At 36.0% G+C, this 144,179-nt stretch overlaps 3 protein-coding genes across 3 annotated transcripts; all 3 read left to right on the top strand.

The window, feature by feature from the left end:
* Positions 1–21,448: 21,448 nt before the first annotated feature.
* On the top strand, positions 21,449–22,706 carry LOC121993257 (REF/SRPP-like protein OsI_017815). The gene is made up of 3 exons (XM_042547983.1): positions 21,449–21,598; positions 21,684–21,920; positions 22,072–22,706. The coding sequence occupies exons 1-3, from the start codon at positions 21,554–21,556 to the stop codon at positions 22,483–22,485; spliced, it is 696 nt and encodes a 231-aa protein (XP_042403917.1). The 5' UTR covers positions 21,449–21,553; the 3' UTR covers positions 22,486–22,706.
* A 52,444-nt stretch (positions 22,707–75,150) lies between these two features.
* On the top strand, positions 75,151–114,879 carry LOC121993256. The gene is made up of 27 exons (XM_042547982.1): positions 75,151–75,361; positions 75,450–75,624; positions 75,750–75,868; positions 86,142–86,258; positions 86,353–86,499; positions 86,614–87,311; positions 91,639–91,760; positions 91,854–91,945; positions 92,107–92,326; positions 92,423–92,486; positions 95,154–95,302; positions 95,398–95,468; positions 95,554–95,727; positions 95,831–95,902; positions 105,024–105,125; positions 105,208–105,297; positions 107,014–107,089; positions 107,184–107,283; positions 107,384–107,453; positions 107,525–107,704; positions 109,820–109,942; positions 111,014–111,097; positions 111,216–111,400; positions 111,473–111,611; positions 111,698–111,757; positions 113,984–114,088; positions 114,467–114,879. The coding sequence occupies exons 1-27, from the start codon at positions 75,269–75,271 to the stop codon at positions 114,578–114,580; spliced, it is 3,741 nt and encodes a 1,246-aa protein (XP_042403916.1). The 5' UTR covers positions 75,151–75,268; the 3' UTR covers positions 114,581–114,879.
* Positions 114,880–116,166: 1,287 nt separating this feature from the next.
* LOC121991263 (beta-galactosidase 11-like) lies at positions 116,167–120,315 on the top strand. The gene is made up of 19 exons (XM_042545271.1): positions 116,167–116,343; positions 116,436–116,531; positions 116,611–116,723; positions 116,836–116,902; positions 117,003–117,095; positions 117,176–117,316; positions 117,397–117,491; positions 117,560–117,665; positions 117,738–117,822; positions 117,923–118,041; positions 118,213–118,380; positions 118,471–118,646; positions 118,775–118,881; positions 118,948–119,057; positions 119,135–119,242; positions 119,316–119,417; positions 119,513–119,658; positions 119,747–120,095; positions 120,187–120,315. Exons 1-19 carry the CDS (start codon positions 116,167–116,169, stop codon positions 120,313–120,315), a joined length of 2,487 nt encoding a protein of 828 aa, XP_042401205.1.
* Positions 120,316–144,179: the final 23,864 nt, after the last annotated feature.

Genomic DNA, 144,179 nt, shown 5'->3' with positions numbered 1-144,179 from the left:
AACCCTATTGTAGAAGTTTTGAGGTTCAAATATTCAAAATTTGAAACAAACCTCAACCTAAACTTCAACTTAGTCTTCCTTAACCAATCCATCCTTGTTTTCACATGAAAACACCCTTTGAATGTATACAAATATATTTTTAGGGGTTTGGAAAGGTTACCTAGACTAAAATAGGTTTAAAGATGCCGAAATCAGGCTTTCCCAGCCAAAATCAGCAACTTGGATCGATTGGAGTTGGGTTCCAATCGATTGATCCTTTCTGAATCGATCCACTGATCGATTCAGACTTCCTGGATCGATAGGCTGATCGATCCAGCGAGCTTCTGCTCGCGGGAGACTTGCCTTCTGAATCGATTCAGACACTCCAATCGATCCATGGATCGATCGGAGCTCTGATAGTTGCTGAAATTCCATTTCAGTCAACTTCAAAAACCCCTAGAAATTTCTACAAAAATCCAAAAATCATGAAATTTAGTGTAGGCATTATTTAGGGCATTTACTATCAAGGAAAAATAGTTTTCTATGAAAATACTTCATATTTTCAAAGATTAACACAAACTTGAAAACTTACAAAAACTTTAGTGTTTTCTTCAAGTTTGTGTTTAACTATTCAATGGTGATTACTATCAAAAGATAGCCTTCACCAAGGTTTTCCAAAATCATTTTGAAAATATTTTCAAACTAATATCCCACCATGTTCCTTGGGCTTAATGCACATGATTTGTACATTAGCTTTCCCAATGATGGGAAAACACATAACTATGTGTTTTGATGAACCTAAAAACTCAAAAGAATGCACTAAATCAACATCTTGAGCTTTGTTCATCATCCTAACATCTCACTTGTATCTAATGTGCACTAAAACGCATACAAGTCACCTTATAGTCTTTGTGAGATGTAGATTTTGGTTTTGCCCTAATCTAGGGATCATGCATATCTATCTAGGCATTTTAGAGATATTAGACATCCACCTAGGATGTCACTTGTTAATCAGTGTTGTTAAATGTCATTTGTCCTTAATTACAAGGAATTAAATTAATGCATGATAATGTTATGGCATACATCAAAATAAAATAACTTTCAAAAGAAAGATTCCTATAACTACATGATGTATAAATGTCATGACATGGTATTTTTGGATTTTTCATAATACAACATGAATGCAAAAATAGACATGATGTCATGGCATATGATGGACAAACAATCATGACAAGATTTAGTATAAATAAAATATACCTAGATTAACTATCTAAGTATCCTTAAAATCTTAGCTAAACTTACAACTTAAACCTAGATTGCCCTAAAGTGCTTCAAGAAAATGCCAAAGCCTAAATTGGCATTTCTAATTCCCTTGATTAATGTATGCCAATTGAAAATAAGCATATCCTCAAATGTTGGCATATTTCATTTTTCCACAAGAGTAGCACCTTTAAATTAATGCTCGGATCGCCTTAAATTTCCTAAGAACATACCAAAATCCCAACTTGGTAGTTCTTATGAATTTCCCAATATGTGCCATTTAAGATTAAAATCAATTCTTCCACCATTAGGCACATTTTACTCTTTCAAGGAGTAAATAATAATTCCATTTCATTTTCAAAGGTTAACAAAACCTTGAAAATGCTCCTTGAGTGTCAATTTCCTCAAAGTTAGGTTAACTACCCTTCTAATCGGAGTTGACACTCTCTAACCCATTTATAGGGTAGAGAAAATACTCCTAGGAACCCAACACCTATTGGTGCTCCTTGGATGCTCTAGGTACTCACTAGGGATAACTTCCCTAGATACCTTCCTAGTGACCTTGTTGGGCTTCTTAGAAGCCTTGGTCACAATTTCTAGGTCAACTCTAGGGATAGCCTCCCTTGTGACCTTGTTAGTGACTTTCTTAGACTTCTTAGAAGTCTTAGTCACATTTATCGTAAAAATACTCTTAGGGATGACTTCCCTAGTATTCTTGGCTTGACCACTGGACCTAGGGTTTGTTCCATAACTATATGGAACCCTATGGTAAGAGGGCACATTCTTCTTAGCCTTTGACTTGTATCCCAAACCCCTATGGCCATTGGATGGCTTTTGTACCCCTAAACCTAGGCTATGCTCATTTTGCCCTTTTAGGATATTTTCCATCCTTTTTAGGGTCTTTTCCATTTTATCAAGCCTTGACCTCAAGACTTGATTTTCTATCACTAAGTCCTTAGTTTTTAGTCCATGAGCATTTTTGTTTTTGGGCATGTATCTATTATCCTTAGTGTTCCCGCCCAAGTGTCTATCTACCTTCCTAACCTTAGGTTGGGTAGTTTTGGCATGTAGGGCCACATGTTTTTCCTTAAAACCCTCATGCTTTCTATTCTTATGGTAAATTGCATTAAAATGATAAAAATTAGAACTATCATGCTTTTTACCATAATGTAAAGGGGTAGGCTCAATAAAAGTTACCTTCCTTTTTACCTTAGAGGCTCCCCCTTGACTAATGCCTCCTTGAGCCTTGACCATCTTCTTCCCCTTGAGGCATTGACTTCGATAATGCCCTTTGTTGACACAAGAAGCACACAATGTGCTCTTTGCTCTTCTTTGTCCCGGGGGTGGTCTCCTTGGACTTCTCCTTGCCCTTTAATGTCACTTGGCCCTTCTTCTTGACCAATTTAGGGCATTTACTTTTGTAATGCCCTTTTTCCCTACATTCAAAGCATATAATATGATTTTTATTATCAATTGAATTATTTATGCCTTTGCTTGTAGGGGTGGCATCTTCTCCTTTTGATCCGGAGGTAGAAGCTTCCTCTTGGTATGAATTTGATTCTCCTCCATTTGATTTTTCTTGACTTGTGGAGGTAGTTGCTTCTTCCTCCTCTTCTTCTCTCGACCCGGATGTAGAAGCTTCTCCTTCTTCTTGATCCGGCGTCACCAAGGATTGCTCTCCCTCAATCCTAGAGGTGGAGGCTTCATCATCTTGAATATGAAACAAGGAGTATGCTCCCTCCTTGTTCCCTTCGGTGCATTCCCTCGAGGATGAAGCTTCTTGGATTTCCTCTTCTTCGGAGGTTGAGCATCTCTCAACCTCGGAGTCCTCCTCTTGGTCTTGCTCCAAAGAGTCACCCTCTCTGGATTCTTCTTGCTCTTGTACAGTGGAGGGGATCTCTTCATGAAGCTTGGCCAATTTGCTCCATAGTTCCTTTGCATCTTCAAAATCTCCAATTTTGCAAAGGATGGTGCTTGGCAATAAATTGACCAAGAGCTTGGTCACTTTGTCATTGGCCTCGCACCTTTGGGCTTGCTCTTGGCTCCACTTGCTCCTCTTGAGAACTTTGCCCTTTGAATTTCTTGGAGCCTTGAAGCCTTCCATTAGAGCAAACCATTGCTCTATCTCCATCATAAGAAAATTTTCGATTCTTGATTTCCAAGAATAGAAACTCGTAGAAGTATATGATGGAGCCACCCTTGTGTCAAATCCAAGTCCATCTTGGAATTGCATCTTGAAGTTGAGCTTGATAGAATCTTGAACTTGAAGAATTTGCTCCAACTTCTTCACCCTCTAGCTTTTCTTGTTATGCTTGACCCTTCCGGCGATGATTCCGGTGAAGAGCGGCCTCGCTCTGATACCACTTGTTAGGACCAAAAGTAGCTAGAGGGGGGGTGAATAGCTCGTCTCTTTCGCTCGGTGGTCGGCGTTGCTTGTTCCTTCAAAGATGTGCAGCGGAAATACAAAGAAACACTCACACAACGCTAACACGGTTGGTTTACTTGGTATCCACCTCACAAGAGGTGACTAATCCAAGGATCCACACCAACACACACACACCCTCCACTAAATAAAACTCTCCTTTATGGTAACTACCAAGGGCGGAGAAGCCCTACAAGACTCAATACAAGAAGAAGAAAGGGTAGTAAAGAAATACAAGCTTACAAGCTTACAATGAGTGCACAAACCCTAACCCTAGTTTCTTCTTCTTGCTTTGATCCGCCTCTTGACTTGGAAGAGCCTCCAAGAACCTTCAAGAACTGGCGATCTCGAGCTTGAGAAGAGCTGTGGAGGAGCTGGTGAAGATCTGAAATGAATCGGTGAAGAGATGCCGAAGACAACGCTCGCCTGCGGCTATAAACATGACGCAACGGTCGGATCCCGATCGATTCGAATGTTCCCAATCGATCGGGGAGGCTTTGGATCGATCCACGGATCGATCCAGAGCGCCTATGTGCTCTGGAAAAACGCCTGGATCGATCCACGGATCGATCCAGCGCTTATCGCGCGAAGCAGCAGCGTCCCAATCGATCCACTGATCGATTGAGACCTCTGGATCGATCAACTGATCGATCCAGAGGCTTTCTGTTCGCTGGGTTTGGTCTGGATCGATCCACTGATCGATCCAGAGCATGGATCGATCCACTGATCGATCCAGCACTTGGTTTTTGCCCAAAACCAAGTCTCAATCCTCCCAAACCAACATCCGGTCAACCTTAACCTGTTGGTACGTCATGCCTAGCATCTAGTCACTCCCTTGACCTGCTAGAACTCCCTCACCAAGTGTCCGGTCAATCCCTTTGACCCACTTGGACTTTTCTTTCATGCCAAGTATCCGGTCACTCTCTTGACCTACTTGGACTTTTCTTTCATACCAAGTGTCCGGTCACTCTCTTGACCTACTTGGACTTTTACCTAGCTTCACTCACTAGGACTTTCACCTGGCTTCACTCACCAGGATTTCCATACCGCCTAGCTTCACTCACTAGGACTTTCACCTGGCTTCACTCACCAGGGTTTCCTTCCAGTCAGGTATACCTACTTGACTCTTCTTCATTCACACTGATCAGTCCCTGATCAGAATCTCCTCATATGAACAACTGCACCTGCATTGTCCATGTGTCTACATGTATTGTCAAACATCGAAACTATGACCAAGACTCAAGCTTGGTCAAACCAGTCACCCTTGACCTAAGGGATATTGCACCAACAGCGACTTCGAGGCATACACGAAAGATGGCATTGGACAAGCCATGGGCTTGAATGCATCCGAGGGACGAGAGCCAAAGGAAGTAGGCTTGAAGGCAAGAGGGCAAGGCTGTAAGGAAGAGTCAAGTGAGTCGTAAGGGTGAGGGTCCGAGTGCTGAGAAACTGTACTCGGGGTACTAGTCAATTGATACTTTCATCAGTCAACTGGTTCAATCGACTAGGAGTGAACATAATGCTTCTATTCGCTCGGCCAGTGCGAGCAGTCGACTGACATCAAGTCATTGGGATGTAACGATTGAAATTCCACAGAGGGTAGTCAACTAACACTTTCACTAATTTACTGGTAGGAGGGGTTTTCCAACCCGTGACCTATATAACCAAGGCTTGTGAGCTTGGTTAATATTGATAAAATTAGGGGTGGTTAACTCTAATTAATAGTCAACAAGTTTTCAAGTGTTCTTTGTGTTCCAAGAGGTTTTGGTTGTTGTTATGGTGAGGTTTCTCCACCCACAAGGAGACTTGAGGTAGCTAGAGTTTACCGAGGGTTAATCCACCAAAGGATAGGGATTGTCCACCTTACGGACAGTCGTAGAGTAGGAGCAAGTTATCTCTAAACCACGTAAATGAGCGTGTTAGCGGTTTACCTTTCCTTTAGTGTTTAGCTTGTTTGTTTTGTATTATTCTGCTATGTAACTAACAAGTGAAGGAAAAACCATAAATTGAGGGCACCATCTATTCAACCCTCCTTCTAGCCGGCCAACCAACAGAAATGACCATAAATCATGTTGTAATGTGTATTCCTTTGACTTTTCATTTCCAAATTTGCTCCAAACATCAAGATTTTAATGTCCTATTAATAAAAACATGCAAAAAACAGCTCTCCGAACAAAAAAGATGAAACAATGCAAAAGTAATAAATGTATCTCAAATATGCTCATGTAATGAAACAAAATGTATGCAAAACAATACCGAAAACTATATATAAAACACACACATCAAGTATCCTTCAAGAATACCCTCATCCTATTTAGTGGAGAATTTTTCTAAATGATCTTTAGTGTTTAGAATGTATACCTTATATCCAAACACTCTAATTTAATTGTGGGAGGTTTTCCAAACCACAATTTGTGTGTTATTTTATCTAAAAAATCTATGAATTAGAGTTCGATTTTGCACATAGTATGTTGTATTGATTGTTTCGGTCCACAAGTAGCTAGAAAGTAAATATTCATTCAACATGCTCCTATTGACCTCTTGTAACACCCTATTCTTTTTTTCAATAACTTCATTTTGTTGTGGTGTCCTAGGGGTAAAAAAAAATCATGCTTATATCAATTTTATGAACAAAAATTAACAAATCTATCATTTTCAAATTCACCTCGATGATTACTTCTTAATGGATTTATTTTTTGATTTTTTTCATTTTCTACTCTTCTACAAAAACAATCAATGCTTTTAAGGTCTGATCCTTATGCTTTAAGAAAAATATCCAAATGTATCTAGTAAAACCAAACAATATCTACTACCATTCAAAGAAGCATACTTACTACTATTAAACAAATGCATGTGTAATAATTCTAATACAATAGATGTACTCACAATAGTTTTACCTTTGTGGATAGCCTTAATTTGTTTACCCATTTGACATGCATCACATAATTTATCCTTTTGAAACTTTAATTTTGGTAATCCTTGCACTAACTCTTTCTTTGATCATCAATTTATAGGGTTGGAAATGCATTTTCAATTTTAAGCTCATCAATTGGGTAGTAACATTCTCATGATGCATGCAAGTCTCACATATCACATTTTCAAATCATTTTGTAACTCTTCAACTCTACTTTTTGATTTAGATAAAACATTTGTTAAAAATACAATTTTTAGAATATAGCTTATCTAACTTTAGAGAAATTGTCCTGTTATCACTAGTTGATGACTCACTTGAGGATTCCATATTTTCTCTAAGAATTTCTTCTTCATCATCACTGTTCTCAACATTGTCTAATGTCATGAGTGTCAAGTGCCTTGAAATATTCCTTCATTTTCTTCCTCTAATGAGTTGAAAGAGGAATCATCCCATGTGGCCTTCAATGTCTTCTTCTTCTTCTTCTTCTTCTTCTTCTTTTCTTCTTGTTTTTTAATTCAAACCACTCATATTTGTAATGACTCTTTCTGTTACATTCAAAACAAATAATATCATATTTGGATTTTTACCTTACTGGAGACTCACCATTCCTTTTGTTGTTACTAAACATTTTCTTAGCATCATTCCTATTGAATTTTCGAGAGTGCCTCATTATTTTTCGGAAAAAGTTTGTCATTTTGTTGGATGATAGTGTTGGAACCCCAAGGTTGTTTTGGTGTGATCAACAAGTTAAGTTAGGTCCTGTGTGTATTTAACCTTGTGTCTAAGTGTGCAGGAGCTTAGGAACACAGGTAGTCGAGCGGAAGACGCAGCTAGCGAGAAGGACGGCAGTCCAAGGGACGAGGTGCTGCGGAAGAGTACACTGGCGGACGAGAAGGAAGCATGCAGTGATTTCGAGGGACGAAAGCCGGAGCGGAAGATTGCTCGGGGAGCAAGAGACGCAGCTAGCGAGAAGGACGGCACGCGGTGCGTCGGATGAGTACGCCGGCGGACGAGAAGGAAACACGCAGCGATTCCGAGGGACGAGAAGCCGGAGGGAAGCCCGCTTGAGAAGACCGGAAGTTGGGTTCGGGTGAGCCCTTTTCCGGATGGCAGAGATCACCCAAGCAAGCGGATCCGGAGTAGAAGACCCGGATCGAGCCGAACCAAACCGGAGCAGTGGTCCCCGGATGAAAAAGTCAACGTTGGTTGACTTTGGGCTCCAGGGCGCCCGGAACAGTCCGGGGCGCCCGGAGCAGCCCGGGGCGCCCGGAACCCTTCCGGGCGCCCGGACCAGTATTTTGACCAAATCGAGTCAAAACTCGATCTGAACGTTGGGGGATAAAATTTATCCCCCCCAAGGCGCCCGGAACCCTTCCAGGCGCCCCGACCAAGGCTATAAATATAGCCTTGGTCCAGAAGCTTTTCATCAACTCAGAAATTTACATTCTAAACACTTGTGCGCTTCTGTTCTAGTTTAGCTTCTGTCTTTTGTGCTTTCACTGTTGTAAGAGGCTTCTCCGCCTGAAGGAGATATTTTAGTGCACGTTCATTCCTTGGATTAACAACCTCCTTGGTTGTAACCAAGTCAAATTGTGAGCCTCTTCTTTTTGCTTTTTATTTACTGCTAATTTACTTTATGCAAGTGTTCTGTTGAAAGTTCGAGAATGGTCTTTTCTGTTTATTTTTTTCAGGCTATTCAACCCCCCCTTCTAGCCGGCCCAACGGTCCTACAAGTGGTATCAGAGCCGAGACACTTCAGGAGGACTAACCGCCGAACGAAGTAACGAGATGGCCGGATCTAACATCCACCCACCAAAATTCGAGGGGGACTTTGCAAGCTGGAAGAAGCACATGGAGGTATTTTTCGGTACCGATTTTAATTTATTACTAACAATGGAACACGGTTTTGAAGCTCCCGAGGGCAAAGCGAAAAATCAATAGACAAAGAAAGAGCAAGCCGAGTACGTGGCAAACAAGAAAGCAGAATTCCATCTGCTAACCGTACTTCCGCCACAAGAAGTCAACCGTGTCGGCACCTACAACTAGGCAAAGGAGCTTTGGGAGAAGTTCCTTGAATTACACGAAGGAACATCCGAAGCCAAGCTTGCGAGACGGGACTTACTTCGCAACCAGCTCACCAACCTCCGTCTTGAAGAAGGTGAAACAATTGCACATCTACACTCGAGGATACAAGAGTTCATCACCGGACTTTCGAATCTCGGAGAAGAGGTAAGTAACCGAGATTCGCTCAGGTACGCTTTAAATTCCTTCCCTAGAAATTCAAAATGGGCATCACTAGTAGATGCTTTTTACATTTCGAAGGACTTAGAAAAAATTTCATTAGAATAATTTTTTTCAACATTTGAAGTGCATGAATCAAGATGTGCAGGAATGAGGGAGCCAAAGAACAACGTCGCCCTCAAAGCTTCGAGAGACGAACCTGAATCGGAATCTTCTCTCGACGACGAGGAAATGGTAATGATGGTAAGACGATTTAAGAAGTTATACAATTCTAGAAAAACTAACCATCCACAGGGTAGAAAGAAAAGAACTATCCGCTGCTACCATTGCGACGAAGAAGGGCATGTCAAGGACAACTGCCCCAAGCTGAAGAACAAAGACAAGGAAAAGGGTAAGAAGCCTATCCAAAAATGAAAGGCCCTGAAGGCGACGTGGGACGATACCTCGTCCGAATCAGAAGTCGAAGCATTTTCCGGACTCGCACTGATGGCGAGTCATCAAGACGATGACTGCGATTCAAGCTCTTCCGAAATGAGCATCGATGAAGGGGGAGACACGTCGGAAGAAAGCAGCAGCTCAGGGGGAGAAACGGACAACGAGATCGACAAGGTAAGTCAGGTACGATCTCTTCCTCCCGATAAAATGTTTAAGTTCGTTAAACTTTTAACAAAAGATTGCTGCAAATTAGAAAGTGAAAATAAAAATTTAAAAGTAATTCTAGCTAAGTCTTGTCCCTTAGAAGAATTAGATAAATTAAAAATAGCGAATGAAAAATTGAAATTTGAAAATGATGATTTGAAAATTCAAGTAGATAACTTGAAAAACTATGCATGTTCATCTAGAACCAATTTTAGAAGATTTAATAATTTAAATTGGTACTTTAAATATCACCCGGGACAAATTAGGAACATTTCAAGAAAATATATCCCTAAAAGCTTCTTAATTAATCCAGTAAGGTGGAACCTATATTGGGTTCCTAAATCATGCCTAAACTAAATTGTAAAATTAGCGCTTTAAGTGAGAAAATTAAACAAAGAATTTCCTTATGAGGCTTTGTCAAGGAAGTGGTTATTGCTCCAATAACCAAGAAGGCCTAGTGCCTCGCCACGACCTGGAAGCCAAAATATTGAAATGAATGTTTAATTAACTTACGAATAAAACATTAATACAAGAATTAATTAGTGCTTTAAAAAGGTTACTCAAAACATTTTATTTCAGAAATTTACTTACTTAGAATTTTTTTTCCCTAAGTTTTTTTTGTGCTTAAAAATTCTCAAAAATTTAAGTTAGGATTTTTTTTGGATTTTTTTCTTACTTAGAAAAATTCTCAAAAATCATTTCTTCCTAAGTTAAAAACTTTTTCCTGAAACTAGAAATCTCAGCTTAAATAACTTAAATTTTTTTAAATTTCTTAAAAACCTAGAAATTTTTTAAAAATATTTTTCCTATATTTTTAAACCCTTAGATTGTTTTTTTTTTTGAACCCCATTTTTTTGTGATCAAAGGGGGAGAAAGGAAAGTATAAGTCTAGGGGGAGGTAGATAGATTTTAATCTTTTTCTATCTTTTTGCACTTAAATTGCAAATTAAGTTAATTTACTTAACTTTATTTTATATCTATTTTAACCCTAGCTTAACTTAGGTTGATCACACCAAAAAGGGGGAGATTGTTGGAACCCCAAGGTTGTTTTGGTGTGATCGACAAGTTAAGTTAGGTCCTGTGTGTATTTAACCTTGTGTCTAAGTGTGCAGGAGCTTAGGAACACAGGTAGTCGAGCGGAAGACGCAGCTAGCGAGAAGGACGGCAGTCCGAGGGACGAGGTGCTGCGGAAGAGTACACTGGCGGACGAGAAGGAAGCATGCGGTGATTCCGAGGGGCGAAAGCCGGAGCGGAAGATTGCTAGCGAGAAGGACGGCACGCGGTGCGTCCGAGGGACGAAGACTGCGGATGAGTACGCCGGCGGACGAGAAGGAAACACGCAGCGATTCCAAGGGACGAGAAGCCGGAGGGAAGCTCGCTCAAGAAGACCGGAAGTTGAGTTCGGGTGAGCCCTTTTCCGGATGACAGAGATCACCCAAGCAAGCGGATCCGGAGTAGAAGACCCGGATCGAGCCGAACCAAACCGAAGCAGTGGTCCCCGGATGAAAAAGTCAACGTTGGTTGACTTTGGGCTCCGGGGCGCCCGGACCAGTATTTTGACCAGATCGAGTCAAAACTCGATCTGAACGTTGGGGGATAAAATTTATCCCCCCCAAGGCGCCCGGAACCCTTCCAGGCGCCCCGACCAAGGCTATAAATATAGCTTTGGTCCAGAAGCTTTTCATCAACTCAGAAATTTACATTCTAAACACTTGTGCGCTTCTGTTCTAGTTTAGCTTCTGTCTTTTGTGCTTTCACTGCTGTAAGAGGCTTCTCCGCCTGAAGGAGATATTTTAGTGCACGTTCATTCCTTGGATTAACAACCTCCTTGGTTGTAACCAAGTCAAATTGTGAGCCTCTTCTTTTTGCTTTTTATTTACTGCTAATTTACTTTATGCAAGTGTTATGTTGAAAGTTCGAGAAGGGTCTTTTCTGTTTATTTTTTTCAGGCTATTCAACCCCCCCTTCTAGCCGGCCCAACGGTCCTACAGATAGATCATCGTTGCTATCACTTCCTTGTTTGGAATCCGAAGAGGAATCTTCCTTCTTCTTTTCTTTATTTTTCTTCTTGACCTTATCATCTGCAACCAAAGTTATACTCTTCTCCTTATGACTTACATTAGATTGTTCATGCAATTTCAATTCATAAAATAATTCATCTAGTTTGGCAATAGACAAATTCCTTGAAACCTTATAAGCATTAACTATTGATAACCATAGTGAGCGTCTTGGAAAGGATTTATGTGTATATACCTAATGAGGTCTCTATTTTCCACCCTTTCTTCGATGAAATGGAGTCCATTTAGAAGTTTCTTGAACCTTCCATAAAGTTGACTCACTATTTTACTTTCTCTCATTATGAAATTCTGCATTTGGTTGATGAGAAGATTTCTCTTTGTAATCCTAGAGTCTTTGGTGCCTTCATTTAGATCAATTAGCTTATCCCACAACTCTTTAGCACTTTTGAATGGACCAACTTTCTTTTTCCACAAGCTCAATCTAAATTGAAGAGTAATGATTGCCTTGGCATTTTCTTATTCCTTCCACTTTTGATCATCAGACCATCTTGAAGATTCTAGAATTTTGTCATCTTCCAAGGTTGGCCCAATGAAATCCTCGATCACATAGAATCACATGTCAATCTCAGTCATGAGTGCTTGGGAATACAATTAAAGACTCACATTAGAAATATATGAAAAAGATCATGAGCATATAAGATGGAAGATATCTCCATTGGTATGAGACTTTGTAGGTAAAATCTAAAAACAAATTTATAAGGACTTATAGGTCTAAAGTGGACAATATCATACCATTATGAAAATATATGAATTCCATTAGTCAACAAGTGATATCAGAGAGTTATGGTCTAGATCGAACCATGTAGGTGGAATATTAACCTCAAACTAAGGAAATGGGGGCTCCCATTAAATCCAAGATGAACACTTGAAGTAGGTGGTGCTCCAAGCAATTTATGTAAGGCGCGCACTCCCAAACACAATGGAGAGGAGTGACCTCGATTGGAGTATAGACAAATGAGCTTAAGGAGAGCCTGAACCATAAGAATAATGATAGTCCTTTATTTGAGGGAAGGATTGCTAAAAATACAATCAAAATCTCATATTAGAAATACATAGAAAAGATCACTGATGCGGCGATAAGGAGGGATCCACCCAGCAGAGATCAGTTGCCACGATGGAGGTCCAAGAAAGGCGGTCAACGTTCGGGTATCATATGGCCGATCGGGAGATCAGGTGGCCGACCGGGGGGAGAGGGTTCCGGCCTGACTCTACCTTTGACTCAGGGAGGTATGACAAACAGTCAATGCTCGAGTCTGTTGTCGAATGTCGAACGGAGGAGAAGACTATAGGTAGAATCTTGGCTGAGCGGCTATCCCGCTCGGCTTAGATACCGGACTCAATGCTGGCTGCAGGCCAGGAAGCCGTTCGGACGGAGATTGCCGCTTACCAAACCCGGCCTGGCACAGGGAGGGCCATCTAAGGTCGATCGATCGAAGAAGCTCCGGCCGAGCGAGCTAGATGGTCGGCTAGATAGACATTGAAGACCCACTATGGTTATCTCTCGACATTCTTTTGGGAGTTAGTGTCATTGACACCGGGCATGGTCGACAAGAATATCATACGACGGAAATTTCCACTGTCATATCAGAGATATGCTCAGCTCGTTAAGATATTGTGTTAGCGACACTTTACTGATTTCAGGAAAAACTTCGAGACGCGTGCTCGCCTGGGGAAATATGCACGCGCACTACAAGAACTCTATATAAAGGGGGTCCAAGCATCGACGAAGGTACGCGGGATACACTATTTGCGCTATAGTCTTCGTTCTTGTTGCTCTGCTTTCTACTTTATCGTCGGTGACTGACTTGAGCGTCGAAGGGTCAATGTCGGGGACCCCTTCCCTGGCTCGGCACTGACGTCATCTGTCTTGCAGGGTGAAGCGGAGTCCATAGGAAGTCAGCGGGAGCGTCACATCCCCAGCTTTCCATCTCATTGACTTTCGGACAGGATCAATTACGGATTTATAAGATGAAAGATATCTTCATTGGTATGAGGTCTATTGGATAAAGTCTAAAATAAATTCATGGAGGCTTAGGTCAAAAGTGGACAATATCATATATTATGAAGATATTTGAATTTCATTAGTCAACAATGAGATAATGTTTCATGTAGCTCTTCCAGCAAACAAAGTTATTTCCTTCAAAGTAAGGCGGTAGAGTAGTGTTGTGGCCCTCTTTCAAAGACATTTTTGCTCTTTGAAGGTTTGCTCCTTTAGATGTGAATCCTCTAGTGGAACCTCACTTTAATACCACTTGTTAGGACCTTGCAAGCTAGAAAGGGGGTGGGGTAGAATAGCTCTAATTGCTTCGGTGATTGAACTCGCCAATAGAAAGTTAAAGCGAAAATAAAACAAGCACACACACAATGCTAGCAAGTTGGTTTTATTAGGTTCACCGCCTCCCCAAGGCAACTACGCCCAAAGCTAACTTAGCTTCCTACTACCTCTATTGATTTCCTCCTCAAACCAAATACGAAGGCGGAGAAACATTCTACAACAATATTACAACAAAGGGACAGAAAATTTCATCGTCATCTACATTGATGACATCCTTGTATTCTCTCAAAACGAGGAAGAGCATGGGAAGCGTCTGAAGATTATGCTCAATATCTGTCAATGGAATGGACTGGTACTCAATTCTACAAAAATAAAGATAGCAGTTCGGGAGATAGAGTTTCTTGGTACAGTACTAGGCAACCGAAAGATAAAGCTTCAACCCCACATCATCACCAAGATAATTGAGTTTAAGGAAGAAGACCTCTTAACCAAACAATGCATGAGATCCTAGTTAGGAATACTAAACTATGCTCGAAATTACATTCCTAACTTAGGGCGACTGTTGAGCCCGTTATTGTAACACCCACGAAATGCTAAGCTATACCTAGGAGTATTTTTCTTTAAAATAGAAGAATAAAAGAAAGAAAGAGAAAAATAGAAACCAAAATAAAAAGATGTGAGGTCAAGGATTGAACCTTGAACCTCCCACAAATGATAGAGTTAAATTGGTGTATGATAACCAATAGAGTAATGAATGATATGTGAATAGAAAAGAATGGAAATGTTAGTAAAGGTGAGAAGATGGTTAAGTAAAGGAACAAGAGAAAACCAAGTAGCTTACTTTCTTTTCCTCTTGGTTAAGAGAAGGAGCAAGCAAAAGACAAGTTGCTTGCTTCCCTCCTTCTCTCTATTTTCGTGGAATTAAAGGAATGAAGAAGATAGAAGGGTTAAGGGGGATGAATAAAGGCATGTTCATTACATAGGAAATAAATAGGATGGAGAGAAGAAAAGACAAGTGATTAATCCTTCCTTCTTCTTCCTCCTCTTCCTTTTCTCCTTCTTCTTTTCCCCACCGAAACCAAAGTGTTCCTCTTCTCATTTTCAAAAGCTAAGCTAAGGTTTTCTCCCTAAGAAAACTAATTTACAAGGAGGAGCTTTCAAGATCTACCCTTTCCAAGCAAGAGAAATCAAAGGGAGTGCTAGAAGAAGAAGCTCTCTTCTTCCTCTTCACATAGGGTATCTTTCCTTAAGAAAAGCCACAAGCGAAAGGAAGTAAGTATTCCCTCACCAGTGGTACAAGTTGCTTTTGTTTTACATAAGATTAGAAGGCTTAAAACCTAGGGTCACAAGTTGTAAACTTTTGGCCAAGTGTAGGAAAAGAACCTAGGAAAAAAAAACTTAAGACCTAAACTAACCATGTTCACTACATCCTTAGGGTATGTATGCTATGATAAGAGATTTGGTTGGTTTTTCTTATGCTTACATGTTGTTTAAAGCTTAGTTTTCCTCCATATATGTTTCGGCCAAGAACAAGGTTAGGGTTTAAAGAAGCTAAAAAGTTAACTTAGCATACTCATGCACCTCTTGATGATATGATATGAATTTGGATAGATGTTTATGCTTACATGTTGTTTAAAGCTTAGTTTTCCTCCATATATGTTTCGGCCAAAAACAAGGTTAGGTTTAAAGAAGCTAAAAGTTAACTTAGCATGCTCATACACCTCTTGATGATAGGATATGAATTTGGATAGGTGTTTATGTTTACATGTGGTTTAAATTTTAGTTTCCCTTCATGTATGTCTCGGCCAAGAGCCAAATTAGGATTTAAAGAAGCTAAAAAGTTAACCTAGCATGCTCATGTACCTCTTGATGATATGATATGAATTTAACCTAGGTGTTTATGTTTACATATTGTTTTAAAGCTTAACTTCCCTTCATGTATGTTTTGGCCAAGAACCAAATTAGGGTTTAGAGAAGCTAAAAAGTTAACCTAGCATGCTCATGTATCTCTTGATGATATGATATGAATTTAGCTAGGTGTTTATGTTTACATGTTGTTTTAAAGCTTAACTTCCCTTCATGTATGTTTCGGCCAAGAACCAAATTAGGGTTTAGAGAAGCTAAAAAGTTAACCTAGCATGCTCATGTATCTCTTGATGATATGATATGAATTTAAGCTAGGTGTTTATATTTACATATTGTTTTAAAGCTTAACTTCCCTTCATGTATGTTTCGGCCAAGAACCAAATTAGGGTTTAGAGAAGCTAAAAAGTTAACCTAGCATGCTCATGTATCTCTTGATGATATGATATGAATTTAGCTAGGTGTTTATGTTTACATGTTGTTTTAAAGCTTAGCTTCCCTTCATGTATGTTTCGGCCAAGAACCAAATTAGGGTTTAGAGAAGCTAAAAAGTTAACCTAGCATGCTCATGTATCTCTTGATGATATGATATGAATTTAGCTAGGTGTTTATGTTTACATGTTGTTTTAAAGCTTAACTTCCCTTCATGTATGTTTCGGCCAAGAACCAAATTAGGGTTTAGAGAAGCTACAAAGTTAACCTAGCATGCTCATGTACTTCTTGATAATATGATATGATTTTAGCTAGGTGTTTACACTTGCATGTTGTCTATAGCTTGGTTTCCTCTTTATGAGTGGTTCGGCCACTAAAAGCTTAGATATGTCTCACATGATACGTTATGAATTAGGAGATGTTATTTAATGATGCATGCATGATTGTGTTTTTTATGATGTGCTATGTGCCCAAAGATGCATGGTTTATGATATGACAAATAACATGCTCATTATGTATGCTTATGATCCATGCATGTGCTGTGTATCCAAATATGCATGCTTTATGATATGGTAAATGACATGCTCATTATGTATGATTATGATCCATGCATGTACTGTGTGCCCAAATATGCATGCTTTATGATATGGCAAATGACATGCTCATTATGTATGTTTATGATCCATGCATGTGCTGTGTGCCCAAATATGCATGTTTTACTCCGGAATATGAACGGACCTAGATCCCTAGTAGGTTCGGGGCTAGTTACCCTATCCTAGGGATTGCGCGCATTTATGTATGTATGTGGTACAAGCCGGACCCTCATGATGATATTATGTTCAAGTATATATGATAAGTTTTAAGACATCTTTCATATGACATGATACATATTTTAAAAGACATCTTGCATGATATGATTTATGATTTATATGACATGATGATTTATGATATGATATAGCATGATGTTCTTTATAAGATGACATGATATGATTTACGATATGACATGCTATGCTCTTATGATATTTATATGACATGATGATTTATGATATGATATAGCATGATATTCTTTATAAGATAACATGATATGATTTACGATATGGCATGCTATGCTCTTATGATATTTATATGACATGATGATTTATGATATGATATAGCATAATGTTCTTTATAAGATGACATGATATGATTTACGATATGACATGCTATGCTCTTATGATATTTATATGACATGATGATTTATGATATGATATAGCATGATGTTCTTTATGATTTATGATATGACATGCTATGCCCTTATGATGTTAGATGATCATATTTTTATGGTTGTATGCTTATGTATTTATGCTTTGATATATAGATTTTGTGAGTAGGAAAGGATCTTACTAAGCCTGTGTGCTTATAGCTTACTTTCCTTGTACCACATATAAGGGCAAAGAATGGATGACCTAAGGGAGCTGCAAGAGAGGCAAGGAGATGTGTGTGGTGGTGGCTCGGCTAAGGCAAATAAAGACCTGCTTAAGTTATTTTGTTATGTCAACATGAACCAAGTGTCTTATGTTATTGTTCCGCACGACTTCAGGATATTTTTAAGTGTTTTTATTTTCGAAAGAAATTTTAATATGCATATATGTTTCCGCAAATAGGTAAGTAAAGTAACCCCGCCTTACTAGCAGGAGGGGCGGGCGTTACAGTTATATGCCAAGACTAGTCCAATAGGAGATCGAAGAATGAATTTCCAAGACTGGTCGTTAGTCAAGAAAATCAAAGAAACAGTCAAAAAGCTTCCTGACTTAGAGGTACCCTCGAAAGATTGCTTCATTGTGTTGGAAGTTGATGGATGTCTCGAAGGGTGGGGTGGCATCTGCAAATGGAAACAATGCAAATTTGACCCCATGACCTCTGAAAAAATATGTGCTTATGCTAGCAGCACGTGCTCTCCTATAAAGTCAACAATTGACGCGGAAATACACGCCATCATGAATACACTTGAAGCCCTCAAAATCTACTATGTAGATAAGAAGCAACTAATTATCAGGGCTGATTGCCAGGCAATCATTAGCTTCTTTGGGAAGACAGCAACTAATAAGCCCTCCAGAGTGAGATGACTCGCCTTCACGGATTACATTACAGGGACCGACATTCCAATACAATTTGAACATATTGAAGGCAAAGACAATCAATTAGCCGATGCATTATCTCGTCTAATAACTTGTCTTGTTATTTCAGAATGGCCGGAACAACTTCTTGGGGGGCTAGAGCTAATCCCCTCAGCACTGCAGGAACTTGAAATGAAGCCCAGCACGAAAGTCCAAATGGAGATGATGATGGTCCTCAGCAACCTCTCCAACTGGCTGAACAGTACCAGAAACTATTGTAGAAGCTTAGGCAGTACCCAATATCCCTCGATGAAGATCAATGACTCAGAGAGCAGCTACATCAACTACAACAACACGTAACTATACGAGCCACCAATACCCTACAACAACTACGAATACTCCACTCTCTAAAGCGCAAGGAATGTCAAAGGTTAAGCACGTCAGACAACTGGTGGTCTGACTGGTATCCTGCTACAACGCAAGTGGACCAGCCAGGGACGGATCGAGGAATTAGAAGTGGCCTGGGCTGATCCCAAATTGATTGAGTCAGCTAAGAACATCATAAAAGAGGTCCAAGTTTACTTCGCGAGCATATTATCATCTTATCTTTTCGTATATTTTACCAAATTTTAAATTTTAATTAAATATATTATTTTCATTATTTAATAAACTGTTTAGTTATTTTACAGATAATAATATTTAATTCGTAAATGTTGAAAATTTAAGAGTGACCATTGCCATCGATGTTAGAGAGTGTGTCGTAGATAGTGAGCTAAAGGTAATTAGTCCACGAGCGTTCCGTGAGACCATACTTGAATGTCTCGTGCAGGACCTCAATTCATAGTTGCTTCCGGTGTCGACGTAAAGGCATGCCAGTGTGGACGACACCTCGATCCAGTCATGATAGTCGAGGGTAGTTATGTTGACGAATACGCCTCTAGAGGCGAGGGCCTGGCCGCGAAGGGAGTGGACGTGGTTGTGAGTGACAACAAAAAAATTATATGAGGACGAGTAAGCGAGGCAATAGAGGAAGACAATATCAAGGAGGACGGGTGAGGACGACGAATATAGTTATTTGATTTGAAAGTTCATTGTTCCATATGTTGATTAGAATAAATTTATACATTCAATTAATGTTTTTTATTAATGTAATAAAATTATTATATGATTTGATCGTTTATATGGTGGATAGATTTTGTTAAGGAATTATTTTAAAGGAAACAATAATTAAAATATTTTTTTTATGTGATTCGGTGAAGGAAAAAAATGAAGTGATTTATGATTTTCTCGCCTAATTTGTTTGGACTGACATGCTTTGATTTAATATTAATTAACTAGCCCCTACAGAAATATCATTTCACATGAATGCACCCACATGAATGCACCCCTGAGAAGAATTACACCATTTGGATTAATGGTATACTTGGGCTGGGCTACAGCCCAGGGCTACCCAAACGTAAATCCGTCTCTGGGACCAGCAATTAGAGCTAGCAGCCAACCTACTCAGCGATGTTGTTAGAAGAATGAATAATTTTAAAATCTAGCGGACGAGGTGGACCCCCCCCCCCCCCCCACTACATCCTGAATAAACCACCACCATCGTTCGTCTAAAGTAGCTAAGTTGTAAAGTTTACTTTGTGTGCTGTAAAGATAAAGGTGCATACGAAAAGATAAGAGCACCTTATCTCTAGGACACCTCATAAGATTCACTCTTATCTGATGAGTAAGAGAAACTTGACGATGGAGCCCCTTGTGCACCCGGAGTTCTCTTTCCTCCTCTATATAAGGAGCGTCTGCATTTCTTTGCAGAGCATTCAAGAGTCCCTTGAGCTCTACTTAGGAAGAGAATTATAACTTAAAGTTTGCAATAAGAAGAGTCTGCGATTTAGTAAGTCCTTATCTCTTTTATTTCAAGCTTACTATTTCAAGCTTACTATTTCAATCCACGGCTTTCTCTCTTCCTCTATGTGCACACGTTTCCGTCGATCTTCTTCTTTTCCAGCGCGACGATCTTTTTGGTAATACAAAAGGAGATGAAGCAAGAAAAAGTTACAATGATTTTCTTGAGGAATGTTGTTTCTTCTTCTTCAAATGCTTACACCAAGGATATGGATTGAGCTCAAGAATTTTTTAGTTACGAAAACTTCAGCTTGAGATGGAAGGTCTATCTAGAAATAGAACTCTTTTTCCTTTTATACGAGTACTTGTCTTGAATTGAACTGCAAGCTTCATTTCAAACATCAAGTCAACTAATACACCCCATCATCTATTGATATAATCTCCCATTCATATCATCGAACAACTTCTTATCCTTCTAAAATATGTCTAATTTTATCAATAATTCAAACATCAATCAACTATTTCATCCAACCAATTGACTTATAGCAATCAATAGAATCTCGAAGTTGAATTGACTTATTTATGTTCAATTTCTAATCGATATTAGTCAATTAATGTCAATCATCTATCGACTAACATCATCAATCGAATCGAACATTTAAATTGATTAATTTGTATTTCATTTTTAATTGATATCAGTCGATTAATATCAACTATCGATGGACTAATGCCATCAATTGAATCGAACAGTAAATCTAACTTACTTTTGATTAATTTTTTATGGATAACTGTCAAATTAATGTCAATTGATATCTTCAGTGGAATTAAATAGTCAAATCCAACTTACTCCTATTCAATCTCCGATCCTATGTCAATAGAGTAATTTAATAAAAAAAAAATTTCGATCCTATGTCAATAGAGTAATTTAATCAAAGAATTGATTGTTATCGGTAGCATGAAGAGATTTTTTTTTTTAATATATAATTTTACGTAGGTGACTTTTCAGATGGTATTTTTTTAATAAATACACAACAGTAAATTTACCATAAAATATTTTTTTTTAAAGAGAAGCCTTGCCTTAGAAATGACTAAATATGATATTTTTTAACTGTTATAAATGAATCCTTATTTGCACGAACGAATGGCATTTATATAAAATAATATATAAATATTTATATACTTTAACAAAATTTAAGATTATTTAAATATTTATACGGATTATTCGATTTTAAACTTTTTTATTATTAGTTGGTTCGTGATGTTGCCGTCTGATTCCGTCTGCATAAAACAGGCGGAGCCGACGTATCGTTTCCTTCGTCACGAAGTCGTCAATGCGAAATCACCCACGACACGCTTACCAAATATTGTAACGCCACTCGGTGTCCAAACCCTTCCCCACCGTCCGATCGTCTCCTCCCTTTATAACGACCCCGAACCATCCATTTCTTTCCCCAATTCATTTTCCCTTCTTCCCTCAAACTTCCGTCTCTCCAAATTCCATCTTTCGATTCAACGATGGCCGAGGAATCGCTTCCCCAAATCGCCCACCTCTCCTCTTCTGTAAGTCTCCTGAAAATCTCGTTCAATTCGATTTCGGTTTCTGATTTATTCGAATGCGAAGAATCCGATCGGTGTGTTGATGTAGCCCGAACCGGGGACGGAGGCGGAGCGCGAGAGGCTGAGGTACCTGGAGTTCGTGAACGCGATAGCCATCCAGACGGTGCTTTACGCTTCTCGGATCTATGGATTTTCCAAGGAGAGCGCGGGGCCGCTGAAGCCCGGCGTCCAGAGCCTCGAGGGCACTGTCAAAACTGTCGTTGGACCCGTCTATGACAAGTTTCATGATGTTCCTTTCGACTTCCTCAAATTCATCGACCAAAAGGTTCATTTTTTTTTTTTTATCTTATTCCTCTTGTTTGTTGGTTTTTTCAAAAAGAATCAAAAAGGGCGATTGGATCAAAAAGAGATCTTTTTGCAACAGAGCGATTGAATCAAAAAGAGATCTTTTTGTTAAAATGCACACTCTTGCGCAGGTTGGGGAATCGGTGGAGGAGGTAGAGCGGCGCATCCCTTTAGCTGTGAAGGATGCCTCGGCGATGGCCAGGTTAGCCGCCGTCGAGGTCCAGCGCACCGGCCTGATCGCTTCTACTGCTGGCCTCGCCCACTCCGTGTACGCCAAGTACGAGCCGGCGGTGAAGGCGCTCTACGCCAAGTATGAACCTGCCGCGGAGCTGGCTGCTGCGTCTGCCTGGCGGTCGCTGAACCGCCTTCCGCTGGTCCCCCAGGTGGCCCAGGTCGTCGTTCCCGCCGCTGCTCACCTCTCCGAGAAGTACAACCAGGCGGTCACCTACACCGCCGACAAGGGCTATGCGGTCTCTGCCTACCTCCCCCTCGTCCCCACGGAGCGTATTGGCCGTGTCTTCTCCGACGAGGTGACCGCTCATTGATCTCGCAGAGGTTGAGCTACTCTGCAATATTTCTTTTACTTCATATATTATCTATCTATAAAATTATATTAACTTTGTCAAAAAAAAAAAAAAAAAGGGGTTATGCTTCGATATGCTCTATGCTCTGTGGTACATAACTACATATGCATGATGGTATTCTGGTGAAATCTATGTATGGATTCGAGCTTATTGTATTTATTTGTCTGATCTTGTTGGTGTAACTTATTGCTCTTGTCTTCAGCTTTTATTCCAAGTTGAAAATATATATATATATATATTTTTAAAAATGTTTTGAATTTTTATTACACGTGACTATGAATTTTTCATCTAAATTTAACAAAACATTTTTTGTTATTTTTAGCCTTTTTTTCTTTTAATTTTCTGTCAGAGGAAAAGTTTAGTTGGAATTTTATTTATTTATTTTATTTCTTTCTTCTTTCAAAAGTTTTTTTTAATAATTCCCTGGCATTGTAGAATTAGAATGTATTGTTGAAATAATCTCCAAAGAAACTGATTATCATAAATAATATCTTGGATTAAATACATATAAATAGATTAAAAAAATCTAAAATAAATCAATTTTAATGAAAACTATATTAGGGTTAAATAATGCAGTAGAAAATATATAAAGAGATACAGGAATGTTGGCATAATTTTTTTTAGTGTGTTCAGTTAGTGGTTAGTTATTAACGTAAATTTGGTTTAGGTAATTGATGATTTATGAGTAATTTTTATGTCCGACATGTTAATAAAAGAGATGTAATTAGAAATTGAAAATTTTTAGAAAATTAAGATTTTTCTTGATTCCGGTTAATAAATTTTTTTACCAGATAAGAAAAAAATATGACAAAAAAGAAAAATTTGTTACTTACAAATCTAGTTGATTATATTGAATTTCAGATTGTGTATTTTAGCCGACTGAATTTCATATTCTTCAATAGTCAAACTTACAAAATTCATTAAATATTTGACATAAGTCGAGGAATTGGAAAGACAAATAATGTTATGAAATCTATTAGGAAAAAATAGTTTTATAATACTAGGTCGAGAATTTCTTTAAACCTTAGTGATTTTCATTTAAAGTGCAACTTTTCTAATTATCTATAAATTTCTAATAACAAATAAATCATGTTTAAACTTGTTTTTTTAGCCTAACAATATACAATTGAAAGATCCCTATGATAAGAGCTAATTTCATGTACTAAAGCAATCTTACACTTCTCAAAAATATTAGAAAGACTATTGTCATATATCTACCAAGTTGTAATTTTAATAAGTTTGAGAATACATTTTAAACCATAAGTAGTTACATAAAAATTTCATGTTATTTTTATAAATACTTATATTTCTCTCTTTCAATTTTTGGTTAGATTATTCTTGAAATGACATTTCTCTCTCTCTCACACACACACCCAACAATCTAACTTATTATGAGATAAATTTTGAAACACTTTTCGTGTATCTACCATGGATGTTCAAAGTGAAGTTGAAGAAAAACTTTTATATATTTACTTGACTAAATCCCTATTTTTAAAGTTGTAAATGAGTTAACTTTGAACTAAGTTTCATGTTATTTGAGCTTATTTGATAAAATAATTAAACTAAGTCAAGTCAAAACTAAAATGAACTATGTAGAGAAACTTTTATTAGGATTGACCAAATGTGTGTTTTGCAGTGGTAAAAAGAAAAAAATGGAGTTCTTGGGTTGTTTCAGGTGATAAAAGTGGCAAGGATATTCAACAATTCAACATAAAAGGTAGCAATCAAAGTTGAAAATAACTAGAGGGGTAGAAAAAACAACAGTAGTCGAGGGGATGTCATCGGGCAGTTGGAATAACTATGGTGAGTTCGAAGTCAAGAAGATTTCTCATGAGGACATACAACTGGTTCCTCGACGGTAAACTCACTCCTCTTCCTTCCCCCTCTACGTGGTTTCTTTCGGGTTTCTTCTTTCTGGTTTTCTCCCTGGTCTTCCTCCTCTCCTATTCATCAAGTTCGAAGGGGCACAAGATAGCCAAAGTTTTTCCGGTTCCAAAGATCTCAGTGGCAGTCTTATTTCTAGCGAAATCCCAATTCTGGTGATACTTTCGGCCAAGCCTTTAGGAAAGGAAGGTTTTGGGGGTCATTAATGAGCATTAATTCTCGGAGCAATCAACATTAATCGACCACATCTTCTAATTGGTTTGTGCGATCTAATGTGATTTTTTCCACCAATGGCAAAGAAGAAGGAGACAAAAACATCCCCATGAACCAATCAAAAATGCATGCAGTTTGTGAAGTTAATGATCTTGTGCTTGCAATGCGACTGTTGGCTGATCAGGTGGTGATGAGTATACATCAAATTGGAAAGGCTGCTAACTTGGTAGATTTGAATAAAGGGGATGTTGCTATTGCTGATGTGGATGTAGGTGCTAAGGTGGATGGCTAGGTGGAATCTGATTGGCATGAGAAAGAAATCGAAGACCAGGGTGCAGGGGTTGATGGATAAGGGTTGTCGGACAATACTACAGGTGAAGAAATGGCACCAGAAGATAACCCTAAGGTTGTAACTCAAGATCAAGGAAATTAAAGTCATGGACCGGATTCTTCAAGGACAATCGTAAGACGACAATGGCTACACACTTACAGCGACATACGACCATAGATAAGAGGCTGGAGTTCGGATATGATGATATCAAAACTGCGGAGGACTCGATTGGTTACTGTCTGGTGGGATGTTTTATAGGTAGGCATTCGAGGCATGATGGTGTTGAGGCAGTAGCTGCATATGGAAGGTTACTTACAAATTCTTTATGCATAAGAGTCGTTGGATAGTTTACTGACTTGACATGCCGTAAGATTGGGAGAAAGTCTTACTTGGAGGACCATACTTCACTTTCAGAATCCCTTTGTTCTTGAAACACAAGCCAAGTTGTTTTCTTTACAACGAAGATGGGAGGTTCATTCCAGCATGGTTCAGATTCACGGTCGTCCTCCAGATTGTTGGTCACTGAAAGTTTTGAGTTTGATAGGCTCGGAGATTGACAGATCACTCTATACTGACAAATTATCAAGGACATGAGAAAGATTGACTTTTGCACATCTTTTAGCAAAGTTCTCGGTAAATGGTGAATAGAAGACGCAGCTAGCGAGAAGGATGACACTAAAAGAGAGTTGATGGGCTCGACACATCTGAGGGACGAGGTACTACAAAAGAATACATCAACGAATGAGAAGGATATGCACGACTTTTGAGGGATGAGAAACTGGATAGGAAGTCTGCTCGAAGAGAATGTTAAGTTGGGTTCGGGTGAACTCAACTTCAAACTACCAAAGAATCAACCAAAGAAGAGATAGGAAGAGTTAACCAGTTTTGAAGGTTAACTGCTAAAGTTGCTTGGTGGAAGGCGCCTCCAACAGAGTTGGAGGTGCCCTCACACTTTTTGGTGGAAGGCACCTCCAACCATGTTAGAGGCGCCCTCGCGCCTCCAATGGAGGCGCCTTGAGTTGTTGGTTACCGTTAGCTGACTGTTGCGAGCATGGATAAAATTTTATCCATTGGAGGCTCCTTGGATGCCATTATAGGCACCTCCAACCCATGGAAACCAACGGTAACATTTGCCCAGAATGCTATAAATAGTATCCTAGAGCTAGGAGTTAAGGACAACAACTTGTAATCAATTTCTATACTCTTTATTGAGTTGTCAACAATTGTAAGAGACATTTTCGCCTTCAACGAAGGAGATTCTTATTAAGCTTTCACTTGCCTTAGATTAACAACCACTTACGTTGTAACCAAGTAAATTCTAGTCTTCTTACTTACTATTTTTATAAGTTGTTATTTCTTTTAATGTTAATTGTTTATGCTTAATTAACTATTTATCATTGTTAGTTTGAAAAGCAAGAGATTTTTCTAGATATATTTTTATGACTATTCACCCCCTCTAATCGCCTAATATGAACCAACAGTAATAGCCAAGGTATTAGCAGGTCAGTTAGCCATGGTTTTGGAATACTTGTTGGACTTGGAACAAGCATCATTCATGCAAAGGTGGTCTATAGGAGATAACATCAACCTAACCCAAGATCTACTAAGTATGCCTACAAAAGAATCTCACCTAGGTGTATGACTTAAGTGGATTTGAAAAAAAAAGAGTATTCACATGGTTGATTGGGATTTTCTTAATTCGTCACTCGTTAGTTTTGGTTTTTCCTAACAGTATCGAGGATGGATTAAAGAATGTGTCATGATGGTCACTTATTCCATATTGCTAAATGGTGGCCTTTATGGATCTTTCAGTGGACAATGTGGCTTGAGGCAAGGTGGCTCCCTATCACCCATGTTTTTTGGTTTATACTTTGAGGTACTATTGAGAATAATACATGATACTTTCTTGCTACCCTCTTTTTGTTATATTTTTAGGGATGTCCTAAGTTAATCGTCTTATAGTTTTACTATTTATTTGATAAATATATATTCACTATTTGAGTGCATATTATATATTTAAATGGTCTTAAACTTATTTACTAAATATCTGCAATACAATTTATAGCATAAGAGAATTTGTGATTGGATCACAACTTGTAATTATCTCTACATGTGTAATTATGAACGTATTAGAATTTTTCTAGTCGTCGAATTAGTGCATTCAGATATCATCAATTCTGTAGACTAGCATGGGTTATACTCCTTGGTTCGTCCAAGCAACTGTTTCTCACTAGCTAGAGATATTGGGATGTCGAGAGTAAAATATAGATGTTAGTTATGGTAACTAGTTAATTGGAGTGACTTGCTGTAAGACTTCATATGGTTCTCTACATATATGAATATATCTGTAAAGTTCTTACTGTAACTCGAGTGTAAGTTTCCTTCTACTTAAGGTATACAAGTCATCTTGGTCATGGAAACTTATACTTTAACATGTTAAGCAAACATCTCTTGGAAGTGTGGACCCAAAAGATTATGTATAAGTCAAAGTGTCCGAAGGTGTTTGGATAGTCCACAAAGGATTCACCGCTCCTTGCGAGAAAATATATATCCTATGACCACTCGTTAGGATTATTACTCAAAGTCTTTGACCAAAATATTACATGTTAAGAGTACGAGACTCTTGTACACATGTACAAGTAACTTGAATCTGTAGAACAAGTATTACTTGAGCTAGGTGTAACGTAGTCAGTCTAGTGGGGACAGACACATAGACTATGTCTTGAACCAAGTGGGTATAAAACGAGTGAAAGGAATGAGACACGATTCACTGTACCTGCTGAAAGGTTCAGAATTAGTTTTGAGATCAACTGTAATTTTTTAATTAATTGGGGATCATGATATACTACTAGGTGTCACTCATGTATGGATGACCAAGATAAACTGAGAATCTATTGGGTCACACGCACTACAAGTCTTTAAAAGATGTAAAATAAGTTAGAGAATAAGATTCTCATATCAAGAAATAAATATTTGGTTATATTATACATAAGACAAATATGAAAATATTTGTCATAACAGAAGCACGGATGAGCTACATCTTTTATGAAAGAGTTTGACCCTATTTAGTTTAGTCATGAACCAATTTAGTTTAGTCATGAACTAATTTGATTTGGTTGTGAACCAAACCAAGGAGTTAATGTGCTAATTTTTTGTTAAGGTATAATGAGTTAGATTTTGGCTTTCTAATCCAACTCATTAAAGAGGACTATATATTGATATTTCTAAGAGAGAATTAATAGGCAATACATTATTAGCTTGATTAGGTTTTATAAACCTAAACCTAATACATCCCTCTCCCTCTCCCTCTCTCTTATCGTCGACCATAACAAGAGGGTCTCCTCTTGTTGTCGTGAGCCACCCAAAGGAAGCAGATCTTCTTTTTACTTATTCTTCCTCTTCTTAATCCTTCTCTTTTGCTCATAGCTAGTACCTTCCAAAGGCAAAGCTTGTTCTCTTGGAGTTGTCTTGAAGAGCTCAATGTGGATACGAATAGAGGCGGAGTTTGATAACGTCATAAAAGGTTGATGTTCTTCTCGTTACAGGTCATCCGTAAGGTATATCTAGAATAATTGTTATTCGATTTCATTTTGTTTTATGATCATGTCTGGGTGATTATATTTTGCCTGTGTGTGGTGTGTGTGATGTAATAAATTAGTTTATTTATCGTTAAGTCTTCCATTGTGCATGTTTATGAAACTTTTTTTTAGCACACACTGCATGAGGCATATCCTAACACTTTTCACTTCTACCCTATGTGCAAAGAGATTGATATCACCCACCTTATTTATGCTGACAACTTAATGTTATTTACACAGGTAGATGAAACCTTTACAAAGGTGTTGGCTGACTATTTGGAACAATTTGAGAATGAGGTAGGCTTGATGGTTAATCCATTGAAATCCCACATGAATATGGTAGGTATTGATGATAAAATGAAGAGTCAACTACTCAACATTATGGGGTTTCAAGAAGGTACTTTTCCATTCCAGTATTTTGGTATTCTACTTATGGTGGAAAGGTTGCGAATTACAAATTATGTGCCCTTAATTGATAATACCATAAGGAAGATAAAGGTTTGGCCAAAACATACTCTATCCTATGCGGGGTGTTTGGAGTTAGTTAGATCAATCCTCCAAGAAGTGTTGTGTTATTGACTCTCCTCGCTCCCCGTCCTCGATGGTGTTATTGAGAAGTTCAAAAGTCTATGCAAAATGTTTGTATGGTCCTCCAAGCACCCTTTGATATCATGGGCTACTGCTTGCCTATCTAAATAAGATGATGGCTATAGATTTCATAATCTCCATGCATTGAACAACGCACTACTAAGCAAGACACTATGGGATATCCAATCTGAAATTAATTTGCTATGGGTAAGATGGGTGCACTAATACTACATTAATGATACAAATCTTTAGCAATGGAAGTCCAAGACCTCAAACTCTCCCCTTATTAAATGACTCATGGGCATACGTGATAAAATCTTGCAGGACTTTCATGGACAAGGGGTGACCAACATGGAGTTGATTGTGTTGGTCCCCTAGCGGTCGGCTAGAGGGGGATGAATAGCCCTGAAAATGCAAACTCAAACATTTCTCGATCTTATAGCTTGATTAAAACAAATACTTGTACAAAAGGAATTAAGAAGCTAATTAATTAAAAGAAAGAGGCAAGAATAGATTTACTTGGTTTGCAATCAGAGGATTGCTAATCCAAGGTAAATGAAGCTCACTATGAATATCTCCTTTGGACGAAGTAGCCTCTTACAACGTGAACAGTTCACACAATAGTAAACTAGAAAGAGAAATTGTTTACAAGTATTGCTGTTCAACTACTGAAATCAGAGCTATATTTATAGCACTGATCTAGACGCCTGGGGTAGATAAAATTTTATCCACGATGCAATGGATCATGGCAGCTCAACAAAAGATAAATTTTGTGGTCCGAGTACATGGACTAGGTCCGAGCACCCGGACCTGGCTGAACTAGTTGGACCAGGGCGCGAGCCTAGGGCACCTTGGCTAACCCCGGGGGTCCGAGCTCTCAGACCGGGCTGGATAGTGAACAGCTTGTTGACTATCCAGTTTCTCTCATTCCGGCTCCACTCGCTTGGATGATTTCGGCCATCTAAAATAGCGCTCACCCGAATCCATTCTCCGGCCTTCTCGAGCAACCTTTTGCTTCGGCTTCTCATCCCTCGGAAACGTCGCGTGCTTCCTTCTTGTCCGTCAGCGTACTCTTTCGCAGCACTGTGCCCCTCGAACACGCCGAGCCCACTGACTCTCTTCTGTTCCATCCATCTCACTAACTATATCTTTCGCTCGACTTCTTGTGCTACTAAGTTCTTGCACACTTAGACACAAGATATTAAAAGATAACAAGATCTAACTTGACTTGGTTGATCACATCAAAACCTCCACAGGGTACTTACAATCTCCTCCTTTTTGATGTGGTTCAATCCAAGTTAAGTTAGGATAAAACAAGACATCAAATTAAATTTCTATGCAAGTCTTAAAACATGCAAGTTTAAACACATTAAACCTCCCCCTTACACTTAACTTCTAACTCTCCTCCTTTGATCACATTAAAAATAGGATTTTGCTAAATTACATTAAAATTAAAGTCCAAGGAAGACACAAACAATGACTAATATGTAAGAAAAAAATTTGGAATATATTCTCAAAATTCTATTTTTTGTGATTAAAAAGTAATTTTTAACAAAAATAATTTAAAAAAATATTTTATTTGTTGAAAAATTCTAAAAATTTTATAAAAGTTAAGCAAACGTATCCAAAGTAATAATAAAATTTTTATAAAAAAATAAAATTAATTTAAGAAATAATAAATTATTTACTATAAAAAGATGAATTTTTCTTTAAAATGCTTAAAAATAGATTTAAGGTTAAAAAAATCTTGAGAATTTTTCTGATAATGTAATAGAGTAAGTATTTTATAGAAAAATAAATTTTCAAAAATTAAGTGTTTGAGAATTTTTAATATTAAAAATTAGAATTTGGATAAATAATTCATAGAAAATAAATATTTCAAAAATATTTTGTTGGACAGAGAATATTGTAAATTTTAACTAAAAAATAAATTTTATAAAAATAACTCTATAAAATATTTTTTAAATTGAAAACTATAATATTAAAAATAAATAAATAAAATAATATAATCATCAAAGAATTGTGAAAATTTTTCTACAGATAGGAAATGAGATATTCTTTTTTGAAAAATTAATATCTAATTAATTTTGAATAAAAATTGTATGAAGAATTTTATTTTAGAGCATTAGGTAATTAAAAGAAAATATTAAATTAAATTAAAATTAGAAATATGCACAAATTAAACTAAGTATGACTTTGGAACCCAATATAGGTTCCTTCTTACTAGATTGGTCAAGTATTTTCTAAGAATATATGCATTTATTACTTTTCTGATTTAACCCTTGTGAAATCTGTAATATCAATTTAATCCTTAAGAATATCTAAAATTTGAGCATGTAAATTTTTTAAAATTTTCTATTTATTCTTTTAAATTAGCATTTTCAATTTTTAATTTTTCAATATCCTCTATTAAGCAAGATTTTGCCAAGATTTTTTTATTTCTATTTTTTTTTATTTTTAGTTTATAATTTGTACATTAATTTTACTATTGATTTAATATTGAAATATAGTTGATCATGTGGTAAGAGACATATCTCACTTACCATATCATATCTGAAGCTTGATTCTCCCCCTACTTCACTGTATTCGTCTGAAGTAGCTCCCCCTTCATCGATGCTGACTTTTGAGGTGCTTTGTTCGTCGTGGCTAACCATCAATGCTAGTCAGACGTATACTTCTATTTCTGACTCATATGATGAGCTTTCGTCCCAAGTGGCCTTGAGATTCTTGTGCTTATTTTTCTTGGGCCTCTTATCTTTTTTCCTTTTTGATGTTCCGGGCAGTCCTCCTTTATGTGTCCTTTTTGACACTAGTCATCGAACCTTTCTTCTATTTCTTGGATTTTTTATGTTCTAAATTTCTTTAAATTTATTAGATCTAATTTTTTTTTTCTAAATTTCCTTACCATGTAAGGTTCTTGGTCTCCTTCCATATCTAAGTTTGACTTGATTTGTCCTTTTTGGTGGCTTTTAGTGTCAGATTCTGACTTGACTCTTTTATTGTACCTGCACATCGAGTTTCATGTAATTCTAAAGTCGAAAAAAGTTTCTCTAGGATACTTACCTCCAGGTCTTTCGAGATGTAGTAGGCGTCTGTGATCGAATTCATTCTAAAATTTTGGGAAAAGCATTGAGTGCGTAGCGTACCGAGTCCCGGTTGGTTACCATTTTGCCGAGGTTGACCAGTTCGGTGATCATCTCCTTGATCTTAGCATGATCACCTTTTCCAGATGAATGTTCGTTAGCTTGCTCCAAAGAATGTCCCGTCATGCAAGCTTCACTTTGGATGTGCCTTCATAGAGGTCCAGGAACTTCTCCCAAAGATCTTTTGCCAATGTGTAGCTTCCGATGTGATTTACTTCTTGAGGTGGTAATACACTTAATAAGTGATATTCTGCTTTATTGTTGGCTAAAAAATCACTTTGCTCCTTCTTTGTCCAGAGGTACTCTTCTTTCTCTATGTCATGTTGATCTTTAGGAACTACAAAATCGTATTTAATTATTAAAATAATTTCAAAGTCAATTTTTAGGAATACCCATTCGGTGTTTCCAGTGCACAAACTCCCCCTCGAACTTTGGCGAGATGAGGCTTGGTCTAACCATCAATTTCTTTGCTTTGGTCGACGGTTTATCCTTCTGAAATGACCTCACTCTGATACTAATTGTTGGTCCCCTGGCAGCCAGCTAGAAGGTGAATAGCCCTGAAAATGCAAAATCAAACCTTTCTCGATCTTATAACTTGATTAAAATAAACACTTATACGAAAGGAATTAAGAAGATAATTAATTAAAAGAAAGAAGCAAGAAAAGATTTACTTGGTTTGTAATCAGAGGATTGCTAATTTAAGGCAAATAAAGTTCACTATAAAGATTTTCCTTAGGGGGAGTAGCCTCTTACAATGTGGACAACTCACACAGTAGTAGACCAGAAAAAATATTTTACAAGTGTTGTTGTTCAACTACTAAAATTAGGACTGTATTTATAGCGTTGATTCAGGCGCTTGGAAGAGTTCTGGGTGCCTAGGGGTGGCTAAAATTTTATCCATGATACAACGGATCGTGACAGCTTGGCAAAAGATAAACTTTGTGGTCCGGGCACCTCAACCAGGTCCGGGCGCCCAGACCAGGCTGAACCAGCTCGGGCACCATGGCTAACCCCAGGGGTCCGGGTGCTCGGACCAAGTTGGATAGTCAACAGCTTGTTGACTGTCCAATTTCTCCCGTTCCGGCTCCGCTCACTTAGATGATTTTGACCATCCGGATGTTAGAGTGTATACTGAAAGCCTAAGCTTTTGTAAACATTTATTTTGAATAAAGAATCACATTTGGTCAAATCATCTACATTTGTTGTAGTTGTTCAATTAATTTATATTGTAGATAACATAGTATATGGTGTCACATACAGAAGATGATGTTATCAGTACCTTATAAATTATAAACAGTAGCTCACGATCAAAATGGAAAGGAACAAGCTATTGGAAGGTCGTAGTGTAATTAGGTATTAATTTATCTTAACTATATAATTACACTAGTTCACTTAGAGTGTATTGAGTAGGACCATTAGAGGTAGTTTTCTTTTATACTGACTTTATAAAGGAACAAAGACCTCAGTTATTATGGAAGTGTGTGCTCTTAATCCTAATATAATAACAAGCACATATATTTGATATTTATTTCTTTAATTTATCAATGGGTGAGATTTAGTTCGATGAATCAATAAGCCCAATAAGTTGGGAAATGATATCACTTATAGTGTGTGTTGTTAATTATAGAAGGAAACTGTGTCCTAGTAATTTAGGTTGATAATGTCCCCAAGATGAGCTCATAAAGATTGTCATGTTAAACCCTGCAGGTGGACTTAGTCCGACATGACGATAAGGTTGAGTGGTACTATTCTTGGATTAAGATATTAATTAAATAAGTTGTCAGTAACTCACTTAATTAGTGGACATTCGACATCTTAAACACAGGGAGACTAACACACTCATAATAAGAAGGAGCCCAAAAATGTAATTTGGGATTGGTGCGGTAGTTCAATAATAGTTCTCTAGTGGAATGAATTATTATTGATAAAATTAAGTTATGTGTTCGGGGCGAACATGGGATGCTTAATTTTATCGGGAGACTAAGACCAATTCCTCCTCTTGGTCCCTATCGTAGCCTCTTATTTATAGAGTACTATACCCACCTTCATACCCATGAGAAGGGGGCCGGCCAAGCTAGCTTGTGGTTCAAGCTAGGGCCGGCCAAGCCTTGGTTCATGGGTGGCCGGCCCTAGCTTGAACCCAAGCTTAGGTGGCCGACCCCCATTAAATTAAAAGGAATTTTAATTTTAAATATTTCTTATGTGAAAGATATAATTTGTTGGAGAGATTAAAAATTAAAATATCTTTTTTAAAATGATCTACAAAAGATTAAAGAAAGAGATTAGATCTCTTTCCTTATTTGTAAATTGGAAAGATATTTTATTTTTCTTCTTTATAAATTATTCACATGTAGAATAATTAAAATTATAGAAATTTCTTTTTGTCAACCATGAAGGGATTTTAAAAGTAAATTTTATTTTTTAAAATTTTCGAAGACAAATAAGGAATTTTAATTGGTGATTGAAATTGCTTTGTTTGGTCTCCATGAGGTGGCCGACCACATACAATTAATTAGGAAATTTTATTTAATTTTTTTTAATTAATTGCTGTCAAGGAAAGTTAAGGAAATTTTATTATAATTAAATTTCCTTATTTGCCAAAGCCAAGGAATATAAAAGAAGGGGTTGGGGTGCCTTCATGAGACACAACTTCTATTATTCTCTCCCTCTTTTCCTTGGTGTTGTGGCCGGCCAACCTCTCTTCCTCTCTTCCTCTTTATGGTGGCCGAAACTCTTCCATTGCTTGGAGCTTTTGTGGTGGCCGGATACTACTTGGAGAAGAAGAAGAAGGAGGAGAGAAAGCTTGCATCCCTTGGAGCTTGGTTGGTGTTTTTTCTTCATCCTTGGTGAAGCTTTTGATTTGGCCGAACCTAGCAAGGAGGAGGAGAAGGTGCTTTGGTGGTTTCTCATCTTGGAAGATCGTTGCCCACACAACATCCGAGGTTAGAAGAGGAATATGGTAGAAGATCAAGAGGTCTTTCTAAAAGGTATAACTAGTATTTTTCCTTTCCGCATCATACTAGTTATTTTTGGAAATAATACCAAATACAAGAGGCATGCGATTCTAGTATTTCGATGTTGTGTTCTTTTGTTTTTTCTTTCCTTGTGATTTGATTGTTCCTTTCGGTTAACCTAAAGTTATTTTAGGAAATTAAATATTAGCTTTCCTTAAAAGGTTTTGTCTAGTCGGTGGTGGTTGCTCCCATATCCAAGAAGGCCATATGCCTCGCCACGTCAGTACTAGGAACCAATTTTGAAAATTAATATTTAATGGAATTAATAACTTAGGTGATTTGGATCAAACGTGTAAAGTTCCGCAGGAGATCCAAGTCAAAACCTAAAAGAACAAATAGATTAAACTTTGGATCAAACGTGTTAAGTTCCGCAGGCGATCCAAGTTTAATTTAAAAGAACATGGTAGCTAGTAAAAGGTTCAGACCTTTGTACAAAATTTTTGTACAGTGGAACCATTAGATTTTTCGAGTAGCAACCAACAATTGGTATTAGAGCTAGGGTTTTGCCTCTGTGTATTTGGTATTAGTTTAATTATGCACATGTCATACATAATTTAGGCAGGTTAATAGTAGGATGTGCTAACTTTGTGGATGCAGGATCCAACTATTATGGCTTTTAGTTATTATGTGTATGATTGGACCCTTGGACATGTCAAGGGCATTTATATGTGTGTGCATGATTGTATTATAAAATACAGTAGGAGCTGTATTTTGTTTTTATTAGGATTTTATTTTTGATCTAGTTACATGTACATTCCTTTTATGGAATATAGGATCGATGGATGTAAATTTTTATTTTATGTTCGATCTAGTTTACATGTACATTCCTTCGAGGAATATAGGATCAAAAAATGTAAAATTCTATTTATGTCGCGGATCGAATCTTGCAAGGCGTGGAACCTTTTTGAGGACCAGAGGCGCAGCGGAATAAGGAGCAAGATTGATGCGACAGCTAGACCTGGTGGCGGTGGCCATATATGGCAGCAGTTTGGGATGACAACACATGGAGGACAACAATAGATAAAAGTCATAATAGTTGAAAAATAGTTTTTCATTTATTGCTTTTATATTGTGCTGTGTGTGCATGTTAGTATACATGTCCAGTAGGCTAGCATAGTTAAAATTCCTCATTTATAAATAACTAAGTGGGAGAGGAATTTTAAATAAATTCCACGGTCTCCATTACTGGTTTGTAAGTGATGCAAACAAGCTTGCGCGTTGGCTCTGAGTGCCTTCCTCCATATCGGATGAGCTTGTTTGTGGATCACTAGAACAAATTTCCATTTAGGATGACTATAGAAAATTAATTAAGAGTGTGTGATCTTCCTCATCGGAAGGGGCACAATCTTATTAATGGATTTAGTGTCAAGTAATGGTATACACTTAGGCACATCTAATAGTATCCTTCCCATCGGAGTCACTGCTATTATTTGTGTGACCAAAGGATACCAACTATTAATTTTATTTGTCAAAAAGTTAGGTTGACAAGATAATAAAATTAATGGGTTAAAACCCTCCTTTTACAAATGCTGAATTTGTATACGTCCACACTATCGTGGCATACAATATTCGCGGTGTTTTGAGGTGTTGGTTAATTTAAAATAGTATTGTTTGAGGAATCAATATTATTCTAAATTTAGAGTTCTGATCAAAAGTTATTTGTGATTCTTAGAATGACTTTCAATACACTATCCATCATACTACAACAAAATAGACTTACTGGTCCTAACTACATAGATTGGAAAAGGAACCTAGACATTGTTCTTACTGCTGAAAGCTATAAGTTTGTACTGACTGAGCCTTGTCCTGATGCACTCACTGGTGAATCTACCGAAGAGGAGATTGAATATCATAGGAAATGGGTAAAAGCAGATGAGATGGCGCGGCGTTACATTTTGGCTTCAATGTCAAATGTATTGCAACATCAGCATCAAGATTTACCAACAGCCTATGATATTATGAACAATCTGAAGGAACTCTTTGGTCATCAGGATCGGGCTTCTAGGAAAGAAGCCATGAGAAAGATAATGACAGCCACCATGCAAGAGGGTACTCCTGTGAGGGATCATATCCTAAAGATGATGACTTATCTGAACGAAATACAGATCCTTGGAGGAGAAATTGATGGAGAAACCCAGATCGATATGATCCTCCAAACACTACCTAGAAGTTTTGAGCAATTTCGCCTGAATTACAATATGAACAAAAGGGTATATTCATTGGCGGAACTACTGACAGAACTTCAGGCAGCAGAAGGTTTGTTTTGTCACAATTCTCATATTCACTATGCTGAAAATGGTTCTACTTCTAAACCGAAAGGAAAGAAGAAGAAGAAGAAACAAGTTGGTTCAGCAAAGAAAGTGAATAAATCTCAGTGTGAGGACCTAAAGGAGTGAAGGAAGGGCAAGTGCTTCATCTGCAAGCAGTCAGGGCATTGGAAGGCGGACTGTCCTCGTAGGAATCAAAACAACAAAGGTATATTTCATGCTCTAGTTGTTGAAACATGTTTAGCGATGTTATCTACCAGCACCTGGTGTGTAGATACGGGAGCCACTGATCATGTCTGCAATTCCTTGTAGGGGTTCCAGGAAACCCGACGACTATCTGAAGGAGAAATTACCGTCTACATGGGCAATGCTACTAAGGTGGCGGCTATTGCAGTGGGAGACGTCTACTTATCTTTTAATAGAAATAGAAATTTGGTTTTAAGAAATTGTCTTTATGTACCCAGTTTTAGAAAGAATTTAATTTCAGTTTCTAAACTGTTTTTGGATGGATATTCAGTTTCCTTTAGTAACGATGTAGTTATTAAGAGAAATAAAGTGATTATCTGTTCTAGTGCATTAGTTGGCAATTTGTATACTTTAAATCTAATTTCTCCCACAAAGCAAAACAAGAAAATTTATAACTCATCTACTAACTCTAATAAGAGAAAAGAACATTCGGAAATGAACCAAGCATATCTTTGGCATCTCAGGCTTGGTCATATTAACTTAAGTATGATTCAGAGGTTTATAGCCAATGGACTTTTGAGTTCATTAGAGTTGGAAAATTTTCCAACTTGTGAATCTTGCTTGGAAGGTAAAATGACCAAAAGGCCTTTCAAGGCCAAGGGGTATAGAGCCAAAGAAGTGTTAGAATTAGTTCATTCTAATTTGTGTGGTCCTATGTCTATCCAGGCAAGAGGTGGTTTTGAATATTTTGTTTCTTTCATAGATGATTATTTAAGATACGGATACATTTACCTAATGCGCAGCAAGTCCGAGTGCTTTGATAAGTTCAAAGAATACAAGGCTGATGTGGAGAAACGACTAGGTAAAAGTATCAAGACACTACGGTCTGATCGTGGTGGCAAATACCTCTTAGGAGAGTTTAGGAATTACTTATCAGAGGCCGGGATTCAATCCCAACTGTCTGCACCTGGTACACCCCAACAGAATGGTGTGGTAGAACGAAGGAATAGGACTCTTATGGAGATGGTTAGATCGATGATGAGTTACTCAGAATTACCAAATTCGTTTTGGGGATACGCTCTGGAAACAGCAGTGTACATTCTGAACTTAGTACCTTCTAAATCAGTTTCTTCTACTCCCACAGAATTGTGGAATGGGCGAAAGTCAGTCTAAGACATATTCGGATTTGGGGTAGTCCAGCACATGTGCTGAAACCATATGCAGATAAGTTAGAATCTCGTACAGAAGTTCGCGTGTTTGTGGGGTATCCCAAAGGAACGAAAGGTGGTTTATTTTATAGTCTTAAAGACCAGAAGGTCATTGTTAGCACCAATGCCCAGTTTTTAGAAGAAGACTATATAATGGATCACAAGCCTAGTAGCAAAGTTGTTTTAGAAGAACTTAGAGAGGATACGCCTACTTCAGTACCAACAGTACAAGATAAAGTAACACAAGAGACTGCAACACATGTCACACATGATACACAACCAAAGACAGTGTCTCGTCATAGTGGGAGGGTTGTAAGGCAGCCTGAAAGATTCATGTTTTTAGGAGAGTCTTCGGACTTGATCCCGGGTAAACATGAACCTGATCCCCGAACATATGACGAAGCACTCCAAGATATAGATGCAGCATCTTAGCAAAAGGCAATGAATTCTGAAATAGAGTCTATGTACTCTAATAAGGTCTGGGAGCTTGTAGAACCACCTGATGGTGTAAAAGCCGTTGGATGCAAGTGGATCTACAAAAGGAAAAGAGGGACAGACGGGAAGGTAGAAACCTTCAAAGCTAGGCTTGTTGCGAAAGGGTACACTCACAAAGAGGGAATCGATTATGAGGAGACCTTTTCACCAGTAGCCATGCTTAAGTCTATCCGGATACTCTTATCCATTGCTGCTCATATGGATTATGAGATTTGACAAATGGATGTCAAGACAGCTTTCCTTAATGGAAGTCTTGAAGAGAACATCCATATGAAGCAACCAGAAGGGTTCATTGAAAAAGGCAAAGAGCATCTAGTATGCAAGCTTAATCGGTCCATTTATGGACTGAAGCAAGCTTCAAGGTCTTGGAACATCCGGTTTAATGAAGTAATCCAGTCATATGGATTTATTCAGTGTCCGAATGAGTCTTGTGTATACAAGAAGTGTAACGAAAAAATGGTGGTATTTCTTGTACTATACGTAGATGATATTTTGTTAATTGACAATAATGTCAAGGTATTATCGGACGTAAGGGTATGGTTGTCCAAACAATTTGATATGAAGGACTTAGGAGATTGTGCACACATTCTTGGGATCAAAGTTATAAGGGATCGCAAGAAAAGAATGTTGTGTTTGTCTCAAGCTTCATATATAGATACAATCCTTGCTCGTTTTAGCATGCAAGATTCCAAGAAAGGTTTCTTACCTTTTAGGCATAAAGTAGCTCTATCTAAAGAGATGTCTCCGAAGACATCAAAGGAGATAGAGGACATGAAAGCAGTTCTTTATGCTTCGGCTGTAGGAAGCCTAATGTATGCAATGCTATGTACGAGACCTGATATCTGTTTTACCGTGGGCATGGTTAGCAGATATCAGAGTAATCCTGGACAAGGACATTGGACTGCGGTAAAGCATATATTAAAGTACCTGAGAAGGACTAGAGATTATATGCTAGTTTACCAAGCAGAGGATTTGCTCCCTGTGGGTTACACGGATTCAGATTTCCAATCAGATAGGGACAACAGTAAGTCTACATTAGGCTATGTGTTTACTTTAGGAGGTGGAGCCATAGCATGGAGGAGTGTTAAGCAGAAATGTGTTTCGGACTCAACCATGGAAGCGGAGTATGTAGCATCCTCTGAGGTAGCTAAAGAAGCAGTATGGCTCAGGAACTTTCTAATGGACTTAGATGTGATTCCTGGTTTGCCCAAAATCATCATAATTTATTGTGATAATAGTGGTGCAGTTGCAAACTCGAAAGAACCACGAGCCCATAAGACAAGTAAACATATAGAGCGCAAGTACCACCTGATATGAGATATCGTGAAGCGAGGAGAAGTTGTCATCGCCAAGATTGCATCAGCAGATAACCTGGCAGATCCTTTCACTAAGGCCCTTCCGGCAAAAGCTTTCGATCGGCATGTGGAGGGAATGAGAATCAGATATATGGCAGAAGATATGGCAACTTAGTCATTAGTATAAGTGGGAGATTGTTAGAGTGTATACTGAAAGCCTAAGCTTTTGTAAACATTTATTTTGAATAAAGAATCACATTTGGTCAAATCATCTACATTTGTTGTAGTTGTTCAATTAATTTATATTGTAGATAACATAGTAATGAATAAGGAATGCTGTCTTGACATTCACTTGCCAAATAGATAAAAGACCTTGAATGCTTTATGTGGATGCTGTCTTGACATTCACTTGCCAAATAGATAAAAGAATCTGGATAGACTTAAACATGGCTACCAGTGAAAAGTTTCCTTTTTCATCAAGCCTTGCTTTTGAAAGTTTCTACCTTCCTGTCTATCCCTCTTTTCCTATTATAGACCTTTTTACACCCAAAGGCTTTTACACCATTTGGTGTTTCTACAAGCTTCCAGATTTTATTAGAATACATATATTCTAATTCTGTTATTCATTACTCTTTGCCAAGATATTGCATTTTTATCTTGGAGTGCTTCGTCATATGTCCGGAGATCAGGTTCATGTCCTCCAGGCATCAAGTCAAAAAACTCTCCCAAAACATGAATCCTTTTAGGTTGCTTATCAACCCTCCCACTACGACAAGGCACTTTCTGCAATTGTGTATCATTTGTGATACGTGTTGCAGTTTCCTTGTGGTATCTCATCTTGTACAGTTGGTACTAGATTAGACATGTCTTCTATTATTTCCTTAAGAACAAATTTTCTTATGGGCACATAGTCATTTTCTAAAAATCGGTCATTGATAATGACCTTCTGATTTTTAAGACTATAAACCTACTTTTGTTTCTCTAGGATAACTCACAAACAAGTGAGCTCCTGCCCAACTTATCAGTGTCTCTCATATGCTAGACCACCCAAATCCGAATATACTAGGCTTATGCCCATTCTGCAATTCTATGGGAGTAGAGAGTTCTGACTTTAGAAGGTATTATGTTCACTTCTGTTTCTAGTGTATATCCTTAAAACAAATTTGGTAATAACTCATCATCGATCTAATTATTCCATAAGAGCCTTATACCTTCCTTTTTCTACACCATTCTGTAGGGGTGTACCAGGTGTAGTTAGTTGGGATTGAATCCCTACTTTTGATAAGTGACTCCTAAATTCTCCCAAGTGGTACCTGCCACTACGATCTCACCGTAGTGTCTTAATACTTTTACTTTGACGTTTCTCCGCATCAGCCTTGTACACTTTGAACTAATCAAAGTACTTAGTCTTGCGGCACATTAAGTAAATGTATTTGTATCTTGAATAGTTATCTATAAAATAGATGAAATATTCGATACTACCTCTTTCCTGGATAGTCATAGGATCACATAAATCAGAATGAACCAATTCCAACATATCTTTGGCTCCATACCCCTTAGACTTAAAAGCTTCTTGGTTATTTTTCCTTCCAAGTAAGACTCGCAGGTTGGAAAGATTTCCACTACTAATGAACCCAAAAGTTCATCAGCTACCAATGAATCCTACTCAAGTATAACCTAGCTTTAGATGCCAAAGATATAATTGGTTCATTTCCGAAGGTTGCTTTCTCTTAAAATTAGAAGATGTGTTACTAATTTCCATTTGTTGCATTGTGGGAGTTTATTGGATTATAAATTGTCAACCATCATACCAGAATAGATAACTTTCCTATTTTTCTTGATAACAACTTTGTTATCAAAATAGACATAATATCTATAATAGTTTAGAAACTGAAATCAGGTTCTTTCTAAACTTGGTACGTAAAGACAATTACTTAAAATCCATATTTTATTCTTATCAAAGGATAAACATCTCCCACTGCAACAGTTACCACTATTACAGTAGTGCCCATGTGGACGGTGATTTACCTTTCATTTAGTTGTCGGGTTTCCTGGAACCCTACAATGAATTGCAGACATGATTAATGGCATCTTGTATCTACACTCCAGGTTCTGGTAGATAACACCACTAGACATGTTTCAACTAATGAATTAAATACACCTAAATTGTTCTTAGTTCTAAGAAGACAGTCTACCTTAATGTCCAAGTCCTATTTCCAATCATTACAATTGGGACTACTAAGTCTCTTTCTATAGTATGACTACTAGGGATTGACAAACATCCTAAGAATCACAAAAACATTTGGTCAAGATCAACTCCTTAAAATCTCCATGAATTTTGTGTATACAAAATCGAAGAGGAGATTTTATTCATTAATTTTATTATCTCGTCAACTTTACTTTATGAATAAAATTAATAGTTGATCTCTTTGATCAAATATTTGGTCAAAACTCTTTGAATTTAAAATAACATTGATTCCTCAAACAATATTATTTAAATTTACCAACACCTCAAACACCGTGAATTTTGCATGCCACGTTAGTGTGGACGTATACAAATTCAACATTTGTAAAAGGAGGGTTTTACACATTAACTATCTTGTCAACGTATCTTTATGACAAATAAAATTATCTCAAACACCGTTAATTTTGTATGCCACGTTAGTGTGGACGTATACAAAATCAATCATTTGTAAGAGGGGTTTTAACCCTTTAATTTTATTATCTTGTCAACCTAGTTTTATGACAAATTAATAGTTGGTTTCATTTGGTCACACAAATAATAGCAGGTGACTCCGATGGGAGGATACTATTAGATGTGTCTAAGTGTATACCATTACTTGACACTAAGTCCATTAATAAGATTATGCCCCTTCCGCTGGGGAAGATCACACGCTCTTAATTAACTTCCTATAGTCATCCAAAATGGAAGTCTGTTCTAGTGATCCACAAACAAGCTCATCCGTTATGGAGGAAGGCACTCGAGCCAACGCGCAAGCTTGTTTGCATCACTTACAAACCAAGAATGGAGACCATGGGATTTACTTAAAATCCCTCTCCCACTTAGTTATTTATAAATGAGGAATTTTAACTATGCTAGCCTACTAAATATGTAAACCAACATGCACACAATATAAAAGCAATAAATAGAAAATCTAATTTTCAACTATTATGGCTTTTATCTCTAGTTATCCTCCGTGTGTTGTCATCCCAAGCTGCTGCCATATTTGGCCACCGCTACCGGCATCTTGCTCCTAGTTCCGCTGCGCCTCTGGTCCTCAGAAGATTCCACGCTTTGCAAGACTAGATCCATGACATAAATAGAATTTTACATTTTGATCCTATATTCCATAAAAGGAATGTACATGTATCTAGATCAAAATAAAATCCTAATAAAACTAAATACGCCTTCTGTATTGTATAATACAATCATGCACACACAATAAAATGCCCTTGACATGTCCAAGGGTCCAATCACACACATAATAACTATAAGCCATAATAGTTGGATCCTGCATCCACAAAGTTAGCACATCCTACTATTAACCTGCCTAAATTATGTATGACATGTGCATAATTAAACTAATACCAAATACACAGAGGCAAAACCCTAGCTCTGATACCAATTGTTGGTTGCTACTCGGAAAACCTATAGGTTCCACTGTATAAAATTTTTGTACAAAGGTCTGAACCTTTTCCTAGCTACCATGTGTTCTTTTAAATTAAATTTTGGATCGCCTGCGGAACTTTACACGTTTGATCCAAAACTTAATCTATTTGTTCTTTTAGGTTTAGACTTGGATCTCCTGCGGAACTTAACACGTTTGACCCAAGTCTCCTTAAGTTATTAATTCCATTAAATATTAATTTCCATAAAAGGTTCCCAGTACTGACGTGGCGAGGCACATGGCCTTCTTGGATATGGGAGCAACCACCACCGACTAGACAAAACCTTTAATAGAAAGCTAATATTTAATTTCCTAAAATAACTTTAGGTTAACCAAAGAGAACAATCAAATCACAAGGAAAAGAAAGAAACAAAAGAACACAACTTCGAAAAACCATATTCGAAACACTAGAACGTAAGCCTCTTGTATTTAGTATTATTTCCCAAAATAACTAGTATGATGCGGAAAGAAAAATTACTAGTTATACCTTTTAGAAAAACCTCTTGATCTTCTACCGTATTCCTCTTCTTATCCCGGACGTCGTGTGGGCGACGATCTTCCGAGACGAGAACCACCACGCACCTTCTTCTTCTCCAAGCAAGGTTCGGCCACAAGAAGAACCACCTCCAAGGAAGAAAAACTTGATCACCACCAATACTCCAAGGGATCTTCAAGATGAGGCTTCCTCCTCTTCTTCTTCTCCTTCCTAGGTCCGGCCACCAACAAGAGCTCCAAGAGATGTATGGTTCGACCACCAAAAGAGAAGAAAGGAGAAAGGCTAGGGCCGGCCACAAGAAGAAGAAAAGAGGGAGAGAAAAATAGAATAGATTCGTTAGCAATGAAGCCTCCTCTACCCCCTCTTTTATAATCCTTGATCTTGGCAAATAAGGAAATTTTAATAAAAACTTCCTTAATTCTTTTGCCATTAAAAAGGAAAATTTATTTAATTAAAAATAATTTCCTTTCTCAATTTTATAATGGCCGGCCACAAGAAAAAAACTCCAAGCAAATAAAATTTTAAACACCAATTAAAACTTCCTTATTTGCTTCCGGAATTTTATAAAAATTTCTCAATAATTTTTATCCCTTCATGATTGGTTTATAAAAAGGAAATTTAATAAATTAAAATCTTTCTTTTAAACATGTGAATAAAAAGAAAGTTATCTCTAAAAATTAAAATCTCTTTTAATCTACAAATAAGGAAAGATATCAAATCTTTTCTTAATCTCTTGTAGAAACTTATAAAAGAGAATATTTAATTTTTAAACTTTCTTTTAAATCATGAATATGTTTAAAAAGGAAAGTTTTCTTAAAATTTAAAATCCTCCTTTAATCAACAAATAAGGAAAGATTTCAAATTTTAAACTCTCTTTTAAACATATAGATGATTTATAAATAAGGAAAGTTTTTACCAAAATTAAAACCATCCTTTTAAACTACAAATAAGGAAAGAGATTAATCTCTTCTCTTAATCTTTGTAGAAAGCTATAAAAGGAAATTTTAATTTTAAACTCTCTTTAAAAACATGATATCCACATGAGAAATAATTTTAATAAAATCCTTTTAATATTCTAGTGGGCCACCTAAGCTTGGGACCCAAGCTTTGGGCCACCAACTTAACTCATCCACTTGGTCTTGGCGGCCCTAGCTTGGGTTCCAAGCTAGCTTGGCCGGCCCCTGATGGGTAAGAAGGTGGGTATCGGTGGGTATAAATCTCTATATACTAGAGGCTACGATAGGGACCGAGAGGAGGAATTGGTTTTGGTCTCCGATAAAATTAAGCATCCCGTGTTTGCGCCGAACACACAACTTAATTTTATCAATAATAATTCATTCCACTAGAGAACTATTATTGAACTACGCACCAATCCCAAATTACATTTTGGGCTCCTTCTTATTATGAGTGTGTTAGTCTCCCTGTTTAAGATAACAATGTCCACTAATTAAGTAAGTTCTCGACAACTCACTTAATTAATATCTAGCTCCAAGAGTAGTACCACTCAACTTCATCGTCATGTCGGACTAAGTCCACTGCGGGTTTAACATGACAATCCTTATGAGCTCCTCTTGGGGACATTCTCAACCTAGATTACTAGGACACGGTTTCCTTCTATAATCAACAACACACACTATAAGTGATATCATTTCCCAACTTATCGGGCTTATTGATTCATCGAACTAAATCTCACCCATTGATAAATTAAAGAAATAAATATCAAATATATGTGCTTGTTATTATATTAGGATTAAGAGCACACACTTCCATAATAACTGAGATCTTTGTTCCTTTATAAAGTCAGTATAAAAGGAACGACCTCAAATGGTCCTACTCAATACACTCTAAGTGTACTAGTGTAATTATATAGTTAAGATATACTAATACCTAATTACACTACGACCTTCCAATGGTTTGTTCCTTTCCATCTTGGTCGTGAGCTACTGTTTATAATTTATAAGGAACCAATAACATGATCTTCTGTGTGTGACACCACACACCATGTTATCTACAATATAAATTAATTGAGCAACTATATTTATCATAAATGTAGACTTTTGACCAATGTGATTCTTATTTCTAGATAAATATTTATACCAAAAGCTAGGCTTTTAGTATACACTCTAACAGCAACCAACACCGGAATAGGGGTCATTCAAACCCATTTTTCAACCTTCTCAAGAAACCTTCTGCTCTGGTTTATCGCCCCTCAAAAATATTACGCGCTACCTTCTCGTCCACCAGCATATTATTCCATAGCGCCTCGTCCCTCGATCACACCGAGCCTATTGACTCTCTTCTGTGTCGTCCTTCTCGCTAGCTGCGTCTTTTGCTCGACTTCCTGTGATACTAAGTTTTTGCACACTTAGACACAAGGTATTAAAAGATAACAGGTTCTAACTTGACTTGGTTGATCACATCAAAACCTCCACAGGGTACTTACAGATTGAGTGATTCGCAGTGAAGAAAAATAGGACTGCAAACACCTATGAGTTCTTCAAGCCAAGAGGACCGATGGTGACTTGGGTATAGGTAGTTTGGAGACCGAAGATCTTACCAAAGAATTGCTTTGTTGTATGGCTACTAGCACATGGGAAACTATGTACGACTAACAAAATTGCATATATTTTGGACAAGTCTTGTGTGCTTTGCTGTGGACATGAGGAGATGAATGAGCACTTGTTCTTTGTGTGCCCCGTCACTAGTTCTCTATAGGACAAGGCGAAGCGATGGATAGAGTTTAGACATGATGTTCAGATAGTGGAGGAACTCTTTCAGGTTCTTGGGCGACACTACATGGGTTGTAAATATAAAATGAATGACTGATATCTTAGCGTCTCAAGTATGATATATGTTTTGTGGGAAGTCCACAACCAGTGTTGTTTCGATGGGATTGCTCCTGGAGTTGATAGAATGTTTCGCAAGATTCATATACATGATTATCGCTTTGTGAACATGCATTGAGAATAAGTAGACATGAATGAATTCTATCCGTGTGCTGCTATGATGTGACCGATTGCGGGATGACTGAGGAGTATACCTCATATGTAGATGTTATTAACTCTTATTTTATGATTGCATCCATTTTTGTTGATTGAGGTTACGACCTCTTGAAGCTTTTTTATACATTTGCCTATTTAAAAAAAATGAACTACATCATTGAAATGATTGTTCAAGTTTGGCCTAGTTTCTTTTTTTCAAGCTTGAGCTTGATTCAAGTTTTGCTTAAATTTTGTTCATTTAAATTTTATTGAACACTTAATTTGAGATCGTTTGATTGTTTAAAACCATTTTAAAGTGTGTTTGGTTTATTAGTGGTTTTGTATTACAAATTTGTTTAATCATTGTAAGAGGTTTTTTTTTAAAAATTTATTTACAAGTTTGAATGGAGTTTTATTGATGAACATGATTCATAATATTTATTCGTGGGCATTCGTCATGAAAATTTCACAATCTAATAAATATTAATAAGCTAAATACATATGTGATCAAGTCTTTTTATTTAGTATAATGAGTTTAAAACCTTTTCATTTAATTGATCTTGTGCATTTTAAATAAATATAAGTGAGTTCTTAACAAATCAAACATCAAGCTTTCTAATAAGCATTTAGTTCATTTATAGCCTTTCCTATTTCCTTTTTTTTTTTATAGTGTGTAGTCTATTTTCAATTTTTTTAATCAACCATACATTTGATTTACTAACTATTCAACTTCATTTGGAAATTCATCACTTGACTGATTAGTAATTTTCATTCTGATATTTTAGAGTCAAACATACTTTCATACAAATTGATGAGCTTTTCCATATATATTTGACACTGCTAAAGTGTTCTACATTATTCAGTTGTTCTATGTGTAATTTTAATATTTGTATTAAAATAATAAATAATTTTTTATTATATTTTTTAAAATGTAGGAAAATATTAATAACATAGAGTTATTTATTATTTTTAAAAGTGTCAATTTACTTTTTGGATAAATTTATATAGTTTTATTCAAAAACTTTATTAGGAAGAATAAGTTGTGTCATTAATTTATAAAAGGGATTAGGATTTCATGTATTAGTTGTTCCATCAATTTAAGAGTTATTAATCCAATTTTCTACATGAACCCTAGACCTAAGCTATCATTGCCTCCTCCTCTCAGCATAGTGTCTCATTCCAAAAACACCAAACTATATTTTTCCCTAGATCCTAGATTATAGCCACTGCTGTCTCCCAATGATGTATGTCTATTACGCCTCAAAGTCACTTGTTCATCACACAAATTAGCATTTCCCATAGTTGCCTTGTCTTCTTCAACATCTTCATCATAAAACTCATCAAGACTGTGTCATTCTTGTTAGGACTTTGCAAGTTAGAAGGAGGTTGAATAACCCTAATCGTTTCATCTATTGAACTTGCACAGTGAAAACTTGAAGTGAAAACAAAATAAGCAGACATAATGCTAACAAGTTGGTTTTATTTGGTTCATCACCTCCCTGAGGTGACTACGTCTAAGGCTAAGATAGTGTTCTACCACCTCTATTGATTTTCTCCTTCTCGAACCAAATCCGAAGGCGGAGAAACCTTCCACAATAACATTACAACACAATACAAAAAGAGATGAAGTAAGAACAAATTACAATGATTTTCTTGAGGAATGTTGGTTTTTTCTTCTTCAAAAGCGTGCACCATGGATGTAGATTGAGCTCGAGAACTTCTTAGCAAAGAGTTAGCATAAAAACTTTGACTTGAGATGGGAGCTCCATCTTGAAATGGAAACCCTTTTATTTTTATATGTGTTTGACTCAAACTAAACCGCAAGCTTCATTTTAGATATCAGTTGATGATGCACATTGTTAGTCGACTGATACACACCATCAGTCGATTGATATAGTCTCTCATTCATGGCATTGAATGACTTCTAAATTTTTTGAAATATATTTGATTTTATCGAAAATTTAAACATCAGTTGACTGTTTCATCCAACTAGTCGACTGATGGACATTAGTTGAATCGACAGTTGAATCGATTAGTTTTTGTTCAATTTTTGATCGATATCAATCGGCTGATGTCAATCATCAATTGACTTATGTCATCGGTTGAATCAAACAGTCAAATCCAACTTGTTTCTATTGATTTTTGATCAACATCAATCTACTAATGTCAACCACCAATTGACTAATGTCATCAATCGAATCAAACAATCGAATCTGACTTGCTTCTGTAATGATTCATAACAGACATCATTAGAGTAACCACATCTGAAATAACTTCTTAAAAATGACCAACCCAAAAAACTTAACACTAGATTTTGGTCTAACTAGCTCATGTTTGACTGAGATAGCCTCGACTAGATCCACTAAGTATAGTGCACCAGGTAGAACACATATGATTAACCTAGGCATGCCTTCGACAAAATTTACTTGGCGTACTATTATCCCAATCTATTCCGATGTTATATTATTAGGGTTTGTTAAACCTTTTTAACCAACCATTCTAAATTAGGCAGAAAAGTAAATCTAAACCTAAGCATGCATATTTAATCAATCAAGTAAGGTGAATAGTTTTTCTATTTGCTCCTCGTGATTCATAACTTAGATATGGTCTATCTAAGAGATGGATTTGACTCTTGGATACCTAATACTCATCTGGTTCATTTTGTTTAATTAAGCATGTTTTAGGGATCCATGCTTGAACTTGATTTCTAACGTTTTGACTAAGTTAAATACGATTTGTTGGATGTGTTTGGTTTATAACTGAGTCTGGATCTGTTGTGCACAACTCGTTGCGATCTAAGTACCATATTTAGACACTGTAGGTCTCGTACGACCGGTAAGAGGGGGGTGAATTACCCTGAAAAATTAAGTACGAGACACAAACGATTTACTTGGTTTGCAACTGGGGAGGTTGCTAATCCAAGGTAAATGAAGCTCAACTAATCAACTCCTTCTTCGACACAAGTCGGAGGTAGAGAAGCCTCATACAAAGCGTTAAATGCACAGACTTTGAAGAACAAAGTGAAATAACTCGAAATAGAAAAAAGTGTTGTTTGAAACTACTAAGACTAGGGCTCTATTTATAGTATACTGGTCGAATCTGATCGTTTACTAACATGGCATGATCCGGGCACCTGAACCCTATCTGAGTGCCCCAACGTGGCAAACTCTATCTCTACACAATGGTCTTCACATCAGTGTGAAGATAACTTTTTATCCACTCTCGAGCGCCCGACCCGCTCCGGCACTCGGACCACTACTGACGTGGACCTAAAGTCAATCCACTTCGTCAAGGCACCCTCTATGCACCAAAATAGTTTGGGCGCCTAGACTATCTTATCTGGGTGCCCATAGAGTCTGGGTGCCGGAACCAACTAGTTTGGGCGCTCGGATTAGTCAGGCTTGTGTTGACTGTCTGGCACCTTCTTCGGTTTCTTGAGTGATCTTAGCCATCCGAAATTGGGTTCACCCAAACCCATTTTCCGGCCTTCTCCTCTAGCAATCTTTCACTTCGACTTCTCGTCCCTTAAAAAAGTTGCGCGTTTTCTTCTCGTTCTCTAGCGTACTCTTCCACAACACCTTGTCCCTCAGACGCACCAAGTCCATCGACTCTTTCCCGTGTGATCCTTCTCGCTAGCTACGTCTTTCACTCGACTTCTTTTGCTCCTAAATTCCTACATATTTAGACACAATGATTAAACACAACAAGGTCTAACTTGACTTGGTTGATAACAGCAAAACTATCATGGGATATTTATAATCTCTCCTTTTTTGATGTGAGCAATCCAACTTAAGTTAGGGAAAAATAAATATAGTAAAGTAAATTTAAGCATTAAAAAACACATATTAAAACAATTAATATGCAAAATGTTACCTTCTCCTAGACTTAATCAATAAATCTCCCCCTTTGATCACATTAAAAATAGGGGTAAAAATTCTAAGGGCTATAGAAACACTGACTAACACTTAAAAAAATTCTGGAAATTATTTTTCAAAAAACTAAATTTTTGTGATTTAAAAATTAGTTTTAGAAGAAATAATTTTAAAATTATTTTTAGTCATTAAAAAATTCTAAAATTTTTTGTAACAGTTAAATATACTTATCCAAAATAGTGATAAAATTTCCACGAATAAAAAAAGTAAAATAAGTGGTAATTAATTATTATATACAGAGATATATATATATTTTTTAAAAAAAAAATAAAAATAGGTTTTAAACTAAAAAAATTATAAATTTTTTTTTAGTATGTACAATAAAAAGTATATTTGTAAAAAAAAATTCAAAAATTGAATGTTTGAGAAATTTTAATATTAAAAATTAGTATTTTGACAAAAAAAACTCATAGAAAATTAAAGAATAGCCAAAAATTTTTGAAAATATTTACTTTGATAGAAGAACATGATATTTTATCAAAGAAAAATAAAATTTTTAAAAATAAATTTGTAAAATAATTTTAATTTTAAAGATATGTTTTTTTAAAAAAATTAAAAATATATATATAGCGGTAAAAAAAATTTAAAATTTTCCTACAGATAAGTAATAACATATTATTTCATGAAAAAAAATTAAGATTTAATTAATTTCTAACAGAAAGGAATTGAAAAACTTTTTTTGAAAAAGTTATACAATTTTAAATATGCAAAAAATATTAAAGTAAATCAAAATTAAACATGCATAAAAATTTAACCTAAGCATGATTTTGAAATTCAATATAGGTTCTTACCTACTAGATTAATCAGAAATTTTCTTGGTATATATTTTCTTGTTATTTTTCTAATTTGACCCTTATGGAATTTATAATACTAATTTAGCCCTTGATAACTTCTTAAATTTGAAGTTGCAACATTCGAACGGAAGAATTCTTCAAATTTTCTATTTGTTTTTTTTTTTTTTATTTTTTATTTTCAATTTTCATCTTGTTGAAATCTTCTAATCTATAAGATTTGGCTAAAGTTCCTTTTAGTTCTATGTTTTCCTTTAATAATTTTTTATTTTCATTTTCTAATTGATAGGGATTCTTAGACAACATTTTAATAAACTTGTTTAACTTGTCAAGAGGTAGAGATCATACCTGACTTATCTTGTCGATCTCGTTATCTAATGCTCCCCTTGTAGTGATGCTTCCCTCTAACTTTGCTCCCTCTTAATCGATGTTCTTGATACTCATTTCAGATGAGTTTGCTTCATCATCTTCTTGGTGACTTGCCATCAGTGCAAGTCTAGTGTATGCTTCAATCTCTAACTCTGATAATAGTGTTTCGTTCCACATTACCTTTAGGTTCTCGTATTTTTTCTAGGTCAGTCTTTTATCCTTGTCCTTGTTCTTCAGTTTTAGGTAGTTATCTTTGAGGTGTCATTCTTCATTGCAGTAATAGCATCTCACTTTCCTTTTTCTTCTTTTCTTGGCCTGCACTTCATTGAATTTATTAGATCTAAAAAAATTCTTAAGTTTTCTTACCATAATGTAGTTTCTTCATCGTCGACGGAAGTGTCGGCATTTGATCCATCCTTCTTAGCTTTTAGGCAATATAATGTTGTTTGATTTTTCTTTGTCCTAAGTATATACATAACGAGACTCAATAAGTTCAAAAATAGAGAATAAATTTTCAAGTATACTTATCTCGAGGTCCTTAGAAATATAGTAAGCATCTACTAAGGCTGACTACTCTGGAGTTCTAAGAAAGGTGTTAAGTGTGTACCTTAAAGAGTCACAATTTGTTACATTTTCTCCAAGGTTGTTGAGTTGGGTGATCAGATCTTTGATTTTAGCATACAGTTAAGCTACCTTCTCTCTCTTATTCATCTGGAGATTCGTCAGTTGACTTTGGAGGATATCCTATCTTGATAATTTTACTTCCGAAGTGCCCTCGTGAAGTTTTAGAAATTTCTCCCAGAGCTCTTTTACAAAGTTGTAGCTTCCGATTTGGCTGACCTCCTAGGGTGGAAGGGCGCTAAGCAAATGGAATTATGCTTTGCCATTAGCCACGAAGTCAGCTTGTTCCTTATTCATCCATATGTACTCTTCTTTGTGGACTCCTTGCTGATCCTTAGATGCTACAAAATCATATTTTATAATTAATAAAATTTTAAAATTGGTCTTAAAGAATACCTCCATGTATGTTTTCCCACATTGCAAAGTCTCCCTTGAATTTCGGTTGGTAGATGCTAGATCCGACCATTATTTTTGTACTTTAGTCAGCGATTAGTCCTTCTGAGGCAGTTGGGCTCTGATACCAACTATAGGTCTCATACGACCAGCAAGAGGGGTGAATTTCCCTAAAAAACAAATATACCTTTTTTGAAACTTACAACTTTGATTAAGAAAAACACTTTTAATAAATCAAACTAAAATGCATAAATAATTATGAGACACAAATGATTTATTTAGTTTGCGAACAGAAAGATTGCTAATCCAAGGTAAATAAAGCTCAACTAATCAACTCCTTCGACACAAGTCAAAGGCGGAGAAGCCTCGTACAAAATGTTGAACACACAGACTTTGAAGAACAAAGTGAAATAAATTGAAATACAGAAAATGTTGTTCGAAACTATTGAGACCAGGGCTCTATTTATAGTCTGTTAATCGAATCTAACCATTTGCTGATGTGGCATAATACGGTGCCCAGACCCTATCCTAGAGCTCCTAATGTGGCAAACTCTATCTCCACGTAATGATTTCATAATGGTGCGAAGATAACTTTTTATCCACTCCCGGGAGCCTAGACTCGCTCTGGGCGGTCGAACCGCTACTAACATGGACCAAAAATTGATCCACTGCATCGAGGTACCCTCTTGGCACCAAAATGGTCTAGGCACCCAGACCATCTTGTCCAGGCTCCCAAACCAACTAGTTCAGGGATCGGATCAGTCAGCCTTGTGCTGACTGTTTGACGCCTTCTCTAGTCACTTGGGTGATCTCAGCCATCCAGAATTGGATTCACCTGAACCCATCTTCCGGCCTTCTCCTCTAGCAATCTTCTGCTCTGCTTCTCGTCTCTCGAAAATGTCTTGTACTTCCTTCTTGTCTGGCAGTGTACTCTTCTGTAACACCCTGTCCTTCGGACGCACCAAGTCCGTTAACTCTTTCTCATGCCAACCTTCGTCTTTCACTCAACTTCTTATGTTCCTAAGTTTCTACACACATAGACATAAGAGTTAAACACAACAGGACCTAACTTGAGTTGGTTGATTACACTAAAACTGTCACGGGGTACTTACAGACACTTGGATCTCAATTCAAACTTTTCCAACGTCTTTTTGAATCGCTCCACTTGATTTTTCAAGTCAGAATTTTTTTTCTTAAGTTTTGTAACTTAAGTTGAAGTTCCAACTTGAACTCTCAAGCTAACTTGCTCCTTAAGATAGTTAATTTCCTTAAATAATAAGTTATTTTGTTACTCAGACTTGGTTAATCTTTTAAACAAGTATTTTACTATTTTAAGTAAATTAGATTTAGAAGAAAGTGTTACCATATTGGGACCTTCGGAAACGGATGCAGATCTATGACTTCTTTTGGACTCGTCATCATAGACTTGGACTCGTGCTTAGATTTAGACTCGTGCTTGGATTCGGACTCAAACTTGGGTTCATCTATTTGTTCTTTTGTCATTAGTGCCATGAAGCTTCTTTGCTTTGGTTCCTCTGTGCCTGTCTCCTTCGAATATGATTTGTTGTCCTACACTTGGTTGTTAGATAATTTATTTGAACTATCATTACTTTTCATTATCTTTGAAGCTTGGGTTTCCTCATCAATTTCTACTAACTTATTCCATAAGTCCTTGGAGCTTTTGAAGGTTTTGACCCGATACAGTTCTTCATCCGTCAATCCACACTGGAGAGTGTATGTGGCCCTAGCATCATCTTGAGCCTTGCTTTTAATGTCAGAAGTCCACTTTTTCATTTCTAGAGATTCTCCAACATTGTTGACCGATAGTGTAAACCCCCTTTTTATAATGATCTAGAAGTTGATCTCCATCTTTAGAAATTGCTCTATCTGTCTCTTCCAAAGGTAGAAATTTGTGTCATTGAAGAGAGGTGGGTGAGAGGTACTCAAACCTTCTTGTTGTAACATTTTTTATTCTTAAAAAAACTATACTTGTAAATTATTTTAAAGAAAATATTAAAAACAAATGCTAGAAAGACTGTTAAGTCTTTTCATAGTAGCCTTGCTCTGATACCAATTGAATGATCAGAATATCAATAGAAGGGGGGTGAATATCACTCGTTAAAAATCTTTTTTGTTTCATAAAACTAAATTAAAGTGTAGCAGCGAAAAATAAGATAGCAAAAGAAATACTTAAAAGACACAGATGCTTACTTGATTTAGTGTCTATGTCGACTCATACTCCAAGGGCTACGATCCTTTATCATACAGTTGGATAATCCACTAAATTCCTCTTTTTAAAATCTTTAGAAAATAGGTAATTCATACAATAAGATTTACAAAGAATTATGCAAGCTAAGTAAATATACTGACAATGAAGATATAAAATGAAGATTTGTTGGAGCTCTTCAATGTTGTAGTTTGCACCCAAAGTTGAAGCGTAGAGCAGTGGTAGCACGAACAGAGAGAAAGAAGATCAGAAGGTTGCACAAGAATTCATTACCGGCTTGGAGCTCGAGGTGTACTTTATAAGCAGCGTTCGGTAGATCAAAAAAGCCTTCGGTTGACTGATCCTTTCAGTTAATTGATCTTGTTATCGGTAGATTGATCATGTGTCCTTCCTTCTTTGTCAAGATCTGATCTTTACTTCATTAATTGCATTTAATGTTCGGTTGACTAATCCCTGGGTTTAGTTGATCGATCCATCTGAATTCCTTTTTTACCAGATTTGATCATAAATTGTATTAAATGTTCGGTCAACCGATCCTGGTGTTCAGTCGACCGATCCGACTAATTTCCTTATTTTCTCTGTGTGATCTAAACCCTCCACATCAACTAGGTTCGGTCTACTGAACCTCCTGTTCAGTTGATGATAGTGTGTTCATTTGATGTTCTATTTTTATTGGAATGGTTTGGTTATGGAGATTATTTTATTTAGGAAATTGATCTGAGAGTTGGTTTTTACTAAGCAAGGAATGTTTTGAGCTAATCTAATTCATTACTATTAATTCATGATTTGTTCTTAGCGTGTTTTAATTTGGTTTTATAGGGAAAGAGTTGGACGCATTGTCATACTCGGGTTCACTTAAGTCCAGCCAGCCTGAAATTCAAACTCAATTTGCATTAACCCAGCTACTGTTGAATCAAGCCAAGCCAACTAAGCTAGCTCAACCACTGTTGAACCTGAACTAGGACGGCTTCTGTTGAACACGGTTGAACTCAACATTTAGAACGAGAGCTTGGCACGATGAACAACGACTTCGCTACTATTCATTGTGCCAGTGTCTTCTCGAGAGCACGAGGTGAAGTCTCGTTTCCCATCTAGATCTCAGATTCAGTTTTCTTCATCGACGGTGAACTTCGAGCTACCAGTGGCCGATGTCCAAAGTGGGGAGAGAGCGACGGTGAGGTGTTTCCCACGTAGCAACATTGTTTTCTATGTTCCTCTACCTCATCACAGATCGAGGGTGTTTTCCAAATCCATGATTTCCACTAGCTAACAGAGGTTTCGGTGGAGTTTTCCTTAAGCTTTCGCATCCATTACATCTTTCAATACATCTGTTATTCCTGAATCAATCTGATTAATCAATTAGAACTCATGATTCTAGAAGTCAACCCTCTTATTCTTTGAGCGCTGAGTTTGTCGGTCGATCGCGAGCTTAAAGGGAGGTACCCAGGAGCTATGCACGTTGTCTACACTAACCGGGAGCTTGAATCTTTTGTGTTGATTGCTTGAAGGGTGTTCTCCAGGAGTGTTTCTGTTTGTTAGTAGGAAGAAGGAGCTCGATCCATAATCTGAGTTGAGGAATATTTTCTTTATCTTTGATTTTTCCATTCATTTGCCCAGATATGATGATCTGATTACTTACATCTGCAATTTTCCTTCAGTTTTGAATCTACGCAATTTAATTGCTACATTTTATCCATTTCTTTACTAAAATAAAAAACCCTTGATCTTTACATTTGGTTCGTTGCAATTTGAATTGTGTGAGCAATCTAAATTTAGGTTTTTAGTTCAAATAAGTAAATCATGTTGAGTTCAGAACTACTTTTCTTTGATTTTATCTGAGTTCTAAATCTTATCTGTCATTCAATCAGTTAAGGATTAAATTTGTACTAATGCACTGTTGAGAGTTAGTTGAATTCAATTTGTAATGTGAGTTCAATTAAAATGTCAAGTTCACTTTGTTGATGTAAGTTGCTTAATTTGAATTGAAGTTCATTTTTGTTCTCTCTTTCATTGAGCTAGCATGATTAGTTATACATTGATTGTATAACTTTCATAAACCTTCTTTTGGATAAACCAAAACTACAACACCTATTTTTTTTAGATAACCCCCCCCCCCCCCCCCCCCCCCTTAAAAAAAGTTTTGAATCTAGATTCACACACTTATTAGTTATCCTTGGAAAAAAATATGACTTTGAACCTATACTACATCTTTTCTCTTGAATGAATATGGGTTTTCAACAATTAATAATTTGAAGTGTCACGTGACATACAATATGGTTGACATCAAATTTTGGCGCCGTTGAAATTAACTAGTGGTGTGTGTTATTTTAGATTATGCATAGTTTTTATTTTTCTTTCATCTTGCATTTTTCATGATTTTATTGTATATCTACTTGTATTCTCACTTTGACTTGTTTTCATGATCAAGACTTTGAAAGACAAATTATTCGAGTTAGATCCAGAGATTGAGAGAACTTTCAAGGCTTTGAGAATTCAAGAGAAATCATCAGAAATTTTTGATAGTACTTCTTCACACTTTGACACTTCCATGGCTAAGCATCATAGGACTATGAAGGAGCTTGCAACTCCTGATGAGTCATTCAAGTATTCATGTATCACTTATCTAGATTTGACAGGAGATTTTGAGCTGAGATCTGGACTGATTCATTTGCTTCCTAAATTTCAAGGATTATCTAGAGAAGACCCTAATAGACATTTACATGAATTCCATGTGATTTATTCTACCACAAGTATTTCAGAAGAGGATATCAAGCTAAGGACCTTTCCATTTTCTTTAATAGGAGTAGCAAAGGATTGATTATATTATTTGCCTCCATGATACATTACATCTTGGATTGATATGAAGAAGACTTTCTTGGAGAAATTCTTTCTAGCTTCAAGAACCGCAACTATCAGGAAGAGTATTCGTAGAATTCAATAAGTGGTGGGAGAGACACTTTATGACTATTGGGAGAGATTTAAGAAGCAATGTTCAAGTTGTCCTCAACACCAAATCAATGAGCAGTTACTTGTCTAGTACTTCTCTAAGGGTTTGTTACCAATGGACAAGAGTATGATAGATGCAGTAGCTGGAGGAGCTTTAGTGAACAAGACTCTAGAATAAGCTAGAGAGCTTATTTCAAATATAGCAAAGAATTCACAGTAATTTGGACGTAGGTCATTAACTACAAGAGGAGTTGGAGAAGTTCAAATGGTTCCCCATGAGCAAAAGGAGATAAGGAGTTCATTGTTGGAATTAACATATTTGGTGAAGCAATTGACATTGAATAATGCTAATCAAACTTCTATTTTTCCGAATGCCAAATTTCCATGTCAATCAAGGGTAGTTTATAGTATTTGTTCAACTCAAGATCACACTTCAGAATTATGTCCAAATCTTCATCAAGATGAATCATTGGCAGTATTTTCAAGAGCTCAATTTCAACAAAAATATGACCCTCATTCTTCCACATACAACTTTAGTTGTAGAGATCATCCAAATTTGAAGTATGACAATTCATTTTATCAACAACCACCTTCAAATCAAAACTTTCAGTAAAATTAGAGTTTCCAACCACCTCAACAAGGATTCCAATAGCAATCACAACCTTTTTAGCATCATTATCAACCTACGAGTCAATTGCAGCAATCATTTCAGCATCAGCAACAAAATCTTCAGCAAAACCAGCAACAACATCACCATTCTCAGAATTTCTAGAATTTACAGAACCAGCAGCATGCACTTCCAGCACCTTCGAGGCTAAGTTTGATTCAAGGAAGATTCAATAATGCCTCTAATTCAGATACAACAAGTTAGATTGAAGGAGTTGATACAACATATGTTGCAGCAACAACAAAATCAGTAAAGAAATGATTCTATTTTACATAACATTGAAAGGCAAATTGGACAATTAGCTTTCAACATTAACCAAATGCAAGTTCAACGATTAAGTCAATTGTCTTCACAAATAACTCCTAATCCTAAAGGGAATGTTAGTGCATTAACTCTAAGAAGTGGGAAGATAATTTCATATGTGAATTCAAGAGGAGCAGATTCTGTTGGGAAATTTCCAGTAGCTCAACTTTCAGATTATAGCAGCTCTCAAACAGCTTCAACTAGCTCTGATCTGGAATTTCCAGTAGCCCAAAATTTTCTAAATTTGAGTTCAATTCTAATTTACATTAATCCCATGAATTTAGTGCATGAACAAGAGAATAGTTGCTTGAATCCAAGAAGTTCCAGTAGTGTTATGCCAGCTGAACTGATTCCGACAGCAAATTCAAATTCCAACCAACTTAGAAGTTCAGAACAGCAAGTAGCTAAGCCTTCCATTCCTTTGCCTTTTTCTCAATGCAAAGTACAACCAAGGAAGAATGTAGAGGAGGAAAAGGCTAAAGAGTTTCAAGAGCTTGTGAATGTATTTAGTAAAGTAGAAGTCAATGTTTCTTTGTTAACAATGATTAAACAAATTCTCAAGTATGCAAAATTTCTTAAAGATCTTTGTGTGCACAAGAAGAAGTTGAAGGAGAATGAGTTGATTAGCATGGGAAAGAATGTATTAGCACTCATTCAACTAGTTCCTCAAAAATGTGAAGATCTTGGGGGTTTTACTATACCTTGTGAGATTGGGAGCAATTTGTTTAAGGATGTCATGTTGGATTTGGGAGCTTCAATTAATGTTATGCTAAGATCAGTTTTTCAGATTTTAGGAATTGGACCATTACAGCCAACCAGAGTAGTAATTCAGTTAGCTGGCCGCAGTCAAGTTCATCCAGCTGGAATTATTGAAGATGTAATAGTAAAGGTAAGAGAACTCATTTTTCCTATAGATTTTTATATCCTAGATATGGAGGGAGATTTTTTGGCCAATAGATCTCCACTAAGTCTTGGAAGACCACTCTTGAAGACTGCAAGGACAAAAATTGATGTTCATACGGGCACACTTTCGATGGTGATAGGAGACACAGTGGTCTAGTTCAGCATTTTTGATGCTATCAGACATCCCAGGGAAGACCATTCTATTCTTAGTATGGGCATCTTAGAGGAGCTGACTAACATGGATTTCTTTTATGAGGTTGACTCATTTCAGAATTTTTATAATGTTGGTGAATGTGTGGAGTTTTCTGAAGCTTTAGAGGATGGATGCTATGGTTATGGGAGAAGATGTCATGGGCATTTCTTAGGGTTTATTTTCGAATGAGAGAGATGATTTATGCGTAGGAGATTGCTTAGTAGAAACACTACCCCTAGGATCATCAAGAGGGAAAGATTTATGTGTAGGGGATTGCTTAGTAGAAGCACTACCCCTAGGATCATCATCTATTGATCAATCACAGCTTGAGTTGAAATTATTGCCTAAACATTTGAAGTATGCTTATTTGGGAAAATATCAGCATCTACCTGTCATTATAGCCAGAGTAGGAGAGGAGATTATTAGAGATTCTGAGGTAGCATAGAAGAGTTATTGGATGGACACTTGCTGACATTCCTGGGATCAGTCCTTCCATTTGCATGCATAATATTTATTTGGAGGAGGATGTGAAATCAGTGAGACAGCCACAGAGGAGACTTAACCCACTAATCCTTGATGTAGTAAAGAAAGAGGTGGCTAGACTTCTACAGGCATGAATCATTTACTTTATTTTTTATAGTAAATGGGTACGTCTCATCTATGTGGTTCCCAAGAAATTAGGAGTGACAGTAGGAGCTAATGAAGAGAATGAGTTGGTGTCCACCAGAGTAAAGAATTATTGGAGAGTTTGTGTGGACTAAAGGAAGTTAAACCAAGCAAGCAGAAAGGACCATTACCTCTTACCTTTTATTGATCAGATGCTAGAGAAGCTTATAGGTAAGTCACATATTGCCTTAGATGATTATATAGGTTATTTTCATATTTGCATCGACCTGGAGGATTAAGCGAAGACCACCTTCACTTGTTCTTTCGGTACATTTGCTTACAGATGCATGACATTTGGACTTAGCAATGCTCGAGGGACTTTTCCTCGATGCATGATAAGTATTTTTGGTGATTTATTAGAGCATTACATGGAAGTGTTTATGGATGATTTTTTTGTATATGGTTCATCATTTGATGCATGTTTACAAAATTTATCTAGGGTTCTAGATAGATGCATTGAGACTAATTTGGTACTTAATTTTAAAAAATATCATTTTATTGTTGAGCATGGTATTATTTTAGGTCACACAGTCTCTAGGAGAGGTATTGAGGTAGATCCTACTAAAACTAGTGATATATATGCTTTATCTTACCTCACATGCGTGCGGGATGTTCAAGCTTTCCTTGGTCATGCAGGATTCTATAAGAGATTTATTAGAAACTTCAATCAAATTGCTCTTCCATTGTCTCAGTTGCTTCACAAAGATGTGGTTTTTTATTTTGATGAGAGGTGCAAGGAAGTCTTTCAAAGGTTAAAGGAGGCTTTAATTTTTTCACTTGTCATCATGCCTCTAAATTGGACTCTACCTTGTAAGTTGATGTGTAATGCTTCAAATTTTACTATAGGAGCAGTGTTTGCACATAGAGTAGATAGAGCACCACATGTGATATGTTATGCTTCAAAGACCTTAGATTCAGCTCAAGCAAATTACACCATGACAGAAAAAGAGTTTCTTGCTATTATTTTTGCTTTGGATAAGTTTAGATCTTATTTACTTTATTCTCATGTGTTTGTATTTTCTGATCATGCAGATTTGAAGTTTCTCCTCAAGAAACCAGATGTCAAGCCTAGATTGATTAGATGGATGCTTCTACTTCAAGAATTTGATTTAGAGATACATGATAGGAGTGGGAAGGAGAACTTGGTTACAGATCACTTGAGCAGGATCGAGGGAGATTTGGATAATACGATTATTGATGATGATTTTAGAGATGAGCAACTTTTTCAGATGCATGGTGAGTCACCTTGGTATGCGGATCTAGTTAACTTTTTAGTTGCACATGTTTTTCTTGCACAATTTTCAAGAACTCAAAAGAATAAATTTAAAAGTGATGCAAAATAATATGTGTGGGACAATCCTTATGGAAATTTTGTAGTGATCAAATCATTAGGAGATGTATACCTGATTATGAGTTTCGGTTTGTACCTACATTTTGTCATTCATCTGAGTGTAGGGGACATTTTGGACCACAAAGGACTGTTAGGAAAGTTTTAGAATGTGGTCTGTATTGGCCTACCCTTTTTCATGATGTCTATATTTTTTTATAGATCATGTGATAGGTGTCAACGAACTGGGAACATAGGACTTAGCAATGAAATGTTTCAACACTACATATTATTTTGTGAGATTTTTTATTTTTGGAGTATTGACTTTATGAGTCTATTTCTTATCTCTTTTGAATTTTCATATATTTTATTGACAGTTGATTATGCTTTTAAATGGGTAGAGGTCGTCCCCACTAGGACTGATGATTCTTTAGTTGTTGTTAATTTTGTCAGGTCATACATTTTCCATAGGTTTGGAGTACCCAAGGCGATTATCAGTGATCAAGGGTCTTATTTTTGTAATAGACACATGAAGGCTATGCTAAGCAAATATAGGGTTTCACATAGAGTTTCTACTCCTTATCATCCCTAGACAAATGGGAAAGTTGAAGTATCCAACAGAGAAGTGAAGGCAATTCTTGAAAATGTTGGTCCCTTTGGAGGCCGACAAGAGGGGAGGGGTGAATTGCCCTACAAAAATTAAACCAAAAACCTTTCTCGGATATTCAAGTAATTAACAGACACTTGTAATGATAAAAAGAAGAGACTAAATGAAAAGATTATACACAAGAGGGTTTACTTGGTTTGTAATCAGAGGGTTGATAATCTAAGGTAAATATAGCGCACTATCTGATTCTCCTCTGGGCGGAGTAGGCTCTTACAACGTTGACAGTAAAAGAATGGAAAGAACAGAAAGAAATGAATTACAAGTTCGTTGATTTGACTGTGCAGATCAGTGCTATATTTATAGTACTAGTCGGGGCGCCCCGAATAGGTTCCGTGCGCCCTGGGGGATAAAATTTTATCCCCCAACGATCAGATCGCGTTTAACGTGGTCTTGGTCAAAATCCATTTCCGGGCGCCCCGGGCTGCTCCGGGCGCCCCGGACTGCTCCCGGCGCCCCGAAGCCCAAAGTCAACAATGTTGACTCTTTCGTCTATGGTTCAGCTCGTCTCGGTCCGGGTCTTGTTTGCTCCGGCTCCACTAGCTTGGGTGATCTCGGTCATCCGGAATATGACTCACCCGAACCCAAGTTTCAGCCTTTTCCTCGAGCAGCCTTCCTTCCCGGTTTCTCGCCCCTCGAATGCCGCGCACGTTCTTCTCGTCCACCGGTATACTCTTCCGCGGTCACCTCATCCCTCGGACGCACCGAGCCAGTCGACTCTCTCTCCCCGTGTCGTCCTTTTCGCTAGCTGCGTCTTCCACTAGACTTCCTGTGTTCCTAAGCTCCTGCACACTTAGACACAAGGGTTAGACAACGCAGGACCTAACTTAGCTTGTTTGATCACATCAAAACACCTTGGGGTTCCAACAGAAAAGACTATGAGGCATGACAGGAAGGACTAGAGTAAGAGATTAGATGATGCATTGTGGGCTTATAGGACTGTTTTCAAGACCCCTATAGGGATGTCTCCATATAGAGTTGTATATGGAAAAACTTGTCATCTTCCAGTGGAGATTGAATATATGGCTTATTGGGCAGTTAAAGCATGTAATTTTGATGTTAGTTCAGTTGGAGAAGAGAGGAAGGTGTAACTCCAAGAGCTTGAGGAGATTGAACTATAGGCTTTTGAAAACACACAAATCTACAAAGAAAATACCAAGAATTTTCATGATAAGTGCATTATGGGTAAGGAATTTCAAATTGGTAATAAAAGTACCTTTATATAGGTCACGACTCAAATTGATGAAAGGTATGTTGAGATCTCGTTGGAAAGGACCATATGCTGTAACTAATATTTTTTCTTATGGAGTGATTGAGGTTAAGGAGGAGTCCACTGGCCATAGACATAAAATTTTCCATGAGAGTGAAAAAGGGGTGGTGATGCAAAGGATGAGCAACACTGGTGCTATCTACCCACTTTAAAGGGGAATTTGTTCCAACTTATTTTTTCCTTTTGCATTTGTATATATTCATGTTTAGTTGTTTCAATAAATTCTTTATTTGCAAATGTTGATTTTGGTTTTAAGGAATAAATTCTTTATTGTAGATAGAAATTTTGCCTTTAGGAATAAGAAATTGGTGCCCCTTGGCATTTACCTATAATATGTTAGAAATGAAGAATATTAGCTATATTTGAGTGTTAAGTTTTGGGCTTAATGTCATGATTGGACTTTGAATTTTCTTAAGGTTGCTACTTAATGATGGACACTAGAGTGGTGAATTGAATTGATACTCTTTTTTATGCCTAGTGAGTTTTGAGCCTTAATTGAGTGATGCACTTGTGTTATTGCAACTCTAGAATTTGCTTTGTCCTCGTAGGAAGAGAATAATATAGGTATATCTTTTTCTCTAGTACTTGAAACATGTTTAGTGGTGTTATCTACCGATACCTGGCGTGTAGATATGAGAACCACTGATCATGTCACCAAATCATTGCAGGGGTTCCAGGAAACCCGACAACTACACGAAGGAGAAATCACTGTTCACATAGGCAATATTATAGAAGTAGCAGATGTTGCAGTGGGATATGTTTATAGGAATAAAATATTGATTTTGAGAAATTGTCTTTACGTACCAAGTTTTAGAAAGAACTTGATTTCAGTTTCTAAACAATATAAGAATGGATATTCTGTCTAATTTGATAACAAAAGTGTTATCAAGAAAAATAGGGAAGTTATCTGTTATGGTACGTTCGTTGGCAATTTGTATACTCCAAATCCAATAACTCCCACGATGCAACAAATGAAAATTAATAACACATCTTATAAATCTTATAAGAAAAAGAAACCTTCGGAAATAAACCAAACATGTCTTTGGCATCTAAGGCTTGGTCATATTAACTTGAGTAGGATTCAAAGGCTATTAGCCGATGGACTCTTGGGTTCATTAGTGTTGGAAAACTTTCCAACTTGTGAATCTTGCTTGAAAGGAAAAATGGCCAAAAGACCTTTTAAGGCTAAGGGTATAGAGCCAAAGATGTGTTGGACTGGTTCATTCTGATTTATGTGGTCCTATATCTATCCAGGCAAGAGGTGGTTACGAATATTTTGTCTCTTTTATAGACGATTATTCAAGATACGGATACATTTACTTGATGCGCCGCAAGTCTGAATGTTTTGATATGTTCAAAGAGTATAAGGCTGATATGGAGAAACGTAATGGTAAAAGTTTCAAGACACTATGGTCTGATCGTGGTGGTAAATACCTCTTTGGAGAGTTTAGGAATTACCTATCAGAGGTCGAGATTCAATCCCAATTGTCTGTACCTGGTACACCCCAACAGAATGATGTGGCAGAATGAAAGAATAGGACTCTTATAGAAATAGTTAGATCGATGATGAGTTATTCAGAATTACCAAATTCGTTTTGGGGATATGCTCTGAAAATAGCAGTGTACATTCTGAATATGGTACCTTATAAATTAGCACCTTTTACTCCCATGAAATTATGGAATGAGTGTAAGCCTAGTCCGAGTCATATTCGGATATGGGGAAGTCTAACACATGTGTTGAAGGGAGATACTGACAAGTTGGAATCACGTACAGAAGTTTGTCTGTTTGTAGGATATCATAACGGAACGAAAGGTGATTTGTTTTATAATCCTAAAAATCAGAAGATCATTGTTAACATTAATGCTCGATTTTTAGAGGAAGATTATGTAATGAACCATAAGCCCATGAGTGAAATTATTCTAGAAAAAATTAGAGAGGACACGTCTAGTATAGTACCAACAATACAAGATGAAATATCACTATAAACTGCAATACGTATCATAAATGATACACAATTATAGACAGCGCCTCGTCGTAGTGGGAGAGTTATTAGGCAACCTAAAATATTCATGTTTTGGGAAAGTCTTTGGACTTGATCCCTAGTGAACATGAACCTGATCCCCAGACATATGATGAAGCGCTCCAAGATAAAGATGCAGCATCTTGGCAAAGAGAAATGAATACAAAAATAGAATCTATGTATTCTAATAAAGTCTGGGAGCTTGTAGAACTACCAAATTATGTAAAAGATATTGAGTTTAAATAGGTCTACAATAGAAAAAAAAAAAGGACAGATGGGAAGGTGGAAACTTTCAAAGCAAGGCTTGTTGAAAAGAGTATCAATTATAAGGAAACTTTTTCACCGGTAGTCATGCTTAAGTCTATCTGAATTCTATATCTTTTGCTACTCATATGGATTATGAGATTTGGCAAGTGGATGTCAAGACAGTTTTCCTTAATGGAAGTCTTGAAGAAAGCATCCATATAAAGCAACCAGAGGGTTCATTGCAAAGGGCAAAGAGCATCAATCTGTAAGCTCAATCGGTCTATTTATGGACTAAAGCAAAGCTTCAAGGTCTTGAAACATCCTGTTGTAATCCAGTCTTATGGATTTATTCAATGTCCGGATAAATCTTGTGTATACAAGAAGTGTGATGGAAATGTGATGGTATTTCTTGTACTATACGTAGATGACATTTTTGATAGTTGGAAACAATATCAAAGTATTGTCGGAAGTAAGTGTATGGTTGTCCAAGCAATTCGATATGAAGGACTTAGGAGAATGCACATATATTCTTGGGATTAAAGTAATAAGGGATCGCAAGAAAAGGATGTTGTGCTTGTCCCAAGCTGCATATATCGATACAATCCTTGCTCGTTTTAGCATGCAAGACTCCAAGAAAGGTTTTCTGCTTTTTAGGCATGGAGTAGCTTTATCTAAAGAGATGTCTCCAAAGACATCAAAGGAGATAGAGGACATGAAGGCAGTTCCTTATGCTTCGGCTATCGGAAGCCTAATGTATGTTATGTTATGCACGAGATCGGATATCTGTTTTGTCATGGGCATGGTTAGCAGATATCAAAGTAACCGAGGACAGGGACACTGGACTACCGTAAAGCATATATTAAAGTACCTTAGAGGGACTAGCGGTTATATGCTAGTTTACAAGGTAGATGATTTGCTCCCTATGGGATACACAGATTTTGACTTCCAAATCAGATAGGGACAATAGTAAGTCGACATCGGGGTTTTGTGTTTACTTTAAGGAGGCGAAGCCATAACAATGGAAGAGTGTTAAGCATAGATGCTTTCTGGACTCCGCCATAGAAGCTGAATATGTGGCAGCCTCTGAGACAATCTTAGAAGTTGTATGGCTCAGAAACTTCATGATAGACTTAGATGTGATTCCTGGTTTGTCCAAAATTATTACAATGTATTGTGATAATAAGTGGTGCAGTAGCAAACTCAAATGAACCATAAGCCCATAAAGCAAATAAACACATAAAGCGCAAGTACTACCCAATACGAGCCATCGTATAACGAGGAGAAGTTGTTGCCGCCTAGATTGCATCAGATGATAACCTAAGAGATCCTTTCACTAATTCCCTTAAGGCAAGAGCTTTTGATGGGCATATTGAAGAGTTGGGAATTAGATGTATGGCAAGGAATATGGCAATATAGTCTTTTAGTATAAGTGGGAGATTGTTAGAGTGTATACTAAAAGCTTAGCTTTTTGTATAAATATTTATTTAAAAATAAGAATCACATTGGTCAAATGTCTACATTTATATGCTAAGTGTAGTTATTCAATTAATTTATATTGTAGATAACATGGTGTGTGGTGTCACACACAGAAAATCATGTTATCAATTCCTTATAAATTATAAACAGTAGCTCACGACTAAGATGGAAAGGAACAAACCATTGGAATAGTCGTAGTGTAATTTGGTATTAGTTTATCTTAACTATAAAATTACACTAGTACACACTGAGTGTATTGAGTAGGACCATTTGAAGTAGTTCTTTTTATACTGACTGAATAAAAGAACAAAACCTCTGTTATTATGGAAGTGCGTACTCTTAATCCTGATATAATAACAAATACATATACTTAGTATCTATTTCTTTAATTTATCAATGGGTGAGATTTAGTTCGTTAAATCAATAGGCCCGATAAGTTAGAAAATAATATTATTTATATGGTGTGTTGTTGATTATAAAAGAAAACTGTGTCCTAGTGATCTAGGTTGATGATGTCCCCAAGAAGAGCTCATAAGGATTGTCATGTAAATCCTGCAGGTGGACTTAGTCCGGCATGATAATAAGATTGAGTGATACTACTCTTAGAGTTAGATATTAATTAAGTCAATTGTCAGTAACTCATTTAATTAGTGTACATTCGATATCTTAAACATAGGGAGACTAACGCACTCATGATAAGAAGGAGTCCATAATGTAATTTGGGATTGGTGCGGTAGTGCAATAATAATTCTTTAGTGGAATGAGTTATTATTGATGAACTTAAGTTGGGTGTTCAGGGCAAACACGGGAAGCTCAAGTTTATCGGGAGACCAAAACCAATTTCTCCTCTCGGTTCCTATTGTAACCTCAATAAAATCTTGTATCCACTTAAGCCCATCTTCTAGTTCGTATGTTGGCGTTGCTATCCAAGGTTGCTTCTCAACGCTGATGTGTCAACGTTTGAGAGCTTTGAAAAGCAAGCTTTGAGAAACGTTGAAGAAGTTTTGAGAAGCTCTGAAAAGCAAGCTTTGAGAAACGTAAGAAGTTTTGAGAAGCATTAAAAAGCAAAGCTTTGAGAAATTTATTAGCAACGTTGATGTGTCAATGTGAAGAAGTTTTGAGATATTTAAAAGCAAGTTTTGATTTGTTAACGTTTTGTTAGCAAGTTTGAAAAGCTTGCTTGCCAAGCTTGATGTGTCCACGTTAGAGCATATGGTCGGTCACATTATAAAAAGGATGTTTTAATTTTTTAAAAAGATCTCTTCTATGTTTTAAAGAGAGATTTTAAATTTTAAAACTTTCCTCTTTTATAATTGGCCACATGGTTTTAAAAGAGAAAATTTTAATTAATCTTTCTTTTTTGTAGTTGTCTACCATGTTTAAAAGAGAGAGATTAATTTTTGATAAAACTTTCCTTTTTTGTAACCATGATTTAAAAGAGAAGTTTTAATTAATCTTTCCTTTTTTATAGTTGTCTACATGGTTAAAAGAGAGAAATTAATTTTAAAACTTTTTTTTTTTTTGCCATAGACAATAGGAAATTTAAAAGAGAGAGATTTTAATTATTATTAAAATTTCCTTTTTTTGCCAAGACCAAGGATTATAAAAGAGAGGGAGAGGGTGCCTTATGAGACATAACCTTAGGCTTTCTCCTCTCTTCCTTGGTGTGCCCGACTCTCCTTATGCTTCTCCCTTTTCCTTGGTGGCCGGTCATGGCTTCTTTCCCTTCTCTTTGTTTTCTTTTCTTAGGCCGGTGGCACCTTTCCTCTTGTCTCCTTTTCTTTTGCTTCCTTAGGGTCGGTGGCATCAAGGCTTTGAAAACCTTGTGGTCTATTGCTTAGGGAGGAAGAAGAAGAAGAGGAGAAGCACATGGTGGCCGATTGTTTGGAGAAGAAGAAGAGAAGGAAATTTTCTATTTTGGCATCGCTTGGTGGCTAGAGATTCTTGGTGAAGAAGAAGTGGCTCAAGTGGCTTCATCTTGGAAGATCGTCGCCCACACGACGTCCAAGAGAAGGAGAGGAATATAACAGAAGATCGTGAGGTCTATAAGCTATAAAAGGTATAACTAGTTATTAGTTTCCACATCATAACTAGTTCATCTTTTTTTTAGATTTTAAAATACCAAACACAAGAGGCTAATGAATCTAGGTAATCGAATTTATATTTTTGATTTTGTGTTTCTTTTATTTTTTGAATTTGTGATTCGATTGTTCTTTTTGGTTAAACCTAAGGTTACTAAAAGGAAATTAAATATTAAATTTCGTTGAAAGGCTTTATCTAGAAAGTGGTGGATGCTCCCATACCCAAGAAGGCCTAGTGCCTCATCATGTTTAACCTGAAAGCCAATCTCTGAAATTAATATTTAATTGAATTTGTAACATGGGTGGATTTGGATCAATAATGTTAAGCATCGTTTGTGATCCAAGTCTAAACTACCAAGAACAGATAAGTTAAATTTGGAATCAATAATGTTAAGTTCTGTTTGCGATTCCTAATTTAATTTCTAAAGAACACAATAGGTTGTTAGTAAAGGTTCAGGACTTGTACAAAATTTTTGTACAGGGGAACCGGTATGATATTTCGCATAGCAACCAACAAACCTACCAAGACTTCCTTTGCTCAATATTCAATCAACTTTGACCTGCTGACAGTTCTCGTTATCTAACATTTGGTTAACTTTAAACTACTAAAACTTCATCGTTGCTTAACATCTAATCAATTTGGACCTGTCGAGATTTCCTTATTGCCTGACATCCGATCAACCTTAACCTGCTAGGATTTCATTTCTCATGTCAACTCCCTGTTAGACTTTCGACTGTCAAGTACTCGGTCAACTGTGACCCACTTGGACTTTCCTTTTACCAACTAACATATTGATCAAATATCGAAACTCAATCTCGAATCACACTGAGCTTTATCAACTAAGCTTGGTCAACTTTGACCAGAGGTAGGTAAAGTTAATATGAATGATGATTACATCAACATCATTCACTTAGCTTATTCATATAGATTGAAACTTAAATAACTAATATCTTTGTTCAACATACATTAGACCCGCATGTAGATGATATATTGGTAGTGCATGCATTTCTCCTTGGATTATCAAATAGGTGCCTTTCCTCTAATTTTGATTCAACATATTCAATGAATTGGAGTGCTTCCTTCGATTGAAACATCCTTATATGAGTGTGAGGACTTCTTTAGTCGATTGAAACATCCTTTATATAGTGGTAGGCAAAGTTCTAATTGTTTGAAAAATCCACAATCGATTTAGGACAGTCGTAGGGATACTTGAAAGTCATTGATGGCTGATGCGGCTGAAAATCATGAGCATGTTAAGACTCAAAAGAGTGATAGAAACAAAATGATGCAAGTTTGAAGTGAATTAGACATGTCTAACTATATCCAATATTTTCTGCCAAAAAATCATTAAAAACTAAAAATGATTCAAAGGCAAATAAGTTAAGCATGGTACGACTTAGGATATCCTCAAGAATAGAATAATGCAAGTTCAAAGTGATGAGATGTGTCTCTTTTGGTCAAAAGTTATTGATAGCTAAAAAAATTGAATAAGAAGAATTGAGTGAGAGTGCCATAAGTAAAATGATAAAAGTTTAGAGTTAATCAAATAGGTCTAAGTAGATGAATACTTTTTAACTAAAAAATATTTAATTGGAAAAGGTCTTAAATTAGGAAAGTTGAGCAAGGAAGATTTAGGAGAGTGCTAATTAGAGCAGAATGATGCAAATTTAGAGTGAATTAAATGTGTCTAAGTCCATCAATAACTTTTGGTAAATAAAAATCATTAGTAATTGAAAAGTTTTTAGAATCTAAAAAAGTTAAGCATGATAAACAGATTGAGTGTCGAGAATAAGAATGATGCAATTTGGAAGTGCATCAGATGGGTCTAAGTCTATATTTGGCAAAAGATCATACCTCGGGTGTTTCATATGGTCAACCTCATAGTTATTTATAGAGAAATTACTATGTGAAAGGATATTTCTTTTGATTTCATCATAAATCGACCCTTATTTAATTTGATGATTCTATCATGACCAACTCAGTCTAGGTCTATATTAGATTTTGGGAAAAAAGACATGGAAAGAAAGTGTTGAGTGTTAAAATTATATGGGATATAGACATCCTTAGACATTAAACACTTTTTGTTTAATAGAAAATCAAAACTAATTGAGTGAAGATTAATTCCATATATAATGAGTAAAAGAGGTTCGAAAAGAATGGATTATGAGAACCTACAAGTTAAAAAGAAATACAAATACCCATTTATAAACTTATTTACGATATTAATAATGATACTTATGGTGCGTTTGGTTGGGAGTTATCTTTGATAACCTTGATTATCCATCCAATGTTATCAACGAAAGTCCTGTTTGGTTTAGATAATTGATGATTTATGAGTAATGTTCCATGCCTGACATATCAGCAAAAGGGGCATGCAAAGAATTTTTTTACAAAAAATACCTTCCGATAAGAGAAAAATGTAAAAAAATAAAAAAAAAAAAAGGGAAAAATTGTAAAAAATACTTAAAAAAATAAAAATGAAGGGGAGCCTTGTTGCAATGGTAAAGTTGTTGCCATGTAACCAAAAGATCACGAGTTTGAATCATGAAAATAGTCTCTTAATAGATTTTTATTGACTTTTATAAAATCTCATATAGTTGTAAAAAAAATTCAATAGATTTTTATAGACTTTTTTTGCAAGACTTTTACCGACATTTATAAATTTCATGGAAACTTGGGGATTTAAAGGGGTGTATTCAATATTGGAAAAGTGTATTCGCACGATATTTATTTTAAAAGAAAACCTAAAATACCTAATTAAATTTATTTTTTTAATAAAATAATAAATAGTGTATTTGCCTATAATTTTTTTTCCAACTTTTTATATTTTTATCTTGTTTTGGCTAAAAGCAAAGAGAAGATAACGTCTTACTTAAAAAAAAAACTTTAATAATATAATTTTAAATCCAACAATATTATAATAATTTAAAATATTTTTATTTATAGTTTTGATCTAAAATGTTGGCCAACCCTTTAATTTGGTCAAACTTTTAATAAAATGTTGAATTGATAAATTTGATTAGTAATAATATTATTAAAATAAATAAACATATAAATTTTATTTAAGAATTTTCAAAATTTAAAAAATTTTATAGAATATTTTTGGTCGAATTTCATTAGATTTTATTAAATTATCTATTAATTAAGTTGAGAATTAATTTAATTTATTAATATATATATATATTTTATATTAAACCCTAACGTTTCAAGTTTCTCTTCCCTTTATGCACAGTGTCACTGTCCAAATTGACTTTGACTTCGACCTACTCACAAGTAGCCGGCGGAAGCATCACCGACCGCCTCAAACAACTTTTCTATTTGTTTTCCTCCTTTCCGGCGCACCGCAGGTTGCACCGGATGACACTCATTGTTTCCCATTATGAGCAACCGGAGAAAAAATCTCCGCTTGCAACCCGTTGTCGTGAGCCGTTGCTGTGAGTTGTTGCCGGAGAAAATGTTGCAAGTGGCTGTTGTTTCATTCTAGCCGTTTCGATCCATTCTTTTATCGTTATAACTCGGAGAATGACATTTCAGAGGATTCTCAACTTCACATGAAATACATACCGAGAGGTTGATGTAGGCCGCTGAGAGGTTGAACAAGAGCAGAGCCTTTAAGATCAATGAAATAATCAAAATCGAGGAGCGGAAAGAGAAATGACTTATTTGTAAAAAATTAAAGTGATTTGAAATCTATAGAAATCTCAAAGTGAGGAGAGGACTTTTTATTTTATTTTTAAAATTGTATCAAGTATTTTGCAGAGCTCTTATTGGTTAAAATTTATATCTAAGGATTTCTAAAAAAATTCATGAAAATCTATTGAAACTTTGGATACCAACCGATTTTCATAGAGTTTAAAAAAAGTCAATTTTGAATACCAACTTTTTCAAACTCTATAAAAATCTAATTTGGATACCAATAGATTCCTATAAAACTTATAAAAATCTAGATTGAATACACCTAGACTTTTAAAACTATAAAAATAATTTAAAATCTAATATTAAAAACACCCCCTTAGTTATACTCGAACCAAACACACCCTTATCTTTCATAAATAAAACTATATGTTTCAAAGTAAAATTTCAGTTTTTGGAAAGGTGACAAGTGAAACCCTAAAATTTATTACCAACATGAATACATATTTTTTTTTTTAACAATTATTACAAATACGCAACCTTTTTCTTTACCTCCTTCTCAAGCCGAACCCCAATCCTTCCTCACCTTCTTCGATCGCGCTACTTCGACCTAATCCCCGGCGGTGGGAAAGGACCGAGAAGAGCGAAGAGATAGAACCTGTGAGCCATGGTGGAGACACGGCGGAGCTCGGTGTCGTCCTCCAAACGGTCCTCGTCTGACCCGTCACCTGCGACTCCCCCGCCCTCGAAACGATCAAAGGTTCTTCCCTCCCTCGCCCTTCTAATTTTTCGATCTTACGATTTCTTATCTGATGTGATTTCTGGCGCGATCCGCGCTCGACCTTCAGGAGGAGGCAGGAGTCTCGCCCAAGGGGCAGCGGGAGGAGTCCCCCAGGGAAGAAGCCGCGCCAGCCGCTGACTACCAGCAGTTGAACCCCGATCAACCTGGAGCGGACACTACTGCAACGCGTGATGGGAAGCCGGCTGATGCCCCTGGCCACGTGGTCCAGTCGCTGGCCCGAGGTGGGTTCTTGAGCTTGTTTGTTTGCGTGGATGAGATACCTGTGGGCACGAGATGCTGAATTTCTTGAATTTTGTTCGTTAAACCTTTTTTCTGTCTCCCTTCTTTTTTTTTTCTCCTATTAAAGAACGAGCAACCAAGGAGGCCAGGAATCTTGGCCTCAGCTCGGTTGAAAATTCAATGAAACGGGCAGCAAAATCACAACAGAAGGCTACATGGGCTAAGCTTATTTCACAATACTCTCAGGTACTATTTCTGCTTTAATATCTTTATTCTTTTGAGGATTTTACTTGTTCATTATCAGTGTCATAAAAGCTAAGTTTATATTTGAGTTTGCTATTTGCCTCATATTCCTAGAAGGTACATCCATTGAATATTGACCATTATATTAGCCTGTTATAGAATAGGCGATTATGAAAATGGCCAACAAATTGTAACTCTTCATGGGTATTGCTGTATTGTCTGCTTTTGGCCAAGAATACGTTCCATAGCATCGATCTAATGATTTTGTCCAAGGATGAGAATTGACTCTAAAGTGAGAAACTCCTTGCTGTGGTACCTATCCAAAAATTTCTTCGCGGACTGCACTTATCTTTGGAATTTTTATTAAGAACCAATTCAATTCCACCTAAAGGCATTGAAAACATAGTCACATTTTCCTCACATAAATATGTGATGCAATTCATTTTTTGCCTTCTAATTAGAAGCTTGCCCAATGTCATATCTTATCCAAGTTATTTGGCTCAACACTCACTGTTCATCCTCATTACTCATCTAATGGGGTTATTATAGGCCTGTCAACTTTTGTTGGTTCCTCAAAACACACACCTACTTGAGTAGACTTACTCTGGTATTAAATTGTAACACATCATGTACTCAATAAGGCCGAGGTATTATTTATTTTAACTAACATCCCATGCTATCAATCTCATGACTTAGTCTCTTGTTAGAAATTGGCCCTCAAGTAATGAGCTTCTTCAAAGGTCAATCATTTTAGAAGTGCTCCATGTTGAGCACCCTTAACTTTGGAGTTATTGTAAAAAATATTCCACCAAAACTCATCTTATAATTGAGAGTATATACTTGATTCATTTGATACATATTATATCCATAGCCCAATCATACTTTCAATATTGCAACATGTGGCCCTCACGAGCTGTTGGTATTTGCATGTGGTGTTGTTGTAATAGGTCATGAGTTTGATTTCTTGCGTATGCGAAATGCATCATGGTCACTTGACCCCCCAATGCAAAGGTCACTGTGCTGGCCGAAGCTCCTCGTGATTTACCTCAATTCCCGATCGCATGGGCAGTCCTGGAGGCTCCCGGGGTTAGGATTATCACCTTTTGCTTCAATATTGCAACATGTGATTCAATTCATTCTTATCCCTAATGTCTAGAAGCTTTCTAGGAATAACTCCGTATTTGGGCCATTTGCCCTAATCATCAATCCCTAACCTCACCAAACTGGGTTGTAATAGTCCTATCCACATCCATTTGTTTGCTAATGAATCACACACCTACAATAGACATCCTGCTTTGATGCAAAATTGTGCACACTGTATTCACCAAATTGATTCAATTCATTCTTATCCCTAATGTCTAGAAGCTTTTAGGAATAACTCCTTATTTGGGCCATTTGCCCTAATCATCAATCCCTAACCTCACCAAACTGGGTTGTCATAGGCCTATCCACGTCCATTGGTTTGCTAATGAACCACACACCTACAATAGACATCCTGCTTTGATGCAAAATTGTGCACATTGTATTCACCAAATTGTTGTATTGTTTGTCTTTTTTGATTGACATCCTGTACCATTGTTCTCACTATTATGTTTAATGGCTAAAATTGGCTCTAAAACGAGTATCTTTTAAGGAGGTTGCCTATCTTGAAATTTGTCCACATTAAGCATGCTTACCTTTTGAGTTCTCGCTAAGAATCAATTCACATCCATCAAGTGTGTTATACATTTAGTAACCTGCTTAGGACTGTAAACAAGCCTAAACAAGCCAAACCAAGCCAAGTTTTGAGGTTTTCAAGTTTGTTTGATAAGGTAACCGAGCCAAACCAAGCCTAAAATGAACCAAGCCATTGAAATGATTGTTCAAGCTTGATTGGTTTATTTTTTATGAGCTTGAGCTTGATTCAAGCTTAGCTTGAGCTTGGTTCGTTTAGATGTTATCAAACTCTCAATTCAAACTTGTTTAATTGTTTGAAACTTTTGCTTATTTGATTAATTATTGAGCTTGATAATTCAAACTTGTATGTTCATTTTAAAAGTTTTTTTGTTTATTTAGTACCTTGATAAGAGTTTTATTTAACGTTGTTCATAAACGTTGTTTACGAACGTTAATGAGCTAAACACATGTGTTTAAGCTTGTTCGTTTAGTTTAACGAGCTATTCAAGCTTGTTTATTTAATTGATCTTCTGTGTATTTAATGAACATAAACATGCTCTTACCAAGCAGAACACCAAACTTGTTCACGAATGTTTGGTTCATTTACAACCGATTACCTGCTAGGGGCTGCACTTTTTTCAAGTGAATGGCTTTGATCCACATTTATCAGGTTGTGCCATTACAATAAAAGGACTCAACCATTTCTCATTTTATGGGCCATGCAAATCTGTGAGCATTCTATTGCTTTTGGATTTGATTTAGGTTAACTACTGATTAAAGGAGGATGCCCATGTATTGTTGCATAACACAATACACAGTAATATTAAATCATGCTGAAGCAACTTAAAATGATGATCGAGTTTCCATCATATTCAATTTTTAAGCTTAAAACATTTGTAATACTCTCATATATAATCAAAATCATAAAGGTGATACTTAATGAGTTGTTTGTATCAACCTCAATTGAGAGTTGTGTAGTTGCTATGAATGAATCTTATTATGGAGTGGGAGGGAATGTAACTATGCTTTGGTCTCAAGAAATCGCTACGACCCATGCAAGTTTTATGCTATGTCTACTTGGAGTGAGGGAGGTTGGAGATGAAGATGGATGAAAGGAGGCAGAGGGGAAGAGATGGAGAGGAGTGTTAAAAAATTATTCACTCAATGGAGAGTAGAAGAAGGGGAGGAAATGAAATTTTTTAACTCTACCCTTCAACATTCAACATGTTCTCCACTCTTTGAAAATGTGGCAAGAGGTTGACAATCAATGGTGGTTCGACATAGTCCAACAATGGTTGGCACTTTGTAGCAGTTTGACAATTGGATTACATTGCCATCATGGTTCTCCCATGGTACAACGATCCATGGCTGTCCTTGGTCAAACCGAGGGTCGGTATTGATCTCATGATGAATTTGCCATAAATCAGTGATAGTTGACAATGGTTTGATTGACACTGATGATGGCCAACAACAATGATTATTGATGATTCAGTGATGGCTTAGTGGTGACGTTTGATGATGATCAACAAACGGTGATGAAGAAATGATATATTGGGTTTTTACCATTTTTGTGTTCCATTCCTTTCTATTCGTCCATATTTGAGCAGGTCAAGGGATCATTTGGCCCCTTCTTTCCATAGTTCTGAGGTGCTCCTCATCCTTCGCTCGTCCTCTTCCTTCATATTGGCTCTCTTCCATGTAGAGATTGCCTTAGTGTTGAGTATTGGTCTTCAGTTGCAAATGTGCTTTCCTGATGCTTGAATTGTGCTAGGATGAATTTGAATGAGATTTCTCCTTTAACCTCCTCCTACTATGTTTGTTTACTTCTGAAAATAAGACTAACAATTATTTAGTCAATGCATTAAAAATTTGAAGAAACAAGTTTAAGAAAGAAAATAACTACCTAAAGTTTATAGTCAATTTATCAAGATTAATCTACTGAATTAATACAAATGTACAAGAGATAGCATTTTGAGGACTATTGCATACTCTTCAAATTGCATTTTTAGGTAGATTTCAAGACTTCTAAGTTACATCACTAGTGATGTGATGCAAGCGCAAGCAACAATCATCTGCCAAAGTCTTTGGCCAAAACAACTGTGGGTGCTAAAGTAGGCATTACAATGTTCAGTTAGATAGGTATGAAATCATGCATTTGGTAGCTTCATCCTAATTTATCGATGGGAAATTAAAGTGAGCCTGCTGTTGTTAAAGCATCCAGATGGTTGTTTGGGAGCAGAATTTTGTTGACTAGAGACTGGATGGCTTGGCCAAGCATGCTGCACATTTGAACTATTGTGTGGTAGTAATGCATAAGGTGAGAGTAGGAAAACACGTGGAGCATATTGAGATGAGCATTGAATACATTGTTGGACCAACCAAAGCATGATTCGTTTTCCAACAAGCGGACAGATGGCGACGGTGCCACTCCTTTAATTGGTACATCAAACTTTTGAGGATTAATAAGATGGTCGAGGTGTGAGAATGAAGGTGACAATATGATATTTTTGATTAAGTTGATGAGTAAGGCCTTAAAAGTATTAGAAAGGATAATTGAGAGAATAACATATCACATATAGTATTGAAGAAAATAAATTCAGCTTCATCTCTAGAAGTTCAAGCATAGATGCTATTTATTTGATAAGACAACTAACCAATGAAATTTAAGGGTTTGTTTCCCATGAGGGAAGGAAAGCATGAAGGAAATAAGGAGCTAAAATAGTTTCCCTAATGGCACTTATCCTCCATTTCCTTTATTTGAAAAAGTTGGACTTAAAGAAAAGACTGGGGAAACATTTTTCTAGTTTTCTTTTGTATTTCTTTGATTCCAATTGGATAGAAACTATTTTTGTGTCTGGAGCTCAAAGTTGAGCTTAAAAATTCATTTTTTTCTTTTGAAATTTATTTTTTGCTTTATGTTTCTTTTATTTTTTTTAACAAATAAAGTTTTAAAATTTAAATTTCTGTTTCTCTTTCCTTCTATCCAAGGAAACATGCGAAAGGTAATTATTTTGTAATTTTTTTATATGATTTTTTACACTTTCTTTACCTAGTTGTAGCTTTGGGTGCCGATTGTATTGCCCGAAATGGACACTGATACCCTTTCAACGTGAAAGACCAGTACCGATACACTTTTGGCATCGACCACATCCTAGGTGGAGTCGTGAGGTAGAAGCGACCTCACGGAGGCTTCTTTCTAGGTTTAAGTTCTTTTCTTTTCTTTTATTATTCTAGGATATTTATAAGATTTAGAGTATAGGATTTAGGACAATTAATTTTCTTCCTTATTTTTAAAAAATTTATTTTGATAATTAATTCTTTTTCCTCCCATAATTTCTTTCTCTCTTTCATCTATTTCTTTTCCTCTTTCATCCGTTTACAAAATATACAAGACTAAGGATTGTTACATAGACTAAGGAAAAAATCTCTTGAAGGATGAAGGTGGAGACAAAATATTAGCAAAAACATCTATAGCAATCAAATACTTATAGAATATTTTTTTAATTAATAAATTTTATATTTTAAAAAATATTGAAATCGTGTTAGTACGGTATGATTAAAAAAAGGGCAGCCCGATGCACGAAGCTCCCGCCATGCGGGGTTCCGGGGAAGGATCCATTGTACGCAGCCTTATCCTGTTTTTTGCAAGAGGTTGTTTCCAGGATTCGAACCCGTGACCTTTTGGTCACATGGTATGATGCAGTACGAAAATTGTATCGTTTTGGTCATAAATCGAAAATCCGGTATGGTTGGAAATTTTAAACCTTGATTTGTAGGAAACAAGTTGTAAAGAAAAAGGAAAGATTCATGATTTTGGTACAAAGCTTATAAAACCCCTAGGTAGTTATTACGAGGGACAAAGGACATATGATTTTTGTAAATGAATGTACATCTAATAATGGTATCAATTGGACAAAGGACATATGATTTTTAGTGTTATTGCTACCGTAAGTGTGAATTTATGATTACGTAAAAGAGTCTCCTCTAAAGTCGTATCCTTTACATATATTAAAATACCAATTATATTCATGATAAAGTTCGGCGTTGTATACCATCCCTAGGTGCTGTAGTGCTAACTGGTGACAGGGAAAACAAATAACTGAATGTATGAATTATGTGGAGATTTGAGAAACTTGATGTGTGTGGTTATTAATAGGATAGAATAAAAATGGCACTACTACATGGAAGCAATTAGGTGTAGCTCCAATCAATGACAAAATAAGAGAAAATAGGTTAAGCTATGAATATGATCAAAGATGAAAATTTTATTATCTAGTTAGTGAAGTAGAATCAATTAGAGTTATAAGAGTGAGGTATAAAGAAAATTCTTTTTAACATAGTAAATGTGAATTCGAAATATTTAACTAAAGTGATATGAACTTGCATTGAGTTCAATGGAGAGATAATAGATCCATGAAAATGGCTACTGTAATTTGGTTTAGCAGAATATGATGATGGTGATATCAGTGTGAAAATGCAAACTCAGAAGTGTACCAGACTTAGATATATGGCTTCAGTCTTGCCTTGAATATTTGTTTTCCTTAGGAGGCAAACAAGAGACATCACATTGTCCATCGATAAATCAATAAGAATATATTAAGTAGGAGCTCACAATGGCTGCACAAAGTTGATAGTTGGTTCTGCTAATTCAAGAGATAACCCCATCTATTTTTATTTTCTTAGCACTTTACTTCATTTAGTATGTAGGTTCATTTTTCTGCCAATATTCATATTCTCTGACAACCATATGTTTGCCATTGACAAAGACATTTCATGATCTACGACCAAGCAAATGAAATATATTATTTGTTCATAAAACAAATTGCCAAATTTAGCTTTAGCAAAGCTAGTAGGAAATGGATTTTTTCTAGGAACCTTAAAAGAAATGTTATGGCCAAGTGCTATGAGGATAAAATCACTATTGTCCACTTACAATAATTTGTATCTGCAGAATCTGAAAGGAATTATTCTTAACATTTTTTTTAAAAATGCAAATCAATTTCTCATGGGTTTAACTGTAATTACTGCAGTTGCATACCAAAGGTTACTCAGGCATTTAATGATTGCAATGAATTGTTTAAACAACTTTACCAATTCATCCTAATATTGGTTGGGTAACATGTGTTAAATCAGATGGAGTATACATTAAGAAAATATTTGAAAGAAAACACAAATAGAACAATATGCATTCAATTCTATGGGATCAAAGGCATCAGTTTGGTATTGTTCTCCTTTGAGATCTCAATCCCTTATTCACCCTCTCTTCCTTGTTATCTTTTGCCTCCTTGATGATGTTGGATAATGCATGTTGCTGGGTGTGAGCTAGAGAATTAATCATGGATTTAACATCTTTCTTTCCAAATTAAAAGAGGTGCATGGTTGGGAATCTTTTACCATTTTAGTCAGCAGGCAAAATATATTACCGCTAGCAAACTGAAATAAACATTGCATTGGTATGAAGAGATTAGATCTTTGGACAACATTAATGGGCCATGGTGTGGTACCTGGCGGTATCAGTATGATTGAGAAGGGGGCTTTCATCTTTAGAAGGGGAACAAAGGAGGGAGCTTTGGCTGTGGAATGCGGGAAGCTTCAATTCCAGAAGGGAAGGGTGTGTGCAATCAAGAGATGGAGCAGGAGGCTTTAACTTACGAAGGGGTAACTGAGAAACTTTGGCTCAAAATTAATAAAGGTTTTCTATTTTTTTTTACTGCAGGACTTCATCCTCGGCGCCTTGCATCCCCCATAATGGCATTATTGGTGGAGATTGTTAATTAAGCAGATTTTAAAGTATGGCTTATATGCCATTTTTTGGTTAAACTAAACAAATTAATAAAAAAAACATTGATTAAACATATTATAAGGACAACTTATTAGTTTATACTATTTAAACAATAATATAATACTGTCTATAAGTTTTTAGTTAGTATTTATAAATTGTATATATATATATATATATATATATATATATATATATATATATATATATATTAATTAGATACATCCATTGAATTGATTATTAACTTATAACTTAAAGGTTAGTATATATTTAAATCGATTTAATATTATTAATGCTACATATTAATTATGACCTACATTTTTTTTAACATTTATATTACTTTATGAATAATTTATTGATTTATAGTAATATAAACTACTATGAATATGTACTTAGTTTTAGAAGTAAATACAAGTAGAAGGGAATAAATGAGTTTAGGCATCGAAGCGTGCTGACTTTATTTCAATTGAAAACTAATATACATAACGTGAAATTACACTATAAACCTTGAGGATATCTTTGATAATGTAACTTCAAAGTCCCAAGTTGAAATTCAATATCTTTTTTATTTTCAGCTTAACTGTTTTGAAGACTTTCTCCGTCTTTTTACATTGGTTCAACTTTTTTTAATTGTTATCCTTGTACTGACGATGAGTGTTTTGCTTTTGCTCCATATAAATCTCCATATACGTCTGTTTAAGTGGATCAAAAGAAAGATCCCCATCCCATTTTCCATCATTTCATACATACTCTCATGTTTTTGTACGAGCCTTCTTTGTTGTCATCAAAAGTATGGTAATTTTGGACTTCAATGCTCAAAGTCTCTTGTTGCACTTGCTAAAATCTGGAGAGAAATCTACAATCAATCCATTAGAATGCCATTAAATCTTTATATTTTATTAACGTGTACTTTTTTAATTTATCAAGGCTGTAAGTTATGTTAATGCTTCAATTGACATCTCTTGTGAGAAATCCTTAAAAACCTGAAACTGTATGTTGCATTTTGTCTTGGTTGCTATCTGTTTTATTTAACACCTTAGTTAAATTAAAAGCTTACAACACATTACTTTAAGCAGTTTATAGATATATTCAACAATAATTTTTCATTTAAATTTGAATTTTAGAAATTTAATTTCCCTGTTTCTCAGAATTTTAAATTCATCACTTATTTCTGTTTGCCAAAGAAGTTCTTATGTCTGAAGGTTTATTTGCTTTACGCCCATCATCGTACATAATTTAATGTATGGTACCTTAAGTGTTTCTATATTTGCACATGTGGTGATTATTATTTGCAGGTGTATAATGAGTATATTAACGATGAAAAATATGATTTGGGCATCTCCACTTTTTCTTGCTCGTGGAACTAAGTGTTATAAATTTCTCAAAAGAGTAGGAGATTTTGGCTAAGATGCATGTTCCTGATGTTTGACCCAATTTAAGCAACTAGTTTGACAACTTAGTGTGAATGATACAAAGTTGGAGGAAAGAAAGAAAGAACCAATTTTGGTAATGTTCAATGTGCATTCTTATAACTAGCTAATTAGATATTCACCAACACACACAACTGTATATTGGTATGATTACAAGCAAGGTATTAAATGTGGTGGGAGTTGAAGAAGGAAGAAGATGAAGCATAGGAAGGGAACATTGTTTATGCTGAGCATGGTTTTAAATCTTGTAACATGCCAAAAACTCCATACCACTTTGCACAAACAATGTCTCTTTCCTTTGTTTCTTCTCCTTCCTCCTTCAACCTTCAGTCTGTTATCGACACCATATTAGAGCGGCAACATGATATTGGAATAGCCTCTTTTTAGTTAAAGATCGAAACTACGGCAGGACTATCTTGAACTTTGGCGCCGAGTGGTATTGAGTTTCGGTGATATACTGGAATCATACATTTCGACCATTTCACTGGCTTGGTATGAGATTTCAAACCATGGGCTTGACATAAGATCAATGGTTAAAGATCCTCTTCTTCTTATCACCATCTTGGAGTGATGCTTCTTTTACTCTTTGAGATGTGACTACTTCCTTCGAGATGTTGTTAGGACTTTTTCCCTTCTTCATGATGTGATGCTTCAAATGTAGGTAGCGAAAGCACCTCTTTCTCTAAAAGATGTACGCAACAGACAAACACGTGCCCTTTCTTACAGACATGGACAATGGGCAGCGTTTTTTCTTCCTTCTTTTAGATGTGGCAGCACTGTTGTGGCAACACCTAAAGGCATGTGGCAATGATTATAAGTTTCTCCTCTTCTCCTTCTCCCCCACCTCCATTTCAGATTAGTGCCACTTGGTACCACCTTGGTACTCCCTCAGCACCACCAACACCATCACACTTGGCTTAGGACAGAATTGGAACAAAATTTTAAACCGTCCTTACATGTTTAAACAAGTTAATCTATTTATATTCGAAGTCAGAAGATTCAGGAAGGGTATGCTTTGTCATCAACAAAATTTTTGAAAAGGTGACTGATGGTTCCTAGAGATACAATATGAGTGACTTTGATAACACTCAATTTTGAAGTTGAAAAATATATTGGGAAAGTCATTGATTTTGAATGTAGAAGGTTTTGTTTGCATATTGGCATAAGGCACTTTGCTAACTTAAAGGGTAGTTATAAATCACAATAGACCTGCAGGGTTTATAAAATACTTGAGGTTGTGGTACTTCATTTTGGTTACCTAGAGTCAGGTTTGTTTAACCCTTCTTCTGAATGCTTTATCAAGCTGGCAATAGCGGAGTGAAGGTGTTGGACCTATTTTTTCCTTGTCAAGTTCAGTTACTTGGTACTCCTTATTTCTAGTCTGATGCTTGATTCTATTGTCTGTGTCCAGAATCCCCATCTTCTTCTTTCTAGTCCTCACTTCATTGTTGGCCAAAGCCCAACCTGTAATTTGTGGTTAAAGGATCCATCTGTCAGTAAAACTCTTTGCAGATTGAGACATTCCCAGGTACAAATGCGGTTATTAAAATTGGTAAACAGATATTTTGAGTTGAAAGATTCATTGTATTTTTTTTCTGTCATCTTTATTATTGTAACATCAGCTTGGAGGTTCATTGGTAGCAATGCTTGAAATAGTAGGAAGGAAAGGAGTTGTGCAGGTAAATGGAAAGACTTTTGAGAGAAACTCAAATGTTGTTCTCATGGGAGGAGATGAATTGATTTTTAGTGCTTCAGGGAAACATGCTTATGTATCCTTTATGAAAATTTCTAAATATACTAGCTTAAGAGCAAGACTGTTACTGCTTCTCGTTTTTTTTTCATTTCTGGTCTTGGGAGAGAAAAAATTTCTTATCTGTAGGCAGATATTTCAGCTACTTAAGAGCAACAATTCAGCTGTGTCGGTGCTACCTTCTCCACTTGATATTTCAGAACCAAAGGTTCTCTCTGCTAAAGAAGTACAAGTTGAGACCAGGTCAGGAGATCCATCAGCAGTTGCTGGAGCATCAATACTGGCATCCCTTTCTAATAACATAAAGGATCTGCCTGATGCGCCATCATCACCTATTGATGAGAACATTCATGAAGGTTTAGAAAAGCCTGCCTTGGATTCTGTTTGTGATGCATCAGAAGATTGTAATCCAGATCTTGAGAAGGACTCTGATATTCTAAAGGAAACCTCTGACAATGATGGGGGTGCTGAGTCTCCAACTGATAATCCTGATGCAGTCTTATCTTCTGATCTTGTTGGAGATGAGGTCATGCAACTTGATAGTATTGGTCCTGATGTGCGCCATGACGATGAAATTGGGAAGGTTTCTTCTATAAACTATGAAACACGTCCCTCTTTAAGAATGCTTGCAGGATCCCCTACATCTGATCTGGATTTGACTGTAAATGCTTTCAAAGCATTTGATGATCATAGGGATTTCCTCAAGGATCTGGAATCAACAACTTTCGTTCCCTCTAATAGATGCCAAGCTTTTAAAGATGGTTTGAAACAAGCAATACTTAATCCAAGTGATATTCAAGTTTCGTTTGAGAAGTTTCCCTACTATTTGAGGTGAGATATCATGTTCATGTCTTTGCATATTGCTTACCTAATATTTGATTATGTATGTTATTCTTTGGTTTGCCATTTTCTGAACAATTATTGTAGATTTCTTGATCTTAATTTTGTTTGCTCTTTATATTTATTTATTCTGAAGAAATTAGGCAAAGAGCCAAGATCTTTTCTCATACTTGTCCTCAATGGTACTCAGAAAGGGTATACATTGTTGACCGCTTTTGTATATGTTGGCACATACTGAGTTCTGACAATATGGTGTCAGTTTCTGCATCATCTTTATTTAAAAGTATCTACATTATCTAGGTTGAGTAATGCATGAATTGAGAATAGAAAATACTCATCTCCATTAGCTTGTGTTTAATGCAGGTTACTTGATCCTATGTATGAGTAATTTTTTTTTGGATAAGTAAAAGTGGTATATCATGTATCCAAAATGTACAAAATGAAGTTTTAAGATCTATTCATGTCTGATGTAGTATCAGATATGAATAGATACCTAAAGACATGTATACATGTATCTACACTTCTTGATTATCCTTTTACATCTTACTAATCCTCACAAAAAAAAAAACTACGATTTTGGGCCCTCCACACATAATGTATCAGCGATGACAAAGCTAAATGACGAGCCTTTGTCACTCTCTCTGTAATATCGTCCAAAGACACATATCGTCTTCCGATAGGTGGACATTTTTGGATGCATATGCAGATGCTCCTGTGTTTGCAATGGGGGAGGGGGGGCACTAGAGGAACAAATGCTCTTGTGTCTCCAACACCTATCTGTAAACTGTTGATTCTCCTAATACTCCTATCGGTTTCGGGTGAGGAGTCTTTGTTGTGCCAACATCCAAAAAAGTGACTGCCTGAATGTAAGATTTCCACACTGTCATGGCACCTTGGGATTAGGACTTCAGAAGAAATCATAAGTCCGAGCGACTCAGCCATTGTGAATACCACTTTGCCCGTCTCTGTCTAGTCGCCTCAGGTGATGACCCAACAACCTTCAGAATGAGATCTCGTGTAATAAAAGCTTGATCATGGGGGAATCTGAATGAGCTGCTTGCCACGATCACAAATCATTGTGACTTAAGTATGTATGATGTACCCACTTGATCCATAATGCATCCTCCTCCTGAATCTTTTAGAGAACCTTAGCTAGGAGGGCTAGGTTTTATGCTCGTAAGTCTCTGAATCCCATGCCACCCTCGTCTTTCGGTTTACACATATCTTCCTAGAGGATGCTTGGACGTCCACATGAAAGACTGGCGGTAGATACGGTCGATGATACCCAATGGTAGTGGCATAATAGAAAGCGAGAAGCACTCGACGCCCTGAAGTACTATCATAAGTTGCACCTTGTTTGCATAAGACAATGTCCTGCTTGGCTAGGCGTTGATCCGCTGGATCAAAGAATCAGTCAGCGAGCTATAATCAGATATCCGTAGGTGTTGTGTAGCTAGTGGAATCCCGAGGTACCTGAAAGGCATAGCACCTTCTTGGAAACCTGTGATGGATAGGAGCCTACTCCGCATCGTATCATCAACTTCAACGAGGTAGATATTGGACTTAAAGAGTAGAATTAAAGTTTTGTAGAAATGTGATCAATGCATCTCGACTAAAAAGGAGATCATCTACATAAGCTAAATGAGCCAATCTAAGGTGTTTGCATTGCGAGTGGAAGTTGAAGCTAGGCTGCATCGTGCTCTATTGCAACTGCCTTCCAAAGATCTCAATGCAGATCTCAAACCGAAATGGTGATAGAGGATCCTTGTCGTAGTCCTTGGGTGTATGAGCATTTAATATTGTAGCAAAAGGTGGTTATGCTCACCTTACACGCCCCTCACAGCCCAAACGTACGAGTATTTAATATGAACATAGATCATGTCCAACTAAGAGTCTGTGTTAAGAGATAACTATCGCAACCATATTATTGCATAAAGTTTATGTATAAAATGACATGATTCTTACATACAAATCAAAAGAGAAAAGAACCATGATGATACACTTTGATTCAATATAATTTGATACATTTTATTTTATACAATTTTAAAAATAAGAAAGAAAATTCGTTAAAGGTTAAATTTAACCCATTAAGAATTAGATTAAACCCAAATACCTAATTTACTAAAAATTAAATCAAATTTATTATAAAAGAAGAAAAATGATGAATTTTATATTAGACTATAGAAATAAAGTGGTGAAATAGAGTGAATATCATATTATGGGGTTGACATTGATTTTTCTATGCCAAAAACATTTGATGAGCAAGATTCCTAATACTTATTTCATTCTAATATGACAACAACAATAACCAAACATTTGATCCCATTATCTATAATGAAATAAAATAAATAATAATTGATACATTATCATCAATTTTATTTAGTATAATTTTGTTATGAATCAACAAAGAAGTTTTTTTCCATCTATTTTATTATGTTATTATATGAAACTATTATATTGTTTTATATACTTTTTGGATATCAAAATTATCCTAAATCAATTGTATTATTTTAAACATATTTTGTTTCTAATATTGGAACCTTAAGTTTCAGTGTTCAATAAGATTCACCAGTTGATAATTCACCAAAATGATTTGCCAGAAAATTTGATAACCTTGATTAAGAGTGTTGGGATGTTTGACATGGGCGCCATGGGGATACATACCCTTATTTACACAAATGGAAGGAAATAATTCCATAGGTTCATGCAGTTCTTAGCATAGTATGCAATCAATTCTATGAATTAGCATTGTTCCCAAGCACAATCTATACTCCTTCCCTTGTTTACCTTTGTTGAATGTGAGATCTTACAAGTGGAAATGGAATCAATTATATGGATCAGTATGATTCCATTTGTGGGGCCTTGTACATGGGAAGGAATAAGGACTGTGCTTGTGAACTGTGCCAATCCATGGAATTGGTTCACTTCTCAGTGTAAATACAACATAAGAATCTGAGTACTAGAGTATTTGATAGTATCTACAAATTGATGAATTATTCAAATTGGAATCTTTAAATACCTTATAAATGTCTATAATGAAGTATGATTCAAATTGGAATCAACATATCCGAGGATTGGTGACCAATAAATATCTATAATGAAGTTCCATTTTGAATTGGTCTATAAACTTGAAGGATTCTTGTTTCTTTAAGTTTGTAAACTTAAAAAGCTCCACATTAATTTTATGTTAGTAATTGCTTGAGAAATCTCTATGGCATCCAATGGTAATTTGGGCTGTGAGGTTCAATAATGTTTGTAGTTAAATAGTCATCACGAAGCACTCATTTGTGGATCTCATCTTTTTTTTTTCTTCCAACAAGTATAATATTGATGCCTGGCTAGCATAATGTTTCCACTTGAAATTCAAAGGATTGGAATATTTTTATTTATTTATTTTTTATTCTTTGAGAAATCTCTAGAAGTCATCCACTTGAAACAAGTTTTGGTTTGATTCATGGTTTGAAATCTTGTACAGTGCTATATTTTGCTGGATCATACGTCAAAATATATCATTTTGATAAATTACTGAACTTGATACTACTCGGCACAAATAATATATCATGTGTTGTGTTAATCATGTGGATTAGTATCGTGTTATATTGACATTCAACACTTCTTGACTTGCTATAAAACACGTCTTGTTTTATCTTTTATAGCTTTTGTCCATACAAAATGCCAATACTACCATTCCAGATAAAACACAATAAGAAGTTAGGGATACTGTTGTGTTTTCTTCTTTTTCATCTTATTCCTCCTTCCCCTTCGATTCTCCACCAGCATCATACGTTGAGGTCGGTATTGAAACAATATCGTTTCAGGCAAAGTTCAAAACTTTGTCATGGTTTGAGATTTTGAACCTTAGCTTGCTTAGGCTAATTTAAAAAACTTATCCAATCTAGCTGAAGAAATTACCAAACTGATTCTATCATAAATAAGAACAAATAACTGTTAGTATCAATTAAACTCTTATGCCGATTGTGCTTACCAAACTGTTAGTCCTTTGTTGCCTAGTAAGACACAAAAAATGTTGCATGATGTGCTTCTTCTCTATATTAAAGAACTTTCTTTTGTCTCATATTGAGATATTGCCTATTATATGTTTTGTGTGCTAATTTACATAACAGTTATCATAATCTGATGTATTGCTTGTCAGAGATTACCCTTTGGTTATACTGCTTCAAGTTTCTAAGTTTAATTGAAAAAAATAGCACAACCATTGCCCCACACATGCAGATGATATAAGACTATAAGCTGTCTTATTTCTTCAAAAATCTTGTTGGGAGGATCATTAATTATCTTTTTCTTTTTGATCTTCCAGTGAGAACCTGAAAAAAATTCTCATGACTTGTGCATTGATTCATCTGGAACGCAAGGAATTCATAAAGTACACTGCAGATATTTCATCAGTAAATAATCGGATTCTATTATCTGGCCCAACAGGTATGATTGAAATTGTTAATTTTCAAGAGTAAAAACTGATTTTTGCACTCAATAATCTTATAAAACATAAGATGTGTTTATTTAACTCTCTAGGATCTGAAATATATCAAGAAACTTTAATAAAGGCCCTTGCCAAACAGTTTGCTGCTAGACTGCTCACTATTGATTCTCTTCTGTTACCCAGTGTAAGTTTTTTCTATGATTGAATATTTTTTAAATAAAAACCTCTTACAATTGGTTATTTATTATGCACTTAACATTGGAAATTGAATATTTTATCGTCATGATGATAATACTTAAAATTGTCACTAATCTTTAGTGGGAACTGGAAAACAATTGATTGCAGGGATCATCTTCGAAGGACTCAGAAACATTAAAAGAGAGTGTGAGAATGGATAAACAAGGCATCTTTTGTAAGCACCGTACTACTCTTATTGACAGCGTACAACTGAGAAAACCAACTTCCAGTGTGGAAGCAGATATTGCAGGGGCATCTTTAAATTCTCAATCTCTTCCAAAGCAAGAGATATCTACTGCAACATCAAAGAACTACACATTCAAAGAAGGTTAGCCGCGTTCTAGCTTGTATACTTATATTGTTGAAGTTACTTTATAGTTTATGTTGCTGTAAGCTTAATGAAGCAATGTCTTGATTTTCACAGGTGATAGGGTGAAATATGTTGGCTCATTTCCTTCATCAGGCTTTCCTATTCAGCCACCTCAAAGGTATACTACTGTTTTGAAGTATTATGTTCCAATATTTATACTTTTGGTTTATCTTATATTCCTATTTGTTTCCATTGCTAACTATTAAACTCGATATCCCTTAGTGAGGATTTAAAGGTTTTCTTCCTCAATTAGGTATCACTTATAATTCTGTCTCATTATCATGGTATCGTATATCTGTGTTCTGATGGCAGAGGAAATTTTTTTACTGAAGACACCTACATAAACTGAACTATTATATTCCTAAGCGGAAGTTAAGTGCTGGCATTATGACTTTGCTCCTTGTTGCAGACTTGCACTTGTTATGTGCCACTTCATGCTCGAATTCAAAGAATTCTATTGAATGTCGAAACTTATTTCTCGATCTCACCACCATTTGAATCTTGTTTCTGAATCTCGAAATTTACTACTGAGCCAATGGGGTCTTGAACTTCAATAACGTATTTAAATTTGCTATTTGAATCCCAAATCATTGAATCTTCGATCTTCAATATTATGATTAAATGTTGCATCTCAAATATTTTATCACTTTATAAATCAAGAAGAATCTTGTCCTAAAACCTTTAATTTTGATTTTTTTAATATTGAAACATGTCCCTATAGATGAGTCTTGAACCTTTCGCCTTTAGTTTCGTCCTTGAATCTCGAGTTACAATTGTTAAGGTCGAATTTTAATCTCAATTTTGGTGTTCATCGCCTTAAAAACTGAGTATCGTCCTTTTTAAAATTTTCCATATAATATTTTCTATTGTGGAATCCACTTTTCATAAACCTGGCTTGCTTTATTTTAGAGTATTTACTTGGTAGTTGTTACACTTCTCATGTATGAATATGAATCCAATCCTCTCACTTGATACAGTCATATACGAGTGGTAGAGGCATTTGATTGATGCTATTATTACATGATTTTAAGCATTGATTTGGCACATTGCAAGGTTCGAAATGTTGGTCCATGTTAGCTGGCAAGGGCAAATCATGGCATTCCACATGTGGAACAAAACTGAAATGTGATTGGTACAAATATAGACAATACCTACCTTGTGTTTTTCGGCTTATCTACCAAAATTCAGTGTTAACCAAAATTGCCTTATCTTATTCTCTATTCTAATATTTGAAACAAGACGAAGCCTTTCCTTCACTCCGACTCTATTGCCTCTTTGTTTTAACCACATAAGCTGAGCCTACCCTTGTTGTTGCCACTGTCACTTTTGTTTCATTCTGTACAAAGACCTAAACTCCACTGAGAAAGGAACTTTAAGCATTGGCTAGTTGTTTAACATTCCATTTTATGAATATGATTTGGATTTTCTTACTATATATAGTGTGGTACAACCATTTGTTTTTACTGATGCAACTATTACTTTTTTTTTAGCCTTATCACATGATACAAAACAATACACTTTTGTATAAACCACAAAAAATATCATTAACCAATTAATTCTATTGATTCTCTTTTGAATCATATTATTTTCTACAGTGGGCCTTACCTAGGATAGCCAGAATACTTCAAATGCATGTGATTACCCCTATAATGTAGTCGGTCCATTATAAAGTATTATAAAGTGTAACAATTGCCTCTATCTGTCTGACTCTTAAGTCTCTTTATGAACTTAGGCATGTTTGGTTCTGTTGTCCATGCATGGTTATAAACATGAACGGGACAACTGGTTGATTTGAGCAGAGAACCAAGCAACCTGAACCATGGGACAGTCATATTCACTTACTAGTAAACCTGGCCAGTTCATTTGATTTCCAGAATTCAACTTTTTTTAAAATTTATATTTTCTTGTATATTTACAATTTTGCACTCATATATCATATAAATATTTTCATATAATATAATACTATTTATAATAAGCAACCTCTCATCCTTTCCCTTTGCCCTATAATATAATACTATTTATAATTTAGACTGTTCTCCCTTTCCTAATCAATCTCTCATCCTTTCCCTTCGCCCTGGGATATTTTTCTTTCAAATAATCAAGTTTCTTCCACTTTATTTTTATGTGGTATCACTATCTTGATTGAGTAAATTGTTCATTGATATTCATCTTTTTATATCATTTGATACTTTGTGATGGAACTCACTAGTTGTCATCATTGGTTTAGTAACCTTCAGCCATATTGGTAAATAGTGGTAAGTATTGCTACTTATAAATACATTATCTCATCTTATTGTCCATATTAATCTCTCCTGCTTATGTTATAAGCTTGTAGCCATTCAGGACAAATGACTCATCCATTTTTCTCCCTAATAAACACGATCAGGAGGCCAAGTATTGATGGGTAGCCTATAGCCTATTTTGTAAAGGAAACATGGTTTGAAATCTCATACCATGTTGAGCGAAATGGTCGAAATGTATTGTTATGGTAAATTACCAAAATTCAATTCCAATTGGCATTGACAATGTCTCCTTCGTATTCTTCATCTCCTTCTTCAATCTCCAATTCGTCACTGACACCATGCAACAAAACGTCGATATAATACCAAAAAAATATCGTTATACTTAAAGACGAAAACTTCAACATAGCTCGAGATTATGAACCTTGAAAGGAAATAGTTTTTATGTTTTTTTTATTGTGGTTTTCTTTTTATTGTTTCTTCTGATTCTTAATATATTGGTTGCTTTTGCCATTCTCGACTCATTGTTTATTTTTTATATGCAGGGGCCCAAATTATGGGTACCGTGGGAGAGTACTTCTTGCTTTTGAAGAAAATGTATCCTCTAAGGTTGGAGTTAGATTTGACAAACAAATTCCAGAGGGTAATGATCTTGGGGGCTTATGTGAAGAAGATCATGGATTCTTTTGCGCTGGTGATTCTCAGTTGACCTTACTTTTTTGTTCTTGTTTTCTTAGTTGTTTATAAGTACTAGTTTTTCTCTCTCTCAATTAACTGTCTTTTATACAGCTGATTTACTTCGCCCAGACTTCTCTGGGAGTGAGGAGTTTGAAAAGCTTGCAATCAATGAATTGTTAGAGGTATGCTATTTTGTTCTTATCCTTTGCATATTGATATACAGTTGGCATGCATTTGGGATGTTTCCTCACTATTATATTTTTTCAGGTTGTGACAGAAGAAAGTAAAAATGGCCCTTTGATTGTTTTTCTCAAAGATATTGAGAAATCTATATCTGGAGTTACGGATTCATATATGACAATGAAAAACAAGCTTGAGTTGATGCCACAAGGTATTCTTATAGTCGGGTCACATTCACAGGTTGACAACCGCAAAGAAAAGGTAATGACCTTCTTTAATAGGTTTTATCTTCTAAACAATTTGTCTCAATTTTTTTTCCCTTTATGTCTTCTATAATTTTCATGTGACAAAGTACTTTATGCAGTCACATCCTGGTGGGCTTCTTTTTACAAAATTTGGAAGTAACCAGACGGCCTTACTTGATTTGGCTTTCCCGGTACCTCTAATTACATTTCACTTGCTTGCAATACTGTTGGATTTTTTTACTGTGGTTTTGAGAGGAAAAACAAAGTACATGGATAGATGTAATATAAATACATAAGGTATTATCTAAAATACGAAGCTAAATACAGAAATCCTAATAAATAGGAAACTAATTGCGTGATTGATAACTAATTACAGGGAATAACTATAAATACAAGATATTGACATTTGTAGCAGAATATTAGAATCATCCAAATTCATATAGTTTGATTTTCCACACTCCCCCTCAAACTATGCGATAGATACTCATTAAGCCAAGTCTGAGATTAAGTTCATTGAAGGTGGATCTGAATAGAGCCTTGATAAGAATATCTGCAACTTGTTGATGAGAAGAGACATAGTTCATCAACACACTCTTATCTTGTATCTTCTCATTGAGAAAATGCCAATCAATTTTAACATGTTTTGATCGATCATGTTGGACAAGATTCTTAGCCATTGCTTTGTCACACATCACCTATATAGGACCTTGGAAACTAATTCTGAGCTCTTTTAACAATCGTTTTAACCATATTCTTTCACAAACGCCTTGAACTAAGGCTCGGAGTTCTGCCTCAGCACTACTATGAGCAACTATTGACTGTTTTCTTGCTGCGCCAAGTGACTAAATTTCCCCATACAAATGAACAATAACCACATGTTGACTTTCAATCACTTTGAGATCCTACCCAGTCAACATCTGTAAAGATTTCCACTAATCGATTTATCATTTTCTTAAAGAAAAGTCCTTTTCCAAAATCTCCCTTCAAGTATCTTAAGATTCTATGAATATCCTTCAAGTGATCAACTAAAGGATTGGTGAGGAACTGGCTAACACGACTCACTGCATAATTGATATTTGGCCGTGTGTGAGGTAAATCAATTTACCTACTAGATGCTGATACTGCTCCCTATCAACAATTTTTTCTTCTGTTCTAGCCTTCAATTTGACATTAGGATCCATAGGTGCTTCCAATGGACAACTACCACTCATACCAGTTTCATGAACCAAGTCTAACACGTATTTGCACTGAGTGACGGATATTCCTTGATGAGATCTACCAACTTCCATACCAAGAAAATATTTGAGAAGTCCTAGGTCCTTCATCTCAAATTCCTCGGATAGGACATTTTAAAGTCATTTTGTTTCCTCTTTATTTTCTCCTGGGAGTACTATATCATCAACGTATACGATTAAAATGGTCACCTTACCATTGGGTGCATTCTTAACAAATAATGTGTGACTGGCTTGGGATTGATAGTGGCCTTCCAGCTTTAGGACCTTGGAAAACCTCTCAAACCATGCCCGCGGTGACTGTGTGAGTCCATATAGAGATTTTTTGAGTTTACACACTTTCCCTCTTGTCTGACCATTCTCAAATCCCGGTGGAATTTCCATATATACTTCAACTAAATCTCCATTTAGGAATGCATTTTTCACATCCAGTTGGAATATTCGCCACTCTTGATTTACGACATAAGATAGGAGAACTCTTATGGTATTGAACTTGGCAACTGGAGCAAAAGTCTCATGATAGTCAATCCCATAGGACTCTGTGAAACCTTTTGCTACTAGACATGCCTTAAATTGATCAACACTTCCATCTGCCTTTTGTTTCACGGAAAAAATCCACTTACATCCAACATCTCTCGTCCCAGGTGGTAGTGGTGTGAATATCCAAGTTTCATTCACCATTAGAGCCTGATATTCTTCGAGGACAGCAGTATGCCATGCAGGATTTTGTTGGGCTTCAAATACATCTCTATGAATCTAGATTTCGTCTAGTGTTGACACAAAAGCTCTAAACTTCTGTGAGAGACTGACATATGACAGATAATTCTGAATTGGATGCATTGTGCATGATCTGATACCTTTCTGAAGAGCAATTGGTAGATCCAAATTGGAGATAGAATTATCTAGCGATTCAGAATCCACGGGCTTTGACTGTGGACTAATTGCTGGTTTAACCGGTGCTCTTTTGTTCGTCACTAGATTCAGGGTTGATTCCTAGTTGTGCTTGGTCTGTTCCAGGTGTTTTCTCGTCTAAACTTTAATAGACCTATCTGGAAGATTGAGATGATCAGGTGGTTTGTCAGAAGGCTGAAGTTGGTCAGCCAAAGGAGATTGGCCGACCAAAGGAGGTGGTTGATTATCGGTAGGTGGCCGAGACAAAAGCGGTAGAGTGTCAATGAGAGAGGACTAGTTCCAATTCTGAGATTCATGTGTACGACTCCCCCGAATTTCGAAATTGGAGAAGAATGGATGCCTTTAAAAAAAGGTGGCATCCATGGTAGTGTAGAATTTCTGGATTGTAGGCGAGAAGCATTTGTAATCCTTTTTATTCAAGGAGTACTCGATGAACATGCATTTAATTGCACGTTCATCAAGTTTACTTCTGTTATAGGGGTAGACATGGATAAAGTACAACCAATGATTTTTATTGGAATTTTGAAAACAAGATGAGAATTTGGGTATAGGTGGACAAGGGCTTGGAGTTGTGTTTGGAAGTTGATGACACGAGAAGACACCCTATTTATCAAATAGATTGCAGTAAGAATAGTTTCACCCCAAAATCTTTTTGGGGCATTAGCTTGAAACAGCAGAGATCGGGTTGCTTCTAATATATGACGATTTTTGCGTTCAACAATCCCGTTTTGTTGTGGAGTTTCTACATAGGAACTTTGATGTACAATGTCATGGTCATTCAGATATGGACCAAGATTAGAATTAAAGAAGTCACGGGCATTGTCAAACTTGAAGATCTGTATGGAATTGATTCTTAATCATTATATGAAAGTTTTTTAAAATGTTGTTGGTTTCAGATTTATATTTTATAAGGAATGTCCAACTTATTCAGGTATGATCATCAACTAAAAGTAAGAACAAACGAGCCTTAGTGAGATTTGGTATTTTATTGGGATCCCAAAATAAGGGAAAACGAATGAGACAAATTATATGTCATAGGGGAATATGTGCTACGAGTATGTTTAGAGAGTTAGCAAACATCTGAATTTAGTTTTTTACATATGAATAATGATGGGAACGGATGCTTTAGGTACATAAAATTTGGATGGCCTAATCGATAGTGTCATAACATAATGTCACTATCTTTATTGGAATAAAAACAAGACTTAAGATACTTGACTGACACTGATAGCTGAGTTGTGTACCAATGAGAGGGTTGCTTGTTTTGAAGAGATATAATCCGAAACAGAATTTAGCACTGCCAATCATCTTCCCTGAATCCAATGCCTGAAAAACACAATATTGAGCAAAAAATTTAGTCTCACAATTAAGGTCAGAATTAAGTTTATTTACATAGAGTAAGTTATAATCTAACTTTGGGACATATAACACAGCTTGAAGGGTAAGAGTGGGTGTCAGGCGTACAATCCCTCTTCCAAAGACTTTGGATTGTGACCCATTAGCTATATGTACAGAACCATAATATGGAACAAAAGTAGTGAATAATCTTCTATCACCTGTCATATGGTCGGAGGCACTAGAGTCAACTATCCAAGAGGAGGATGAGTGTTGATTTGTTACATGAAAGGCAAAAGGGTCACTACCTTGAGAACCTTCAGTGGTTGCTGCAGCAATTTGGACTATATTGGTAGTGACTTAAGACTTGAAGATTTGCCTGAGAGCATCCATTTGTTCTTTGGTGAAGGGAGATGGTTTTGGCACATCAACAGTAGTAGTATTACCTCAATGGTCATACTTTTGCGTAGGCTTTCAATTTGTTGGTCTGCCGTGCAAATCCCAGCAACTGGGGCAGCAAGAGATGTGAATGCTTATGTGGCAGTGGCTAAGGTAGAAGACTTAGACAAAAGTGTCTTGGTTGGAGTTCCCATCATGATCATTTTTCACTTTCTTCACTTCAGAAAATACCTCAAAGACTAGGGAGAGGTTTCATGCTGAGGATTCGGCCACACATCTCATCGAGAGACTTGTCTAGTCCCATAAGAAATATGAATACCCGTTTAGTCTCGATAATTTTCTTGAAGTATGCAGCATCGTCGATACACTTCCACTCATGAGATTCAAAATGATCCAATTTTTGCCAAAGCCTTGTCAATGTGGAGAAGAAGGCAGTGACTGATTCATCAGCTTGGTGTAGGTCTTGAAGAGTGCTTTTGACGTGGAATAACTCTATGGTGTTGTCATTGATTGAGAATGTTTCATGGGCAACATCCCAAATTTCTTTCGTTGATGAATAGAGAGTTTTCTCCGATTTCGGTGATCATCGCGACCACGTTCGGTCACAAACATCATCATGGACTGGGATAAGTGAAGATAATTGTAGCCATCAAGTATGTGACTGATGTTAAGGGCAAAGGAGGAATCGGCTGGTGTTTATGAACTGCTTGGTATATGGGAAGAAACGTGAGGGCTTGTGATAGATGAATCGTCGATGGTTTGGTTGGAATAGGCCATGGAGACTGAGGTGAACGATTAGAAGGAGAAAAGGGCGTTGTCGCTGCAGAGGAGAAGACGCTGGCACTGCTGAGGAGAAGACGTCGCTGCAGATGAGAAAATGCTGTCATGAGGAGAAGACGACGATGTCGTTGCAGAGGAGATGCTGCAGTTTAGGGTTGCAGAGAAGAGGATGCTGCAGTTTAGGGTTGCAGTCATTGGCGGCAGAAACAATGGGTCCTAGGTTAACCTAGACTCTGATACCATGTGGTTTTGAGAGGAAAAACAGAGTACATCTTATTCATGGACAAATGTAGTATAAATACACAAGGTATTACTGAAATTAAATACAGAAATCCTAATTAATAGGAAACTAATTGCGTGATTGATAGCTAATTACATGGAATAACTATAAATACAAGACATTAACATCTAGTAGAATATTAGAATCATCTAATTTAGGATAGTTTGATTTCCACATTTACTCATGAGTGTGAATGTCATATCATGTGTATGCTGATGCTATCATCTAATTGCTTCATTTATGTGGTATTGAGCTTCAAGCCGTGAGTAAAGCATGTTTTGAACAGAGATTCTATTTCATTGTCTATTATTCTTTATTTCAACGTTTAAAATTGTGAGTCATGTCAGAATTTCAGTATATGACCAGAACGATATGCTTTAGTACCATTTCATGCCAATATGATTTTGATACTTTTAAAATATAAAATATATTAATTAAAAATATTTTTATGAATATTTGATCATTATAGACACTTATTATTAAGTTAAATTTTAGATGTTGAATGTTGATTTTAAATTTTGATCTTATCTTGTGAAATATTTGATTCTTATTAAGTAAAAGTGGATTTAAGTTAATTGAAGTCATTAAGAAGGTTAAGCTATATTTAATTTAGATATATTTTGATCTATTTAAAATTAAATCTAATTTTTATATAAACGATTTAGTTTATTAGTAGTTTAAACCTCTTATTAGTAGTAATGAGAGGTTTTTTTTCCTCTTTGTTTATTTTAATGGAGGAAAAAAATAATGAATGAAAGAGGAAGAAAATTAATAAGACAAAAAGAAAGAAAATTTTAATAGGAAAAAATAAATAGTTGTTTTAAAAAATAAAAAATTCAACTTCTAAAATAAAAATAACATAAAAATAATTAAATAAAAAGAAAAATGGAAAAAATTGTGGCTGCCATGAGTGCCACGACTTCGTGGAGATTGTCGTGGGGTCGCGACATCCTTTGCATCTCCGTAGTGGCCTCCGCGGGAGTTGACCCATCGTCATGGTTTTGGTAGCAGGCAGAACGATAAGTTTCGCCTATGCCTACTAGCACAACACAAGATTTAAGGTCTAGGGGGATCAAATTCCGTAGAAGGGATGATGATTGACTTTTGATACATCAACCTAGGGCATGCGAGGTCTAGGGGGATCAAATTCATTTAATCACAGCCCTTATTCTTCTCTAATTTCAACCCTCCATCGATGATTTGTAAAATCATGATTCGGATGATAGGATCATATGATCCTACGATCTAGAATCACTAAATCGATTGGGGATCAGTTTTGTGGTGGAATCGGAACTGGATCGTTGGAATCATTTGGTATCGGTGGAATCGACACGACCTTACGTTACAAACGATTCGGATGTGGCATCGGAATCAAGCATCCTCATCGACATCTCGGTGGGTAGCGAGCGGAGGGTACCCAAGGAGGCGGCGTCAACACCTTATGAAGGGGGATGAAGAGGGGAAGGGATCGACCGACGACCTACAATTTGGAATCACTAAATCGATTGTGGTTCAGTTTTGTGGTGGAATTGGAACTGGATCGTTGGAATCGTTTGGTTTCAGTGAAATTGACATGATCTTACGTTACAAACGATCCGGATGTGGCATCGGAATTAAGCGTTTGTCGGCATCTCGGTGGACAGCGAGCGGAGGGGACCCGAGGAGGCGGCGTCGGCTCCTTATGGAGGGGGGTGAAGTGGGGAAGGCATCGGTGGACTACTGACAGTGGTGACGACATGGATGCGTAAGCGCGCGGGTGAGGCCGTGAGGGGAGTGGTGAGCGTGGGTGAGAGGAGAGCCTCGACCTCACGCAGATGAGAGGAGATAGCACAATGATGTTTTTAGAGGAGAGGAGACGACACTTATTTTTATTGTAATATTAGGTTTTTAATTGAAACTTTAGTTAACTGATTCAATCAACTCCTAATTTAAATGAGATTGCTTAAATAGACTTTCTCAAACTCGAATCGAATTATCCTATATATATATATTTATTTTTAAATTATAAATAAATTATATTTATTTTCAATCTATTATTGCCATTGATATGATTAATATTATTATATTAATTTGATATAATTTATTCTAAAGGGAATTTAATCAAATATCAAATTGATTAGTCTTCATTGATTAATTTGATCACCTTATCAAATAAAAAAAGGCCAACACATTGCATAAAGCTCCCGCCATGTGGGGTTCCGGGGAAGGATCCATTGTAAACAGCCTTATCTTGCTTTTTGCAAGAGAAATTTAAATCTGTGACCTTTTGATCACAAAGCAACAACTTTACCGTTGCGCCAGGGCTCCCCTATCAAATACTAAATTAAATTTTAATGGTGGTAGGATCGTACGATTCTACCATCTGATCCTGACTGATCCGATTCGGATCCCAAATCGATCTTGTGTAGGATCGTGATCCTACAAACTATGCCTCCATCCCTCCGTATTAATGACCCTTCTAAGCCAAACATGTAACTTACTGAGAGGAGAAGAGCTTGGTCTAAAATCAAATATATGTGCCTTGACCACCTGTCTGTAACTCTGAAGGACCTCCAGTCCCTTGAACAATAGCTTCTGTTGGTGGTGCACGATTAACAATTTCATTACTTGAAGCACACAACCTCGATTACTTTCTCTCTCTCTTTTTATTTTTTCAAATTTTTTCAGCTGCCAATGATATAATCACTTTGCTTTTTAAAGGGAAACCGGATGCTTCTTTTGGAGGATGCAAGATTTAGTTTTTGTTGTTCAGAAGTGTTGGGTTTGGTGTCATGAACTGTCTTTGCCGTACAATCATACCCTCCTAATAATATATGGCGTGGTTTGCCACTTTTTGTTTTGTTATTTGCCACCTGCCAGTCTCCTAGTTTTCTAATTGTTGAATTATGTCTACCTACGTTTAACTTGTTCATTGAACTCAGTCAAGCCAATTTTTATAGGCAAAGTATTGTTGAACTCAGATGTGTGATCCTCAAATGTCATCCTTTTTAGGCGGTTGCAATTTATCCAACAATTGCATGCCATTGTCACAACCATGCCCTCAATTTTTCCTTCGATGTTCCTAATTGTTAATCTTGTCCTAGCCTTCTTAAGATGGTTGTTTCTCCAGGCTTTTTGCTGATGGAAGTGCTCCTCTTAGTTTAAGCTTCACATTTTTTTTTAAAAACAAACTTCTCCCTATATGCTACCATTTGAAATGTGTCACTACATTTAGAACCGTCAATTTGGGTTGCCGTCGAGTTTGCTTGCCCTGTCAAAGCATTTGTCAAACCATTTAAATGGATTGAGTTGAAATTTTATCAACCCATTTTAAGGCGGGTCTAGGCGTGCCGACCTACGTGGGTTGCTGGCCCATGGTGGGCTTGGGTTGGCTCGTAGGCTGAGAATTTTTTTTCCCAAAATTTAAAACTAAAGTAGAAAAGTCAGTGGACTCGTGGACTTGATCCGCCTAATCCACAACCCAAACTTAATTTTCAACCTTTTTCTATATATATATATATATATATATGGCGGGCTCGTAGGTTGGCCGCCTAACCCACAACCCGCCTTGGGGGATCACTTAACTGGTTTGCCCGACCTATATCAAGACTTCTAGTACTAGTTCGCCTCACTTGATCAACCCGATTGATCCTTGTGACTAGAATAGTGTGCTTGACCACTTGGCTTTATGGGTTTGCCATACCTTCTCAGTCTTGACTGCTTGCTTAACCTGTTTCTCCTAGCGTTGCTTGATTGATTTGCCCAAACCTAATAAGGCTGCTTTGTTTGATAGATCTATTTTTACTAAACCGTTTGCTTGTCTTGATCTGTCCGCCTAGCACAATCAACCCCCAGCCCGCTTAATACTCCTAGCTCGCTCGACCCTTTTGAGCCACCTGCCTTGATTAGTCAATTCAGTCAGCCCGACATATTTAGCCTACTTTCCCTTACTATCCCACTTGGTTTACTTGATCTGCTGATTAGCCCCAATTGACAAGCTCAGCACATTTAGCATGCTTGCTCAACATGGCGACCGAAATTATCCATCCTAGTTGTTTGTAATGGAACAAATTATTTCAATTCTATTCCATTCATGCATTCCTAACACAACCTAGGTTCATTGGACCATTTAGAAATGTTGCTTTATTGAGTGATTTTTCAAGTTTTTTTTACTCTACCTGTTTGTTACCGATGTGTGCTGCATCATATTATGTTTGGCGCCATCAGTAGTTGCCTAAAGCTTTTTTATTATTATTATTATTTTTAGTTACATTTGGACATTCATGTAAATGTTTTCTTGTTGGGGAGTTACATTTGCCTCCAAGCAATAAAAATTGAAATAAAATTACAGTTTAATTACACATGTTCCATAATCTGTCATCCTGGAATGGTCAGGACAACTTTGGGAGACTGCATGAAAGAAGCAAGGAGATTCCTAAGACGATGAAACAGCTCTCCAGACTTTTCCCCAACAAAGTTACAATTCAACTTCCACAGGTTTAAATTGGCATCTCATATTTGCATCTACCCTTTATTTTTATAGGAATTTTCTTTGTTTAAATACTAGAATTTCTGGCAGGATGACGCCCAATTGTCAGAATGGAAACTGCAGTTGGAACGGGATGTCGAAACTCTTAAAGCCAAGTCTAATGTGCTGAGCATACGATCTGTAAGTCTAAACTTTTCTTAGGAACTCAAAGTGCTGAGCCATGTTGCCATGTTTTGAATTTTTACCTTTTGTTTCTAAGAAATCAACATACACCACTCTCACTTGTGAGTTTTTTTGTTTGTTTGTTTTAGAAGTCTTATTTGTCTTGGTTGTTTAAATTTCTCTTTAAACCTTAATGAAGGTACTGAAGTAAACTGCTACAGTTTGGATATTAGGAAATGTTAATATCAATTCAGGTCCAAGCTTTGGCACTTGGACATTGATTTAATATGCGGGTAAAATTCATGGCAAAAAATCATTTTACTACTGGGTGCAAAACACACATAACATAACCTGGCTGGTAGGTTAGCATTCCTAGAATTGGTTGATGTTGCTTCATCATCATCATCACATTGTCAAAACCTGCATCTCATTTTCAAATTAATCAGGAGTTCTTTTGAAGTTTTAGTAGTAGTTGGGTTTTTAATTTGTTTACCAGTTTTATTTATTTTTAACTTAATAAATGACAATCCTCTTATTATCTGTTCTAAGTAGTAGTTGACCTTTTATTTCCTATTCGTTTGATGTTTTGGCTGTTCTATCTTTTTTAGCAAGAGACCAATCATGGTATTATAATAAAAATTGAGCTTTAGCAGATATTTGTTATGTTAATCAAAAGATGATATGGTATTCATGGTATTGTAATAAATGTTGAACTTTAGCAGATCTATTCATTTTTATATGTCTTTAATATATATGCTCCCAACATAATAACTATCGAGTTCTAGCAACTCAAGTTTGAGGATAGAGAGGGATTATGCCTAGCTTATCACACTATAGGGCAGGCCCCTTTGAGATGCTTGACGTTGACATGCAGAGTGTTCTTCTCAATTTCTGGGTGGCGGAGAGGAAGCCACTGGACCCAACTCAACTGTGCAGAAAGGTAGGCCATTTGACTTGTGGAGGATGTAAGTTTAGTCGTGAGCTGGTGGTTTTGGCTTTGCTTTGACAAGTCCATAGAGTGGGTCCATGTTGTCAGCATCTTGTTTTCACTTGGTCATGTTGTGGCCTCTGCATATTAGCACAGAGCTTGCTGTAAACTGATCTTCAGAATAGATTGTTAGTGGAGGCTGATGCAGGGTGTCCCTAAATATTGCTGCTGCAAATCACATGTACATTGCTTCAAGTTGGAGGGGTGTCTGGGATGACAATGATGTTCTGCTAGAGAGGGTGTTGGTGTTGGGATTTCTAGGAGACCCTGTTAGATAGAAAGAAGACAGATAGTGGGAGGAAAAAGAGTATTTAAGACCTCAAGGAGGAGAGAATGCACTGTTTTCCCATGCTCAAGGCCTCCCACTTGAAGAGGGGAATAAAGAAGAGGTTCTGGGAGCAGAAAGCCTTAAATCTCTAATATCTCTTACACCAAGTTTAGTGGGAAAAAATTAATTATATTTGATCAAAAAATTGATAATTGAAGCCATATATATTAGAACATCTAATAACTCATGATGAAACAAGCTATGTGAGACTCAACAATTTATTTTAACATGTATAATATGAAATTGCGGTTACTTAATGTTCCTTTGGCTGCTATTAGTGCCCTCTGTTTCTTCAAGCCAACTCTGGTTTGTAGTCATGGATGCTTGGAGTTTACTTATCCTCTTTTCTATTCTTTGTATTGGTATTACAAATTTTGGATCAGATGTACTACCATCTTAAGTTTTTCATCTTATACAGTTCTTGAACCGGTGTGGTTTGGACTGCAATGATCTTGAAACTGTATCAATAAAGGACCAGACACTCACAAATGAAAGTGAGTTGCTTTTCGTGGCCTATCTAAATTATCACTACTGTCATTTCTAATGTTTCTAAAAGAATATATATATATATTTATTTATTTTGGGCAGACGTGGATAAATTAGTTGGCTTTGCTATGAGCCATCATCTCGAGCATGGTACAGTCGAAGTCTTGCCAAAAGATACAAAGCTTATTCTCCCCAGTGAAAGGTTATTATTATATTCTGGAACATTTGAATTGTGATTATGTGGCATGGAGTCTATATAAAGCTGCCTCTAATCTGCTTAAATTGTTATCAATGAATGGCAGCCTTATGAATGGGTTAACTATGCTGCAGAGCATTCAAAATGATAGCAAAAGCTTTAAGAAATCACTTAAGGTATAACTATGAATTTCTTTTGTTGTACCATTTCAATGCGGTTATTTAATTTTCAACTCCCATTGTTTCAGGATGTTGTTACCGAGAATGAATTTGAGAAAAGACTTCTTGCCGATGTTATTCCACCTAATGATATTGGAGTTACATTTGACGACATTGGAGCATTGGAGAATGTTAAAGAAACACTGAAAGAGTTGGTGATGCTTCCCCTACAGAGACCAGAATTATTTTGCAAAGGACAATTAACAAAGGTGATTTATCTTGATTTGCTCCTAACTATTGTTTAGTGAGTTCTGTAATTTTGCATACCAAAAAAATCTCGTGTTGTAATTATAATTTCCTACTAGTCTATTAAATTCAAATTTAAGTTGTAATTATATGTTCCTACTGCTCTATTAAATTGTAGTAAATTGTCAAAGCGATTTACTCATGCACTTATCCAAACAAACCCGTATCTCCTAATGGTTATTATATATTACTCATTTCATCACCTAATCTCTTCTGTCATAGCTTATCACATTTCATATCAGAAAGTGCCATTGGAACATTTTTAGGAGTAGGATGAGAATCTTGAGGAGTAAAGGAAGAATAACTAACTCATAAAGACTTATTATGAGATGCAATGAGAGAGAGAGGATGTGAAGGAATGGATTTGCAGTTACTTTTCTGAAGGGACTTAACCATTAAGAGTAGTCTGCCTTGAGACTCAAACCCTACACCATTCACTGTCTTGGCCCTTGAATCCGAATTGGAAACAGAATTGCGGTATTGAACAATGGAATCATCTAGTAATAGGTTCAAAAGAAATTCAGGTATATAAAATGTAGAGGAAAATGATGAGGATGGATCCATAGAACCTATCCTGTGTTTTTGTACAATGAGAGATTCATTGACTAGCTTGACAACTTCTAAGAAATGTTGATATAATACTGTAGGAGTTGATGTTACTGGATATGTATTTAGAAGCTTCTGAATTTAGGAGATATGCCACGGCAGATGTGGAAGTATCTTTAGGAGTCACCAAAGTAGCTAATTGAGATGATGCATTTTCTTTAGCTTAGGGGCAGAGGAAGCTAATGTACTCGTCAGCAGCAATTTATGACAATGGAGCTAAAAATGGATTCCGTATCAGTTGGCGGTTCAGTCTATAAGGTTGTTCAGATTGTGCTACATGAGCAACATATGAGGGATGATCAAGTAGATATTCATAACATCTGTGTTTCAAGTGTCCTTGTTTTCCACAGTAAATTCCCTATCTAGAGCTACCCTATTCTCTACCTAACCTCACACCTCCCTTGACTATCTTCATGAGACCCACCAGACTGGTTTAACAATAACACCAGAGTGCTCCAACATACTTTTAGAAGTTGGAGCAGAGGTGTTAGAGGTACACAACATCCCATATAAGTATAAGATAATGTGGGACTTAATGTGCCTCCAAGAATTTGAATTTTCAATGGTGCAAGTTCAGGGCACAATGTATGGGAGTATAATAGCAAGAGCTTATCAATGTAATTTGAATGACTCAGGCATTATATTTGCATATGGTAGACAATCTGAAGTAATCTTTGGATCCAATGACAGATTCTCAATTTTACTAATGTGATAATTATCTGTCTATTAGATTTACTAAGTCAAAAGAGATTTTCAATCATCTCGTAAGCACAAAATATGGTGTCACTTTAGAGAATGTTTGCATCCATGCTTGGTAGCAAGAGAAGAACCATTGAAAGATGCTCATAAGGCTTGGATTAATTGCCAAAGGAGGGCCAATTCTGAACCGATAACCCTCATGGCCAAATGCTTTAATTGCTCTTGCCTGAACAAACTTCGCCTGCTGTAACCCTGGATGCAAGATATTCCTGTTAAGTTTCTCAATGGTATAACCCTGGATGCAAGATATTCCTGTTTAGTTTCTCAATGGTATGTTGGTAATAAGCATAGAAGCCTATAGGCTTGGAATATCAGGAGGACAAAGAGTTGCTGGTAATACCCATTTATGAACTGATCCATTTAACACAAACTCAAAGAAAAATTTGTTGGTCATGTTGTGTCGTATAAATTGTGCCCGACGTCTATTGTATCCTCTATTTATTTGCTTGTATAAAGTGCATTTCCTGTAATACTTTTAATGCATTACAGTTGTTTTCACCAATTATATTTGGTTAAAGAACTTTTCTTCAACTACTTTCAAGTATCTCCTTCAGTTGTATTTTTGACTTGGCAATATAAATTAAACATTGATGGATTCACTTCTGAACATACAATTCTATGCATTTGCATTTCTGAAGTTATGATGAAACATTGTGCTTTTTGTTAGGATCCCTAGAAATTTAAATGTTTAACTCTCTTTTCTTGTTTTCCAGCCATGCAAAGGAATTCTGCTCTTTGGACCTCCTGGCACTGGGAAAACCATGCTTGCTAAAGCCGTTGCTACAGAAGCAGGTGCAAATTTTATCAACATATCGATGTCAAGCATCACATCCAAGGTACTTATCTTGTGTAGTGGCTTATAAAAATGGGTTGCCTTATTGAATGGTTTCTGCTGGCATTTGTGGTATGCAAGGCTCAAACTCTGTCATCAATATTCATGTGTACCAGCCTTGAAATTCTCAAAATAAAGACCAAATAATTGTATTCTGTTGTCAGCTGAGGTTGAAAGACAGATAATATAAAAAATTATTAACTATCAAAATTAATAAATGTCAATTTGATTGTGTCCGAAAGATCAACTACGGATGCTATTTATTTAATAAATTGGAGAAATATAGAGGAAATAAGAAAATCATGTTTTTTTTTCTATTTAGAAAAGTTCACCATGGAATTCATAGAAAGGGGTGCTAGGCTTTAGTGAACAAACAAATATCTGACAATCGTATTATATGATAATGGTCGTGCATTCTTGTAGTTGGTGTTACAGCTACTGAGAGTATAACAGACATTTTACATCATTATAGGTTTACATCAAAGTCAGTTCTATGCTTCTATCTTTGTTATGTTCCTGCTAAATGATTTTACCAGTTTAGCATTAATTGATAGTTTAAATGAAAGAAACTTGAGAATTTGAGAGATGCTTTGGAAGGTAAATTTGAAATTTATAAAATGTTATTTTAGTAATGAGAAAACAAGTCAGCTAACAGTTAAGATGGCAATCAAGAAATTCCTGTAAGAGTTTTTTTTTTTTTATCTATTATTCAAAAAGTAGGAGAAATTGTTGAAAATATTAGTGATGGGATAATGATTGGGTTTGCTAATGTATAGGAGTAATAACAGATATGAGAATGATTAACATGTATGTGGAGTTGCTATAAATGAAGAAGCAAAGCACTATATACATGTTTAGTAACAGCTAATTGATTCGATTTCCAGTGATTCATGTAGCAAAATCAATAGTTAGAACTAACAAGGCTTATTGATATTGAGTTGTCGATGTTGTTCTTGTTGTTAGCTGAACAGGGACTTGCACAGAATGTCAATCAGTGATTTTTAAATTGATTGTAGTTTAGAACAGTAAAGTTTATTTCCTTTCTAAATTTAGTTTTACCCATCATTTGTAACAGTGGTTCGGTGAGGGTGAAAAGTATGTAAAAGCGGTGTTCACATTAGCCAGTAAAATTGCCCCAAGTGTCATCTTTGTTGATGAGGTAACATTGTTGCTTAGCTTTTATTCTGAGGATGGTAGAAACTTTGGCATCAATTTGTCTTCTGTTTTGTTCATTTCTATGTTTTTTAAAGGATGATTATGCCATTTCAATCTTATAGGTTGACAGTATGCTGGGCAGGAGAGAAAATCCTGGAGAGCATGAAGCAATGCGCAAAATGAAAAATGAATTCATGGTTAATTGGGATGGCTTGCGAACCAAAGATAAAGAACGTGTCTTGGTTCTTGCTGCCACCAATAGGCCTTTTGATCTTGATGAGGCTGTTATAAGGAGACTTCCTAGAAGGTAAATGGTTGGAATTGTATAATTTGAGCCTTACTCAAAATGATTGATGCCTTGAAGTGTTTTGTAATGCAGATTAATGGTAAATTTACCAGATGCATCAAACAGAAGGAAGATTCTGAGTGTAATATTATCAAAAGAAGAATTATCACAATATGTTGATTTTGATGTTCTTGCAAATATGACTGATGGTTATTCAGGAAGTGACCTAAAGGTTTGCTTTACTAGAAATGCTTTTTACATCTTGTTTCAGTTAGACGCTTGAGTGATTAAGAGAGCTAATTTCTTATAATTTTTCAGAATCTGTGTGTGACTGCTGCACATTGCCCCATCAGAGAGATTTTGGAAAAAGAAAAGAAGGTCAGTGTTTAAGATTTGGTGTATAAAGGAAAGTTTTGTGAAGTAAATAGTTTTGATTAGTAGTGACAAATTACCTTCAAATAAAGGAGTATACCTTTCAAGATGTTGGTATGCTGAAGCAAAGTTTTGTGAAGATTATCATTCATTTGGCATACTTTGTGGATTGGAGTGCGAAGACTAGGAAGCCACACATGCAAAATTTAAATGTTGCAAAGATGAGAATGCTTAAGATAAGGTTTTGAATTACAGGACTACACCAATAATATCCAACATCAACCAAATCTTATCTCACTAGATGAAATTGACTATATGAATCCTCCAACGCCATTAGTCTCTATTTCCTACTATATTATCATCTATATTTAATTAAATTTTATTTTATTTTATTGTTACTAATCAAATCTTCTTTGGTCTCTCCCTTACTTATTTAACAGGTGTATTTGTCACCATTTCACCTCGCTTAACTAGAGCATTTATTGATCGTCTAAGTAATTAATCTCATCTCTTAGAGCTTTCCCTCGGCGTAACCCTCTCTCTAATGTTTTTATTTTTCTATCTTGTCCATCCTCGTATATCTATACATTCACCTTAATATTTTCGTCTCTACAACTCTTATCTTTTGCTCATGTACTCGAGTCGTAGTCCAACATTTAACTCCATATAACATAGTAGGGGTCTAACTACCTTTTTGTAGAACTTTACTTTAAGTTTTAGAGGTACTTTACTATCATAAAGAGCACATGACGTTCTTCTTCATTTCAACCATTCTTTTTGTATTTAGTGTAAAACATCTTTCTCGACCATTTTATCCTTTTTACAAAACCAATCTTAAATACTTAAAGCTCTTAGTTATAGGTAACTCGTCATCTTTTATTTTAACAATTGTCTTATTGTATCTAATAATACTAAGCTTAAATTTTATATATTCTATCTTTACTTTACTAGGCCTAAAATTTTTCATTTTTAGTGTTTCTCACTAAGATTCGAGTTTAACATTTACTCATTCACATGTCTCATCTATAAAATAATATCATGTGCAAATAATATGCACTATAATAATGTCTTAAATATGTTAAGTGAGTTCATTCATGATTAGTGTAAAAAGATAGGGACTTGAATTGATCTTTGATATAATCCTATCTTTATAGGAAACATTTCGATTAATCCGTATTGAGTCTTCACCCTTATCATTGCATCCTCACATTTTATATATCATTTTAATATACATTACACTAATACTTTTCTTTTCTAGAATTCCTCACATAATTTATTTTGAGACTCTATCATAAGTTTATTTTAGGTTGATGAATATTATTTGTAAATCTTGCCTCTTTTCCGAATAATTTTATATTAGTTCTCTTAGAAGCTATATGACTTCTATTGTAGACCTGCCACATAAATTAAAATTGAATTTCAGTCATCGTGATCTCCTTAGTTTTTTTTCTATCACTCTTTCTCAAGATTCATAATATGACTCATTAGTGTCCCCTCGGATGGGTCTAGTGGCTGGCGCATGATGTGTTACCATCATGAGGTCTGGGGTTCGAATCTAGGCAAAGCCGAGATAAATGCCTCCCTTACGTGCTAGTGATTATTCCAAAGGCTAGTAGCCGACCGTGATTTACCTCCTCCGTGTTGACCCTAGGACGGGTTGGCGGGGACGTTGGGGGCGAGCGTATTCGCCTTTTTACCACCATAATATGACTCATTAGCTTTGAATCCTACAATAAAAATTTAAATTTATATACTCCTCTAAGCTACTTAAATTACCTAAGTTAAATTGGTCATCTAAATCTTCACTAAAATATTGATGAAAATAATTCTTTCATCATGCTTTTATTTCCTTATCATTCACTAGTACCCTATTGCATTCATCTTTAATGCATCATTTTATTTAGATTAGATCTTTTGTCATTTTATTTCTTACTTTAGCTAATGTCAAATAGTTGTGTAACACAATTTAAATTGATGATACTACTGGAGATTGTTAAGTCCATAGTTTCCATAATGCTGAAATAGCAAAGAGGGATATAAAGTTGGTGATGGTTGACAACTAGTGGATTCCAAGTCAGTTCACACGATAACCAACATTGTTACATTGCATGCACAACGTTCTGCATCTTATGCTCCCTGTTTCCCCATTATTGTGTTTATGACTCTGCCATTGCATGCCATTGTTCATATTGTTGTTCCAGAATGGGATTTATTGACTTTTGAAACGTACAGGAAAGGACTTCAGCAATTGCAGAAGGTAGACCTCTACCTACACCATATGGAAGTGAAGATATTCGTCCCTTGAACCTTGAAGACTTCAAATATGCACATGAGCAGGTAATGTGGCAACATTGTACGTGCACATGACTAAAACTAAAGCAGTCTACTGGCTTGCCCTATACTAACGTGCCTTTAACATCTTTGGAAGTTAAACTGTATTTTTTTCCCCCTCTTAGGTTGCCTTTAACATTTGCAGTTCATGGCATGAAACCATTATATGTATTTGCATCTTACATGCTTTCCGCCCGAAACCTTAAAAGTTTCCTTCCTTTCAACTTGTGCTGGTAAATTTGCAAATATACTGATTTGCAAATGCTGGTATATGCAACATTCTAGTGGCTGTACCTTCAAGTTATTTTGGGCAGTTGAGATTGGCCACCTGTAACATGAAATTCTTTAATGCAAAATAATTATTTACTGAATTTTTACTTGCAGGTTTGTGCGAGTGTGTCATCTGAATCTACGAATATGAATGAGCTTGTTCAGTGGAATGAGCTCTATGGTGAAGGAGGGTCAAGAAAGAAGAATTCTTTAAGCTACTTCATGTAGGAGATCTCCATTTTGTGTATAGTTCTACTGAAATCCCTTTTGCAGAGCTAGCTCATCTGCCGATCAAAGTAGCGGCTTCGCCAGCCCATCTTGTATTTATTTTTCATAACAGTTATTTATCAACTGTTAATTTTCATCCAATGCAACTCAAGTCTTTATCGAGGTCGTATAATCCATAGCTTTTTTACGGTTACCTGTAATTTTGGACCTCAACATGGTTGAAGGCTTATTTATCTGTACATGATCATGGTAAAAGTAATAAAGGGCCTAACTTATAGGGTTAGGTTCTTGTTATGCAAGCGACTGGTGCGTTTGTCCTTAAATTTAGAAAATGTACAAGTAAAACTTGTATTTTTTTCTGTGTGGGAAAAACATTGAAGTGCATTAATATTTGGTGGTACTTTTTTCATTTGTTTATCGAAAGAAAAATAATATGTTCTTTTAGTGAATTTAGTGCATTTGATTATTTATGCTGGGCAATTTCGTGTTGATTGAAGCTCCATTTTTTGCTGTTTGTTGTGCACGTATGGCACAAAAAGAAGAAGAAAAACACTTGTTTTTTCCCCAAACACCGGAAGGCAAAGAGAACCTTGAGTGCAGTGCATTACGTGCCTTCAACTTGAGAGGCATGGCCATGGCCTTACAAATCTCCTCTCCCTGCAGCTCACGGAAGACGAGCCCTATCAAAGCATCAGCATGTAATTTATAAAATTCAAATTTATTTATTTTCTCATTGAATTTATTTATTAAAATTTTATTGACCTTGTGTTTTTTTTTATGGAACTTAATTAATAGCATTATTATTTTTGTAATTTATACAAGAGGTTGAACTCTAATTAATACATGAAATTTATATTGATTTAAATAAAAATTAAATTTTATATAAATAAATTTATTCTTAAATGGTTTATAAGCTAATTAATATTTATTCTTATTTATGTTATATATAATTTTATTATTTAACGAACACAAACTAATTTGATTGAATTAAATATTAATTTGTTCAAGAATGCTCAATTCTTTACGGAAGCACTTATTTAAAAAAAAAATTGACAAATTGCATTCTTCCTAATGAAAACATATCCAAATTTGTAGTAGTATAATCATGAATGCTCGATTTAACATGCATCTAGAAAGTTTCAGGGTTGGTTTGATTATTTCTCCAATTCTATAATTAAGCCTAGCTATTTCCTCACGATGGACAGGTATATAACGTGTAGGACAATGGAAGAGAGAAGAATTAGGAGGTCATATGAACCATCCATCACCACTCCTACCGCCATCCTCGATCGGACCCCAAGAAACAAGGAAATCACACAGACCAAATTCCTATTTTTTATATTCCCTCTCCTTAATTCTCGACTATTAAGAGCCACTGACTGAGCTAGCCTTGATCTCCCTGTTACAAACAATTCATGATGAAATGAACAATCATATATATAATCATATTCATTCATTCATTCATTACCTCCTCTGCGTTGACCTTGGGACGGGTTGACGGGAATGCTAGGGACGAGCGTATTCGTCTTTTACCATAATATTCATTCATTCATTCGTTTGACAACCACTAAATTAAAGATCTAGTCATGCTAGAGTCGTCGAAGGTCATGACAATCCTGTTCCTTCTCACCTTCCTCGTGGGCAGTACCAGTACCGTTCATGGAGCGCAAGAAGTGACCTACGATGGCCGCTCTTTATTCGTCGATGGAAAAAGAGATCTGTTTTTTTCTGGATCAATTCATTACACACGTAGCACCACCGAAGTATATATATATATATAATTAATAATATTGCATGCCTTGTATTATTATGATCAAAAGCTTTTACATTAATTACTCTTCTTTAATTTAATCAGATGTGGCCTGATCTTATCAAGAAGGCCAAGGAAGGAGGATTGAATGCCATCGAAACCTATGTGTTTTGGAACGCCCATGAGCCTGTGTATGGCCAGGTACGTAATTTATTCTGATCATTTCATAGTTGCTATATACATTTTGATTTATTTGTTTGTTTTTTCTTCCATTAACCAGTTCAATTTCGAAGGGAATTATGACTTGGTCAAATTCATCAAGCTAGTGCAGTCTGAGGAGATGTATGTCGTCCTCAGGATCGGCCCCTTCATCCAAGGAGAATGGAATCATGGGTGAGTGATCGATCGAGTAGCAGAGTCCAAGTTATTAATTAATCTATGAATTAATTTCTTGATAAATTGAAGTTTAATTCAATTTAATTGATCGATAATTAATTCCATGCAGAGGGTTGCCATATTGGCTCAGGGAGGTTCCAGACATCACTTTCAGGACAGACGATGAACCCTTCAAGGCAATTAATGATTATTATTTTTCTTTCAATTATAATTTTCAGATTCTTGTTAGTTTTATGGAGGAATGAATTATATTTAATTAATTACCTCGTGCTGCAGAATCATATGGAGAGATATGCAAAGATGATTGTGCAGAAAATGAAGGATGAGAAGCTCTTTGCTCCTCAAGGAGGTCCCATCATTCTTGCTCAGGTCTAATAAATACATTTACATTTAAATTTTCCCTACTTTACTTGTTAGTTAGTTAGTAACAGAATTCCATGTTCCACCAGATAGAGAACGAGTACAACAACATTGCGGCAGCATTTCCGGGAGCCGCCAACTACATAAAGTGGGCCGGAAACATGGCGGTCGGCCTCGACGTCGGTGTTCCTTGGGTTATGTGTAAGCAGAATGATGCTCCCGGCACAGTGGCGAGTAACAAACATAACTAACATGAAGGTGTTCTTCTTTTTGTTTCAGTTTCGATATAAATGTGCTTGTTAATGTTCAGATCAACACCTGCAATGGAAGGAACTGTGGGGATACTTTCACAGGCCCAAACTCTCCAACCAAGCCTTCTCTTTGGACTGAGAACTGGACTGCTCAGTAAGTTAATTTTGTTTTCTTGATTGTGAGTTTGATTGGACTAAGAAGTTCCTTTTCAATTCATTCAGGTACCGGGTATTCGGTGATCCGCCGTCTCAAAGATCAGCAGAGGATCTTTCATACTCGGTGGCGCGCTTCTTCTCGAAGAACGGCTCACTCGTTAACTACTACATGGTATGCAGCTTGATCCCAAATAGTTGGAACTTCAATATAACTTGGCATTGATATTTCAAAATTTTCACTCAGTATCATGGTGGAACTAATTTTGGAAGGACAGGAGCTGCTTTTGTGATGACCAGATACTACGACGAAGGCCCGCTCGATGAATATGGTTAGTGATTATAATAACTTGAAGTTCTAATCTTTTACATTTGCTTTAATGATCATGAGATTGAATTCTCAATTTTCACTGTTTCATGGTGATGATCAAGGCCTGCTGAAGGAACCTAAATGGGGCCATCTCAGGGATTTGCATGCTGCACTGAAGCTGTGCAGGAAAGGATTGCTCTGGGGTTCTAATTCTTTGCAAAAGTTTGCACCTGGTTTTGAGGTAAATTTAAAGAAGAACAGGAGATTTGTGGTGTTCAGTAATATCATGGTTTAACTTATTAAGCAACTAAAACCTGTTTAGTGATCCTAAATCAGGACTCAATTGTATCAACCAACTTTGTTGTGTTCAGTGTCAACACACAATTGAGACATCAACTCTTTGAATTGGCAGGCACGGTTGTATGAGATACCGGAGAACAGCATCTGCGTCGCCTTCCTCACGAATACAAACACAAAGCTCGATGGCACCGTAAAGTTTAAGGGTGCTGATTACTTCCTTCCTCGTCACTCCATCAGCATCCTTCCTGATTGTAAGACTGTAGTGTACAACACTCAGCAGGTAGTTAGACTAGGAGACCACAAATTGTGAACCTTTGGCATAGCATTCGAGCAGTGATTTGTGACATTCTGTGTGTTTTTTTTTCTTCAGGTTAATGCTCAGCACAATTCCAGAACATTTAATCCTTCCAAGGATGCTAATACTAACAACAATTGGGAGATGTATCAAGAAGTGATACCGACATCGAAGGGAGTTAAATCTAAGGGGCCATTGGAACTGTATAACATGACTAAGGACACCACAGATTATCTTTGGTACACAACAATGTAATTCCATCTTTGGCACTACAACTCATTCTGAAAAGTAGCAGCAAATAGATCATGAGAAGTTAACTCAAGATATATGCACAGCTTAAAGTAATAGTTGCTTAATTATGTTGTTGTTCTTAATGCAGCTTCAATCTAAACGAAGACTTGCCTTTTCGACATGATATCCGCCCTGTAATCCAAGTATCTAGCCTTGGTCATGTTATGCATACTTTTGTCAATGGTGAATACATAGGTATATATCTTCTCATTCTCATGAGAATGCCTGACTGTACCATTAAACTTAACAAACTTCTCTCAGGAACTGCTCATGGAACCAAGATCGAGAAGAGTTTTGTGTTTCAAAAACCCGCGGATCTGAAATCCGGAGGCAATCGCATTGCAATACTAGGATTAACAGTGGGAATGCCGGTAAAAAAAATAAAATAACCTTCAGACTTGATCAATCTTCTCAACTCACCGTTATTGCTGAAACATTGATGTTATAGGATAGTGGAGCATACTTGGAACATCGAGTCGCCGGACTGCATAGCGTAGTTATTCAAGGCCTCAATGCCGGCGCACTGGACTTGTCACAAAGCCTATGGAAGCACAAGGTGATCAATTCACATCTTAATGAGAAGTAACACCAAAACTAATTCAGTTCAGTTGTTTTGCTTCTGAATTCAGGTGGGACTGACTGGAGAGACATTAGGCATTTTCCAAGAGGATAAACTGAATAAAGTCAAGTGGGTGGAAGCAAAGAGTGACACTCCTGTTACATGGTACAAGGTACTTCAAGTTTAGCAATGCTGTTTAAGATCATAATACAATCTCTTTTCTTTTTCATAAACTTAAAAGATTTCTTCTTCTTCTTTTCCTTTCAGAAATACTTTGATGGCCCTTCTGGAAAAGACCCTGTCGCTTTGGACTTGAGCTCCATGGGGAAAGGCATGGTGTGGATCAATGGACAAAGCATCGGGCGATATTGGGTCAACTACCTCAGTCCTCTTGGAAAACCTTCTCAATATATGTTAAGTATACATCTTGAGGATGCCTTTTATTTTTATAAAGGACATCTGAGATGAACGTAATCATCTTTTATTATATATATAATTTAGGTACCATGTGCCGCGGTCATTTTTGAAACCGAAGGGCAACCTAATGGTAGTGCTAGAGGAGCAAGGCGGGAAGCCGGAAGACATCAAGGTGCTACTAGTGAAGAGAGACAACATTTGCACTGTGGTGTCCCAAAACTACCCGGCGCCAATCGACTCTTGGTCAAGGGAGGACAACGGTCAGATCAAAATGGTAGGCAACAACAAGGCAGAGGCTAACTTGAAGTGCGCCGGGGACAAGAAGGTGATCCGGTCGGTCGTCTTCGCCAGCTTCGGCAACCCTGACGGCGCCTGTGGCAACTTCACCGTTGGTAACTGCCACTCTACCAACGTCAAGAAAGTGGTCGAGCAAGTAAGTATATATTTGGATTGCTACATTCATGGATTACCATTACCAGCGTACGGCAATCCATTCATTCAAGTTGTTGTGTTTGTGTGTGTAGGCATGCTTGGGGAAACCATCGTGCGCTTTGCCGGTGTCGGCGGAGGTCTACGGCATCGACGGTGGCTGTCCAAAATCGACCAACACACTTGCAGTCCAAGCCAAATGCGCCAGGACGAGCGACAATTAGGATGCATGACAAGGCTTGATCACTTGTTGTTCAACTACTTTGTTTCGCTTTGAAATTGGGAATTAACCATGTAATATATAGTCGGATCATGGTTTAACGCAATCTTATTGATTAATTTAATTAAATTGCAAGAAATGTCATCTTAATCCTTCACCATTGTAGCAATTTTTAATTTGAGAGTAGTGTTAGAGTAGTAGTAATAGTAGTATACTACATGTTGTAGCTTCTTTGTTCTCATTCTTGTTAATATGTCAATTTTAGAATTCTTTATATAGATGATTTTACCTTGTATTAATTGTTGCACTGCTATTAGAGTATTAACACATTAATTTGAATTGTTATATATATATTAATTACTTATTTGTGATATTGAATGTGGATGTCATATGGGTAGAATATCCATTAACCTGTTAATACGTCATTAATGATGGGTTGATAACAAATTCGGGCATGAGGTATATAAGGGGTATGGTCTCGAAGAGTGAGGTGATCGGAACTTTCTTGCAACCCATGAAGAGAAAAATTAAGGAGCCGTCATCTTAACCCCTACAGAAGATCACTCCGCTGTGTTTTTAGGATCTTGACCGGACATCGCTTCGAACCTTAATTCAGGTTTTGATTTATAGTTTTAATTTGCTTCTGTCTTTTACAATTTTTCATAATTTTGCTATAAATCTATGATAAGATTGTGTTAGAATCATTTGATTCTTTATCATTCATATATCAACAATTTATCAAACGGTGCACTTAAATTTTTTAATTTATCAAAAGACGTATGTTATTTTGGTATTTACCAAAGGACGTACCTTTTTAAGTGCACTTCCTATTTTACTCTCCCGACAATCTAATTTTTTCGGTTATTTTTTTCTCTGTCATTTCTCTCTTTCTTCTCTTTCCTCTCTCCTATGCATGCAACTTTTCTTATTTTTCCTCTCCTCTCTTCTCTTTCTTCTCTTTTTTACAAGTATGCATAACATATAAATAATATTTTATAAGGTTTAGTTGATTTTTAATAACATTTTAATACATTTGGATAAGTTAAAATAAACAATGGATAACATATTCGAATTCCTTGCAAACTTAGAAATCCACCAAAACTGAAATCGATGTAATCAGAGCTCTCTAGGTCCATCAGTGAGTTTCGGTCAAAATCTACTGATGAACCTAGAGATATCAAATTGCACTCATTTCAGTTCCTGTGGATTTCTAGAGTTACAAGGAATTTAAATATGTTATCCATTGGTATTTCGGCTTCTCAGAAGTGTTAAAATGTAATAAGAAACAACAACAACCAAGCCTTTTTCCACTAGGTGGGGTCGGCTGTATAAAATTTTTTACGCCATTGAGCCCTATCTCCTATTATATCATTATCTATATTTAAATAAATTTTATCTTGTTTTATTGTTGCTAATCAAGTCTTTTTTGGTCGTCCTCTTCCTCGTTTGATATGCATATTTATCATAGTTTCACATCGCCTAACTGGAGCATTTATTGGTCATCTAAGTAATGTCCGTACCATCTTAAACGTGTCTCTCGGAGTTTGTCCTCAATAGATGCAACTCCGACTTTCTCTCTAATGCTCTCATTCCTTATTTTGTTCATCTTTGTATGTCACACATCCACCTTAACATCCTCATCTCTGCAACTCTCATCTTATGCTTATGCGCTCGAGTCATAGCCCAACATTCAGCTCCATATAACATAGCAGGTCTAACTGCGGTTTTATAGAACTCACCTTTAAGTTTAAGAGGTACTTTACGGTCACATAAAACACCCGACGTTCCCCTCCATTTCACCCATCTTGCTTGTATTCTATGTAAGACATCTTTCTCAATCCCTCCATCATTTTGTAAAAATGATCCTAAATATTTAAATCTCTCGGTTCCGGATAACTCATCCTCTCCTATCTTAACAATTGTTTCATTACTTCTAATATTGCTAAACTTAAATTTCATATATTCTGTCTTTAATCTACTAAGTTTAAAATCTTTCCCTTCTAGTGTTTCCCTCCAATATTCTAGCTTAGCGTTTACTCCTTCACATGTCTCATCTACCAAAATAATATCATCTGCAGACAACATGTACCACGATACTGTGTCTTGAATGTGTGCAGTGAGTTCGTTCATAATTAGTGTAAAAAGATAGGGACTTAAGGCTGATCCTTGATGTAACCCTATTTTTATTGGAAATGCTTCAGTTACTCCGCCTGAAGTCTTTACTCTGGTCATTACATCCTCATACATATCCTTAATTAGTTCAATATATGTTACGCTAACACCTATATTTTCTAAAATTCTCCATATAATTTCTCTTGAGACTCTATCATAAGCTTTTTCTAAGTTAATGAATACCATGTGTAGATCTTGTTTTTGCTCCCGATATTTTTCAATTAATTGTCTAAGGAGATGTATAGCTTCTATTGTCGACCTTCCAGGCATGAACCCAAATTAATTTTCTGTCACTGTGGTCTCCTTCCTTAATCTTTTTTCTATTATTTTTTCCCAAAGTTTCATAGTATGACTCATTAATTTAGTACCCCCATAGTTTGCACAATTTTGTATGTCCCCCTTGTTCTTATATAAGGAACTAGGGTACTTATCCTCCATTGATCAGACATTCTTTTCGTTTTCAATATCATGTTAAATAATTTTGTAAGTCATTCAATACCTTGTTTCCCTAAACACTTCCATACCTCTATCGGAATATCATCTGGTCTAACGGCTTTTCCATTGTGCATCTCATTTAAAGTTTGTTTTACTTATGATGTTTGAATTCTACGATAAAAATTAAAATTTCTATGCTTATTTGACCTAATTAAATTACCTAAGTTAAGTTGGTCACCTAAACCTTCATTAAAAAGTTGATGAAAATACCTCTTCCACCGCTCTTTTATTTCTCCTTTATTTACTAATACCCTATTACATTTATCTTTAATGCATTTTATTTGGCTAAGATTTCTTGTTTTCCTTTCTCTCACTTTATCTATTCTATAAATATCTCTTTCTCCTTCTTTTGTATCCAATTTTTGATATAAGCGTTCAAAAATTTCATTTTTTGCTTCACTCACTACTTTCTTAACTTCTTTCTTGGCTATTGTATATTTTTTAAAGTTTTCCTCATTCTTACAAATATATAATTCCTTATAAGCTATTTGTTTTTCCTTCACTTTCTTTTGTACTTTCTCATTTCACCACCAAGATTCTTTACTTAGTGGTGCATGTCCCTTTGACTCACCGAGTGCATTCTTAGCTACTATTTTTAACTTTGATACCATCTTATCCCATGTTGTATTAGAGTCATCGTATATTTCACCTAATGCTTGTACTTCTACCTTCTCCTTAAATATATTTTGTTTCCCATCCTTTAACTTCCACCACTTAATTCTAGTAATTGTATATATTTTCTTTCTATTGATACTATGTTTGAGGCGTATATCCAACACTACTACCCTATGTTGGGTAGTTAAGCTTTCTCCTGGGATGACTTTGCAATCTTTACAAATCTTTCTATCCTTCTTCCTAACCATAAGAAAGTCAATTTGCGATTTATTATTCCCACTTTTGAATGTGACTAAGTGTTCTTCTCTTTTCTTAAAAAATGTATTAGCTAATATAAGGTCATATGCTATCACAAAATCTAATATAGTTTTCCCTTCCTCATTCCTCGTTCCAAACCCATAACTCCCATGTACTCTCTCATATTCCTCATTTTTCACTCCTACATGCCCATTTAGATCACCTCCTATTAAAATCATTTCATTTGGTGGAATATTTTGTAATATTTCATCTAAGTTCTCCCAAAACCTTGATTTGGTAGCTTCATCTAATCCTACTTGTGGTGTATATACGCTAACTATGTTCATAGTTTCTTTCACCACTATTATCTTAAGGGCTATAATTCTATCCTCTTTTCTAACTACTCCTACAACTTCATCCTTTAACAAACTATCTACAATGATACCCACTTCATTTCTTGCTTTACTCTTTCCAGTGTACCATAACTTAAAACCCGAGTTCTCTATCATCTTTGCCTTCTCGCCTATCCATTTTGTCTCTTGTACACACAAAATACTAATTTTTCTCCTAATCATCATATCTACTACCTCCATTGATTTACCAGTGAGAGTTCCTATATTCCATGTTCTAAATCTTAGATTATTAGTTTTCCTATCATATTTGTTCTTATCTAACCTATGGTGTGAGAACTTTTGCCTATTTAACACTATACCCAAATTCTCATGGAGATGTAGCGGTCCTTGCTGAGACGTTACAGTCTGACCCTGTAACGCGAACTCTTGCATATTTATCACTACACCCGAGTTCTGGAGATGTAGCGGTCCTTGTCGAGACGTTACAATCGGACCCTGCAACGCGTTCCTTCCGGGGAACAACCTAACATTAGCACAATAATTTAATGGATTTATTCATTGAATATTTGTCATAGTTTGACGCTGGCTGACAACCTAACGCAACCCTTTTTCTTAAAATGTAATAAGATAGATAGACAAAAATCTTCACGTTGAGCCTGATATGGAATGATATCAGACCCAACGTAGGCCTGATATAGAATGATATCAGGCCCAACGTGGACCTGATATGGAATGATATCAGTCCCACGTTAGACCTGATATGATTCCATATTAGCCCCAACGTGGAGATTTTTAACGATTATTCCTTGTTACATGTAAACATCTTTGAGAGACCGAAATAAACAATGGATAGAATATTTAATCTCCTTGTAACCCCAGAAATCCACAGAAACTGAAATGGGTGCAATCTGAGACCTCTAAGTCCATTAGTGGGTTTTGACCAAAACCCACTAATGGACTTAGAGAGCTCCGATTACATCGATTTTAGTTCTGGTGGATTTTTAAGGTTGCAAGGAGTTCAAATATGCTATCCATTGTTTATTTTGACTTTTGGAAGGTTTTAAAATGTAATAAACAAGAATAGTTAAAAACATCCATGTTGGGCATGATATAGAATCATATCAGGCCCAACGTGGGCCTGATATCATTCCATATCAGACCCACGTTAGGTTTGATATGATTCTATATCAGATCCAACTTATTTTCTTTTTGGTGATGATATATCAGAAATAAAGCCTAGCAGAATTCTTTCGATGAATCTGAATGCCTTTAAGACAATAAAGAGTGAGTTCATTGGAATGATGGAATAGCAAATAATTTTACAAGACAGGAGCTCAATTTGGATCAGCTACTGTATAAGATTGTTTTTACAAAGACTTGGCACAAAACAGTTTAAACTTGATATAAAGACTTTGTGTTGTTGTTATACACTGTGAGCTGAAACAACATGTTGAGATGGTTGTTGCTTATATTTTAGACAATTTGGTGATTCAATCTCAGAGAATTGTGAACCAACTTACTTGCTTTCACCAACTTTTGAGATAGAAACTACAAACCCTACTATGGCAGCAAGATTTATGCACAATTCCAATTCTATTTTTCAGAATTCTCCAGCTTTTGTTCTTGAAAATTCTCTACAGGATATCCACAATACATTTTCTAGGATCTACTTACAAAACTTAAACTCAAGCATTCACTCCTACTCCATCACAATATCAATCTCCTACTCCATCACAATATCAATCTTTTATGACCTCTAATGAATCATATCAGACCCAACGTGGAGATTTTTGACGATTTTTCTTTATTACATGTTAACACGTCTGAGAAGCCGAAATAAATAATAGATAGCATATTTAAACTCCTTGTAACCCTAGAAATTCATAGGAACTAAAATGAGTGCAATCTGAGATCTCTAGGTCCATCGGTGGATTTTGACCGAAACACACTGATGGATCTAGAGAGCTTCGATTGCATCCATTTTAGTTCTATGGATTTCTGAGGTTTCAAAGAGTTCAAATATGTTATTCATTGTTTATTTTAATTTTTCATAGGTTTTAAAATGTAATTAAAAATAATCGCTAAAAACTTCCATGTTGGGTCTGATATGGAATCATATCAGATCCAACATTAGCCAATTGTATTTCTCAAGACATATCAGACACAATGTTAGGCAATTGTATTTCCTAATTCTTATTTGCTTTATATTTTTATTAATTTCTTTCTGAAATTATATTTGTGTTGTTTTTTTATTGGACTTTGTTTTATCCCCTTAGGATGATAAAAAATAGATGTGGTTAAGTAGTGATAGTGCCTTGTCCTATTTTGAAGCTCTTAAACTTAGAATAAAAAAAAACGATATCTACATACAGGATCTAAGAAGATTTTCAGAATTGTAAATTTGATAAATCTGTAATCATTTGGTTCATCATATTTTGACTACACAATTTTTGTTCGTGCTATATTTTAGGGTGACTCAGCTATTGCAGATGATGCAATGATTATAGAAAAGAATGAAGATGATAATGAGGTTCCTCTTGGCGAGATGATGGAAATTCTCATAAATCAAGGAGCCAAGAAGAAGACGAAGAAAAAGAAGAAACAAGTGAAAAGGGACATATTTGATGATCTAGAAAATATTGACAGTGAATTTGACATTTTGGGTGTGGTGAGAGAAATAAATTTGGGCAATATGAGCAAGCTCAAGGCGCAACAACAATAGTTACATATCAGTAGAAGTAAAAAGGTAATTAGTAAAATCAATATTGAGAAGGAAATATCATCACCAAAAAGAAAACAAGTTGGAAGAATGATATCAGACCCAACATGGATACTTTTAATGATTATTGTTTATTACATTTTAAAACCTTCAAAAAGTCAAAATAAATAATAGATAGCATATTTGAACTCCTTGCAACCTTAGAAATTCACCAGAACTGAAATCGATGTAATTAGAACTCTCTGGGTCCATCAGTGAGTTTTAGTCAAAATTCACTGATGGACATAGAGATCTCGGATTGCACCTATTTCAGTTTCTGTGAATTTATGGGATTAAAAGGAGTTCAAATATACTATTCATTGTTTATTTCGGCTTATCAGAAGTATTAACATGTAACAAGGAATAATCATCAAAAATCTCCACGTTGGACTTGATATGGAATCATATCAGGCCCAACATGAAGATTTTTGTCGATCTTTCTTATTACATTTTAATACTTCCGAGAAGCCAAAATAAATAATGGATAACATATTTAAACTTCTTGTAATCCCAGAAATTCACAGGAATTGAAATAGGTTCAATCTAAGATCTCTAAGTCCATCAGTGTGTTTTGACCGAAACTCACTGATGGATATAGAGAGCTCCGATTACATCAATTTCAGTTCTGGTGGATTTCTAAGGTTGCAAAGAGTTCGAATATACTATCCATTGTTTATTTTGACTTATCCAAATATATTAAAATATTATTAAAAATCAACCAAACCTTATAAAATGTTATTTATATGTTATGCATGTTTGTAAAATAGAGAAGAAAGAGAAGAGGTGAAATAAGAGAAGTTGTATGCATAGGAGAGAGAAAAGAAAAGAGAGAGAGAAATGGTAGAGAAAAGAAAAACGATATAAAAAGTCAGATTGTCAAGAGGGTAAAATAGAAAGTTCACTTAAAAAGATGTACCCTTTGGTAAATATTAAAGTAGTATGCACCTTTTGATAAATTCAAAAATTTAGATGCCTTGTTTAGTAAATTATCCTTCATATATGGTAGCACAATTCTAAATTTTTAACTTCAACTTGATATTGCATGTGATGTTATTGCAATAGATCATGGAGTCATAGTTTATCACTTCTTTTTTTTCCGCAATAATTCAAAATTTCCATCTTATTGATCTAAACTGTGAACATTTTAACACGAGGTGCAAAAAAGGATTCAATAAATATTAAAATAATAATGATATTATGTCTTCTAAATTGGATAAACTAAGAATTAATAGACTGTCAACTTCACTATTAGATAAAAAATAAGAAATACATTTTAAAATAAATTAATTGATAAAAATATTTTTAAAAGGCTAATTTTCAAAGATGTATAGAAAGATTTTGATGTTTGTTTTTTCTCCACCCAAATCAATAAGTAGAATTGGCCCTCCATTGAAGAATAGAAACAAAAAAATATATGCACAAGGCGAACAAAAAATCTAAAAACAAGTTAACAAATAGTTCAGCTAAGATATTATTACTGAACCAATTAATACTAAATTTCTATGCCATAGGAGAGTTGTAAGCATCCAATTATCTATGTTAACATGACATTAAATATTGGTTAAAATATTATTTTATTATTTTTTTCATTGTTGATATGTGGTGTTAACGTGTCGATCCTAATAATTTTTTGGACATGAGTTTAACTTTAAAAAAAAAGCCCCTAAATCATAACGTGCATTCATATTCTTTTAATTCTGTAACAACTTTTTTTAACTAAATTAATACATTAAAGATAATATAAAAACTAAACAATACGTAATAGTCAAAATATTTTTATTATAATCAAATACATGCCTAAAATGATCATAAAAAATAATCTGTCTTATAGTTATGGAACTAAAAAGACTAATCAAGTGAGTAAAATTAAGTTCTTCAGTAATTTCTTTCTTTTTTTTTTTTTTAGTTATGGACATGTGGTTAATCTAAGAATTCAATAAATAATTCAAAGGAATATCAAATATACTTTTGCTTGTCTTGTAATTTTGTGAGAGATTTATTTAGACATTTAGTAAACATACGAATCCATATTTCACCTTAATGAAGATTTTATTACAATAGATTAATGTAATTCCTAGTATTATCATAAAATAGTGAAAATAATAAAAACTCATACTAAAAACTCACTCTATCTTGATTGGATTATGATCTACAAAATTAATAGTCATAAATATTTTTTTCTTTCAATTCAAGATCTCAAAGAATATACATAAATCTCATTTCATCCATTAAGTCGCGAGTAATCTGCTCCTACTTTTGAAGTAACAATTGATCTAAACTAGTAATGAAAAAAACAAGAGGAAGAAGAAATCAAACTTTCATAAATATTTTTTTCTTTCAATTCAAGATCTCAAAGAATATACATAAATCTCATTCCATCTATTAAGTAGAGTAGTCTGCTCCTACTTTTGAAGTAACAATTGATCTAAACTAGTAATGAAAAAAGCAAGAGGAAGAAGAAATCAAACTTTCCAGCTAATTTTTCATCCTTTTTTAAGAACTGAAAAAGAAAAAGAAGAAAAAACAGAGTTCTTCAATTGATATGCAAGAAGGACAGGATACTCATATAGAACCAATCTTCTTTGATTGATTATAGGACGAGAGAGATTGATTATGTCCTCCCTCCGCCAGCTAATAAATTAAATAGCATATCAGCATTACTACCTGTATTTTTCGTAGCATTGTTCGAGGAGTTGAGATAAGATTATTATGGTAATCATGAAAGGTGATTTATATAAGTGATTGATCTTGTATGAGACTTCAGTAGCCTCCAGGGTTATGAGACAGTGGTAAGGGTGCTCTGTTATCTCCCAGACATTCACAGTTTGATTCCCAACTACGATGTATTTGTAAGGATTTTCCTCTAAATGACACTTGTAACCAAGGAATGCTAGACTTTTGGGTCACCCGCTGCAAATGCTTTCCAATTTACTTTGGTGGCCGGTAGAAAACTTCCGTGGGACCAGACCGATCACCCCAGGCTCGACGTTACCCAACTTGATTAATCATTTTTTTTATATGACACTTCCGTAAGATACGTCCTTTCATGGGTAAGAATGTTTTGGTAAGGGCACCAAGAATATACGGTCCCATAGTGTGAGAAACTGGACCAAAGTGCTTATTTTGTTTGTGAGCTAAACTTTGCCTTACGTAAAGTTGTCAAAGTACGATTAACCTCTAGATTTAAAATTACTACTTATACACCTGGTATTGGCCATAATTTACAGGAACATTCTGTAGTATTAGTAAGAGGAAGGGTTATGGATTTACCCGGTGTGAGATATCACATTGTTTGAGGACCCCTAAATGTTGTCAGAGTAAAGGATCATCAACAAGGCCATTTTAGTGCATTGTAGATTCTTATCCAAGACTTGTATCATTTGATGATGCCATGTGAATCACTATAAAGATGTGAAGTGTATGGCTAACCTAATAATGAAAATTTTGTAAGGGGACTGGAGTAGGCTACCATGAGACAAATGATCTTTTTTCTAAAACCACTAACTTCTGGCTGGATTAAAAGCCACAGCGTGCCGATACAACAAGCATAGCAAAGTGAGAACTATAGGATCGTTATACACATAAGAGGAGGAGGGTGAATCACGTGGTTTTAAAAAAAATAGAGTCTTTTTAAATGAATAAAAGAAATGCAGCAGAAAAACAACAGTTAACACACAATAGAAACATAGTTAGTTTTACTTGATTCGGAGCCTTCGGTGGCTCCTACTCTAAGACCCAAGTTCCGTGGACCTATTGACGGCTAATCCACTAATGACCTCTTCTGGAACTGCTAGAACAGAGAATTGAGTACAAACAAACGAAGGATAGTGTAACAACCTACACTTCCTTTAAAATGCTAAAGTAAGTGAACAACTTTAAATTAACCGTTACCAACAATCAAGGTAGAGTAGAGAGCACTCATGTGTTGATGATGAGCTACTGGTGATGGTCGAATATCTCAGAGTAGTAGCACAGCAGCAGTATAACGTGTTTGCAGAAGAATTGTAGCAACTTAGAAATTAATTGCCCATGAAGCACTACTCAAACGGCTCTTTTATTGAGCGTTGTGCTTGGAGGCGCCTCCAACCCCAAATCTCATCCTGAAAGCCACGGTCTTGATAACCTCTGCAAGCTTCAATCTCTATCCGCTCGAGGGCGCTTTCAAGTAGTCTGATGCCCCTCCGCGCCTTGCTCCAGGGCACCTCCAATCGCATAGGAGGCACCTTCACACCTTTCTGCATGCCTTTCTCTATGCCATAGTCCAGGGCGCCTCTAATTGACCAGGAGGCACCTTGAGCACTATTCACCAAGGCTGAATTTGCTTTCTAACTCTTGCAAAAATATATTAGTCTAAAAGAAAAGTTTAACTTCTAAAACAGAGTTATCACAATTATAAAATAACATTATTAATTAGACTTTCTCTATCCAAGACTAGGATCTAGTCAAGGTCTCAGTCTAGGTTTCTAAAATGGACATAAACTAGACCTACGCCTAAAGTTCCTAATTGGGAATCATCCTCATTGGAACACTCTCCTCAAGTGACTTTGTTAGAACCCCGTGATAGTTTTGATGTGATCAACCAAGTTAAATTAGGTCCTGTTGTGTTTGATCCTTATGTTTAAGTGTACAGAAGCTTAGGAACACAAGAAGTCGAGTGGAAGACGCAGCTAGCGAGAAGGATTGCACGGGAAGGGAGTCGACAGGGTTGGTGCATCTGAGGGATGAGGTGCTGCGGAAGAGTACACTAGTAGACAAGAAGGACATGCATGGCAGTCCGAGGGATGAGAAGTCGGGAGGAAGTATGCTCGAAGAGAAGGTCAGAAAATGGGTTTGGGTGAGCCCTATTTCAGTTGGTTTAAATCACCCAAGTGAGAGAAGCAGCGAAAGAGCAAGAGAAAGAAAGTGGAGCTCGGTAGTAGCTGCTGAAGGCGCCTTCAAACTATTGGAAGGCGTCTTCAAGCCTTCATGGAAGGCACCGTCAAGCTACTGGAAGGTGCCTTCAAGCTATTGGAAGGCACCTTCAAGCACTTGAAGGCGCCTTCGACTGGGCAAAAGTGAATGTTGAAAAAGGACAAAGCTTTATCCTTTCTTGCTTCGCTGGAGGCGCCTTCCAGCCTGTTGGAGGTACCTTCCAGCTTCGGATAAGATTTTTCAGGGGTTATAAAAAGACCCCTAGACCTAAAAAATAGAGAACAACTCCAGTATTCATTTCCTAGCAACTGTCTGAGCATTCAACGACTATATTCATTTCCAAAGTATCAAAGAACTGCATGAAGGAATTTCCGAAGCAAAGCTCGCGAGACGAGACCTACTTCGGAACCAGTTGACAAACCTCCGGATGGAAGAAGGTGAAACAGTCGCACATCTGCAGTCAAGGATCAAAGAACTCATTACTGGACTAACGAGTCTCAGAGAAAATGTAACAAGCCAAGATTCATTAAGGAACGCTTTAAATGCATTTCCTAGGACACCTAAGTGGACCTTTATAGTCGACTTGCTTTATATATCTAAAGACCTCGAAGTCAGTTCATTAGAAAATCTTTTTTCCACATTTAAACTTCACGAATCTAGATGTGCAAAGATGAAAAGGAAGCCTAGTCAGAACATTGCCCTGAAGGCAAGAACTGACGATCCAAATTCTGAAGCATCATTTGATGAAGACAAAATGACACTAATGGTAAGAAAATTTAGTAAATTCATTAAATCTAATAAATTTAATAAGTCACAGGCAAAGAAGCACTTTTGGAGCAAGAGAAAGGTCTGATGCTACAACTGCCAAGGGGAAGGGCACATTAAAGATAACTGCCCAGAACTAAAGAAAAAGGACAAGGACAAGGGAAATAGACCAACAAGATCCAAGTACAAGAATTTAAAGGCCACATGAGATGAATCATCATCCTCTGAGTCCGAGATCTAAGGTTTCTCCAGACTAGCCTTACTAGTCGACCACCAAGAAGAAGATGAAAACATCTCAGATATGAGCATTGATGAAGGGGGAGCATCATATCACGAGGTAAATGAGGTACGTGCACTATCTCCCGAGCAGTCTTTTAATTTTATCAAAATACTTTCTAAAAATTTATGCAAATTAGAAAAAGAAAGTATTGATTTAAAAAGACAATTAGTCAATGCATGTCCTCTAGAATTGTATGATAATATGAAATTAGAAAATAAGAAATCAAAAATACAAATAGAGAAATTGAAAGATAACCATGTATGTTCTAATTCCTATCAAAACCCAAGATTTGAAAATTATGGAAGAATCAACTGGTATATTAGAAATTATTAGGGATAAATTAGGAAAATTTCTAAAAATTATGTTCCACCAAAATTTTTTATTAATCCAGTAGGTAGGAATTTATATTGGATTCCAAGATCATATTTAGACTAAGAAGCTTATAATTTTAAATGTCAGAAAGGAAATTAAATATTAATTTCTTTAAAAGACTTTGTCAAGAAAGTAGTTGTTGCTCCAATATCCAAGAAGGTTTAGCGCCTCACCACAGCTTAGAATTCAATTATTGAAATAAATGTTTAATTGACTATGTAGGTTTCACGTTGTGGAAACAAACCTGCATCAATATCAGAAACTACAACAGAAGCAAGATAGAGTAGAATATAACCTTCTACAGACGTTAGCTTCTGTAGCGCAACCTTCTGCAGGATGAAACGAACCAAAACTTAAGAACACTCAAACAATCTTTGAGCAAATGCTCTTTTCTGGATTTTCAATTGATCAATATTTGAAACCATTACATCACGAACCTTAAATAGACAAAACAAAAAGAAATGAAAAGACAACAAGACAAATGAAAGGACACCATTAACTCTAGACCATTAAAACTCAATTAATCTCCATTATCTTCAGTATTCAATCTCCATTATCATCATCATTTATTCTCCATTGTCATCAGCCTTGAACCAACACTAATAAACTCCTCCTTGGGTTAAGCGCTGATAGACACTCCAATCTTCTCTCGAAGCCACACAAATTTACTCTGGTGAAAAGACTTGGTGAAGATATCGGCTAACTGATCTTCTGTAGTACAGTAGATCAATTCTACTTCTCCCATCTGCTGCACTTCTCTAAGATAATAATACTTCACATTAAAGTGCTTTGTTTTACCATGAAAAACTAGATTCTTTGAAATCGCCAGTGCAGCTTGGTTATCAACAGAAACTTTCGTTTCCTTCTCCATTATGTAACCCATATCATTCAGAAGCTTCCTCAACCAAATAGCTTGATTCACAACACTTGTTGCCGCAACAAACTCAGCTTCTGCAGTCGATTGAGCTATAATTTCTTGTTTCTTCGAACACTATGAGAAACAAGCTGATCCTAGTGAAAAACAATACCCCGAAGTACTCTTCATATCATCTTCAGAACCTGCCCAATCACTATTAGAAAATCCATAGAGCTCAAACTTGTTGGACCTTCTGTAGCTCATTCCATAGGAACTCGTCCCCTTAAGATATCTAAGTACCCTCTTCGCTGCTATCATGTGCGCTTCACTAGAACAATGCATAAATCTTGAAAGTATACTTACTAGAAAAAGGATATCCGATCGAGTTGCTGTCAAGTACATTAGACATCCGACCAAACTTCTGTAGAATGCATTGTCTGTAGGTGCAGAACCATCACTTTTGCTCTGTTTATCCTTCTGTGTCATAGGAGTTGCTACACTCTTGCACTCCTCCATCCGGACTCTCTTTAGAATCTCTCTCACATACTTCTTCTGATAAATAAAGATCTCTCCTGGAATTTGATTCACCTCCATGCCAAGAAAAAATATCATCTCTCCCAAATCTGTCATCTCAACATCTGCATTAGACTCTGCTTCATCTTCTGTATGAGCTTCTGATCATTTCCTGTAACCAAAAGATCATCTACATACAAAATAATAATAATTACACTCAGATCAACCTTCCTAACATACAGAGTATGCTCACTTCGACTTCTTTCAAACCCCAACTCAGTAAAATAATCATCAACCTTACTATAACAAGCTCTAGGAGCTTGCTTTTAGCCATACAGTGCCTTCTTCAACCTGTACACCTTTTGTTTAGGCTCTGCAACACAAAACCCTTCTGGCTGCTCAACATAAATCTCCTCCTGCAGAATACCATTAAGAAATGCATATTTTACATCAAGTTGGAATACCTTCCATTCCTTTTTAGCTGCAATTGCTAGTATCATCCTGATTGTATCTAGTCTCGCCACAGGAGTAAAGGTCTCTGAATAATCTACTCCCCAAATTTGAGAGTAGCCCTTCACAACAAGCCTAGCTTTATGCTTGTTCACAGAACCATCTGGGTTTAGCTTCGTTCTGTAAACCCATTTTACTCCAATGACCTTTTTGTCATGTGGTCTATCCACAAGTTCCCAAGTTTCATTCTTTTCAAACATAGCTAGCTCCTCCTGCATTGCAGCTAGCCACCTTCTGTCTTCCTTTGCATCCTCAAAACTAGCAGGTTCCATTACTGCAACATTACATCTTTCATAAACATCAGTTAATGATCTCGTACCTCTTATTGGTGTATCATCAACATTTTGTTCAGAACTGAGTTGCTGCTCGATGTTCTGTCCCTCAGCATTCTGCTACTCAGAATTTTGTTCCACCAAAACAGGCATCTCTGGTCCCTCAGCATTCTGCCCCTTAGAATTCCATTCCACCAAAATAGGCATCTCTGACGTATGCTCAGAGACTGATTCTCTGCCCGACCAGATCCACTTTTCTTCTTCAAAGAACTTAACATCTATTCTCATAATTACCTTTCCATTCTGTGGCTGATAAATTCTATAAGCCTTTGATTGCATACTATAACCAATGAAGATCGCAACTTCTGCCTTCTGGTCCAACTTATCTCTTCTAACAGAAGGAATATGTGTATAACACACACATCCAAACACCTTTAGATTCTTCATGATCTGTTTGACCCCATACCAAGCCTCATGAGGTGTCTTCATGCTTACTGACTTTGTAGGAAGTCTGTTCTGCAGAAACACTGCAGTATTCGCAGCTTCTGCCTAAAACTTTTTTGACATATCCTTCTCTTGCATCATGCATCTTGCCATCTCCATGATGCTTCTGTTCTTTCTCTCACTCACACCATTTTGTTGTGGGGAATAAGATACAGTAAACTGATGTTGCACTCCAGATTCTTCACAAATGGACCTGAAACTAGCAAAAGTATACTCTGTCCCGTTGTCAGATCTCACAATCTGTATGGATCTACCACACTCATTTTCAACTTACTTCTTTAACTTCTCAAATGTCTCTATAACCTCAGACTTAGCCTTCAAGAAGTAAATCCAGCACATCCTAGAGAAATCATCTATAAAAATGATAAAATACTTACAACCATTTAAAGAAACCTCTGACATAGGTCCACAAACATCTGTGTGAATAAGCTGTAGCTTCTCACTAGCTCTCCAGCTCGAACTCTCAAAAGGAAGCCTCGTCTGCTTTCCAAGCACACACGTTCTACAGTCAGATGTATCCTTCTGCTGTAGAATTGGAAATCCAACTGCCATATCATTCTTCTGCAGAAACTCTATGCCCTTGCTGTGGAAATGCCCCAGCCTTCTGTGCCAAAGTTCTTCTTCGTTATCTTGGGCCGCCATAGCTTGCTGACCTTGTGACACGGGATCAAAGGAGAAGCTCTTGTTTTTCATCTGAATCTTGAGTATCTCCTTCCCAGAAGAATCTGCTATCAAACATAATCCTTCTTCGAACATCACCTTGTAGCCCTTCTGCACGAGTTGACCAACACTCAAAAGATTTTGATCAATCTTAGGTACATACAATACATCACTTATCAACTTTCTACCTTTTAGACCATCAACGACTACATCTCCTCTTCCTTCAACATCGATGTAATCACCATTTTTTATCTTCACTTTAGCATAGAAACTTTGATCTAAAATTGCAAATGACTTCTCATCATACGACATGTGGTGGGTACATCCGCTATCCACCAACCAACTTCTACGAGTCACACTTGTAGCAAAACAAGATGCTGTAAACATCAACTCTACCTCATTATTTGCAGCACCTTCTGTAGCATCTTGCCGAGAATCTTTCTCCTGACAAAACCTTGCAGTATGCCCAAACTTATGACAATTATTGCACTTCACGTCTGGCCTCCTCCAACACTTGTAATGTGGATGATTTGTGCCTTCACAATGTTTGCAAGAATCAAACCTTTCTCTCTAATAAGTAGAACCACTCTTAGAAGGATGCCTCTGTTCAACATGACCTTTGTTACTGCTTGAACCTTCTGCATTCCCTTTCTGTTGGTTCCAAGACTTCTTTTCTCTTCCAGAAGCTCTCATCTGAGACCTTGCTGGTAAGGCTCCTTCCATGGCTTCTACAGGAACTTCCCTTCTCATCAACCTTCTTTGTTCTTGAGCTTCTAATGCACTCAACAACTCTGCCAACCTTATATCAGACAGATCCTTGGTGTTCTCCAGAGAGGCAATCGTAGCTTCAAACCTTTCTGGCAATGACACTAAAATCTTCTGCACGATCCGGTCATCCTTCATTTCTGTGCCCAGAACTCTGATTCTATTAGCCAGATTGATCAATCTATCTGAAAAATCCTTCACATCCTCATTCTCCTTCATTTGTTGTCTCTCGAACTCCCGCATCAAATTCAAAGCCTTCATACCTCTTATCTTATCATCACCTTCGTACTCAATCTTCAGAAAATTCCAAATATCCTTCGTGGTTGGAAACTTCATGATCCTGTTGAATATAAAAGGTGGCATTGTAGCATAAAGGCACGACATCACCTTCGCCTTCCTTGTGATACTTTCCTTGTGAAACCGTATTTGATTGATTGTAGGATTGTCGGGGAGTGGGGTCACTTCATAATCATCCTTCACTGCTTCCCACAAGTCATTACCCTCCATGAAAGTGCTCATCTTCACCGCCCATGCTTGATAGTTCTCGCCATCAAACACTGGAGGCGTCGTAGAAGAAAAACCACTTCCGCTTGCTTCCATCTCCTTCTGTAGGACAGAAACAACCTTCCAAAAACTTCACAAGACTTCCATAGCTCCCGAAAGATCACTAAGTGCTTGATACCACTTGTAGGTTTTCACGTTGTGGAAACAAACCTACATCAATATCAGAAACTACAACATAAGCAAGATAGAGAACAATAGAACCTTCTATAGACGCTAACTTCTGTAGCGCAACCTTCTACAGGACAAAACGAACCAAAACTTAAGAACACTCGAACAATCTTTGAGCAAATGCTCTTTTCTGGATTTTCAATTGATCAATATTTGAAACCATTACATCACGAACCTTAAATAGACAAAACAAAAAGAAATGAAAAGACAACAAGACAAATGAAAGGACATCATTAACTCTAGACCATTAAAACTCATTTAATCTCCATTATCTTCAGTATTCAATCTCCATTATCATCAGCATTTATTCTCCATTGTCATCAGCCTTGAACCAACACCAACAGACTAACTATTAAAGGGTTGATTGTTATAATCTTTTAACAAGTTAAAATTATTTTTTTTTTGGAAAAATTAATTCTTTTCAAAATTCGGTCTATGTATTGAAATGAATACATGTCAAATACCAAGTATGACTTTATGAATTTTTTTAAAAAAATTTGTTAACATTCTGTTTATTATTATGTACCCCTTCAACTTGACTCTTTATGTCATTTTTTTCCATTTTTTTGATGTGATCAAAGGGGGAGGAATAGGTACAAATTTAGGGGGAGTTAGGATTTTTATCAATTTTGAATTTTGCAACTAACTTGTTTAAGTGACTAACTTGTTTAAATTCATTTATTTTACAATAATACTTATGTTATTGAAATTTGTTTGTTTGTTTGTTTTTTCTTCCCTAATTTAAACTTGGGTTGATGCATATCAAAAAGGGAGAGATTATTGGAACCCCGTGATAATTTGGATATGATCAACCAAGTTAAGTTAGGTCTTGTTGTGTTTGATCTTTGTGTCTAAGTGTGCAAGAGCTTAGGAACACAATAAGTCGAGCGGAAGACGCAGCTAGCAAGAAGGATTGCACGGAAAGGGAGTTGACGGGCTCGGTGCATCCGAGGGACGAGGTGCTGCAGAAGAATACACTAGTGGACGAGAAGGACGTGTACGGCGGTCTGAGAGAAGAGAAGCTGGGAGGAAGTCTGCTCGAGGAGAAAATCAGAAAATAGGTTCGGGTGAGCCCTATTTCGGTTCGCCTAAATCACCCAAGTGAGAAGAGCAGTGAAAGAGCAAGAGAAAGAAAGTGGAGCTCGGTAGCAACTGCTGAAGGTGCCTTCAAGCTATTGGAAGACATCTTAAAGCTATTGGAACGCGTCTTTAACCCTTCGTGGAAGGCGCCTTTAAGCACTTGAAGGTGCCTTCGACTGGGCAAAAGTGAACGTTGGGAAAGGATAAAGCTTTATCCTTTCTTGCTTCGCTGGAGGCGCCTTCCATCCTATTGGAGGCACCTTCCAGCCTCAGATAAGATTTTTCTAGGGCTATAAAAAGACCCATGGACCTAGAAAATAGACAACAACTCTAGTATTCATTTCTTAGCAACTGTCTGAGCGTTCAACGATTATAATAGGTTTCTCCACCTACACGAAGGAGATCTTTTCAGTGCTTTCTTCTATCTTGGATTAACACCCACCTAGGTTGTAACTAAGTAACTCCTTTGTATCGTTTACTTATTAGTTGCTTAATTTCATATTTATAAGTGTGCTACTAATTTAAGTTGAAAGATATAGAAGAGTTTTTGTGTTATTTATTTTACAAGCAATTCACCCCCCCCCCCCTACAGACCCTACCTGCACCAACAAACTTATCTTACTTACTACGCAGAATCGCTTGACTCCCATATGGCCCACCAAGTTTCTTTGCTAGTTGTCAAGTCCGCAGATCCAACTGGACTTCATCCAGTTGTCAAGGCTCGCAGACCTAGCTGGACTTCCCACCAGATATCGGGTCACTCTTTGACCTATTTGGATTTCTATAGTAGCTATCAAATCCTCCAGACCTAGCTGAATTTCAGCTTAGTGTCAGTCCTATCAAGTCCTGCACACTTAGTAGAAAGGTTAGATCATAACACATCTAACTTTAATCCATTTGTTATTCGTCAAAACTTATGTTTGATCATTGGTGCCAACTGCACCAACAATCTTTCACTTTTTAATGTAATGACAATCTGGGTTAAAATTAGAAAAATATGCAAAAAGAAATAGCAATAAAAAATGATTCAAGGGAAAAATAAATAAGCCAATTTATGTTTTATTCTTTTGATCATTTTAGGGTTAAGATTTTTAAATTTTAAGATTTGCCTTTAGTTTTTCTTACTTAATCCTAACACTCCTCCTTTGGTATTCATAAAAAATATGCAACTAAGCAAGAGAAAGCAAGAAGCAAGTAAATAGATCATGGAAGCACATCAAGCAATAAACTTTTCAAAGGTAAACTTTTTCATAAAAACTTATAGGTCTATTTCAGGGAGAATGTTTTCAGAACAAGTCAAAATAAGTATCAAAGTAATTGGTAAGAGTTTTCAAACCACTTTTCCAAGTACATAAGATAATTTTTCAAAGCAACTTTTGAATGTTAATTGTTAGAGTAATTTTTAACACAATTTGTTCAAAAAACATTTTCAAAGAAAAAGAAATTCTGGGAATTAAGTTTGAAAGCAAGTTTTGAAACCATTTCGCAAAACACTTTTCAAAATAATTTCAAAGCGATCAAAATATTTCTGAAATTTTATAGGAATTTTACAAAAAAAAATTAAAATATTTTTCAAACAAAGTTGGCAAGAATTTTACAAAATATTTTTTAAAATGTTTTCAAAGAAGTTTAAAACACATTTTAAAATATTTTTACGTAGTTCGAATACATCCTCTCCCTTAACCTGATATTATTTTAAAAATCACATTCATCTAAAAATTATCCTTAAATGTCTAACCTTTAGTTACTAACTATCTACCACAATATAGTAGTGTTTACTTGGTTAGTCAAGTTAAGTACATTAATCCAGCTAGTTATTCACTAAGAGGGACTAAATGTTTGGTCGTCTTGATGATACCCATTTTCTAAGTAAAATTTAGCAAACCCATGATTTTTAAATTCTCCACCATTGTCATTTCTAATTCATTTGATTTTTCAAGTCATTTTCAGTTTCTATTTGTTTGCAAAAGTCACTAAAGGTTTCAAATGTTTCATCTTTATTTCTTAGAAATATTACCCAGGTGAATCTAGAATAGTCATCTATTATTACTAAGCAATATAGGTTTTCATTAACTAATTTGAGTCCATGAGAGTCAAATAGATCTAAATATAGTAGTTCAAGTATAATTTAGTTTCAATTTGATTAGTTGGTTTGTGGGTTGATTTGGACTATTTTCCTTATTGACAAGTACTACAAATTATTGCATCTAAATTAGATAATTTTGATAGTCCTCTAACTATTCCATTTAATTTAGTGAGATTTCGAAAGTGAGTATGGGGTAGTCTTCTATAGTTCTATATCATAGCCAGGTTTCCTCTTTTTGTATCAAATGACACTTAAGTAAGGAGTTGACTAGGTCAATTGTGTAAATATTATTATTCCTAAATCCTTTCAATTTTATGGTGGAATTTTTTTATATATTTAATTAAACATTCAGATGATGAGAACCTAACCTTTACTCCGAATCACGCAATTGATTAATGCTGAGTAAGTTGAATTTAAAAATTTTAACTAGTAATACTTTACGAATAACAAAATTAGACTCGAGTTCAATGTTACCTATTTCAATTACCTTAAGTTTGTTGTTGTTTCTAAAGGCAATTGTTCCTAGGCTTTTATATTGGAGTTTAGTGAATTTGATGTGATCCCCAGTCATGTGTCTGGAGTAACCACTATTCAAAATCCACTTAGATTCCTAAAAAAAGTAGGAGTTAAGATTCAGCTTAAGCATTAACTTAAGGTTGAATTAGATTTGTTAATGTTTTGAATAAGTTTAATTAAGTTTTAATTTTAAGTTTAATTTTAAGTTTAATTTTAATTCTTAATTAAGTTAGGTTTAGGTTAGAATTGAATTCTATTAATCTAATTATCTCACACAGTCTAAATTTTCAGACAAACATATCATATCATTTTGTGAGATGAGTTAAGTTGATTTTTAGGGGTTGGTTTAACTTGTGTTAGATTCAAGTTTAGCTTTGAGTCCATCAAGCAAGCATTCTTTGAATAAATTTTTAGGTTGTGGTGAGTCACATGAACATCATTAAAGTAACCACGTGCTTTGAAAATTTTTAAATAATCCTATCCAAAGAACTTAATACAAAACTTTAGTTAACTAGTTTAGATTGGTAAGGGGTAATTTTAATTAGTTTTACTAAGTCAAATGCACCAGGTCAAACACATATAATTTTTTCTAGACATGCATAGGCAGAGCTTCCCTAACCTACTATCATCCCAAATTTCTTTAGTACTGTTTGCGAAGTTAAATTAGTCTCTAATTTATTTAGTCCTAATTACCCTTACTGGGTAAGGTTCACGTTCTTGAGATGCCAACTAATTTAGAGTCTCCTCCTGAATTATAGAATTTGAGTTATATTTGTGTCAATTTGATTTATAGTTATAGCATACTTGATTATAGTTTTGTTTGTGAGTTTTACCTTTTTGTTTTAACTTGGACTAGTAACCCAAGTTTAGTTTAGCTGATTTGAATTTGCATTTTGGATTTAGTTTATTAGATTTATTTAAGATATTTTCTCATTTTGTTCTTATATAATGTATTTCATTTTTAGGTATGTAGTATCGATTTTGATTTGGTCTTACTTGCTTGGTTAGACAAGATTTTAGAACCCAAGCTTTTATTTGGTGTTTGTTCTGACTGAAGAATGAGGTAAATATTTTATTTGAGCTATTTTCATTTCTGAGTCTGAATTTGTTATAGATAACTCTTTGTGATCCAAGTATAAAGTCTAGGTTTTTGAATCTTGTTGTAAAATTTTCAAGTAAGCTTTTAAGGTCTACAACTTTAGATTTTAGGGTTGAATTTTCTTCCTCAAGTTTAGCAACTTGAGTTGAATTTTTAGATTGACTTGGTTCAGTTGTTGGGTTTGATTTATGTTATTCCTTGAGTTTTACATTTTCTTTACTAAGTTTATTTATTTGGTTTTCAGAAGCAAATAACTTTTTATGCAAGCATGAAATAATTTTAAAGAATTATTTACTTAAAAGAGATTGTACCTCATTGAAACTTTTGAAAATGAGTATGGACTCGTGGCTTGACTCGTATTCTAACTCATTGTCTTGTTTCAACTCACTTTCCGATTCTGATCCAGTTGCCATTAGTGCAAGATAGGTGTGTTGCTTCAATTCATCATTGTCCCATTCTTCCGAAGAAGACTCATCCCTAGTTATTTTGAGTGTGCGCCTTCTTTTTCTAAAGTTCTTGGGTTTATCTTCCTTGATGTTTGGACAATCATGCTTATAGTAGCCCTTTTTATTGCATTCGAAGCAGGTGATGCTTGACTTACTGATGTTGGGCTTGATCATCTTTTGAAGGTCCTTTATGTTGAAGTCCTTTTTCTTGGTGAACATTCTCTTTATCATGCTCACCAATTGCTCTTCTACATCTGAGTCTGAGTCAGATTCAGATTCTTTCTTTTACTTGGTCTTGTTCTTTGTCTACTTTGTAGAACCTACAAGGAAAGTTTTACCTTTCTCGATTTTTTGAGAGTTAGTTTTCTCATGCAGTTCTAGTTCACAAAATAGTTTATCTAATTTAAGCTTATTTAAATTATTCAAAATTTTATAGGTATCTACTATAGATGCCCACATTGCATTTCGAGGAAAAGAATTCAAGACATATCTTATTACATCCCTGTTCTCCAGTTGGTGGTCGATTAGGTGGAGCCCGTTCAAAATGTCTTTCATTCTTGCATGTAGTTGAGTTGTTGTTTCTTCATCTTGCATTTTAATATTAAATAAGCTATTTGAAAACAAATATCTCTTGGTTACCTTTGCATCGTTTGTGCCTTCGTGCGGCTCAATCATCTTGTTCCAAAGTTCCTTTGCGTTCTTGAATGATCTGGCCCGGTTGAGTTCTTCCCTCGTCAGTTCGCATTGAAGAGTGCTTACTATCTTATTTTCAATTTGTGATTTTTTGCTTCATTTCTATGTTCCAGTTCTTTGGGTTGTGGGGTATTTTAGTTGCTTCATCGATTGACTCCTTGTACCTTTGTAGAATAGA

This window comes from Zingiber officinale, chromosome 6B (assembly GCF_018446385.1).
Source record: "Zingiber officinale cultivar Zhangliang chromosome 6B, Zo_v1.1, whole genome shotgun sequence".
Classification (NCBI taxonomy): domain Eukaryota; kingdom Viridiplantae; phylum Streptophyta; class Magnoliopsida; order Zingiberales; family Zingiberaceae; genus Zingiber; species Zingiber officinale.
This window is presented reverse-complemented; position numbering and strand designations above follow the sequence as displayed.

Excerpts from the sequence above, each read along its gene's own strand:
- LOC121993257 (XM_042547983.1), top strand. The coding sequence starts at position 21,554 with ATGGCCGAGGAATCGCTTCCCCAAATCGCCCACCTCTCCTCTTCT. Across the intron at positions 21,599-21,683 it reads TCGCCCACCTCTCCTCTTCT|CCCGAACCGGGGACGGAGGC; the intron begins GTAAGTCTCCTG and ends GTGTTGATGTAG. Across the intron at positions 21,921-22,071 it reads TCAAATTCATCGACCAAAAG|GTTGGGGAATCGGTGGAGGA; the intron begins GTTCATTTTTTT and ends ACTCTTGCGCAG.
- LOC121991263 (XM_042545271.1), top strand. The coding sequence starts at position 116,167 with ATGCTAGAGTCGTCGAAGGTCATGACAATCCTGTTCCTTCTCACCTTC. Across the intron at positions 117,096-117,175 it reads GTCCCATCATTCTTGCTCAG|ATAGAGAACGAGTACAACAA; the intron begins GTCTAATAAATA and ends ATGTTCCACCAG. Across the intron at positions 118,042-118,212 it reads AGTTTGCACCTGGTTTTGAG|GCACGGTTGTATGAGATACC; the intron begins GTAAATTTAAAG and ends TTGAATTGGCAG.
- LOC121993256 (XM_042547982.1), top strand. The coding sequence starts at position 75,269 with ATGGTGGAGACACGGCGGAGCTCGGTGTCGTCCTCCAAACGGTCCTCG. Across the intron at positions 87,312-91,638 it reads AAGTTTCCCTACTATTTGAG|TGAGAACCTGAAAAAAATTC; the intron begins GTGAGATATCAT and ends TTGATCTTCCAG. Across the intron at positions 107,454-107,524 it reads GCTTTAAGAAATCACTTAAG|GATGTTGTTACCGAGAATGA; the intron begins GTATAACTATGA and ends CCATTGTTTCAG.